Genomic DNA, 144179 nt, shown 5'->3' on the forward strand with positions numbered 1-144179 from the left:
TCGACGATGCGGTCATTATAAGACTAATGTTGAGTTCTTTCGACATTAGTTTAGTGCGAATATCGTTAAATCTATTTAAAATAGTATTATAAAGGGGTGTTTAGTTGTTTATATAACTATAAGGTCATTAAGTAATTATGGAGGGTAGTTTTTGTAAATTCAATTACTATAAATAAGAGGCTTGGGCTCTCATATTTCTTGCACCACTTTCTTGATTCAAGAGTCTTTCTCTCCTTATGCCCCGAGCATTTCGGTCCCTCGTGATTCGACTTCTCTTTCTGTAGCTTTAGTATAGTAAGGTGAGCGCTGAAGCGCTGCACGAATCTTTCTTAGAAAGATTCAGCGACGAAGTTCTGCCCCTGCAGAGCCCGACTCCTAGCTAAAATCCACTTGAAAGTAAGTTATGCTTACCCTATTTTAAATATAGTTTATATTTAAAATTAGTATTGTTATTTTAAATTTATAATAAATATTTGAGCTATTATTATGGCTTATATAAGTGTCGTTATAATATCTTTTTAACTACTCGCGGTACGGGGAATCTGGTTTAAAGGGCCGCATAGGGTTGTTGGATTTCAGAAGTGCTATACGCCAAAATGGTCCTGCCCTCCGGTGTTTTATGTCTGCCCCTGTCTGTACATAGTAGTTGGAAAGTATTGTTTAAACGCTTATATAATAATAATAATAATAATAATAATAATAATAATAATAATAATAATAATAATAATAATAATAAGACTAATAATTAGTCATGGTAATATTAGACTAAAATCTAGTGGTGATAATACTAGGTTTCGTCAAAGGAAATTATTTTAAAGTAAACGAAGCGCTGTCCGAGTTCCGAGTCACCACCTTCTCAGGTGAGTGCATAGTTACTTTCAGCTTACACATAGATATGAAGTATTTTATATAAATTACGTGCTATGTGTGCATATTATCTGAATACTTGCTATCTATGCTGGATGAACGTTTTATATATGTTTTCAATGATTTAAACTGTATATGTATTTTATATCTACAAAATGTGTTGGGTAAAACATGGGTAGATGTAATAGTTGCTGTGTGACAAAATAAAATAATGAGAGGCCTCGTTATAGCTGTTCTTGATGATCTAGTCATCTAGCGGAGTATAGATGATCCAAGCGATGTTGGATCGTCAAATGGAGGAAACCAGGCGTTTACTCCAGCAAAATCGAGAGGAAGCGACCATTCAGATCGAACAGCCCGAGTTGAACGAAGGGCAGACTGAGGGAGGAAACTATAGTGGGACTGTTGGTCAAGTCAACCCACCAATAGTTCGACAAAACAACCAAGATGACGAAGTCGAGAGGAATGGATGCAAGTACAAGAATTTTTTGACTTGCAAGCCATCGACTTTCACTGGAAAGGAGGATCCGATCGGGGTCATGGATTGGATCTCGGAGATGGAGTTAGCTTTGATGACATGCGGTTGCAGAGGGAAGCTACAGACCACGTTTGCAGTGCGTCAGTTTCGAGGAGGCGCTGTATGTTGGTGGAATACCTTGGGGAAGACTTTAAGCCCCAATAAGCCCCTGCAACTGACATGGGTAGAATTTTTGGTGCAATTCAAGCGAAAGTACTTCTCAGCTCCAAACCTGCTCGAGCTGGAGAACCAGTTTCTAACCCTGAAGAAGGGAAGCATGTCAATTGATGAATATACCAACAACTTCACAGAGAAGATGGAGTTCGCCTTGCGCCTTGTTCCGGATGAGCTGACAAAAATTGACAAGTATGCAAAAGGACTTCCATGGGAGTACGCGGCGTCAGTGCGTTAGGCACCTACCTTGGAGGCAGCTATTTGGGCTGCCAAGTCGGTTGAGGATATGATCAAGGGAAGAGCCGCCAACAAGACCGAGGTTGGTGAAAAGAGGAAGTTTGAGGGGTCTGCAAAGCCCAATGAGAGAAGCAAGACCAGTACCAGGAAGTTTAGAGGAGGGAGTAAAGAAAGATGGTGCGAGAAGTGCAAAAAGAAACACTCTGGAAAATGTGGTGAGGAGTTGACTTGTTTCAAGTGTGGGAAGCATGGGCATTATGCCAACGAGTGTAAATTCAACAAAAGGGTGTGTTACGAATGTAACTAGGAAGGGCACTTCAAGCAAGATTGCCCAAAAAGAGAAGGCGCTACAAAGCCAAATGTGCCGCCAAAACCAAATGCAAGAGCATTTCAAATGATCCTTGACGAAGCAGCTGACGATGCAAGGAATCAGGAGTAAGGATGGATATATAGAGATCAAGTTATGAAGAAGCCATATAGATAGTGTCATATGATGTAGCCTATTAGAGGCATAGTCTACGGAGAACTTGAACATCCATGTAATAGTTTCAAGAAATAATAAAATCTTCGTTTTGTTATCTGGTGTGTTAAATTGCTATGTGATTTGCTACATGGTGACTTGGGAAACCGCAGGACAATACTTGGGACGAGTATGAGTAGGTGTGAATGGTAGTAGAGGCCTATACTACCGGAAGCACAGGACTCACACTTGGATCAGGGAAAGTCACAAGGTTACCAAGAAGCTAGTAATTGATTTCGTTTTATTCAAGTATGTCATTACCATTGTTTCGGTAATGACTAAGAAGATTGTTGTTATCCCGAACCTAGTGGTCATATCCCATTGAGTCTGACTACGATGAGTAGGTTACGTGGTTCAGAGAACCAAGTTTAATGTAGCGTCCGACTTAAACCAAAGGATTGAAATCAAAGCTATCAATAGAAGTATCGCGCTCGTAGTTAAAAGAGTTGGTAGCCAGAATTGCTTAAATGTTAAAGTGTGATTATATCACATTAAAACATGAAGGAAGGCATAGTCTGTTTTAGAATTTAACTCTAAAAGACCTAAGTCTAAGAGTTGCAACATATGATGATAGGTCATTAGAATATGACACATCAGTCCATTATAGTAACAAAAGAACTCATCTCAAGTTCGTATCCAGTAAGGATCGGAATTGTGACTTAAAGGTCATAATTTGGAGTCTAACCTGAGATAGAGAGCAGGTGTATGATTAAGTACTGCTTACAGTCAATGAGTCTAAGATATAAACTTGAAGGAATACAGAAGTTATAATTACCTAGGATGAAGAGATGACGTATGGAGTCATTATAAGAACCCTGTTTCGTTGATGATTTCGGGACGTAATCATCCTAAGGGGGAGATAATTGTAACGCCCGTAAAATCCGGGCTAGTCAAATTAGAGGCAATAGGGGTCGAAAATGACTTTTAGACAAAATATTATTTAGAATAAATAATATTAACCAAGTTGTAGAGTATGTTACAAGGTTTCCGTACATATAAAGAACGCCGAAATCTGAGTTATAACGAAGAAGTTATGACCCGTCGAAGTTTCGCGTCAGAACCGGCACAGTACCGGGAAGCGTAAATAGTGAATTTATGATAGAGCTTCTTTTAGACTTAGTAATCTAAATGAAAGTCGTAGAATTTGTTAACCTGAGAGCGTCCATAAAAAGAACGCCCAAATCTGATTTCTTATGAGGAAGTTATGATTTTTCGAAGTTTCGGCTTAGCGGTGTACAGCCCGAAGTTCGAGTATTAGATCGAGCGGTGTTTAGCCGACACAACCTAAACGAGAATCGAAGATCTCGTTATTAGTAGGATAACGATAAAAAGACAGACGAAAATGGACATCGGATAAAGAAGTTATGAGATTTTAACGGACCAATCCTGTCCCGACTTGTTAAAAATATAACTTTAAAAATAAAGTCAAAATTAGCCGACGGAGTCTAAACGAAAGTTGTAGAGTACGTCTCCACCTACTCGTGGATATAAATAACGTCAAAAACGGAGTTCGTATGAACGAGTTACAAATTATAATAGCATATTTACGTATTAAAATAAAGTATAAATCATATATACATACACATATATATACATATGTATATATCATTAGAAAGGTATCGACGATGCGGTCATTATAAGACTAATGTTGAGTTCTTTCGACATTAGTTTAGTGCAAATATCGTTAAATCTATTTAAAATAGTATTATAAAGGGGTGTTTAGTTGTTTATATAACTATAAGGTCATTAAGTAATTATGGAGGGTAGTTTTTGTAAATTCAATTACTATAAATAAGAGGCTTGGGCTCTCATATTTCTTGCACCACTTTCTTGATTCAAGAGTCTTTCTCTCCTTATGCCCCGAGCATTTCGGTCCCTCGTGATTCGACTTCTCTTTCTGTAGCTTTAGTATAGTAAGGTGAGCGCTGAAGCGCTGCACGAATCTTTCTTAGAAAGATTCAGCGACGCAGTTCTGCCCCTGCAGAGCCCGACTCCTAGCTAAAATCCCCTTGAAAGTAATTTATGCTTACCCTATTTTAAATATAGTTTATATTTAAAATTAGTATTGTTATTTTAAATTTATAATAAATATTTGAGCTATTATTATGGCTTATATAAGTGTCGTTATAATATCTTTTTAACTACTCGCGGTACGGGGAATCTGGTTTAAAGGGCCGCATAGGGTTGTTGGATTTCAGAAGTGCTATACGCCAAAATGGTCATGCCCTCCGGTGTTTTATGTCTGCCCCTGTCTGTACATAGTAGTTGGAAAGTATTGTTTAAACGCTTATATAATAATAATAATAATAATAATAATAATAATAATAATAATAATAATAATAATAATAATAAGACTAATAATTAGTCATGGTAATATTAGACTAAAATCTAGTGGTGATAATACTAGGTTTCGTCAAAGGAAATTATTTTAAAGTAAACGAAGCGCCGTCCGAGTACCGAGTCACCACCTTCTCAGGTGAGTGCATAGTTACTTTCAGCTTACACATAGATATGAAGTATTTTATATAAATTACGTGCTATGTGTGCATATTATCTGAATACTTGCTATCTATGCTGGATGAACGTTTTATACATGTTTTCAATGATTTAAACTGTATATGTATTTTATATCTACAAAATGTGTTGGGTAAAACATGGGTAGATGTAATAGTTGCTGTGTGACAAAATAAAATAATGAGAGGCCTCGTTATAGCTGTTCTTGATGATCTAGTCATCTAGCGGAGTATAGATGACGACCATGGACTATTCTAGACAGTCCAGTGGAAGACTAGCAGGCTCGCCACCTGTAGGTGTTTATTCGAACTGTGTGAACTGTGTGCTCACCAGGTACACTCCATCCCAATGATAGTCCTTTGACTAAGTCCCTTGTGTTAGATGTTTTAGGGACGTAATGTGAGGATAAAGGGAATGGGTAATTGGGTTGATTGCTTGATGTTTAAAAATAATAACTATATTATTGTGGGTTGAAAGCCTTATGTGCTCACCAGGTTTCCCAACCTGACCCACTCAGTTTATATATATCACAGGTGTTGATATGAAGTGACATTACACTGAGAGATTTAAAGAGATGTAGATCACTAGTGTAAATAATTGTAAGTTCTGTTTATGCTTATGTTTCTGTATTAACGATGACATCCCAAACGTTTTAAAATGAAATAAATACGTTTCTTCGAAAATGTTTTAATAACGTATTTACCATGTTTTTCTGGGAACAAATTCCGCAATATTTTTATAAAATGAAGTAATCTGATTTTTATAAAGCATAAACAAAATCAGTCTTTTCTGGCCGTGAAAATGGGGATGTCACAGTTAGAATCCTTATCCATTAGAGTTTCGCGTCAGTTTCCCCCTTTCGCATTTAAGTGTATACCACCTTTCGCATTGAGATACGAAACTTTGCCTTAAAGTAAAGTTGAGTTGAACTGCGAAACTGAAAATGAGTGTAAGCACCACGAACCAGACTTTTGGAAAATCACAAGGATCTTCGTGCTAGAGTGTGCCAAAGATAAAGAAATAAAGCAAAGCATATGTGTGGAATTTTAGTGATGTCTATTAGAGAACACGAAACAGTGGATCCCGAGCAAAGATCTCTTCCTTCAAAGTCACGAGAGACTAAGAAGTGTCTGTCTGGTTTCCCGTTGAATTACGATCACCTGTTTTTTAAGAAACAGTGAAAGGCATCTTTTCTTTAGGCTTTACAGGGTGACTTTAGCTTCAACCAAACTCCGAAACTTGATATAAGTACGAACATTGGGATGAAGTACTCGTGTGACCAATGTTGTCAGTTGAACGAGTAGCTTTGAAATTATTTTAGTGACTTGGATAGATGCAGAAATCTCAAAAAAAAAAAACTGGATCTTTTGGGAAGAAATGTCTTAGGTCTAGAGCATTTCATTAAGATCTCGCAAAATAGAAAGAGATTTCTTGGTACAAACCACGAATGTGGTGTTTCGTCAATTCCTTGGTGAAAAGTCTAGAACATTTAATTGTGCACCGTCAATTCATAAAAGTGTGTTGAATTTTGGGTTTCACTCTGTTAGGTCCAGTTAAGTGTTGCGTCTTGGGCTCGATAGTTAGTCCAGTTTAGTCTCCGGTATGGGCCTTTCCATCCGTGAGTTATTTTGTAGGGTTTATTATTTATAGATGCTTGCATGCATTTTAGAACGTAAGATTTGATAGAGATTTTCATAACGTTCACATTCTTATCCTTTTGTAACCCTAATATCCTCTACAGCGGAAGTTCTTCATCGAGCTCTACTGAGGATTGAGTTAATTGAATCATTCGACTCATTCAGATCCATTCTTGTGTTTTTATCTTACTGTTATTACTTTCTTGATTCGCCTCTTATAAGATCTAATCGATCAAGAGTTTTATAAACTCATCAATTGGTATCAGAGCAGGAGGCTGTGTAATTCATACACATCTCTTTTGTGAAAGATGTGATTAGGGTTATTCCGCATTAACTGATATTTATTGAGCCGTCACTCCATAATTGACGTATCTCATTATTTATTCGTTTTGCCCTAATATTACATATTACAAGTCTGATCTTGCAACAGGTTAAACGATCAAGCATGGACGATTCTCAATCTAATCCTATCAACATCTCAAACAGTATTGGATCAACAACAAAGATTCCAATTCTTTACACTCAAGATTACGAGGTATGGGCGCATCATTTTGAAGACTATGTCATCGGATCTGAAGATAATGGGTATCTTTTATGGGAAGCTATTGTGTCTGGACCATTTGCTCATTCAGGAACATCCAGAATCATTAAAACTCAGAAAGAGTATAATGATCTGTTAAAAGATGTGAAAGACGTTGCTCAAGACGAAAATGAGAAGTTTCAGTGCAACATCAAAGCATTGAGACTGATCCGATTCGCTCTTCAGTCTGACACGTTTAGGTTGGTGAGTTCCTGCAGTATAGCTAAAGAAATCTGGGATCGGCTGCGAGAGCTGTATTCTACAGATGAAGATTTGGAACACTCAATTCAGACCTTGCTTTTGTCTGATTTTGGTGAGTTCAAGCAAAACTCTGATGAGTCTGTTACACAAACGTTTGATCGCTTCAATCATCTTCTCAGCAAGATGATCAAACATGATATCGAAAGGAAACTGATTGAACAGAAGGTCACCTTTCTGAATGGCTTAAGATCCGTATGGAGAGCTGTTGTGTCTACAGTTAAAGCTCACGAGCAATTCAAGTCATATTCACTGGCGAAACTGGTGGGAATTCTGAAATCCCAAGAAAAGATAGTGATGCAAGAGAAGAGTGTGGTCTCAAATTTGGGGTCCTTGGCCCTCCTATCTAAAAGCAAGAATGTAGTAGAAGATGAAGATCTGAACCTGGAGGACTACGATCTAACTTCAGAAGATTATGCTATGATGGTGTCCAATCCAAAAAGGTTCATCAAGAAGAGGTTTCCTACCAATAAGAACCGAAATTGGCAGGGAAGCTACAGTTCAGAAAAAGTAAGGGAGGAGCCGAAGAATGAGGAACCAAAGAAAGAGGTGAAGGTTGAAGGAGATTCTGGTGTCAGCTGCTATTACTGTGGAGGAAAGAATCATTATGCCAAAGATTGTGTTCTGAAGAAAATGGCATAGAAAGATGAAGAGGCAATCCTGATGAAAAAACTAGAAGAGATTAAGAGAAAGAAAGCTGCTACTAATCCTTCTATGAATGCTCTTATTGTACAGGGTTCGGCAGAGGATGACGAGTTCGGTGGCGTACAGGTGTGGTCGACCGACTCAGAAGATGATGAGGTGAGAAAGCCTTCTCATGGAAAAGCGTATGTAGCAAGAGGTGGTGAAAGCAGTGGAAAGTGTCTGATGGTGATTGACGTATCTCACATGAGGGGATACAATACAGATGGTGGAAATGAGGACACCAAGGAGCGATAGGACTTATTCTTCACAGCAAAACCTCTCAGTGTGCAGATCAATGAACTTGATGAATTGATCAAGAAGGTACAATCTCTTTTTATTTCGTTCAGAATTCCATAGAAATCATATGAAAAGGAATTAAATAACTTAAATTCAAGAATCTCAAATCTGGATAGTTGTTTAACTCAAACACGGGTCACCAATTCTAACCTAACTGACCAAATAAGCAGGGTGTCATCCAAGAGTTAGGAGCGAAGGATGTGGATTGAGTAGAAGGAGTCAGAGCTGATTAAGTCTAAGGATGAAAACATTTATTTGCAAAGAGACAATTTGAAACTTTTAAAACAAAGAAATGTTTTTTTGTTTGATTGCTAAAAGACTTTATGCTAACATTACTCAACTACATCTGAATTGTAAAATAGGGCAGAAAATACATCGCATGATTTTACCCTTCTTTGAGTTTAAGGAGGATGAAATCGATGTTGAAGCATATAACTGTGAAAGTGTTGTATCGTCTGATGATGTGAATCCTACTTATATGTATGGTCTGGACAAAATAGAATCTTTTATAAAGTCCAAAGACCATAAGGACATGCTGAAAAATCTTTTGGATGAAAACGATAAGCTGAAACTAAGGACCGAAACCATACAAAAATTCGACTCATTGAGTGCCAATTTAAGTTCAGAAAATAAAATTGATGTTGAAAACGCATCTGAACTTAATGAAGATGATGATATGAGTGAAATTTCTGTAGAGATTGAAGTTGACTGTTCTGAGTTTGTCAAGAGCGAACCCGAAAATTACAAAAATCTAATTTCTGAAAATTCTGTTGAATTCTCTCGTTTGTCCAAAAATAAGTCCCCGACCCTCAAAGAAAAAGCTCTTGTGTTTCAGAAGGTTAGAACTACTCCAAATCTGGTATATAAAGTCACAGGAGTACCCGAACATCAAACAGCCGAACTCACTGCCATAGTGAACGAAGATAACGCAGATGGATGTGATGAATTCTTTTGGTCAGCTCCTATAGATAATGCCGACGAAACAGTTGGTTTGTCAGAGCGAACGTCCTGGAAAACAAAAGGAAGATATGTACCAGAGCCAATGAATAAGCCTGACAACTTTGACGTGCCAAGCACAAGTGGCACAAAAGAAATACCTGTAGAAGAAGTCAACTCCACAAGCGAAACCTCATCTACGAAGAGCGAACTGGCTGTCAAGAAGCTAAAGCAAAAGGCTAATATCCATAGACAACCGAAACAGGTGAAAAATCAAAAGCAACAAAGAAACCTAAGATACAAAAAGAATCTCTCTGAGCGAAAGCAGTTTTGGCGCTCTCAAAACACTCATTTCTCTATCATGATAGAAATTCAAAGTCAGAGAAAAAGACTTTTGGGCCACATGAGGAACAAAACCAAAAGGTTAGGCTCGGTCCTGAAAGCAAAAGCAACCGAAAGGACAGGTTCGGTCCCGAGAGCATTAGCAACCGAAAGGATTGGTTGGGTCACGAAGACAAAAGCTACCGAAGCTCAAGGTTCGGTCCCTCAAATGACCAAAAACAAAAGGGTCATTTAGAACCTCAAGTCAGGAAAAACTCCCAGTCTAAATTCACTCGTTCTAATTCCTCTTATTCTCAATTCTCTTTTAAACCCAATTCTGTTCCTGCACAAAATTCAAAATCAACAACGAACTTGAAAGGAAAATCGAAGATTTCCTCAGTCCAGGAAGACCGAAAGCAGAGTAATGCCCAAACACCAAAATCTGAAACCAAAACGTCTGTAACTAACCCTAACAAAATCAAAGTTTTCACTATTAAGAGGAAAGATGAAACAACATTAATAAAAAGAACATATCTTGTTGATGTTTCTCTTACTATTCCTGTTCCTGTGAAAGGCTCACGTGGACTCAAGAAGCTTTGGGTTCCTAAATCTGCTTAATTTTTGCAGGTTATAAGTGACGAGTAGTTCGATGAAGAATGGTACATTGACAGTGGCTGCTCACGTCACATGACAGGAAGGAAGGAAGAGCTAAGGGAGTTTCGATCTCTTCAAAATGGTGGGAATGTCAAGTTCGACAACAACTCTTATGGAACGATAAAGGGTTATGGGATGATAACCAATGGAGACTTTACAATAAGAAAGGTGGCGTACGTTGAAGGGTTGCAGCACAATCTCATCAGTGTATCTCAACTGGTGGGCGGTACAGGTCTCAAGGTTTCATTCGACGACGAAGGTTTAGAGATTATAGAGAAGAAATCCAACAAGGTCATTCTTAAATCAGACCGAAAAGGCGAAATGTTTCCTCTCAATCTCGAACCAATCAAAGGAAATCCAGCTATATGTCTTTTGTCCAATGCTCATTCTAACGAAAACTGGTTGTGGCACCGAAGGCTCTCACATCTTAACTTCAAAGACATCAACAAGCTTGTCACCGGAGGTCATGTTCGGGGTCTTCCATTGCTCAAGTTTGATCGAGAACACTTGTGCGCTGCATGTGAAATGGGGAAACAAAGTCGTCAAAGTCACCCATCCATCATAAACACAAAAGTTGTTGAACCACTTGAGTTACTTCACATTGACTTGTGTGGTCCATCATCAATCGAAAGCATTGGCGGTAGCAAGTATATTATTGTTATTGTTGATGATTTCTCACGTTTTACATGGGTGTTCTTTCTGAAGCACAAATCTGAGGCTACTCCTAAGCTAAAGATGTTCATCAAGCAGGTTGAAGTGCAACTGAGAAAAGTCGTTCGCAACATTAGGAGCGACAATGGACTGGATTTCAAGAACAGAGAATTTGAAGACTTTTTGGCAGAAAAAGGAACCAGTCACAACTTCTCAGCCCCCTACACGCCTCAACAGAACGGAATTGTCGAAAGACGAAACCGATCCTTGTGTGAGGCGGCCCGAACTATGCTAAGTTTTGCTTCTCTTCCTTTATATTTCTGGGCTGATGCTATTGCTGCAGCATGTTTTACGCAGAACAGGTCTTATCTCAACAAGCGTTTCTCTCTTACTCCTTATGAGATCATCAATAACAGGAAGCTGAACGTAAAATTCTTCCATGTGTTCGGCTCACGATGTTTCATCTTCAACTCCAAAGAACATCGTAACAAGTTTGATGTTAAAGCTGATGAAGGAATTTTTCTGGGATATTCTCTTACTTCAAAAGCATACCGGGTCTTAAATAAGTGTTCTAGGAAGATCGAAGAAACATATTATGTGACTTTTGATGATAACTACGTCAAGAAGCTAAAGGCTACTGAAGAAGCAATTGGAGAGATTTTCTCTCAAACAGGTCAGGTCACGGCCACCATTGCTAATTTGTTTGATCAGTTTGTGGAATTATTCGATGAACCTGAGAAAGCTACTCTCTCGGAAGCCAAGGCAGCAGACAACAAAATCGACCATCTAAAGCAAATCGTCGAAGATGCAGCCAAACAAATGGGTGAAGGAGAACAAGTTCCAAACGATCCTCCTCAGCAAGGTACTTCAGTCGAGGGGGAGAATCCATTTCCTTCAAATCTACCGAACTCACACTTTCAGGAGGAGAATTCTATTCCTGCTACACCCGAAAGTCCTGTAGCACCCGAAAGTCCTATAGCACCAGAAAGTCCAGCAACACCTGAGAGTTCTGCTGCACCTGAGAGCTCATCAGTCGAGGGGGAGAATTCCGATATGTTCTACGATGACGATAGTCAATCTGAATTGGAAGAAATGATCAACGCCGAATTGGATCCATCTTATGATCCAAATTATCATCCTCTTATTAAATGGACCAGAGATCATCCTGTATCTCAGATAGTGGGTAATGTCTCTGAAAAGGTCCTGACCCGATCTCAAGTGAAGGCAAAGCAATCACCTCTATTCTCCAAAGTAGAGTTCTGCATATATAATTCTTTCGTATCCAAAGTTGAGCCTAAGACTGTCAACACAACTCTTGATCATTCCGATTGGGTACAAGCCATGCAAGATGAACTTAATGAGTTTGAAAGAAACAAGGTTTGACACCTTATTCCAACTCCTAAAGATGCCTCAGTCGTTGGTCTCAAATGGGTTTTCAGAAACAAAATGGACAAGGAAGGCAATGTAATACGAAATAAAGCTCGTCTCGTGGTAAAAGGATACTGCCAGGAAGAAGGAATTGATTACGAAGAAACTTTTTGCTTCGGTAGCTAGGCTGGAATCTGTTCGAATATTTCTGGCCTATGCTGCACACAAGAACTTCGAGGTCTACCAAATGGATGTAAAATGCGCCTTTCTGAATGGAGAACTTGAAGAAACGGTTTACGTGGAGCAACCTCCAGGTTTTGTCAATGAAAAGTACCCAAATCACTGTTATATTCTAGACAAAGCAGTTTATGGTCTGAAACAAGCACCTAGGGCATGGTATGAAACGTGTGACATCCCCAAAATCTCGGCCAGAAAAGACCGATTTTCATTTATGCTTTTAAAATAATTTCAGAGTAAATCCTTTTGATTTGAAAGAGTTGTGGAATTTGTTCCTAAAAACAAAACATGATAAAACAATGTTTACCAAAGCATTTCATAAAAGAAATGTATTTTTCATTATATAATCAAAACTCGGGGTGTCATGTTCCGATACAGATCAATAAGCATAAACGATAACATTACAAGTCATTCAACAAATATATACATATACAGACTTGTAAACAAAACAACTGATGGTTCATCCATCTCATGCCCTTGCGCCACTTCCTGTAATACAAATAAAACTGAGTGGGTCAGGCTTGGGAGCCTGGTGAGCATATAGGGTTTTCAACCCACAATAAATAATCATATTTAATTTTCACCAACCAAGAATAACCCAATTAGCCATTCCCGTTATTCTCACTTTATGTCCCTAAGACAACTAACATAAGGGACCTAGTATAAGAATATTTCATCGGGGCGACAACACATGCTTCGGGGGTACCTCAGCAATATAAGTCAAATAAGGAAACCATGAGGGGGATGGAGTACAACGAATGAACACCCAAGTTCATTAACACCTACAGGTGGCGAACCTGCTAATGTTTCCACAAGACTATCTAGAAAAGTATGTGGTCGCCATCTAAACTCCGCTAGATGACTAAATCAAACAACAACAAGGCCTCTCATCTGTTTATTACACACCAACTATCTACCCATGTTCTACCCAACATATTAGTAGATAAAAATATACATTTTTATACATAGATAAAAACCTGTATAGCATGCTTTAATCAACACATATTTCACATAACAGACGAGGCACACACACACATAACACATATCTCATAGAGAATAAATCATATCTATGAGTTAGAAGAAAGTGAATACACATTCACACATATAAACAACAATATACTTAATACACTCGAACCATACTTGTATTATTATCATGTTTATGAAAGGTAGTATACACTCACTTGATCAGAAGATGATCGGACATCACTACGACTTGCAGAAGTAGTAATCCTCAGCAGATCTGGAAGATCTCTTGAAAAATCGAACTTCTCGCGGGCAGAGCTTCGGCTCGGGAACCGCACTTCTCGGGATCTTCGGGATCTCGGGACTTGCCTCGGGGCTCGAGAATAATACCGGGGCTTCGGGATATTTCTGGCACGCAAATCGATGCAAAACGGGAGAGAGAAGAGAGAAAATAGCAAAAGAACTCGGCTGCCCTCGCATCCTATTTATAGGAGGCTGGAGCCTCGGAGTACGCAGGGCGTAGTGGTCCGAAAAACGTCACTGCTTACGCATCCGAAGCCACTTGATGCGAGTGTCGACATCTTCGGTGTACGCGGGGCGTACACGAGATCGGATTGCTGACTCCCCTTCAGATAATACCGGATTTTCAATTAAATTTAAATACAAAATATTTAATAAACTTCGGAAATTCATATCTTCTTCATACGAACTCCGTTTTCGACGTTCTTTATATCCACGCGAAGGTGAGACTACGCTCTACAACTTTCTTTTAGACTCCGTCGGCTAATTTTAAGTTTATTTTTATTATTTATATTTAATAGGTCGAGACAGAAAAACTTCGTTATAAATTCATAACTTCTTCGTTTGACGTCCGTTCTCGCCTAAATTTTTATCGCTTTGATACCAACAACGAGACCTTCGATCCTCGTTTAGATTGCTTCGGCTAAAAACCCCTCGATCTCAAATCGAGTATTTCAGGCTGCATACCGCTAAGCTGAAAATTCGATAAATCATAACTTCCTTATACGAAGTCAGATTTAGGCGTTCTATATATATTCGGAAACCTTGTTTCAACTACTACAACATTATTCAAAGATATCAAGTTTACTTTACACTTAAATTTTGACGCTTATTTTTATTCTTAATTAATCAAACCACATAATTAAGCAATTAAGCACAAAACACACAATACTTAAATAATACAATCTTATTATTTCCAAACGGGTTACAAAGGTTAACCTAGACTATTACATTGCTAAAAGTGGCAAGCCCGGAAACACAGGCGTTACAATTCTCTCCACCTTAGAATGATTCCGTCCCCGGAATCACACATCAACAAACAAATGCAGATAGCAACTCAACATGTCACTCTCCGTCTCCCAGGTGAGATTCGGCCCATTCGTGTGTTTCCATCGGACAAGCACTAACCCAACCATTTTGCGTCGCAACTTCTTAGTCTTTCGGTCAACAATTGCCTCTGGTTCTTCAATCAACCTTTTGTTCTCATCAATTCTCAATTCAGAAATTGGAATTATATCGGGAACTTCTCCCGTGAACTTCCTCAAATAACACACATGAAAAGTGTTGTGAATTCCATTCAGTTCTTCGGGTAATTCGAGCTTGTAAGCTTGGTTCCCAATCCTCTGAAGAACTTTAAATGGTCCAATAAACCTTGGACTCAACTTTCCCCTTTTACCAAATCTTATAAGTCCCTTCCACGGCGAGACTTTAAGCAAAACCGAATCTCTAACCTCAAAAGTCATCGGTCTTCGCTTTTTGTCAGCATAGCTCTTTTGACGATGCTGAGCCGCTAACATTCTTTCCCTAATTATTTTCAACTTTTCAGCAGTTTGATGAACCATCTCCGGTCCCATAAACTGCTTTTCCCCAGCCTCAAGCCAACAAGACGGCGTACGACACTTCTGTCCATACAAAGCTTGATAAGGTGCCATCTTAATGCTCGAGTGAAAAATATTATTATAGGAAAATTCTACCAATGGTAAATGTTCATCCCAATTACCTAGGAATTCCAAGGTACTTGCTCTCAGCATATCTTCAAGTGTTTGTATCGTTCTTTCACTCTGACCATCAGTCTGCGGATGGTAAGCTGTGCTTAAACATAACTTGGTACCCATTTCCTCTTGTAGACTTTTCCAAAACCTTGAGGTGAAACGGCTATCACGATTCGATACAATCGTTAACGGAACACCGTGAAGCCTCACAATTTCCCTCACGTAAGAATTCGCAAGCTTTTCCATAGACCATTTCTCCTTGGCTGCTATGAAATGCGCACTCTTAGTGAATCGATCAACGACCACCCAAATCATGTCGTGACCATTCTTTGTTCTGGGCAGTTTAGTGACAAAATCCATAGCAATGTCTTCCCACTTACCCATAGGCACAGGCAATGGTTCTAAACTCTCGTACGGTTTCTGATGTTGTGTCTTTACTCTCGCACAAGTCACACACTCGGCCACATACTTTGCAACATCAAGCTTCATCGTCGGCCACCAGTAGTAGGGTTTCAGGTCCCTATACATTTTAGTGCTACCAGGATGAATCGAGTACATGGTTTTGTGAGCTTCTTCCATCAGAAGATCCCTAATTCCTCCTGACTTAGGTATCCAAATACGATCTTGGAATACCTTCAGTCCATGACCGTTTGTACCAAACACCAACGTTTTACCCAAACGTTCCTCCTTTCGGTCATTTTTCTCAGAAGCTTCCTCTTGAGCTTTCTTTATACTTTCCACAATGGTCGAGACAACTTCAATTCTCAACGCTCTTGGCCTTCTCCTTTCAAGATTGACTTTCCGACTGAGAGCATCAGCAACAACATTAGCTTTACCGGGGTGGTAAAGTATCTCGCAGTCGTAGTCTTTAAGTAATTCTAGCCAACATCGTTGCCTCATATTCAATTCCTTCTGATTAAAGAGATATTGGAGACTCTTATGATCAGTAAAAAGTTTGCACTTCGTGCCATAGAGGTAATGCTTCCATATTTTCAGAGCGAAAACTACCGCTGCCAACTCCAAGTCATGAGTCGGGTAGTTCTTTTCATGCTCTTTCAGCTGTCGAGACGCATATGCTATCACCTTTTCTCTTTGGGTTAAAACACAACCCAATCCAACCCCAGACGCATCGCTATAAACGGCAAAGTCTTCAACTCCATCGGGTAGAGAAAGTATCGGTGCCTCGCATAGCTTCTTCTTTAACTTCTCGAATGCTTCTTTATGCTTATCACTCCAAGCATAAGTAGCTCCTTTGTGGGTCAAAGCTGTCAATGGAGTAGCAATCGAAGAAAAGCCTTGGATAAACCTGCGGTAATATCCGGCTAATCCTAAAAAGCTTCGAATCTCTGTGGGACTTTTTGGTTGTTCCCACTTCATCACAGCTTCAATCTTTGCTGGATCAACCATTATCCCTTCTTGGTTGACCACGTGACCCAAGAATTGGACTTCACGAATCAAAAAATCACATTTGGAGAACTTTGCATACAGCTTCTCCTTCTTCAGAACTTCCAACACTTCTCGCAAGTGTCTGCCATGCTCTTCCTGGCTTTTCGAGTAAATCAGAATGTCGTCTAGGAACACTATCACAGATTTATCAAGGAAAGGATTACAAACCCTATTCATCAAATCCATGAATGCTGCCGGAGCATTGGTTAGTCCAAAAGACATAACCAAGAACTCGTAGTGTCCATATCTAGTTCTGAATGCAGTCTTCTCGATATCTTGATCTCTTACTTTTAGCTGATGATATCCTGACCTTAGACCGATCTTCGAGAAATAGCTCGAACCTTGCAATTGATCAAACAGGTCATCAATCCTTGGCAACGGATATCTATTCTTTATTGTTGCCTTGTTCAGCTCTCTGTAATCGATGCACATTCTCATACTTCCATCTTTCTTCTTTACGAATAACATCGGAGCTCCCCAGGGCGATGAACTAGGTCTAATGAAACCTTTGTCCAATAACTCCTGAAGTTGCATCATCAGCTCCTTCATTCCCAACACGATGTCGAAACCATTAAGCTCGATGGGCAATAATTCCTCGTGAAACTTATTCCCATTAAGGTCGATGAAAATGTTTTTCATACGATGGCTAACAGGTACAAACTTGCCACTAGCTACTTCGACTAATAAAACATTATCTTGTCTATCAATAGGAAAAGCTAGCTTTCTACCAAAATCATGCGAAATAAAGGAGTAGTTGGCTCCAGAATCAAACGAAATTTGAGCAGGTAATTCGTTTACGAGAAAGGTACCTGAAGCGACATCAGCTTCATCTTTTGCAGCCTCAAGTGTCATCTGGAAGGCTCTCCGCCTTCAGCTTTGGTGGAATGTTGGGCCTAGGTGCCTCCTTCTTCTTCGAACAGTCTTTCAAAATATGCCCCTCTTCATTACAACCAAAACACATCCTTTTGTTGTTCGGAAATTCATTGGAAAAATGTCCAACCTTTCCACACTTGTAGCAGGTCACATCCTCGCTACATTTCCCAAAGTGCTTTTTCTTACACTTATCACACCACTTCGCTTCGCCTCCTTTTCCTCCAAACTTTTTCGAATCAGATTTCGAAAATTTGCCTTTCTTACCAGAACCAGATGTTCCCTCAAACTTTCTTTTCTCACCAACCTCAACCTTGTTGGTGGTTCTTCCCTTAATCATGTTCTCAACAGACTTGGCAGCCCAGATAGCTGCCTCTAGAGTAAGTGCCTGACGTACTGGCACCTCGTACTCCCATGGGAGTCCCTTCGCATACCGGTCCACCTTTGTCAGCTTGTCTGGGACGATACGCAAGGCAAACTCCATCTTATCGGTGAAGTTATTGGTGTATTCATCAACTGACATGCTGCCTTTCGTCAATGTCAGAAACTTGTTCTCCAACTCCAACAGATTTTGAGCCGAGCGGAACTTGCGCTTGAATTACACCAAGAACTCTGCCCATGACAATTGCAGTGGCTCATTAGGGCTCAACGTCTTCCCTAGAGTGTTCCACCAACGAACGGCTCCACCTCGGAACTGACGCATTGCATAGATAGTCTGCAACTTGCCTCTGCAGCCACAAGTCATAAAGGCCAATTCCATTTCGGAGATCCAATCCATATCCCCAATCGGATCCTCCTTTCCATTGAAGGTCGATGGTTTGCAAGTTAGAAAGTCCTTGTACTTGCATCCCATTCCATCATTCCTTCTATCATGGTTATCTTGCCTAACTATCGGTGGGTTGGCTTGACCAACAGACCCACTGAAGTTTCCACCTTCCGAGTGCCCTTCATTTAATTCAGGCTCTTCCACACGAATTGACAGTTCTTTACGATTCTGTTGAAGCAACCGTCTAGTTTCATCCATCTGACGATCCAACATTGCCTGAATCATCATTTGCACACCAGCCATGGTTATTGGCTCAGGTGCTGCTGCTACGACAGGTATTTGTTCAATCACTGGTGGTTGATTCCTGTTTTCGTCAGCATTTCCAACTCCACTTCTTGTTCTCACCATTTAGATCTACACACCGAATAAGATAAAATTAGATCCTCAATCACAATAGATATTCAAATCATCCTTATCACTCCGAAACGTTTACATGCTAGTTATAATATCGTAGACGTACGCTTAGAATCCTACACACATAAGGTTTCTAGATCCGGTCGGCAACAGACCATGGATCCGAACAAATAATATCGTATATGGCAACATATAACATTTAGCACATAAAGCATTTTAGGCAATTTTCCTAAAATAAACTAGTGCTCGTGTCTAAAACACAACAGACACATATCTCAAAATTTCACTTAGCATTCTAAGTTTAAGTCTAGAAATCCTACAAATCCCTAGTTCGCTTAAACTAATGCTCTGATAGCAACTGTGACATCCCCAAAATCTCGGCCAGAAAAGACCGATTTTCATTTATGCTTTTAAAATAATTTCAGAGTAAATTCTTTTGATTTGAAAGAGTTGCGGAATTTGTTCCCGAAAACAAAACATGATAAAACAATGTTTACCAAAGCATTTCATAAAAGAAATGTATTTTTCATTATATAATCAAATCTCGGGGTGTCATGTTCTGATACAGACCAATAAGCATAAACGATAACATTACAAGTCATTCAACAAATATATACATATACAGACTTGTAAACAAAACAACTGATGGTTCATCCATCTCATGCCCTTGCGCCACTTCCTGTAATACAAATAAAACTGAGTGGGTCAGGCTTGGGAGCCTGGTGAGCATATAGGGTTTTCAACCCACAATAAATAATCATATTTAATTTTCACCAACCAAGAATAACCCAATTAGCCATTCCCGTTATTCTCACTTTATGTCCCTAAGACAACTAACATAAGGGACCTAGTATAAGAATATTTCATCGGGGCGACAACACATGCTTCGGGGGTACCTCAGCAATATAAGTCAAATAAGGAAACCATGAGGGGGATGGAGTACAACGAATGAACACCCAAGTTCATTAACACCTACAGGTGGCGAACCTGCTAATGTTTCCACAAGACTATCTAGAAAAGTATGTGGTCGCCATCTAAACTCCGCTAGATGACTAAATCAAACAACAACAAGGCCTCTCATCTGTTTATTACACACCAACTATCTACCCATGTTCTACCCAACATATTAGTAGATAAAAATATACATTTTTATACATAGATAAAAACCTGTATAGCATGCTTTAATCAACACATATTTCACATAACAGACGAGGCACACACACACATAACACATATCTCATAGAGAATAAATCATATCTATGAGTTAGAAGAAAGTGAATACACATTCACACATATAAACAACAATATACTTAATACACTCGAACCATACTTGTATTATTATCATGTTTATGAAAGGTAGTATACACTCACTTGATCAGAAGATGATCGGACATCACTACGACTTGCAGAAGTAGTAATCCTCAGCAGATCTGGAAGATCTCTTGAAAAATCGAACTTCTCGCGGGCAGAGCTTCGGCTCGGGAACCGCACTTCTCGGGATCTTCGGGATCTCGGGACTTGCCTCGGGGCTCGAGAATAATACCGGGGCTTCGGGATATTTCTGGCACGCAAATCGATGCAAAACGGGAGAGAGAAGAGAGAAAATAGCAAAAGAACTCGGCTGCCCTCGCATCCTATTTATAGGAGGCTGGAGCCTCGGAGTACGCAGGGCGTAGTGGTCCGAAAAACGTCACTGCTTACGCATCCGAAGCCACTTGATGCGAGTGTCGACATCTTCGGTGTACGCGGGGCGTACACGAGATCGGATTGCTGACTCCCCTTCAGATAATACCGGATTTTCAATTAAATTTAAATACAAAATATTTAATAAACTTCGGAAATTCATATCTTCTTCATACGAACTCCGTTTTCGACGTTCTTTATATCCACGCGAAGGTGAGACTACGCTCTACAACTTTCTTTTAGACTCCGTCGGCTAATTTTAAGTTTATTTTTATTATTTATATTTAATAGGTCGAGACAGAAAAACTTCGTTATAAATTCATAACTTCTTCGTTTGACGTCCGTTCTCGCCTAAATTTTTATCGCTTTGATACCAACAACGAGACCTTCGATCCTCGTTTAGATTGCTTCGGCTAAAAACCCCTCGATCTCAAATCGAGTATTTCAGGCTGCATACCGCTAAGCTGAAAATTCGATAAATCATAACTTCCTTATACGAAGTCAGATTTAGGCGTTCTATATATATTCGGAAACCTTGTTTCAACTACTACAACATTATTCAAAGATATCAAGTTTACTTTACACTTAAATTTTGACGCTTATTTTTATTCTTAATTAATCAAACCACATAATTAAGCAATTAAGCACAAAACACACAATACTTAAATAATACAATCTTATTATTTCCAAACGGGTTACAAAGGTTAACCTAGACTATTACATTGCTAAAAGTGGCAAGCCCGGAAACACAGGCGTTACAATTCTCTCCACCTTAGAATGATTCCGTCCCCGGAATCACACATCAACAAACAAATGCAGATAGCAACTCAACATGTCACTCTCCGTCTCCCAGGTGAGATTCGGCCCATTCGTGTGTTTCCATCGGACAAGCACTAACCCAACCATTTTGCGTCGCAACTTCTTAGTCTTTCGGTCAACAATTGCCTCTGGTTCTTCAATCAACCTTTTGTTCTCATCAATTCTCAATTCAGAAATTGGAATTATATCGGGAACTTCTCCCGTGAACTTCCTCAAATAACACACATGAAAAGTGTTGTGAATTCCATTCAGTTCTTCGGGTAATTCGAGCTTGTAAGCTTGGTTCCCAATCCTCTGAAGAACTTTAAATGGTCCAATAAACCTTGGACTCAACTTTCCCCTTTTACCAAATCTTATAAGTCCCTTCCACGGCGAGACTTTAAGCAAAACCGAATCTCTAACCTCAAAAGTCATCGGTCTTCGCTTTTTGTCAGCATAGCTCTTTTGACGATGCTGAGCCGCTAACATTCTTTCCCTAATTATTTTCAACTTTTCAGCAGTTTGATGAACCATCTCCGGTCCCATAAACTGCTTTTCCCCAGCCTCAAGCCAACAAGACGGCGTACGACACTTCTGTCCATACAAAGCTTGATAAGGTGCCATCTTAATGCTCGAGTGAAAAATATTATTATAGGAAAATTCTACCAATGGTAAATGTTCATCCCAATTACCTAGGAATTCCAAGGTACTTGCTCTCAGCATATCTTCAAGTGTTTGTATCGTTCTTTCACTCTGACCATCAGTCTGCGGATGGTAAGCTGTGCTTAAACATAACTTGGTACCCATTTCCTCTTGTAGACTTTTCCAAAACCTTGAGGTGAAACGGCTATCACGATTCGATACAATCGTTAACGGAACACCGTGAAGCCTCACAATTTCCCTCACGTAAGAATTCGCAAGCTTTTCCATAGACCATTTCTCCTTGGCTGCTATGAAATGCGCACTCTTAGTGAATCGATCAACGACCACCCAAATCATGTCGTGACCATTCTTTGTTCTGGGCAGTTTAGTGACAAAATCCATAGCAATGTCTTCCCACTTACCCATAGGCACAGGCAATGGTTCTAAACTCTCGTACGGTTTCTGATGTTGTGTCTTTACTCTCGCACAAGTCACACACTCGGCCACATACTTTGCAACATCAAGCTTCATCGTCGGCCACCAGTAGTAGGGTTTCAGGTCCCTATACATTTTAGTGCTACCAGGATGAATCGAGTACATGGTTTTGTGAGCTTCTTCCATCAGAAGATCCCTAATTCCTCCTGACTTAGGTATCCAAATACGATCTTGGAATACCTTCAGTCCATGACCGTTTGTACCAAACACCAACGTTTTACCCAAACGTTCCTCCTTTCGGTCATTTTTCTCAGAAGCTTCCTCTTGAGCTTTCTTTATACTTTCCACAATGGTCGAGACAACTTCAATTCTCAACGCTCTTGGCCTTCTCCTTTCAAGATTGACTTTCCGACTGAGAGCATCAGCAACAACATTAGCTTTACCGGGGTGGTAAAGTATCTCGCAGTCGTAGTCTTTAAGTAATTCTAGCCAACATCGTTGCCTCATATTCAATTCCTTCTGATTAAAGAGATATTGGAGACTCTTATGATCAGTAAAAAGTTTGCACTTCGTGCCATAGAGGTAATGCTTCCATATTTTCAGAGCGAAAACTACCGCTGCCAACTCCAAGTCATGAGTCGGGTAGTTCTTTTCATGCTCTTTCAGCTGTCGAGACGCATATGCTATCACCTTTTCTCTTTGGGTTAAAACACAACCCAATCCAACCCCAGACGCATCGCTATAAACGGCAAAGTCTTCAACTCCATCGGGTAGAGAAAGTATCGGTGCCTCGCATAGCTTCTTCTTTAACTTCTCGAATGCTTCTTTATGCTTATCACTCCAAGCATAAGTAGCTCCTTTGTGGGTCAAAGCTGTCAATGGAGTAGCAATCGAAGAAAAGCCTTGGATAAACCTGCGGTAATATCCGGCTAATCCTAAAAAGCTTCGAATCTCTGTGGGACTTTTTGGTTGTTCCCACTTCATCACAGCTTCAATCTTTGCTGGATCAACCATTATCCCTTCTTGGTTGACCACGTGACCCAAGAATTGGACTTCACGAATCAAAAAATCACATTTGGAGAACTTTGCATACAGCTTCTCCTTCTTCAGAACTTCCAACACTTCTCGCAAGTGTCTGCCATGCTCTTCCTGGCTTTTCGAGTAAATCAGAATGTCGTCTAGGAACACTATCACAGATTTATCAAGGAAAGGATTACAAACCCTATTCATCAAATCCATGAATGCTGCCGGAGCATTGGTTAGTCCAAAAGACATAACCAAGAACTCGTAGTGTCCATATCTAGTTCTGAATGCAGTCTTCTCGATATCTTGATCTCTTACTTTTAGCTGATGATATCCTGACCTTAGACCGATCTTCGAGAAATAGCTCGAACCTTGCAATTGATCAAACAGGTCATCAATCCTTGGCAACGGATATCTATTCTTTATTGTTGCCTTGTTCAGCTCTCTGTAATCGATGCACATTCTCATACTTCCATCTTTCTTCTTTACGAATAACATCGGAGCTCCCCAGGGCGATGAACTAGGTCTAATGAAACCTTTGTCCAATAACTCCTGAAGTTGCATCATCAGCTCCTTCATTCCCAACACGATGTCGAAACCATTAAGCTCGATGGGCAATAATTCCTCGTGAAACTTATTCCCATTAAGGTCGATGAAAATGTTTTTCATACGATGGCTAACAGGTACAAACTTGCCACTAGCTACTTCGACTAATAAAACATTATCTTGTCTATCAATAGGAAAAGCTAGCTTTCTACCAAAATCATGCGAAATAAAGGAGTAGTTGGCTCCAGAATCAAACGAAATTTGAGCAGGTAATTCGTTTACGAGAAAGGTACCTGAAGCGACATCAGCTTCATCTTTTGCAGCCTCAAGTGTCATCTGGAAGGCTCTCCGCCTTCAGCTTTGGTGGAATGTTGGGCCTAGGTGCCTCCTTCTTCTTCGGACAGTCTTTCAAAATATGCCCCTCTTCATTACAACCAAAACACATCCTTTTGTTGTTCGGAAATTCATTGGAAAAATGTCCAACCTTTCCACACTTGTAGCAGGTCACATCCTCGCTACATTTCCCAAAGTGCTTTTTCTTACACTTATCACACCACTTCGCTTCGCCTCCTTTTCCTCCAAACTTTTTCGAATCAGATTTCGAAAATTTGCCTTTCTTACCAGAACCAGATGTTCCCTCAAACTTTCTTTTCTCACCAACCTCAACCTTGTTGGTGGTTCTTCCCTTAATCATGTTCTCAACAGACTTGGCAGCCCAGATAGCTGCCTCTAGAGTAAGTGCCTGACGTACTGGCACCTCGTACTCCCATGGGAGTCCCTTCGCATACCGGTCCACCTTTGTCAGCTTGTCTGGGACGATACGCAAGGCAAACTCCATCTTATCGGTGAAGTTATTGGTGTATTCATCAACTGACATGCTGCCTTTCGTCAATGTCAGAAACTTGTTCTCCAACTCCAACAGATTTTGAGCCGAGCGGAACTTGCGCTTGAATTACACCAAGAACTCTGCCCATGACAATTGCAGTGGCTCATTAGGGCTCAACGTCTTCCCTAGAGTGTTCCACCAACGAACGGCTCCACCTCGGAACTGACGCATTGCATAGATAGTCTGCAACTTGCCTCTGCAGCCACAAGTCATAAAGGCCAATTCCATTTCGGAGATCCAATCCATATCCCCAATCGGATCCTCCTTTCCATTGAAGGTCGATGGTTTGCAAGTTAGAAAGTCCTTGTACTTGCATCCCATTCCATCATTCCTTCTATCATGGTTATCTTGCCTAACTATCGGTGGGTTGGCTTGACCAACAGACCCACTGAAGTTTCCACCTTCCGAGTGCCCTTCATTTAATTCAGGCTCTTCCACACGAATTGACAGTTCTTTACGATTCTGTTGAAGCAACCGTCTAGTTTCATCCATCTGACGATCCAACATTGCCTGAATCATCATTTGCACACCAGCCATGGTTATTGGCTCAGGTGCTGCTGCTACGACAGGTATTTGTTCAATCACTGGTGGTTGATTCCTGTTTTCGTCAGCATTTCCAACTCCACTTCTTGTTCTCACCATTTAGATCTACACACCGAATAAGATAAAATTAGATCCTCAATCACAATAGATATTCAAATCATCCTTATCACTCCGAAACGTTTACATGCTAGTTATAATATCGTAGACGTACGCTTAGAATCCTACACACATAAGGTTTCTAGATCCGGTCGGCAACAGACCATGGATCCGAACAAATAATATCGTATATGGCAACATATAACATTTAGCACATAAAGCATTTTAGGCAATTTTCCTAAAATAAACTAGTGCTCGTGTCTAAAACACAACAGACACATATCTCAAAATTTCACTTAGCATTCTAAGTTTAAGTCTAGAAATCCTACAAATCCCTAGTTCGCTTAAACTAATGCTCTGATAGCAACTGTGACATCCCCAAAATCTCGGCCAGAAAAGACCGATTTTCATTTATGCTTTTAAAATAATTTCAGAGTAAATTCTTTTGATTTGAAAGAGTTGCGGAATTTGTTCCCGAAAACAAAACATGATAAAACAATGTTTACCAAAGCATTTCATAAAAGAAATGTATTTTTCATTATATAATCAAATCTCGGGGTGTCATGTTCTGATACAGACCAATAAGCATAAACGATAACATTACAAGTCATTCAACAAATATATACATATACAGACTTGTAAACAAAACAACTGATGGTTCATCCATCTCATGCCCTTGCGCCACTTCCTGTAATACAAATAAAACTGAGTGGGTCAGGCTTGGGAGCCTGGTGAGCATATAGGGTTTTCAACCCACAATAAATAATCATATTTAATTTTCACCAACCAAGAATAACCCAATTAGCCATTCCCGTTATTCTCACTTTATGTCCCTAAGACAACTAACATAAGGGACCTAGTATAAGAATATTTCATCGGGGCGACAACACATGCTTCGGGGGTACCTCAGCAATATCAGTCAAATAAGGAAACCATGAGGGGGATGGAGTACAACGAATGAACACCCAAGTTCATTAACACCTACAGGTGGCGAACCTGCTAATGTTTCCACAAGACTATCTAGAAAAGTATGTGGTCGCCATCTAAACTCCGCTAGATGACTAAATCAAACAACAACAAGGCCTCTCATCTGTTTATTACACACCAACTATCTACCCATGTTCTACCCAACATATTAGTAGATAAAAATATACATTTTTATACATAGATAAAAACCTGTATAGCATGCTTTAATCAACACATATTTCACATAACAGACGAGGCACACACACACATAACACATATCTCATAGAGAATAAATCATATCTATGAGTTAGAAGAAAGTGAATACACATTCACACATATAAACAACAATATACTTAATACACTCGAACCATACTTGTATTATTATCATGTTTATGAAAGGTAGTATACACTCACTTGATCAGAAGATGATCGGACATCACTACGACTTGCAGAAGTAGTAATCCTCAGCAGATCTGGAAGATCTCTTGAAAAATCGAACTTCTCGCGGGCAGAGCTTCGGCTCGGGAACCGCACTTCTCGGGATCTTCGGGATCTCGGGACTTGCCTCGGGGCTCGAGAATAATACCGGGGCTTCGGGATATTTCTGGCACGCAAATCGATGCAAAACGGGAGAGAGAAGAGAGAAAATAGCAAAAGAACTCGGCTGCCCTCGCATCCTATTTATAGGAGGCTGGAGCCTCGGAGTACGCAGGGCGTAGTGGTCCGAAAAACGTCACTGCTTACGCATCCGAAGCCACTTGATGCGAGTGTCGACATCTTCGGTGTACGCGGGGCGTACACGAGATCGGATTGCTGACTCCCCTTCAGATAATACCGGATTTTCAATTAAATTTAAATACAAAATATTTAATAAACTTCGGAAATTCATATCTTCTTCATACGAACTCCGTTTTCGACGTTCTTTATATCCACGCGAAGGTGAGACTACGCTCTACAACTTTCTTTTAGACTCCGTCGGCTAATTTTAAGTTTATTTTTATTATTTATATTTAATAGGTCGAGACAGAAAAACTTCGTTATAAATTCATAACTTCTTCGTTTGACGTCCGTTCTCGCCTAAATTTTTATCGCTTTGATACCAACAACGAGACCTTCGATCCTCGTTTAGATTGCTTCGGCTAAAAACCCCTCGATCTCAAATCGAGTATTTCAGGCTGCATACCGCTAAGCTGAAAATTCGATAAATCATAACTTCCTTATACGAAGTCAGATTTAGGCGTTCTATATATATTCGGAAACCTTGTTTCAACTACTACAACATTATTCAAAGATATCAAGTTTACTTTACACTTAAATTTTGACGCTTATTTTTATTCTTAATTAATCAAACCACATAATTAAGCAATTAAGCACAAAACACACAATACTTAAATAATACAATCTTATTATTTCCAAACGGGTTACAAAGGTTAACCTAGACTATTACATTGCTAAAAGTGGCAAGCCCGGAAACACAGGCGTTACAATTCTCTCCACCTTAGAATGATTCCGTCCCCGGAATCACACATCAACAAACAAATGCAGATAGCAACTCAACATGTCACTCTCCGTCTCCCAGGTGAGATTCGGCCCATTCGTGTGTTTCCATCGGACAAGCACTAACCCAACCATTTTGCGTCGCAACTTCTTAGTCTTTCGGTCAACAATTGCCTCTGGTTCTTCAATCAACCTTTTGTTCTCATCAATTCTCAATTCAGAAATTGGAATTATATCGGGAACTTCTCCCGTGAACTTCCTCAAATAACACACATGAAAAGTGTTGTGAATTCCATTCAGTTCTTCGGGTAATTCGAGCTTGTAAGCTTGGTTCCCAATCCTCTGAAGAACTTTAAATGGTCCAATAAACCTTGGACTCAACTTTCCCCTTTTACCAAATCTTATAAGTCCCTTCCACGGCGAGACTTTAAGCAAAACCGAATCTCTAACCTCAAAAGTCATCGGTCTTCGCTTTTTGTCAGCATAGCTCTTTTGACGATGCTGAGCCGCTAACATTCTTTCCCTAATTATTTTCAACTTTTCAGCAGTTTGATGAACCATCTCCGGTCCCATAAACTGCTTTTCCCCAGCCTCAAGCCAACAAGACGGCGTACGACACTTCTGTCCATACAAAGCTTGATAAGGTGCCATCTTAATGCTCGAGTGAAAAATATTATTATAGGAAAATTCTACCAATGGTAAATGTTCATCCCAATTACCTAGGAATTCCAAGGTACTTGCTCTCAGCATATCTTCAAGTGTTTGTATCGTTCTTTCACTCTGACCATCAGTCTGCGGATGGTAAGCTGTGCTTAAACATAACTTGGTACCCATTTCCTCTTGTAGACTTTTCCAAAACCTTGAGGTGAAACGGCTATCACGATTCGATACAATCGTTAACGGAACACCGTGAAGCCTCACAATTTCCCTCACGTAAGAATTCGCAAGCTTTTCCATAGACCATTTCTCCTTGGCTGCTATGAAATGCGCACTCTTAGTGAATCGATCAACGACCACCCAAATCATGTCGTGACCATTCTTTGTTCTGGGCAGTTTAGTGACAAAATCCATAGCAATGTCTTCCCACTTACCCATAGGCACAGGCAATGGTTCTAAACTCTCGTACGGTTTCTGATATTGTGTCTTTACTCTCGCACAAGTCACACACTCGGCCACATACTTTGCAACATCAAGCTTCATCGTCGGCCACCAGTAGTAGGGTTTCAGGTCCCTATACATTTTAGTGCTACCAGGATGAATCGAGTACATGGTTTTGTGAGCTTCTTCCATCAGAAGATCCCTAATTCCTCCTGACTTAGGTATCCAAATACGATCTTGGAATACCTTAAGTCCATGACCGTTTGTACCAAACACCAACGTTTTACCCAAACGTTCCTCCTTTCGGTCATTTTTCTCAGAAGCTTCCTCTTGAGCTTTCTTTATACTTTCCACAATGGTCGAGACAACTTCAATTCTCAACGCTCTTGGCCTTCTCCTTTCAAGATTGACTTTCCGACTGAGAGCATCAGCAACAACATTAGCTTTACCGGGGTGGTAAAGTATCTCGCAGTCGTAGTCTTTAAGTAATTCTAGCCAACATCGTTGCCTCATATTCAATTCCTTCTGATTAAAGAGATATTGGAGACTCTTATGATCAGTAAAAAGTTTGCACTTCGTGCCATAGAGGTAATGCCTCCATATTTTCAGAGCGAAAACTACCGCTGCCAACTCCAAGTCATGAGTCGGGTAGTTCTTTTCATGCTCTTTCAGCTGTCGAGACGCATATGCTATCACCTTTTCTCTTTGGGTTAAAACACAACCCAATCCAACCCCAGACGCATCGCTATAAACGGCAAAGTCTTCAACTCCATCGGGTAGAGAAAGTATCGGTGCCTCGCATAGCTTCTTCTTTAACTTCTCGAATGCTTCTTTATGCTTATCACTCCAAGCATAAGTAGCTCCTTTGTGGGTCAAAGCTGTCAATGGAGTAGCAATCGAAGAAAAGCCTTGGATAAACCTGCGGTAATATCCGGCTAATCCTAAAAAGCTTCGAATCTCTGTGGGACTTTTTGGTTGTTCCCACTTCATCACAGCTTCAATCTTTGCTGGATCAACCATTATCCCTTCTTGGTTGACCACGTGACCCAAGAATTGGACTTCACGAATCAAAAAATCACATTTGGAGAACTTTGCATACAGCTTCTCCTTCTTCAGAACTTCCAACACTTCTCGCAAGTGTCTGCCATGCTCTTCCTGGCTTTTCGAGTAAATCAGAATGTCGTCTATGAACACTATCACAGATTTATTAAGGAAAGGATTACAAACCCTATTCATCAAATCCATGAATGCTGCCGGAGCATTGGTTAGTCCAAAAGACATAACCAAGAACTCGTAGTGTCCATATCTAGTTCTGAATGCAGTCTTCTCGATATCTTGATCTCTTACTTTTAGCTGATGATATCCTGACCTTAGACCGATCTTCGAGAAATAGCTCGAACCTTGCAATTGATCAAACAGGTCATCAATCCTTGGCAACGAATATCTATTCTTTATTGTTGCCTTGTTCAGCTCTCTGTAATCGATGCACATTCTCATACTTCCATCTTTCTTCTTTACGAATAACATCGGAGCTCCCCAGGGCGATGAACTAGGTCTAATGAAACCTTTGTCCAATAACTCCTGAAGTTGCATCATCAGCTCCTTCATTCCCAACACGATGTCGAAACCATTAAGCTCGATGGGCAATAATTCCTCGTGAAACTTATTCCCATTAAGGTCGATGAAAATGTTTTTCATACGATGGCTAACAGGTACAAACTTGCCACTAGCTACTTCGACTAATAAAACATTATCTTGTCTATCAATAGGAAAAGCTAGCTTTCTACCAAAATCATGCGAAATAAAGGAGTAGTTGGCTCCAGAATCAAACGAAATTTGAGCAGGTAATTCGTTTACGAGAAAGGTACCTGAAGCGACATCAGCTTCATCTTTCGCAGCCTCAAGTGTCATCTGGAAGGCTCTCGCCTTCAGCTTTGGTGGAATGTTGGGCCTAGGTGCCTCCTTCTTCTTCGGACAGTCTTTCAAAATATGCCCCTCTTCATTACAACCAAAACACATCCTTTTGTTGTTCGGACATTCATTGGAAAAATGTCCAACCTTTCCACACTTGTAGCAGGTCACATCCTCGCTACATTTCCCAAAGTGCTTTTTCTTACACTTATCACACCACTTCGCTTCGCCTCCTTTTCCTCCAAACTTTTTCGAATCAGATTTCGAAAATTTGCCTTTCTTACCAGAACCAGATGTTCCCTCAAACTTTCTTTTCTCACCAACCTCAACCTTGTTGGTGGTTCTTCCCTTAATCATGTTCTCAACAGACTTGGCAGCCCAGATAGCTGCCTCTAGAGTAAGTGCCTGACGTACTGGCACCTCGTACTCCCATGGGAGTCCCTTCGCATACCGGTCCACCTTTGTCAGCTTGTCTGGGACGATACGCAAGGCAAACTCCATCTTATCGGTGAAGTTATTGGTGTATTCATCAACTGACATGCTGCCTTTCGTCAATGTCAGAAACTTGTTCTCCAACTCCAACAGATTTTGAGCCGAGCGGAACTTGCGCTTGAATTACACCAAGAACTCTGCCCATGACAATTGCAGTGGCTCATTAGGGCTCAACGTCTTCCCTAGAGTGTTCCACCAACGAACGGCTCCACCTCGGAACTGACGCATTGCATAGATAGTCTGCAACTTGCCTCTGCAGCCACAAGTCATAAAGGCCAATTCCATTTCGGAGATCCAATCCATATCCCCAATCGGATCCTCCTTTCCATTGAAGGTCGATGGTTTGCAAGTTAGAAAGTCCTTGTACTTGCATCCCATTCCATCATTCCTTCTATCATGGTTATCTTGCCTAACTATCGGTGGGTTGGCTTGACCAACAGACCCACTGAAGTTTCCACCTTCCGAGTGCCCTTCATTTAATTCAGGCTCTTCCACACGAATTGACAGTTCTTTACGATTCTGTTGAAGCAACCGTCTAGTTTCATCCATCTGACGATCCAACATTGCCTGAATCATCATTTGCACACCAGCCATGGTTATTGGCTCAGGTGCTGCTGCTACGACAGGTATTTGTTCAATCACTGGTGGTTGATTCCTGTTTTCGTCAGCATTTCCAACTCCACTTCTTGTTCTCACCATTTAGATCTACACACCGAATAAGATAAAATTAGATCCTCAATCACAATAGATATTCAAATCATCCTTATCACTCCGAAACGTTTACATGCTAGTTATAATATCGTAGACGTACGCTTAGAATCCTACACACATAAGGTTTCTAGATCCGGTCGGCAACAGACCATAGATCCGAACAAATAATATCGTATATGGCAACATATAACATTTAGCACATAAAGCATTTTAGGCAATTTTCCTAAAATAAACTAGTGCTCGTGTCTAAAACACAACAGACACATATCTCAAAATTTCACTTAGCATTCTAAGTTTAAGTCTAGAAATCCTACAAATCCCTAGTTCGCTTAAACTAATGCTCTGATAGCAACTGTGACATCCCCAAAATCTCGGCCAGAAAAGACCGATTTTCATTTATGCTTTTAAAATAATTTCAGAGTAAATTCTTTTGATTTGAAAGAGTTGCGGAATTTGTTCCCGAAAACAAAACATGATAAAACAATGTTTACCAAAGCATTTCATAAAAGAAATGTATTTTTCATTATATAATCAAATCTCGGGGTGTCATGTTCTGATACAGACCAATAAGCATAAACGATAACATTACAAGTCATTCAACAAATATATACATATACAGACTTGTAAACAAAACAACTGATGGTTCATCCATCTCATGCCCTTGCGCCACTTCCTATAATACAAATAAAACTGAGTGGGTCAGGCTTGGGAGCCTGGTGAGCATATAGGGTTTTCAACCCACAATAAATAATCATATTTAATTTTCACCAACCAAGAATAACCCAATTAGCCATTCCCGTTATTCTCACTTTATGTCCCTAAGACAACTAACATAAGGGACCTAGTATAAGAATATTTCATCGGGGCGACAACACATGCTTCGGGGGTACCTCAGCAATATAAGTCAAATAAGGCAATCATGAGGGGGATGGAGTACAGCAAATGAACACCCAAGTTCATTAACACCTATAGGTGGCGAACCTGCTAATGTTTCCACAAGACTATCTAGAAAAGTATGTGGTCGTCATCTAAACTCCGCTAGATGACTAAATCAAACAACAACGAGGCCTCTCATCTGTTTATTACACACCAACTATCTACCCATGTTCTACCCAACATATTAGTAGATGAAAATATACATTTTTATACATAGATAAAAACCTGTATAGCATGCTTTAATCAACACATATTTCACATAACAGACGAGGCACACACACATAACACATATCTCATAGAGAATAAATCATATCTATGAGTTAGAAGAAAGTGAATACACATTCACACATATAAACAACAATATACTTAATACACTCGAACCATACTTGTATTATTACCGTGTTTATGAAAGGTAGTATACACTCACTTGATCAGAAGATGATCGGACAGCACTACGACTTGCAGAAGTAGTAATCCTCAGCAGATCTGGAAGATCTCTTCAAAAATCGAACTTCTCGCGGGCAGAGCTTCGGCTCGGGAACCGCACTTCTCGGGATCTTCGGGATCTCGGGACTTGCCTCGGGGCTCGAAAATAATACCGGGGCTTCGGGATATTTCTGGCACGCAAATCGATGCAAAACGGGAGAGAGAAGAGAGAAAATAGCAAAAGAACTCGGCTGCCCTCGCATCCTATTTATAGGAGGCTGGAGCCTCGGAGTACGCGGGGCGTAGTGGTCCGAAAAACGTCACTGCTTACGCATCCGAAGCCACTTGCTGCGAGTGTCGACATCTTCGGTGTACGCGGGGCGTACTTCGGATCAGATTGCTGACTCCCCTTCGGATAATACCGGATTTTCAATTAAATTTAAATACAAAATATTTAATAAACTTCGGAAATTCATATCTTCTTCATACGAACTCCGTTTTCGACGTTCTTTATATCCACGCGAAGGTGAGACTACGCTCTACAACTTTCTTTTAGACTCCGTCGGCTAATTTTAAGTTTATTTTTATTATTTATATTTAATAGGTCGAGACAGAAAAACTTCGTTATAAATTCATAACTTCTTCGTTTGACGTCCGTTCTCGCCTAAATTTTTATCGCTTTGATACCAACAACGAGACCTTCGATCCTCGTTTAGATTGCTTCGGCTAAAAACCCCTCGATCTCAAATCGAGTATTTCAGGCTGCATACCGCTAAGCTGAAAATTCGATAAATCATAACTTCCTTATACGAAGTCAGATTTGGGCGTTCTATATATATTCGGAAACCTTGTTTCAACTACTACAACATTATTCAAAGATATCAAGTTTATTTTACACTTAAATTTTGACGCTTATTTTTATTCTTAATTAATCAAACCACATAATTAAGCAATTAAGCACAAAACACACAATACTTAAATAATACAATCTTATTATTTCCAAACGGGTTACAAAGGTTAACCTAGACTATTACATTGCTAAAAGTGGCAAGCCCGGAAACACAGGCGTTACAATTCTCTCCACCTTAGAATGATTCCGTCCCCGGAATAACACATCAACAAACAAATGCAGATAGCAACTCAACATGTCACTCTCCGTCTCCCAGGTGAGATTCGGCCCATTCGTGTGTTTCCATCGGACAAGCACTAACCCAACCATTTTGCGTCGCAACTTCTTAGTCTTTCGGTCAACAATTGCCTCTGGTTCTTCAATCAACCTTTTGTTCTCATCAATTCTCAATTCAGAAATTGGAATTATATCGGGAACTTCTCCCGTGAACTTCCTCAAATAACACACATGAAAAGTGTTGTGAATTCCATTCAGTTCTTCGGGTAATTCGAGCTTGTAAGCTTGGTTCCCAATCCTCTGAAGAACTTTAAATGGTCCAATAAACCTTGGACTCAACTTTCCCCTTTTACCAAATCTTATAAGTCCCTTCCACGGCGAGACTTTAAGCAAAACCGAATCTCTAACCTCAAAAGTCATCGGTCTTCGCTTTTTGTCAGCATAGCTCTTTTGACGATGCTGAGCCGCTAACATTCTTTCCCTAATTATTTTCAACTTTTCAGCAGTTTGATGAACCATCTCCGGTCCCATAAACTGCTTTTCCCCAGCCTCAAGCCAACAAGACGGCGTACGACACTTCTGTCCATACAAAGCTTGATAAGGTGCCATCTTAATGCTCGAGTGAAAAATATTATTATAGGAAAATTCTACCAATGGTAAATGTTCATCCCAATTACCTAGGAATTCCAAGGTACTTGCTCTCAGCATATCTTCAAGTGTTTGTATCGTTCTTTCACTCTGACCATCAGTCTGCGGATGGTAAGCTGTGCTTAAACATAACTTGGTACCCATTTCCTCTTGTAGACTTTTCCAAAACCTTGAGGTGAAACGGCTATCACGATTCGATACAATCGTTAACGGAACACCGTGAAGCCTCACAATTTCCCTCACGTAAGAATTTGCAAGCTTTTCCATAGACCATTTCTCCTTGGCTGCTATGAAATGCGCACTCTTAGTGAATCGATCAACGACCACCCAAATCATGTCGTGACCATTCTTTGTTCTGGGCAGTTTAGTGACAAAATCCATAGCAATGTCTTCCCACTTACCCATAGGCACAGGCAATGGTTCTAAACTCTCGTACGGTTTCTGATGTTGTGTCTTTACTCTCGCACAAGTCACACACTCGGCCACATACTTTGCAACATCAAGCTTCATCGTCGGCCACCAGTAGTAGGGTTTCAGGTCCCTATACATTTTAGTGCTACCAGGATGAATCGAGTACATGGTTTTGTGAGCTTCTTCCATCAGAAGATCCCTAATTCCTCCTGACTTAGGTATCCAAATACGATCTTGGAATACCTTCAGTCCATGACCGTTTGTACCAAACACCAACGTTTTACCCAAACGTTCCTCCTTTCGGTCATTTTTCTCAGAAGCTTCCTCTTGAGCTTTCTTTATACTTTCCACAATGGTCGAGACAACTTCAATTCTCAACGCTCTTGGCCTTCTCCTTTCAAGATTGACTTTCCGACTGAGAGCATCAGCAACAACATTAGCTTTACCGGGGTGGTAAAGTATCTCGCAGTCGTAGTCTTTAAGTAATTCTAGCCAACATCGTTGCCTCATATTCAATTCCTTCTGATTAAAGAGATATTGGAGACTCTTATGATCAGTAAAAAGTTTGCACTTCGTGCCATAGAGGTAATGCCTCCATATTTTCAGAGCGAAAACTACCGCTGCCAACTCCAAGTCATGAGTCGGGTAGTTCTTTTCATGCTCTTTCAGCTGTCGAGACGCATATGCTATCACCTTTTCTCTTTGGGTTAAAACACAACCCAATCCAACCCCAGACGCATCGCTATAAACGGCAAAGTCTTCAACTCCATCGGGTAGAGAAAGTATCGGTGCCTCGCATAGCTTCTTCTTTAACTTCTCGAATGCTTCTTTATGCTTATCACTCCAAGCATAAGTAGCTCCTTTGTGGGTCAAAGCTGTCAATGGAGTAGCAATCGAAGAAAAGCCTTGGATAAACCTGCGGTAATATCCGGCTAATCCTAAAAAGCTTCGAATCTCTGTGGGACTTTTTGGTTGTTCCCACTTCATCACAGCTTCAATCTTTGCTGGATCAACCATTATCCCTTCTTGGTTGACCACGTGACCCAAGAATTGGACTTCACGAATCAAAAAATCACATTTGGAGAACTTTGCATACAGCTTCTCCTTCTTCAGAACTTCCAACACTTCTCGCAAGTGTCTGCCATGCTCTTCCTGGCTTTTCGAGTAAATCAGAATGTCGTCTATGAACACTATCACAGATTTATTAAGGAAAGGATTACAAACCCTATTCATCAAATCCATGAATGCTGCCGGAGCATTGGTTAGTCCAAAAGACATAACCAAGAACTCGTAGTGTCCATATCTAGTTCTGAATGCAGTCTTCTCGATATCTTGATCTCTTACTTTTAGCTGATGATATCCTGACCTTAGACCGATCTTCGAGAAATAGCTCGAACCTTGCAATTGATCAAACAGGTCATCAATCCTTGGCAACGGATATCTATTCTTTATTGTTGCCTTGTTCAGCTCTCTGTAATCGATGCACATTCTCATACTTCCATCTTTCTTCTTTACGAATAACATCGGAGCTCCCCAGGGCGATGAACTAGGTCTAATGAAACCTTTGTCCAATAACTCCTGAAGTTGCATCATCAGCTCCTTCATTCCCAACACGATGTCGAAACCATTAAGCTCGATGGGCAATAATTCCTCGTGAAACTTATTCCCATTAAGGTCGATGAAAATGTTTTTCATACGATGGCTAACAGGTACAAACTTGCCACTAGCTACTTCGACTAATAAAACATTATCTTGTCTATCAATAGGAAAAGCTAGCTTTCTACCAAAATCATGCGAAATAAAGGAGTAGTTGGCTCCAGAATCAAACGAAATTTGAGCAGGTAATTCGTTTACGAGAAAGGTACCTGAAGCGACATCAGCTTCATCTTTCGCAGCCTCAAGTGTCATCTGGAAGGCTCTCGCCTTCAGCTTTGGTGGAATGTTGGGCCTAGGTGCCTCCTTCTTCTTCGGACAGTCTTTCAAAATATGCCCCTCTTCATTACAACCAAAACACATCCTTTTGTTGTTCGGACATTCATTGGAAAAATGTCCAACCTTTCCACACTTGTAGCAGGTCACATCCTCGCTACATTTCCCAAAGTGCTTTTTCTTACACTTATCACACCACTTCGCTTCGCCTCCTTTTCCTCCAAACTTTTTCGAATCAGATTTCGAAAATTTGCCTTTCTTACCAGAACCAGATGTTCCCTCAAACTTTCTTTTCTCACCAACCTCAACCTTGTTGGTGGTTCTTCCCTTAATCATGTTCTCAACAGACTTGGCAGCCCAGATAGCTGCCTCTAGAGTAAGTGCCTGACGTACTGGCACCTCGTACTCCCATGGGAGTCCCTTCGCATACCGGTCCACCTTTGTCAGCTTGTCTGGGACGATACGCAAGGCAAACTCCATCTTATCGGTGAAGTTATTGGTGTATTCATCAACTGACATGCTGCCTTTCGTCAATGTCAGAAACTTGTTCTCCAACTCCAACAGATTTTGAGCCGAGCGGAACTTGCGCTTGAATTACACCAAGAACTCTGCCCATGACAATTGCAGTGGCTCATTAGGGCTCAACGTCTTCCCTAGAGTGTTCCACCAACGAACGGCTCCACCTCGGAACTGACGCATTGCATAGATAGTCTGCAACTTGCCTCTGCAGCCACAAGTCATAAAGGCCAATTCCATTTCGGAGATCCAATCCATATCCCCAATCGGATCCTCCTTTCCATTGAAGGTCGATGGTTTGCAAGTTAGAAAGTCCTTGTACTTGCATCCCATTCCATCATTCCTTCTATCATGGTTATCTTGCCTAACTATCGGTGGGTTGGCTTGACCAACAGACCCACTGAAGTTTCCACCTTCCGAGTGCCCTTCATTTAATTCAGGCTCTTCCACACGAATTGACAGTTCTTTACGATTCTGTTGAAGCAACCGTCTAGTTTCATCCATCTGACGATCCAACATTGCCTGAATCATCATTTGCACACCAGCCATGGTTATTGGCTCAGGTGCTGCTGCTACGACAGGTATTTGTTCAATCACTGGTGGTTGATTCCTGTTTTCGTCAGCATTTCCAACTCCACTTCTTGTTCTCACCATTTAGATCTACACACCGAATAAGATAAAATTAGATCCTCAATCACAATAGATATTCAAATCATCCTTATCACTCCGAAACGTTTACATGCTAGTTATAATATCGTAGACGTACGCTTAGAATCCTACACACATAAGGTTTCTAGATCCGGTCGGCAACAGACCATAGATCCGAACAAATAATATCGTATATGGCAACATATAACATTTAGCACATAAAGCATTTTAGGCAATTTTCCTAAAATAAACTAGTGCTCGTGTCTAAAACACAACAGACACATATCTCAAAATTTCACTTAGCATTCTAAGTTTAAGTCTAGAAATCCTACAAATCCCTAGTTCGCTTAAACTAATGCTCTGATAGCAACTGTGACATCCCCAAAATCTCGGCCAGAAAAGACCGATTTTCATTTATGCTTTTAAAATAATTTCAGAGTAAATTCTTTTGATTTGAAAGAGTTGCGGAATTTGTTCCCGAAAACAAAACATGATAAAACAATGTTTACCAAAGCATTTCATAAAAGAAATGTATTTTTCATTATATAATCAAATCTCGGGGTGTCATGTTCTGATACAGACCAATAAGCATAAACGATAACATTACAAGTCATTCAACAAATATATACATATACAGACTTGTAAACAAAACAACTGATGGTTCATCCATCTCATGCCCTTGCGCCACTTCCTGTAATACAAATAAAACTGAGTGGGTCAGGCTTGGGAGCCTGGTGAGCATATAGGGTTTTCAACCCACAATAAATAATCATATTTAATTTTCACCAACCAAGAATAACCCAATTAGCCATTCCCGTTATTCTCACTTTATGTCCCTAAGACAACTAACATAAGGGACCTAGTATAAGAATATTTCATCGGGGCGACAACACATGCTTCGGGGGTACCTCAGCAATATAAGTCAAATAAGGCAATCATGAGGGGGATGGAGTACAGCAAATGAACACCCAAGTTCATTAACACCTATAGGTGGCGAACCTGCTAATGTTTCCACAAGACTATCTAGAAAAGTATGTGGTCGTCATCTAAACTCCGCTAGATGACTAAATCAAACAACAACGAGGCCTCTCATCTGTTTATTACACACCAACTATCTACCCATGTTCTACCCAACATATTAGTAGATGAAAATATACATTTTTATACATAGATAAAAACCTGTATAGCATGCTTTAATCAACACATATTTCACATAACAGACGAGGCACACACACATAACACATATCTCATAGAGAATAAATCATATCTATGAGTTAGAAGAAAGTGAATACACATTCACACATATAAACAACAATATACTTAATACACTCGAACCATACTTGTATTATTACCGTGTTTATGAAAGGTAGTATACACTCACTTGATCAGAAGATGATCGGACAGCACTACGACTTGCAGAAGTAGTAATCCTCAGCAGATCTGGAAGATCTCTTCAAAAATCGAACTTCTCGCGGGCAGAGCTTCGGCTCGGGAACCGCACTTCTCGGGATCTTCGGGATCTCGGGACTTGCCTCGGGGCTCGAAAATAATACCGGGGCTTCGGGATATTTCTGGCACGCAAATCGATGCAAAACGGGAGAGAGAAGAGAGAAAATAGCAAAAGAACTCGGCTGCCCTCGCATCCTATTTATAGGAGGCTGGAGCCTCGGAGTACGCGGGGCGTAGTGGTCCGAAAAACGTCACTGCTTACGCATCCGAAGCCACTTGCTGCGAGTGTCGACATCTTCGGTGTACGCGGGGCGTACTTCGGATCAGATTGCTGACTCCCCTTCGGATAATACCGGATTTTCAATTAAATTTAAATACAAAATATTTAATAAACTTCGGAAATTCATATCTTCTTCATACGAACTCCGTTTTCGACGTTCTTTATATCCACGCGAAGGTGAGACTACGCTCTACAACTTTCTTTTAGACTCCGTCGGCTAATTTTAAGTTTATTTTTATTATTTATATTTAATAGGTCGAGACAGAAAAACTTCGTTATAAATTCATAACTTCTTCGTTTGACGTCCGTTCTCGCCTAAATTTTTATCGCTTTGATACCAACAACGAGACCTTCGATCCTCGTTTAGATTGCTTCGGCTAAAAACCCCTCGATCTCAAATCGAGTATTTCAGGCTGCATACCGCTAAGCTGAAAATTCGATAAATCATAACTTCCTTATACGAAGTCAGATTTGGGCGTTCTATATATATTCGGAAACCTTGTTTCAACTACTACAACATTATTCAAAGATATCAAGTTTATTTTACACTTAAATTTTGACGCTTATTTTTATTCTTAATTAATCAAACCACATAATTAAGCAATTAAGCACAAAACACACAATACTTAAATAATACAATCTTATTATTTCCAAACGGGTTACAAAGGTTAACCTAGACTATTACATTGCTAAAAGTGGCAAGCCCGGAAACACAGGCGTTACAATTCTCTCCACCTTAGAATGATTCCGTCCCCGGAATAACACATCAACAAACAAATGCAGATAGCAACTCAACATGTCACTCTCCGTCTCCCAGGTGAGATTCGGCCCATTCGTGTGTTTCCATCGGACAAGCACTAACCCAACCATTTTGCGTCGCAACTTCTTAGTCTTTCGGTCAACAATTGCCTCTGGTTCTTCAATCAACCTTTTGTTCTCATCAATTCTCAATTCAGAAATTGGAATTATATCGGGAACTTCTCCCGTGAACTTCCTCAAATAACACACATGAAAAGTGTTGTGAATTCCATTCAGTTCTTCGGGTAATTCGAGCTTGTAAGCTTGGTTCCCAATCCTCTGAAGAACTTTAAATGGTCCAATAAACCTTGGACTCAACTTTCCCCTTTTACCAAATCTTATAAGTCCCTTCCACGGCGAGACTTTAAGCAAAACCGAATCTCTAACCTCAAAAGTCATCGGTCTTCGCTTTTTGTCAGCATAGCTCTTTTGACGATGCTGAGCCGCTAACATTCTTTCCCTAATTATTTTCAACTTTTCAGCAGTTTGATGAACCATCTCCGGTCCCATAAACTGCTTTTCCCCAGCCTCAAGCCAACAAGACGGCGTACGACACTTCTGTCCATACAAAGCTTGATAAGGTGCCATCTTAATGCTCGAGTGAAAAATATTATTATAGGAAAATTCTACCAATGGTAAATGTTCATCCCAATTACCTAGGAATTCCAAGGTACTTGCTCTCAGCATATCTTCAAGTGTTTGTATCGTTCTTTCACTCTGACCATCAGTCTGCGGATGGTAAGCTGTGCTTAAACATAACTTGGTACCCATTTCCTCTTGTAGACTTTTCCAAAACCTTGAGGTGAAACGGCTATCACGATTCGATACAATCGTTAACGGAACACCGTGAAGCCTCACAATTTCCCTCACGTAAGAATTTGCAAGCTTTTCCATAGACCATTTCTCCTTGGCTGCTATGAAATGCGCACTCTTAGTGAATCGATCAACGACCACCCAAATCATGTCGTGACCATTCTTTGTTCTGGGCAGTTTAGTGACAAAATCCATAGCAATGTCTTCCCACTTACCCATAGGCACAGGCAATGGTTCTAAACTCTCGTACGGTTTCTGATGTTGTGTCTTTACTCTCGCACAAGTCACACACTCGGCCACATACTTTGCAACATCAAGCTTCATCGTCGGCCACCAGTAGTAGGGTTTCAGGTCCCTATACATTTTAGTGCTACCAGGATGAATCGAGTACATGGTTTTGTGAGCTTCTTCCATCAGAAGATCCCTAATTCCTCCTGACTTAGGTATCCAAATACGATCTTGGAATACCTTCAGTCCATGACCGTTTGTACCAAACACCAACGTTTTACCCAAACGTTCCTCCTTTCGGTCATTTTTCTCAGAAGCTTCCTCTTGAGCTTTCTTTATACTTTCCACAATGGTCGAGACAACTTCAATTCTCAACGCTCTTGGCCTTCTCCTTTCAAGATTGACTTTCCGACTGAGAGCATCAGCAACAACATTAGCTTTACCGGGGTGGTAAAGTATCTCGCAGTCGTAGTCTTTAAGTAATTCTAGCCAACATCGTTGCCTCATATTCAATTCCTTCTGATTAAAGAGATATTGGAGACTCTTATGATCAGTAAAAAGTTTGCACTTCGTGCCATAGAGGTAATGCCTCCATATTTTCAGAGCGAAAACTACCGCTGCCAACTCCAAGTCATGAGTCGGGTAGTTCTTTTCATGCTCTTTCAGCTGTCGAGACGCATATGCTATCACCTTTTCTCTTTGGGTTAAAACACAACCCAATCCAACCCCAGACGCATCGCTATAAACGGCAAAGTCTTCAACTCCATCGGGTAGAGAAAGTATCGGTGCCTCGCATAGCTTCTTCTTTAACTTCTCGAATGCTTCTTTATGCTTATCACTCCAAGCATAAGTAGCTCCTTTGTGGGTCAAAGCTGTCAATGGAGTAGCAATCGAAGAAAAGCCTTGGATAAACCTGCGGTAATATCCGGCTAATCCTAAAAAGCTTCGAATCTCTGTGGGACTTTTTGGTTGTTCCCACTTCATCACAGCTTCAATCTTTGCTGGATCAACCATTATCCCTTCTTGGTTGACCACGTGACCCAAGAATTGGACTTCACGAATCAAAAAATCACATTTGGAGAACTTTGCATACAGCTTCTCCTTCTTCAGAACTTCCAACACTTCTCGCAAGTGTCTGCCATGCTCTTCCTGGCTTTTCGAGTAAATCAGAATGTCGTCTATGAACACTATCACAGATTTATCAAGGAAAGGATTACAAACCCTATTCATCAAATCCATGAATGCTGCCGGAGCATTGGTTAGTCCAAAAGACATAACCAAGAACTCGTAGTGTCCATATCTAGTTCTGAATGCAGTCTTCTCGATATCTTGATCTCTTACTTTTAGCTGATGATATCCTGACCTTAGACCGATCTTCGAGAAATAGCTCGAACCTTGCAATTGATCAAACAGGTCATCAATCCTTGGCAACGGATATCTATTCTTTATTGTTGCCTTGTTCAGCTCTCTGTAATCGATGCACATTCTCATACTTCCATCTTTCTTCTTTACGAATAACATCGGAGCTCCCCAGGGCGATGAACTAGGTCTAATGAAACCTTTGTCCAATAACTCCTGAAGTTGCATCATCAGCTCCTTCATTCCCAACACGATGTCGAAACCATTAAGCTCGATGGGCAATAATTCCTCGTGAAACTTATTCCCATTAAGGTCGATGAAAATGTTTTTCATACGATGGCTAACAGGTACAAACTTGCCACTAGCTACTTCGACTAATAAAACATTATCTTGTCTATCAATAGGAAAAGCTAGCTTTCTACCAAAATCATGCGAAATAAAGGAGTAGTTGGCTCCAGAATCAAACGAAATTTGAGCAGGTAATTCGTTTACGAGAAAGGTACCTGAAGCGACATCAGCTTCATCTTTCGCAGCCTCAAGTGTCATCTGGAAGGCTCTCGCCTTCAGCTTTGGTGGAATGTTGGGCCTAGGTGCCTCCTTCTTCTTCGGACAGTCTTTCAAAATATGCCCCTCTTCATTACAACCAAAACACATCCTTTTGTTGTTCGGACATTCATTGGAAAAATGTCCAACCTTTCCACACTTGTAGCAGGTCACATCCTCGCTACATTTCCCAAAGTGCTTTTTCTTACACTTATCACACCACTTCGCTTCGCCTCCTTTTCCTCCAAACTTTTTCGAATCAGATTTCGAAAATTTGCCTTTCTTACCAGAACCAGATGTTCCCTCAAACTTTCTTTTCTCACCAACCTCAACCTTGTTGGTGGTTCTTCCCTTAATCATGTTCTCAACAGACTTGGCAGCCCAGATAGCTGCCTCTAGAGTAAGTGCCTGACGTACTGGCACCTCGTACTCCCATGGGAGTCCCTTCGCATACCGGTCCACCTTTGTCAGCTTGTCTGGGACGATACGCAAGGCAAACTCCATCTTATCGGTGAAGTTATTGGTGTATTCATCAACTGACATGCTGCCTTTCGTCAATGTCAGAAACTTGTTCTCCAACTCCAACAGATTTTGAGCCGAGCGGAACTTGCGCTTGAATTACACCAAGAACTCTGCCCATGACAATTGCAGTGGCTCATTAGGGCTCAACGTCTTCCCTAGAGTGTTCCACCAACGAACGGCTCCACCTCGGAACTGACGCATTGCATAGATAGTCTGCAACTTGCCTCTGCAGCCACAAGTCATAAAGGCCAATTCCATTTCGGAGATCCAATCCATATCCCCAATCGGATCCTCCTTTCCATTGAAGGTCGATGGTTTGCAAGTTAGAAAGTCCTTGTACTTGCATCCCATTCCATCATTCCTTCTATCATGGTTATCTTGCCTAACTATCGGTGGGTTGGCTTGACCAACAGACCCACTGAAGTTTCCACCTTCCGAGTGCCCTTCATTTAATTCAGGCTCTTCCACACGAATTGACAGTTCTTTACGATTCTGTTGAAGCAACCGTCTAGTTTCATCCATCTGACGATCCAACATTGCCTGAATCATCATTTGCACACCAGCCATGGTTATTGGCTCAGGTGCTGCTGCTACGACAGGTATTTGTTCAATCACTGGTGGTTGATTCCTGTTTTCGTCAGCATTTCCAACTCCACTTCTTGTTCTCACCATTTAGATCTACACACCGAATAAGATAAAATTAGATCCTCAATCACAATAGATATTCAAATCATCCTTATCACTCCGAAACGTTTACATGCTAGTTATAATATCGTAGACGTACGCTTAGAATCCTACACACATAAGGTTTCTAGATCCGGTCGGCAACAGACCATAGATCCGAACAAATAATATCGTATATGGCAACATATAACATTTAGCACATAAAGCATTTTAGGCAATTTTCCTAAAATAAACTAGTGCTCGTGTCTAAAACACAACAGACACATATCTCAAAATTTCACTTAGCATTCTAAGTTTAAGTCTAGAAATCCTACAAATCCCTAGTTCGCTTAAACTAATGCTCTGATAGCAACTGTGACATCCCCAAAATCTCGGCCAGAAAAGACCGATTTTCATTTATGCTTTTAAAATAATTTCAGAGTAAATTCTTTTGATTTGAAAGAGTTGCGGAATTTGTTCCCGAAAACAAAACATGATAAAACAATGTTTACCAAAGCATTTCATAAAAGAAATGTATTTTTCATTATATAATCAAATCTCGGGGTGTCATGTTCCGATACAGACCAATAAGCATAAACGATAACATTACAAGTCATTCAACAAATATATACATATACAGACTTGTAAACAAAACAACTGATGGTTCATCCATCTCATGCCCTTGCGCCACTTCCTGTAATACAAATAAAACTGAGTGGGTCAGGCTTGGGAGCCTGGTGAGCATATAGGGTTTTCAACCCACAATAAATAATCATATTTAATTTTCACCAACCAAGAATAACCCAATTAGCCATTCCCGTTATTCTCACTTTATGTCCCTAAGACAACTAACATAAGGGACCTAGTATAAGAATATTTCATCGGGGCGACAACACATGCTTCGGGGGTACCTCAACAATATAAGTCAAATAAGGCAATCATGAGGGGGATGGAGTACAGCAAATGAACACCCAAGTTCATTAACACCTATAGGTGGCGAACCTGCTAATGTTTCCACAAGACTATCTAGAAAAGTATGTGGTCGTCATCTAAACTCCGCTAGATGACTAAATCAAACAACAACGAGGCCTCTCATCTGTTTATTACACACCAACTATCTACCCATGTTCTACCCAACATATTAGTAGATGAAAATATACATTTTTATACATAGATAAAAACCTGTATAGCATGCTTTAATCAACACATATTTCACATAACAGACGAGGCACACACACATAACACATATCTCATAGAGAATAAATCATATCTATGAGTTAGAAGAAAGTGAATACACATTCACACATATAAACAACAATATACTTAATACACTCGAACCATACTTGTATTATTACCGTGTTTATGAAAGGTAGTATACACTCACTTGATCAGAAGATGATCGGACAGCACTACGACTTGCAGAAGTAGTAATCCTCAGCAGATCTGGAAGATCTCTTCAAAAATCGAACTTCTCGCGGGCAGAGCTTCGGCTCGGGAACCGCACTTCTCGGGATCTTCGGGATCTCGGGACTTGCCTCGGGGCTCGAAAATAATACCGGGGCTTCGGGATATTTCTGGCACGCAAATCGATGCAAAACGGGAGAGAGAAGAGAGAAAATAGCAAAAGAACTCGGCTGCCCTCGCATCCTATTTATAGGAGGCTGGAGCCTCGGAGTACGCGGGGCGTAGTGGTCCGAAAAACGTCACTGCTTACGCATCCGAAGCCACTTGCTGCGAGTGTCGACATCTTCGGTGTACGCGGGGCGTACTTCGGATCAGATTGCTGACTCCCCTTCGGATAATACCGGATTTTCAATTAAATTTAAATACAAAATATTTAATAAACTTTGGAAATTCAAATCTTCTTCATACGAACTCCGTTTTCGACGTTCTTTATATCCACGCGAAGGTGAGACTACACTCTACAACTTTCGTTTAGACTCCGTCGACTAATTTTAACTTTATTTTTATTATTTATTTTTAATAGGCCGGGACAGAAAAACTTCGTTATAAATTCATAACTTCTTCGTTTGACGTCTGTTCTTGCCTAAATTTTTATCGCTTCGATACCAACAACGAGACCTTCGATCCTCGTTTAGATTGCTTCGGCTAAAAACCGCTCGATCTCAAATCGAGTATTTCAGGCTGCATACCGCTAAGCCGAAACTTCGATAAATCATAACTTCCTTATACGAAGTCAGATTTGGGCGTTCTATATATATTCGGAAACCTCGTTTCAACTACTACAACATTATTCAAAGATATCAAGTTTATTTTACACTTAAATTTTGACGCTTATTTTTATTCTTAATTAATCAAACCACATAATTAAGCAATTAAGCACAAAACACACAATACTTAAATAATACAATCTTATTATTTCAAAACGGGTTACAAAGGTTAACCTAGACTATTACATTGCTAAAAGTGGCAAGCCCGGAAACATAGGCGTTACAAAACGCTAACTAAGTTCTTAAAGATGTCAAAATTCAAACAAGGTTCGGTTGACCCAACCTTCTTTCGTAAGAAGGAAGGTAACCACCTTATGATAGTTCAAATCTATGTCGATGATATCATCTTTGGCTCAACGAATCCTAGCTTAACAGCTGAATTCAGAAAGCTGATGGAGACTAAATTTGAAATGAGCTCAATGGGTCCGATTAACTTTTTCCCTGGTTTAAAAATTCGACAGGGACCCGAAGGCATCTTTATCAACCAGGAAGCATACACCAAGACTCTTCTTGCTAAATTTGGCATGATGGGAGACTCAAAGATCAAAGTTCCAATGGCGTTCGGCACCAAGCTCACACCATCCTTGGAAAAACCGGCAGTCGACATTACGTTATACCGCCAGATGATTGGTTCTTTGATGTATCTCACTGCTAGCAGGCCTGATATAATGTTTTCTGTGTGTTATTGTGCTAGGTTTCAGGCGAATCCTCGTGAACCACATATGCTTGCAGTGGAAAACATACTTCGGTATCTGAAACGAACCACCTCCCTCGGTCTATGGTATCCATCAAACTCAGGTTTCTTCGTTCAAGTCTACTCAGATGCAGACCTTGGAGGATGTGGTTTAGACAGGAAAAGCACCACTGGAGGCTGCCAATTTATTGACGGGAAGTTGGTTAGCTAGCAATCAAAGAAACAGACATGTGTTTCTCTGTCTACAGTCGAAGCAGAGTACATCACAGCTGTTGGATAAGGTGTCTAAGTCCATAACTTATTTGGTATATACTTGACCCAACTCGGCATGGTCCATTTGGGTTGCATTTCATCCAAACTATTTATGGATAATCTTATGAGAGTTATACACATATGTTTATTAATATATTATAAGTTATAATATATTAATATGAAGTCATGTTATTTAATTAGTCTTAGTCTTAAATTAATTATGAATTAATTTAGAGATTAAAAGGAAGACTAATTAGAGTGTGGGCTAACACTCATTTGTTAATGGGCTAGGCTTGTATGGAAGTCCATGGATGATCCATGGAGCTTTTAACCCATGGATCCTTGGAAAAGGAAAGGTCATGGGTTATTAGGGTTTCACCCTAATCATGTACACTATATAAGCATGCTTATGTTGCATGAAATAGCCACTAGGGGCACTAGTTGTGTGAGATTTTATGTGTGGCCGATTTTCTATGTGTGTATACACTCTCTCAAAGTTTTCCAAGAGTTTGTGGTGATTTGTGATTCCATTTGAGGCATTCACACTATTGGTGCTTGGCCCTCAAACTCCTCAAGAATCAACCATCATCAAAAAGGTATGTAATCTCTTCTAACTCTTTTATGTTTAAAAGTACCCCATGCCATGTTAGATAGGTTATGAACCTTGGAAAATTATTATTTTGCATGTATTTAGACAAACATAGATCCAAGGTTTATTAGGGTTGCATGCACACTTAGGAAGTGTTAGATTGCTCAAAACCCAACAGTGGTATCAGAGCCTAGGCTTGCTTGTTTGATACTTGATGCAAAATAGAGTAAAAATTTGAAATTGTTGCTGTCTGACTGATGTACTCGCTGAGTCCATGGGGCGACTCGCCGAGTACAACGCAAAATTCATCCTACTCGCCGAGTAGGTTCATGCACTCGGCGAGTAGAATGATCAGAGTGCAAAATTTCGACTTTTGCTGCTGGAAATGGACTAGAAACTTTACCCTAAACTGTTTTGATGTTTTAAAACTTATTTTAGTTGGTGTAATGGTTGTTCTAATCCATTTACAATAACATATATCAAAATTTCATGCTTTGTATGTGTTCATATAATTCTTGAGACTTTGATAATCATGTTCATGTTCTTATGAATTTAGAAGATGATTGGAATTATTTGCTAATTGTTTAGGATTAATTCTTGATCATTTATGTGTTTTAATGGAGTCCATAATTTTTCCTCAAGTTATGGATATCCAAAGGTCACTTTTCTTTAACACACATTAAAAACACATAAGTTACATAAAATGAAGAGTCTTCATTTTATGAACCTTTAATTCATAAGTTATGAAATGAAAAGTTTTGAAGAGTTACAAAACTTTCCCTCAAATTTTGGAATTTGGAAGAGTTTCACACACTTTAATAAACTTTAATTCCATACCCTAGAAGTTTGAAAAGTTAAAATTCTACCCTTATACTATTATAAGATTAATGGTTAATTATTATATATATGTATAAGAACAAGTCGTTTTACCGTTAGTAGGCCTCATTCACGAAGCCGGTCTATAAGGTGGGTATAAGGTTGTTGCCTATAAAATGGCAACTTAATGGGTGTCCACTCTCACCCACCGCTTGCTTGATCGGTGGAGGGTCGTTAGCCGAACGGGTAGGACAATGAATTTAAATTCTCATTAAAAGTATAATGATTATTATAAAGTAACTAAATATTTTTTTATTTAATTCCCAATCTTAGTTACTTTAGGAAAAATGTGAATTTGGTGCTAGCCCATGGAATTCACACTTTGTACCTTACCAAGTCGTTGGTGGAGCGTGTGTGGTTAACCGGCACACTAACTTGGACTAGTAAGGATCGCGAAGGGTGACTTAATGTTTGTCATAGATCAATGGAGCGTGTGTGGTTAACCGACACATTGATTAGGTGATAATATTAAGGGTACCAAGTGAATTGGTATGGTTATTCACACCTTGTTTTGTGATCCTCGACATCCCAGTCACAAAATTTGAGAGGGCACACTCGAGATTGAAACATGCCATTGAAAAGTTCAATGAATCTCAAAAGATCTAGGAATTTCAAATCCAATTAAAACTTAATAAATTATTTTATTTTTCATGGTGGTTATTGGTGAATCGTCATTGCCTACCTTCAAATATTTTATAGCTTGGATTACGGCATCCCTCTTCCAAATTATAAAATATTGTGTTGGGTCCTAGCCTTAATATTACATATTGGGTGTTATATTAAGGACTTTTGAATCAACTAACTTGATTTTCTCCCATTATAGATGTCTGGTTCAGATAACTATGATCTTCCCAAATCTCTTGAAGATGGTGTCCCTCAACATCATGCTTCACTTCCTTCACCTCCTCCAATTATTCTCCCTCACCCACAAGTTCTTGAAAAGTTTAAAGTCACTCAATCCCTATTGGCAAGCATAGTCTATGTGTGCTCACATCTTGGAGATAAAGTCACATATTGACAAGCCGGGAGAGTTGGGTGTCAAAGTCTCGTGAAAGTTGGATGTTCAATCACTTTCTTAGTAACATAGTGAGTCTCTTTGGGACTACTATGAGGCAGACTATGACATGACCCTTAAGGATGTTATCTATTTGCTTGGTGTTGTGGAATCGGCAATGATTCGGAACACCAGTAAAGCAAATTTGATTAAAAGAACAACTTCCCAAGTCTTAAATGGACATTGACAATGGTAGCATTGGATACCTAGAAAAAGATTTCTCTTCCCAATGGAAAGGGATCGGCCATAGTCAACTCGGTTGACCAAATGGTAAAGAGAAAGGCTAAGTCTGAGATAGTCTCATGTGCCATTACCAAAGGGTCCATGTGTTTTGTTGCCAAAGGAAGGGGCATTGGTTGCGAAGCTGCCCTATTCACCTGAAAGGTCATAAGGTTGATCAAGTCAAGAAGTTTGACTCTACTTCAGTTAAAGTCCACTGACTAACTCTATTAAGTTTCTATTTGGAGATTCTTATTACATAATGTGAATGGGTCACATGTTGATGTTTTTAAGAATCAAAGAGAGGATAGGAAGCTTAAAAGAAGTATATGTTGATTCTGATTGCGAAAATGGGTTTCGATCGCATGGTTCGGTAATCAGAATTTTGAGCTGTTGCTTAAGAGTTATAATATATTGCTTATGAATAGATAACAACAAGGTTTTCATGTGGATTGTAAGTATAAGTTTTTCCGCAAAGTTTTAAAATAAAAGAAAAAAAGGGTTTTAATTTTATTTATTTTAAAAATATCCTTACAATGGCATCTGTGGAAAATTGTTGTTTATATGTTTCCAGTAATAGCAATATTGGAAAGTGGATTTGATTCCTTCATTTGTGGTAGTGTCTGAATTTACTGAATGAAGAAAGGTTTTCATCACCCAAGTTTCAATTGGACAGAAACTTGGAATCATACAAGTTGTATTGTATGATGAATGAGAATTTTCATCTTTGAAAATTAAGACTAGTTCTTTGATCACATGTATATGTGAGTCAATTGAAGGACTAAGGAATTAGGTACACTGGGTGTGCGCTGGTCAAGGTCCGCCACAAAGATTGATTTGTCATGATTTACTAAAGATTAGTAAATATGATTATACTTATGAAGTTAAGTATAATTCTGTAACATTGCAAAGGTTACAATGTATGACAAAACAAATGAGAAGAATCAAATTAGGCAGAAAGATAAAAGTTTCTCAAATCTGAAAGGATGGGAGAGTACTTTAGTATCGTATTTCATGATCATCTTAATGATTATGAAACCATATCACAAATTCATACTCTAAGGACGTCTTAGTGCATTGTTATGGCTAAGAAGAGAGGTCATGAATTGTTGCATTGGTTAAAATCAAGAAGATGAGTCATACTTCGAGTCATACTCCAAGATTGTAACCTTGAGTGACATAAAGGAAGATTTATTAACACTAGTCAAATGTAAGAGTAAAATGTTTTCTACTCTTGTACATTTGAGTTTGGTAAGTTGTGATGTCTTGGATGAGACAAAGACCAACTAAGACCAATTGTGTGAAGTGTTAGTCTTGATAAGAATCCGCACTATCCCTTGAATATTTGTTTTGTCAAGGAATGGTTCTTGACTGGGGAAACTTATATGTCAAGGGGACAGTGGGAGCCTTAAAGATCCTGAAAGAGTTTCAAGATTTAATCAAGAGTAAAACCTGTAATTTATCACTAGCACACGACTTAAGGTTTGCAACCTATCGTGTTGACATAATTCTTATTTCTGTAACTACTTCAAATAAGTTGAATTTGCATGTGAGTTATCAGAGTTCAACTTGGAAGCATTGGTGGGCCTTGTGCTACCAAGGTGACAAGAAACTAAGATTGAACAAGTTTAATCCATGTAAGGCTGAATTTGTCACTAACCTTATCTTGTGATTATGGTTTTGACAAATTCACATGGATATGAACTCATACACTATAACATCTAAGTGTCGTAAGGTTTCTCTCCGATTCATGAGAATGATGGTGAGGAAACGCTTTCACTAAGTAGATTTTAAGTAGATAGAAATTGTGTTATTTGCATTTTCAAAAGTCGTTAGTGGAGTGCGTGTGGTTAACCGGCACACTAACATGGACTTGTGAGAAATGGAAAATGCCTAAGCAATTGAGACTATGATTACGGCATCCCTTTTCATAGTTCTGAAAATTATTTAGACACACATGTGAGCTATCTAAGAAAGGGTGTATGAATCTAAATTTCAAAAGTCCAGCAGATTTCTGGAAACATGTCAGAGCTAGTAGGAGCATAAGTGTTATGCTAATAATCATCATGTTAGTGGGAGCATGATCATTACGTTTAGTGTTGCAAGTTAGCAATGTTAATTATAGAAAACAAAGTTTCAATTCGTGAAGTTGCAGGGGTTGAAAAGTTGTTTTGCTATAATTAGGGGAGAGGAAATTATACTTCGTTTCAATTCTAAAGCTTAGATTGAGATTTTAATCATCTTTAGTCAAGAATATATATATATATATATATATATATATATATATATATATATATATATATATATATATATATATATATATATATATGAATTTTATGTTGGAATGGTTCAACTTGAAGAAATTCTATATATATTGCGTTTTCAAAATTCGATTATGATTACGACATCCCTCTTCATAGTTAAATTTTGAAAACATGGCAAATAAAAATATTGTAGCAAAAGACTGGTCTAGTATCATGTCTTTATGTCAAACATCATGAATCGTGTCCCATATGCTTCAGATATAGGAACAATTGCATGTGCTATAATGTTCATCTTTTCTAAATTTTCCAAATGCTTTGGGCATTGAGAAGGGAAAAGTATAGAACTGGATATGACTAAAGTGATTAAGCAATTGTCGAGGACAATCTGAGGTTCGCCAAAGATTCGTTGCTCAAGGAAAGTTGGAAGTATGATGTAAGTTGTCGGAAAGGACCATATTGACATATCCAGAAAAGAAGTAACTCTTGTTCGGAAGTGATAGTCAAAATGGGACTATGGAAATGTCTCCATGGGTGGAAGTTATTCAATCTATGTAAGATTAGAAAAGCTTAATGCAAGAAGGATGTTCAAAGCAATGTACTTTGAATATGAGACTTCCGTTCCATAGAAATTGACCTTCTTTGGAATACTCTGTAATGACTGGTGACAAGGTTTTGGTGACTTTGTGCATAATCATTACAAGAGGAACATTGCATAAAAGTTTAAAATCTAACAGATTTTTGGTAAATGATAGGAATTGGGGATTCTCACATTTAAAATAAGGATTTGGGATTGTGAAATGAGTATCAATGGAATCATGTTCAATTGATCTACATCACAATGCAAGGATCATAGACAAACATAGTGTGCATACTTGGAGTATGGCATAACTATTGTTTAGAGAAACAAAGTGTACATGCCAAGAGCATGGGACGACTGTTGTTTTTTTTATTCAAGTCTTAAGTTGATTGTTTGAAACATTATACAATGAATAATGTGTAATCAATATGGTGATAAATAAAAGGTGGTTCTATTTATATTCAAAAGGGTTCTGAGACCATATTGGATTTGATTATTATTGTGTTTCACTTTGCATGTTTTGACTTCCAAAATAGCTAGGTTATTCTTTCCGAATGACTAAGTTATTTAAACACTCCATAGTCGTTCATATGTTGGAAGTAGGTATGAATCAAGACTATCATGAATCGAGTTTGTAGATGGCTAAATGGGTTTAGTCATAGCAATGGTTGCTACAACATTCATGAGTGCTCATAAGTTATGAGTATTGGAATAAACCCACACTCACTTGTATCACTTCATGGAATTTATCTTGAGTGATCGTGAGACGGTAATATCATATAAATCTTCAAACCTAGAGATATGAGTTGTTACCTATGAGTTGGTTGTGCATTGATTGCACGTAAACGCGTCAGTAACTTGATGTTATAAAACGTACCTTTGTGTACAATTCAACAAGTAGTAAGAACAAGCATAGAAGTCGAAGTTTATCTGTTCCTTCTAGAAATAGAAGCGATATCTGGGCCCCTCGATGATTTTGTTGTGACCTATGTACCGACCGGTCAGAACTAAATTGATGTGTTCGATTAAGTTCTTTGTCAAAGAAATTGGAAAATCGGGAAACAAACTGCTGGACAATAAGTACGACGTTGTTCCATGTATTTGTCCGGCTGATATCATGAGAATAGAGGATTATATGATCACTTATCTAAAATGGCGCTTCATAGTTCAATAGAGTTTTCGAGAGCTACGATTGCTGGTTGGTTCCTGAAGTAACATACGCAAATATAGTTATTAGACTTATCCAAGTGGGAGTCTGTTGGATAAGGTGTCTAAGTCCATAACTTATTTGGTATATACTTGACCCGACCCGACATGGTCCATTTGGGTTGCATTTCATCCAAACTATTTATGGATAATCTTATGAGAGTTATACACATATGTTTATTAATATATTGTAAGTTATAATATATTAATATGAAGTCATGTTATTTAATTAGTCTTAGTCTTAAATTAATTATGAATTAATTTAGAGATTAAAAGGAAGACTAATTAGATTGTGGGCTATTGGTTTTATATAGTGTGGGCTAACACTCATTTGTTAACGGGCTAGGCTTGTATGGAAGTCCATGGATGATCCATGGAGCTTTTAACCCATGGATCCTTGGAAAAGGAAAGGTCATGGGTTATTAGGGTTTCACCCTAATCATGTACACTATATAAGCATGCTTATGTTGCATGAAATAGCCACTAGGGGCACTAGTTGTGTGAGATTTTATGTGTGGCCGATTTTCTATGTGTGTATACACTCTCTCAAAGTTTTCCAAGAGTTTGTGGTGATTTGTGATTCCATTTGAGGCATTCACACTATTGGTGCTTGGCCCTCAAACTCCTCAAGAATCAACCATCATCAAAAAGGTATGTAATCTCTTCTAACTCTTTTATGTTTAAAAGTACCCCATGCCATGTTAGATAGGTTATGAACCTTGGAAAATTATTATTTTGCATGTATTTAGACAAACATAGATCCAAGGTTTATTAGGGTTGCATGCACACTTAGGAAGTGTTAGAGTGCTCAAAACCCAACAGCAGCTGCCTCCTGTACATCTCAAGTGATTCGGATCCAAAGTCTAACATTATATATATGTATGAGTAAAAGTCAGTCTTACCGTTAGTAGGCCTCATTCACGAAGCTGGTCTATAAGGGGTGTTTAAGGAAATTGCCTATAAAATGGCGATTGAATGGGTATCCACTCTTACCCACCGCACTCATGACTAGTGGAGGGTCGTTAGCTGAACGGGTAGGATAGGACGAAACCTTCCATTATAAGTATAATGAAATACTAAAGTAACTAAATGTTTTCATAAAAATTCCCAATCTTAGTTACTTAGGCAAAAGTGAATTGATGCAATCCCATGAAATTACACTTTGTGCCCTTGCGAAGACGTTAGTGGAGCGTGTATGGTTTACCGGCACACTAAATGGTTCTAAGCAAAGGTAGCAAAGGGTGATTCAATGTTTGTCATAGTTCGGTGGAGCGTGTGTGGTTTACCGGCACATCGAATAGGTGACTGTAACATGTGAGGGCACCATGTAAGTTTGCATGGTTATTCACACCCGCTTTGTGATCCTCGGCATCCCAGTCACAAACAAGAGGGGCATATCGAGATTTAAACATGCCATTGAAGTGTTCAATGAATCTCAAAGGATCTAGGAGTTTTCATAGATTTAAAACTTAAATTTCTTTTTCGTTTTTTGTGGTGGAAATTAGTGAATCGTCATTCACTTACCTTCAAATATTCTTCAATTAGGGTTACGACATCCCTCTCCCAAGTTGTAGAATATTGTGTTGGGTCCTAGCCTTAGTATCTCATTTGGGTGATTTACTAAGGACTCAATCGATCAACTAACTTGAATTTGTTTTTCTCCTGTTTTGTAGATGTCAAAGCTCGACAACTATGGTCTTCCCAAATTCCGTGGAACAAGCATTCCACATGAAGATTATGTTCCACGATTCAATCGAGGAACGAGAAATCATGCTTCACTTCCTCCTCCTCCTCCTATTGTTCCCCCGAACCCACAAGATCAAAGAATTGAAAGGTTCAATATCACTAAAGCCCTATTGGAAATGAAACATGAAGATGGTAAACCCGTGTGTGCCCACGTTCTAGGAATGAAATCACACATTGATAGGTTAATAATGTTGGGTGCGTCATTCCCAAATGAGTTGGCTGTGAATTGGGTTTCGCAGTCACTTCCTATATCATATAATGAGTTCAAAAGAAAGTATTATACGATGAATCATGATGACAACCTCATTGACCTAACTTATATGCTCATTGCTGCTGAATCAGAAATGGTTTGGCGAAGCAATGGAGCGTATTTGTTGGGAAAGTCAACCAACCATGATTCCGAGGACGTTCTAGGAGAACTGACCTACGTTTACTGCCAAAATAAAGGGCGTTGGATACAAGTCTACCCAAAGAGCCTGAAGAGTCCAGAAGATGGGAGAGTCAAAGAGTATGGCTGCGCTTCAGGTAAAATCCACTATCTAACTCCATTAAGTTCCTATTCATTAATTCTTAACAATAATGTGATAAGATTACATTTGAATGTTTTACAGGATCGGCGAAAAGGAAGGAAGCTTGGTGAAAGAGCAAGATGAATCTAATCACAAGGAATGGGTCTTGATCGCATGGACTTGAAGATTAGATTTTGAGCTTAGATAGTTATGATAGAGTTGTTAGAAATATTTTTTCTTTTGAAATACATAGTTTTCAATGGATTTTGCATTGTAAGGACAAATGTTTTCCGCTGCTTTTATAAATAAAATAAAATTTCGTTTGACTTATTTATTTGTTTATTTCCTTGCAATGAAATCATTATGAAAATTGGTGTTTGCATATTTCTACAACAAATGGATATGATTCTTATTTATGGTGTTTATGGAAAAATCGAGAATTCACCAAATAGGGAGAGTTTCTCATCGCCCAAGTTTCAATTGGACAAAAATTTGGAATCATGCAACTTGGTTGCACGATGAATGAGAAATTTCATATTTGGAAATTAGACTAATTCATTGACAAAGTGTCAAGTGAACGACTTGGAGATCGAATACACAAAGTTGCGTGTTGATCAAGTCCACCATAAGAGTAACAAAGATATTCGTCATGATTTACTAAAGGTTTAGTAAATATGATTATACTTACAAGATTAAGTGTAATTTTGAATTGATTAAAGGGTTTAGATCAATAGCAGAACGGATAAAAAGAATCAAGTAGGCAGAAAGATAAAAGTTTCTCCACTCTAAGAAGATGGGAGAGTACCTTTTATGCTTTATGATAGGTCTTAATGATTAAGAACCATATCTCAATTGATCCTCTAGATGAGTCTTAGTACAATTGTATGTCTAGGAAGAGGAATCAAGAATTGAAGAAATGGTTAAATTAATAAGTCAATCATACTTCGTTCCAATAACAAGTCTTAAAGTTAAGACTGTGACATCGAGTGAAAAGGTAAGGTTTATAACATTCATTAAATGTGGTAAGTTGTGATGTCTTGGATAAGAAAAAGACCAACTAGGACCAATTTATGAAGTGTTTTGATAAAAGCTACACTACCTCTTGAATATTTGTTTGTCAAGAAATGGTTATTGACAAGAGAATCTTATATGTCAAGGAGTCAGTGGGAGTCTTAATGGTCTTGAAAGGTTTCAAGAACAAATCAAATAAACCTTATCGATCATCACTAGCACACGAGTTAAGGTTTACAACCTATCGTGATGACATTATTTTGGTTCTGTGCCAATCCAATCGAGTTAATTATGTATGAGAGTTCTATGAGTTCTCATTTTGAACGCATAAAAGGCAAAGCACCTTAATAAATGAAATGTACATTGATAGGAAAGGGTGAGCTGCTTAACTACTTGGAAGACATGGTGGGCAGCTGTGCTACCATAAGGCAAGAAATCAAGATTAAGAAAGTTCGGTCCATATGAGTTTGAATTTGTCGTAAACTTTGGTTTTAACAAATTCACATGGATAGGAACACATACATTGTTTAAATCTAAGTGTCATAAGATTTCCTCCTTCATGAAAATGATTGTGAGGAAATGCTTTCACTAAGAAAGATTTTAAGAAGTTAGTGATTGTAAAATTGCATTCTCAAATTCGATTATGGTTGCGGTATCCCTTTCCATAATTTGAATTGTGAGGTTTGGCAATTGTTTACACACACATATGAACTATCTAAGGCAAAGGTGTATAAGGTCAAGAAGCCTTGATAAAAGATTATCAAAGCACTAAGTATTAGAAACATGAACTTAAGAAATCCAATAAGCATTGTTTTTCTGAAAGTTTAGCTGTTTCTGAATACATGTCGAAGCTAGTGGGAGCATAAGTGTTATGTTTATAAGAATCATCATGATAGTGGGAGCATAAAAGTTATGATTGTATGATTATTAAGGCACGTATTGCAAGTTGGCAATATTAATTATAGAAAACAAGAGTCATTCTTTGCAAAGTTGTAAGGAAGGAATAGTTCTTTTGCTATAATTAAGGGAGAGAATATTACGCTTCATTTCAAATCTAAAGGATTAGGTAGAGAAATGTTGATAATATTTAGTCAAGGGTACATAGTGTGTTCTCAAAATTTCGATTATGATTACGACATTCCTCTTCATAATTCGAATTTTGAGAACATAGCCAATAAAACATTATGCATCGTGTCCCATACGCTTCGGGTATAGGATCGATTGCAAATGCTTTAATGTTAGACCATTCTAAAATTTTCCAAATGTCGAGCGCATTTAGAGGGAAAAAGGACTAGAATCGGTTTTGACTAAAATGATTAAACAACTATCAAAGGACAATCCAAAGTTCGACGAGGATTGGTCGCTTGTGAGTAGTTGGAAGTTTAGTATTGGAAAATATGGAATTGTTTCCATATTGGATGGACCATATCGACATCATTACGAATAGATAAGATTCTATTAAGAATGGGTTGTCATATGGAAAATATGGAAGCGTGTCCATATTGGGAATTGAATATTGAAAATCTATGAGTAGATTAGAAACTTTTATGCAAAAGGATGTTTGAAGGAATGTACTTTGAGTGAGAGACATCATATCTGAGGAATTGTCTTGTAACAATCTCCGATAGAAGATTTTGTAATATCATTGGCAATAGTCTTTGTGACTTTGGTGTAGTGACATTACAAAAGGATCATTGCATAAAATGTTAGAATCTAACATATTCTATAAGTGGCAAGAATTTGATATTCTTACACTTATGGAAAAGGATTTGAAGTTGTGAAATGAGAATGATTGGAAATGTGTTCAATGTGATCTATTCCATAAAGTAAGAACCATAGGTAAACATTGTGTGCATGCTAGGAGCATGGGACAAGTGTAATAATTCAAGTACGAAGTTGATTACCTGAAATGACAAATAATGAGTAATCGATATGGTGATAAATAAAAGGTGTTTTATTTATACTCAAAGGTTTGAGGCCATATGGGATTAGTATTATTCTTGTGTTTCACTTTGCATGTTTTGACTTCCAGAATAATTGAGTTTATTAAGAATAATCGAATTATTCAAATGGGCCACAGTCATTCATATGTTGGAAGTAGATATGAATGAAGACTGTCGTGAATTGGTGTGTGGATTGCCTAAAGAGCATTAGACATAAGCAAATGTTTGCTGCAACGTTCATGAGTGCTTATGAATATGAATTTGAGCATTGGATCAAACCCACGCTCACTTGGATCACTCCATGAAATTGTATCACAAGTGATTAGTGAGACGATAACATCTTATATTCTTGAAACCGAGATGTGTGAGTTGTATCTTGCAAATCGGTTGCACATTGATAATATGTAAACGCACTAGTAACTTGGTGTTATAAAACATATGGTTGTGTGTGATTCGGTGAGTGAGTGCAAGCAAGCATTGTATCAAAGTTTATCCGTTCCTTTTATCCAAGGTAGGATAAAAGCGATATCTTTTGGGCCCCTCGATGATTTAGTGATGACAAACGTAAATGCTCGGCCGGGCTAGGGCTAATTTGATTTGTTCAATTAGTCAGTCGTCATAAATCGGAATCGAGATATAGTACAAAGAGAATGATTTGAAATCATATCTCATATGATATCTAGAATGGAGGAATATATGATCCCTTATCTAAGGACACGCGTATCTGATAGGATCAGAGTTGACAGCGGCTTTGGAAAGCTACAATTGCAGATCAGGATCTAAAGTCATACGCATAATAGTTATTAGACTTATCCAAGTGGGAGACTGTTGGATTAGTGTCTAAGTCCATAACTATTTTGGTATGCACTTGACCCAATGGTGCATGGTCTTTTTGGGTTGCCTTCACCAAAGCAACTTGATTGGAGAAATAAATAGAGAGAGAGGTTATTATGATTTATTAATATGTGATAAGAATAATATATTAAAGGAGAAATCATATTTGTTTAATTAATATTGGTCAATAATTAATTAAGAATTAATTTTGTGATCAAATGTAATTAATTAAACTAGAGGGGCTGAATTGTAATTATGTGATAGTTGCAAAATAAGGCAATGGTTATCCTTGTTAAAGGATGGACGAATTCAAGGATAAGGATATCCTTAAAATCGTCCAAGGTCCAAAAGATAGGGATTTTCAAGGTTTATCCTATGGTTGCTTGATGGGCAACTAACTAGATAAGGATAAGGACTGAAACCCTAATCCCAATCCTATATAAAGACCCCTAAGGCCTTAGGATTTCTTACACTTGATCCCTAGAGCATCTAAGGACGAATTCCTACCTCTCTCCTCTCTCTTTATACCTTCTCCACTTGCTTATGGTGTTTGTAAGCCATTAAAGGAGTGACACTTGTGACTCTAAGCCTTCCAAAGTCAATTCAAGGAGGAATTGGGATTGTTATTGCTACATAACAATCAAGGTAATATCATAAACCTAATTATATGTTAATATCGATTTCCATATTCTAGAATTAGGGTTTATAGTCTTGGATTCAAAGCATGTACAATAGAGAAACCTAGATCCAAGCATTAGGGTTTGTATGAGCACATAGGATGTCTTATGACCAAAACCCATCAGTGGTATCAGAGCCTTGACTGGTTTCTATTGTATTGCTGCTTGATATGTTTGAAAAATTCGATTTTTGGTGTTCTGATTGATGGAATTGGCAAGTCCCACTTTGGACTCGACGAGTTGCCCCTACTCGGCGAGTTCCAGAGGGTGACTCGGCGAGTCGGTGCGTCAGATAGAGGGATATTCGGGATTTCTTGCTGTTTTTGTTTATGGATGGTTACCTTATCATGTTAGATCAATATTAATCCGATTATATGATATATTTGACAATATTTTTTATCCAATTGAAGATATTTATCAATTAATAAGATAATTGTTTCCTTATAAGATAATTGATTAATTATTTTGAGTAAATTGATAAATTGTTTTGCAAGAAATCACTAAATAAATCAAATATGGATAATTATGTGATTAAAGGTTAATTTGAATTATTTTTTATTTGATCCTTGTTGTTATGAAAAGTTTCATATTTTGCCCTTTAGGTTTTATAGTTTAAATTTGAACCCAAAAGTTTTGTAGTTTTGAAATTTAAATAGTTGAAACCCTAATGTTTTGAAAAAGGTTTCAAAACTTGCCCTCAAGTTTTGGAATTTAAAATTTGATTAAAAGTTTAATTAGGAATGTTAAATTCTAAAACTTTAGTATAGTTTTGAAAAAGTTCAAATCACATCCTTATGGTTTTATTAATTAATTAAGGTGTATAATTAAAAGAGGTTTAATAAATCCATAAAAGTTTAGGTTTACAATTTAATTGAATTAAATGTATAATTGTTAAATTAGACCACCTAACTATTTTAAAAGTGTAAAATACACCCTATACTATATATAACATTAAAAGTCTAACATTATATATATGTATGAGTAAAAGTCAGTCTTACCGTTAGTAGGCCTCATTCATGAAGCTGGTCTATAAGGGGTGTTTAAGGAAATTGCCTATAAAATGGCGATTAAATGGGAATCCACTCTTACCCACCGCACTCTTGACTAGTGGAGGGTCGTTAGCCGAACGGGTAGGATAGGACGAAACCTTCCATTATAAGTATAATGAAATACTAAAGTAACTAAATGTTTTCATAAAAATTCCCAATCTTAGTTACTTAGGCAAAAGTGAATTGATGCAATCCCATGAAATTACACTTTAAGAAGATGGGAGAGTACCTTTTAGTTATATTGGTTAATTTGGTTATGTTTTGGTTTTTCGGTTAATATGCTCACCCCTAATTATATGGTTGAGATTAAATCTTAAGATCTCTATGCTATTTTGAATCTCAGCGGAACCTTCCATTCTCTCACTCTTTCTCTCTCGCTCTCTCTCTACCACTCTATCTCTTTCTCTCTCTCTCTCTCTCTCTCTCTCTCTCTCTCTCTCTCTCTCTCTTTCTCTCTCTCTCTCTCACTATCTATCTATCTATATCTTGCTTTATATATATATATGACTGTTGATTTATAATATATGTATGTATGCATATAAGCGTCCACAGTCCATATGACTGTTGGCACGTAGTTTTCAACTGCTGATGCACTAGTTCGCCTGGCTTGGCGCTCTTCTGCTAGCCCTGTCTGGCGCTTCTTTGCTAATCTTGCATGGCGCTTCATTGCCAACCTCGCCTGACACTCTCCTGCCAGCCCTGCCTGGTGCTTCCTAACCAAAATTGCCTGATAATCTAATGAGTTTGAGCCATAAGAACTTTCCTATGTGCACATGCAAACCCTAATGCTTGGATCTAGGTTTCTCTAATTGAACATGCAATGTATCCAAGACTTTGATTGACAGATCTAATGAAAACATTCATATCATAACACATGAAATCAGATCTGAAAGATTACCTTGAATTACTTGCTTGAATCTTCTTGTCCTTGGAGCTTAGAGTCACAATTGTCACTCCTCTAATGGCTTACAAACACCAACTTAGCAAGAGGATGATTAGAGAGAGAGGGGAGGGTGAGAAAAGCCGGCCAGGGTTTCTCCAATACCAAGAGGGTGCCGATTTTCTTAACCCTAAGGGTCTATTTATACTAGTGAGCCTCCTAAGGTTTCACCCTTAAACCCTAATTGGATAAGTTAGGCCCTAAGCAATCCAATCTCCTTATTGATAAGCCTTGGACGATTTCTAGGCCTTTCCTAACCCTAAAATCGTCCACTCCCTTATTCATAAGGAAACATAGCCCAAAGTAAAACTATCATACAATTGACAGTTTATGCCCTTTTATTTAATTAATCTCTTTAAGTCACCAAATTAATTCCTAATTAATTTATGACTTATATTAATCAAATAACAATATTATTGTTCCTTATATTATTCTCTTAATATATTAATAATATTTCTTCTCTCATTATAAATCATCCTGTCAAGTTGCTATGGTGAAGACAACCCAAAAGGACCATGCACAATCGGGTCAAATACTTGCCAAATATAGTTGCAGCCTTAGACACTATTCTAACAGTCTCCCACTTAGATAAGTCTAGTAACTATATATACAAGCATAATCCGATTATCAATCGTAGCTCTCAAAGACGCTGTCAAACTCTGATTTATCAATCTTGTCCTTTAGATAAGGGATCGTACAGTCCTCTATTTAGATATCATGCGGACATTTCTATGGAACCAATTGTCCAGCAGTTGGTTTCTCGATCTTAGATTTATTTGACATAGAACTTAATCGAACACATCAATTTAGTTCTGACCGAGACCGACACATAAGTCAAATCAAATCATCAAACGGCCGAGATATCGCTTTTACCCTCCTAGGATAAAAGTAACAAATAAACTTCGACTTATATGCATTTACTTATTCATTAATCAATTATACACAACAATGCGTTTTATAACATCAATTTACTGATGCGGTTTCGCGTTATCAATGTACAACCAATTAACAAATAACAAACCATATATCTAGGTTTTAAGACCATATGATATTATCGTCTTGCGATCAACCTTTTCGTCAAATTCCATAAGGCGATTCCAGCAAGCGCGGGTTTGTTCCAATGCTCAAAACTAGTTCATAATCACTCATGAACGTTGCAACAAAATTTTGCTATGTCTAATACCATTTAGAAAATCTACACACCAATTCATGACAATCTTCATTCATACCTACTTCCAACATATGAACGATTGTGGATTGTTTGAATAATTCGATTATTCTAAATAAACTCAATTATTCTGGAAGTCAAAACATGCAAAGTGAAACAATAGTTAAACATTTAACATAAGACAATAACTTTACTTATAAATAATACTCTTTTATTTATTCATCAAATGTTAAATTACATTTATCTATTACAAGTTTCTAAAATTATCTAATCTAATCTAATATCATCTCTCAGTCCAATACTCCTAGAATGCTGCAAATGCTTAACCCTACTCAGTCCCTTCGTAAGCGGATCTGCTGGGTTATCTTCTGATGATATCCTCCTAACCACGAGGTGTCCTTCTTCTACTCGATGTCTAATGAAATGATATTTTCTGTCGATATGATGAGATCTACCATGATCCCTCGGTTCCTTGGTCAAGGCAACCTCTCCTTCATTATCACATAAAATTTTCATAGGCTCCTTTATGGCAGGCACAACTCCAAGATCACCAATGAAGTTCTTCAACCATATTGCCCCCTTCGATGCTTCGCTCGCTGCAATGTACTCTGATTCGCACGTTGAATCAGCTATGGTTTCCTGCTTGGAACTCTTCCAAGTTACTGCTCCTCCATTAAGAGTAAAGACCCAGCCCGACTGCGAACGGTAGTTGTCCCTGTCGGTTTTGAAAGCTGGCGTCACTATACCCTCGCACCTTCAAGTCATCACTCCCCCCGAGGACTAAAACCATTCCTTGGTCCTCCGAAGGTACTTAAGCATATTCTTGACCGCAATCCAATGGGCTCTGCCAGGGTTCCCTTGATATCTACTAACCATGCTCATAGCAAAGGCTACATCAGGGCGAGTACAAGTCATAGCATACATGATTGAGCCAACTGTGGAAGCGTATGGTACTCGGCTCATTTTTGCTATTTTGGCTTCGTTACTCGGACTTTGAGTCTTACTCAACTTGGCATTACTTTGTATCGGTAATTCTCCCTTCTTCGAATTTTCCATACTAAAACGTTTTAGTACTTTATCTAAGTAAGTGTTCTGACTAAGTCCTATTAGTCTCTTACTTCGTTCTCTCACTATCCTTATTCCCAAAATAGAGGAAGCCTCTCCGAGGTCCTTCATAGCGAAGCACTTCTCGAGCCAGGACTTAACCTCTTGCAGTGTCGACACGTCGTTTCCTATGAGTAGTATGTCATCGACATACAGAACGAGGAAGCTGACTATACTCCCATTGGCCATTGGCTTTGACATATACACATGATTCATCTTCGCTTCGTACAAATCCAAACTCTTTGACTTTCTCATCGAAGCAAAGATTCCATCTGCGAGACACTTGCTTAAGTCCATAAACGGATTTCTCAAGCTTACACACTCTATTTGGATGCTTCGGATCAACAAAACCCTCTGGCTAAGCCATGTAAACATCCTCAGCCAACTTCCCATTAAGGAAAGCAATCTTGACATCCATTTGCCAAATCTCATAATCATGAAATGCGGTAATAACTAGCATCACTCTAATAGACTTTATCTTTGCAACTGGCGAGAAGGTCTCATCATAGTCAACTCCGGGAGTTTGAGTGAAGCCCTTCGCAACCAATCGCGCCTTATATGTGTGTACATGTCCATCCACGTCGGTCTTCTTCTTGAAGATCCATTTGCACCCAACAGTCTTACGTCCGGGCACATTATCAACCAAATTCCAAACTTGGTTGTCATACATGGATTAGATCTCGCTGTCCATTGCCTCTTTCCATTTTGCAGACTCTGGGCCTGCCATGGCTTCCTTATAGCTATTAGGTTCATTTAGATTTATTAGTGTACCATCACTAATATACGTGTCCCCTTCGGTAGTAATATGAAAACCATAAAACTGGGGTTGAACTCTAACTCTTTCGGAACGTCTAAGAGGTAAGGACTCGTCAATTGGTTCAACCAGAGTTTCCTCCTCGGGTTGAGCACCAGCGGTAGAGGTTCCTTCATCAATCGATTCTTGAATCTCTTCAAGCTCGATTTGCCTCCCACTGTCTCCTTGGCTTATGAGTTCTCGCTCTTGGAAAACCCCTCTACTCGCAACGAAGAAAACATTGTCATTCAGTCTATCGAAGAGATATCCAAAGGATTTCTGCGGGTAGCCGATGAAAATACATCGTTCACTACGAGGTTCGAGCTTGTCGTGAGTATCTCGTCTTATGAAAGCCTCGCAACCCCAAACCTTGATATGTGCTAACGAGGGAGCTTTCACTGCCCACATCTCGTGAGGTGTTTTGGCAACCTTCTTAGTAGGGACTCTGTTAAGGATATGGGCGGCAGTCTCTAAGGCATACCCCCAGAATGAGATAGGTAGTGAAGCACGACTCTTCATAGAACGAACCATGTCTAACAAGGTTCGATTACGCCTTTCTGCCACACCATTCAACTGTGGTGTCCTAGGTGGCGTCAATTGCGAAACTATTCCACATTCTTTGAGATAGTCGTGGAATTCAAGACTCAGGTACTCTCCTCCTCGATTGGTTCAAAGCATCTTGATTTTCCTGACCAATTGATTCTCCACTTCATTTTTGAATTCTTTGAACTTTTCAAACATTTCTAAGTTTTGCTTGATTAAGTAAATATAGCCATATCTACTATAGTCATCGATAAAAGTCACATAGAAGCGGTACCCATCCTTTGTGGTTGATCTAAACGGTCCACATACATCGGTATGTATGAGGTCCAATAAACCCTTACCCCTTTCACATGAGCTACTGAAGGGTGACTTGGTCATCTTTCCAAGTAAACAAGATTCGCATATGTCATCTTCCCTAAGGTCGAATGACTCCAACACTCCATCCTTTTGGAGTTGGGCTATGCGCTTCTTGTTGACATGTCCAAGACGACAATGCCACAAGGATGCTCTATCCATACTATTGGAAGAATCCATGCATAAAACATCATTTCCTAGGTTATCTACAATCATAACAATTTCATAAATTCCATTACATGGCAATGCTTCAAAATATAAGACACCATTTAGATAAGCATAAATTGAACCATTATCATTATTAAAAGAAAATCTAAATCCTTGTCTAAACAAACCATGAAACGAAATGATGTTTCTTGCCATTTCTTGCGAGTAGCAACAATTATTTAAATCTAAACATAATCCATTACTAAGCACTAAAGAATACACTCCAATCTTGGTCACAGGCGACGATCTTCTGTTCCCCATGATTAGATTTATTCCTCCACGCTCCACATCCCTATTTCTTCTTAGTCCCTACAATTCAGAACAAATGTGGTAACCACACCCGGTATCGAGGACCCAAGAAATAGCATGAGATGAATCATTAGACTTAATTGTGTAAATACCTGCGAAAGACGGCTTGATCTTTCCTTCCCTGATGGTTTGCAGGTATTCTGGGCAGCTTCTCTTCCAATGCCCTATTTTGTGGCAATGGTGGCACTCTGCCTCCTTTGGGTTAGGGTTCGGCTTAGTAGGATCAACTTTGGTCCCACTAGAAGAGGAACCATCTCGGGACTTTCCCTTGCGGTGGCTCTTAGACGGAGCCTTCCTCTTCTTGCCCCTTCCCTGCCCAATAGCCAAAACAGGAGTAGCGGGCGGATTGGGAGTTGGTGCAACAGACTTGTCCTTGAGGTTGCTCTCAGCAACCCTTAGGAGACCTTGGAGTTTGCTTAGGGTGACCTCCTCCGTGTTCATGTGGTAGGTCATCCTAAATTGGTTGTAACGCGGAGGCAAGGAATGAAGTACCATGTCGATAGCCAAGTCTTCCCCAAAGTCGACATTCAACTTGCGAAGACGATCGACATACCTTTGCATCTTTTGCAAGTGTACGGTTAGAGATTCTCCATGTCCCATTTTAGCAGAGATCATGTTAGTGAAGATCTCGTAACGTTCCTGCCTTGCGTTTTGATGGTATCTCTCCAATAAGTCTTGATGCATTTCGTACGAATACATGTCCTCATAGGACTTTTGGAATTCGGCGTTCATTGTGGCTATCATGATGCAATGAACCTTCGTTGCATCACGTTCATGAGTCTCAAAAGTAGTCATTTCAGCCGGAGTAGTGATTTCTGGATTGATCTTTTCGAGCTTCTCGTCGAGGACATACTCCTTGTCCTCGTAGGGAGCAATTGTGCGAATGTATCTTATCCATTCACTAAAGTTTGTTCCATCGAACGTCACCTTTTGGCAAAGGCTCATCAATGTGAACGAGCTAGCAGCAGCGTTGTTCGCGTTCGACATCTACAAATAGAAAGTACAAAGATTGATTAGAATTTGAATCCCTAATTATCACCCAATAAGAAAAATTAGGGTTAGGATCCAACAACATTATTTACATATTAGAAAAGGGATGTCGTAATCCAAAATGCAAACAATTTGAAGGTAAGTGAATGACGATTCACTAATTCTCCACCATGAAAACATAACCTTAAGTTCTAAATGTATTGAGAATTCCTAGTTCTCGATGAGATTCATTGAACTTTTCAATGGCATGTTTAAATCTCGATATGCCCCTCTCGTTTGTGACTGGGATGCCGAGGATCACAAAGTGGGTGTGAATAACCATGCAAATCTACACAGTGCCTTCATTGTAACAATCACCTATTTGATGTGCCGGTAAACCACACACGCTCCACCGAACTATGATAAACAATGAATCACCCTTTTCCACCTATGCTTAGAACCAATTAGTGTGCCGGTAAACCACACACGCTCCACTAACTTCTTAGGAAGGGTGCAAAATGTAATTTCATGGGATTGCATCAATTCACTTTTCTTAAAGTAACTAGGATTGGGAATTTGAAAAACATGTAGTTACTTTGTATTTAATATTATACTTTTAATGAGGAGATAGAGTTGCCCTATCCTACCCGTTCGGCTAACGACCCTCCACCGATCAAGCAAGCGGTGGGTGTGAGTGTACACCCATTAAGCGCCATTTTATAGGCAGCAACCTTATACCCACCTTATAGACCGGCTTCGTGAATGAGGCCTACTAACGGTAAGAATAGCATTTTAATTATATATATATATATATATATATATATATATATATATATATATATATATATATATATATATATATATTAAGCTTGTAATCATATAGAGTATAGGGTTGAATTTTAAACTTGTAAAATTCTAGGGTTTGAAATTTAAATTGTCTAAATTAAACTTTTAATCGCAAAACTTAAATTTCAAAACTTGAGGACAAGTTTTAAACTTTTCAAAACACAAGGGATCAAATAACAAATAATTTAAATTAACATTTAATCTCATAATTATCCATATTTGATTTATTTAAATGTTTCTTGCAAAACAATTTACCAATTTAATTAAAACAATCAATCAATTATCACATAAGGAAATTATTATTCAATTAATTGGTAAATATCTTGAATTTGGTCAAGGATATATTCAAATATATGTTAAAATCGGATTTATATTGACCCATTAAGATAAAGGCAAGTTTCCATAAGATAAACAACAAGAAATCCCGAAACTATATCCTTCTGACGCTCGAACTCGCCGAGCTCCACAATGGACTCGCCGAGTTGTGGCCTACTCGCCGAGTCCACTATGGAACTCGCCGAGTTCATCAGGCAGAAGGAGAAAAATCGAATTTTGCAATTAACAATCAAGCAACCAATGCATCAATTCAATAGAAACCAATCAAGGCTCTGATACCACTAATGGGTTTGAGCCATAAGAACTTTCCTATGTGCACATGCAAACCCTAATGCTTGGATCTAGGTTTCTCTAATTGAAAATGCAATGTATCCAAGACTTTGATTGATAGATCTAATTAAAACATTCATATCATGACACATGAAATTAGATCTGAAAGATTACCTTGAATTACTTGCTTGAATCTTCTTGTCCTTGGACCTTAGAGTCTCAATTGTCACTCCTCTAATGGCTTACAAACACCAACTTAGCAAGACGATGATTAGAGTGAGAGGGGAGGGTGAGAAAAGTCGGCCAGGGTTTCTCCAATACCAAGAGGGTGCCGATTTTCGTAACCCTAAGGGTCTATTTATACTAGTGAGCCTCATAGGGTTTCACCTTTAAACCCTAATTGGATAACTTAGGCCCTAAGCAATCCAATCTCCTTATTGATAAGCCTTGGATGATTTCTAGGCCTTTCCTAACCCTAAAATCATCCACTCCCTTATTCATAAGGAAACATAGCCCAAAGTAAAACTATCATACAATTGACAGTTTATGCCCTTTTATTTAATTAATCTCTTTAAGTCACCAAATTAATTCCTAATTAATTTATGACTTATATTAATCAAATAACAATATTATTATTCCTTATATTATTCTCATAATATATTAATAATATTTCTTCTCTCATTATAAATCATCTTGTCAAGTTGCTATGGTGAAGGCAACCCAAAAGGACCATGCACAATCGGGTCAAATACTTGCCAAATATAGTTGCAGCCTTAGACACTATTCCAACACAATCTCCTGCCAGCCCTCCCCTGCCTGCCTTTCTTGATGCGCGACCACTAGCCTTGCTTAGTGTCTCCGAGCGACATTGTCGAGCTCCTTGCTATTGAATTGGGTTAGCCCAAGGCCTGACCTAATTGTACCCTATAAAGTGAACAGTGCCTCATCCATATATATATATATATATATATATATACACACACACACACACACACACACATATATATATATATATACATATGCTGTGTATGCATATTTTTTCGAGATTTTTTTGCAAATATGTCTCTACATGACCGATTTGATTTTTTATTCACATTGTGAATCTGAACTGGGTATAATTTAGCTATAAAAATTCACAATGAGAATTTCACTTGCTATTATTCACAGTATGAAACTTAACCGAAAATAATTCAGTTTTTAGCATATTCACAATTCACATTGTAAATCTTAGCTAAAATTTCGAGAAAAAAAACACTTTTTATACATCAATATGAATGCATATTTCAATAGTATAATAAATTATGAATTTTGATATATGTATTTTATTTTTTTATAAAAAGTAAACCTACATATCAAAAAACAACAACAAAACAAAATGAGTATTTTTTTAAATTAATTAGTAAAATTCTCATGTGAATTTATTCACATTGTCAATCTCAACTGTATATAATTTAGTTTCGAAGATTCACAATGTGAATCTGACTTACTATTATTCACACTGAATCTAAACTAAAAATAATCCAGTTTTCAACAGATTCACAATATGAATCTGAGCTAAAATTTTGAAAAAAATTGTTTTTACAATAATATGAATCTATATTTGAAGATTACAAAAAATATCAATGATGACACATTAATTAATTGTTTCAATAAAAAATAAACCTTAACTTTTCAAAAAAACAAAAAATACGAAATGGATTTTTCTGAAAGAATATATATATATATATATATATATATATATATATATATATATATATATATATATATATATATATATATATTGTTGAATCATGAAAGTGACCTTCTTAAACATGACCTACCACAGCCTTCGAAGATCCACATTCAAGTCAGATCAGCAACCGCATCCAAAGTCGTCATCATCCGTAGTTCACTATCTACCTTTCTTAGTTTAGCTCTTTATCTACTTTTTTTAGGATAGTCTCTTTTGTCTGGTATGCCTTGCATGGCTACGTATTAGATAGTTGAACAAGTGTAATCTTTGAGCCTCTATATATAGGACTCAATGTTTCTTATTTCAAATACATTATCACATAAAACTTCGCATCTTAAATATCATATCTAGTGTTATTTCTCTCTTCTCTCTCTTACTAGTAAAGTTCACTATATCTGATACCATCTCTCTTCCGAGCAAGTCATTATTGACTTAATCACTAAGTTTAATCTTACTTACTAACTTGGTTTGAATGTATACTTGATATAACACCTGTTGTCATTTATATTTCCTTACACTTCCACACCTAACTCTGTAACTATCTAACTTATTATTATTTTTGAGCTTTTAGATCCTTTGAGATAAACTATTCCGCAACTATACTTGTTCTAACGTTTGTTCAAGTGTGTCTGAAGGTTTTCTCTCAACAATTGGTATCAGAGCCAAAGTGGTTGCCTTTTGAAGCAAAACTCTGATTTTCAAAAAGCCTTCTATACCACTAAAGCTCATCTCTTCAAAATAAAAATAAAAAACTTTTCAAAACAAGGAAATATGGCACATGCATGAACTCTTAATGTATCAAACAATGTTGGTGGTTCGAATAGAGCACCGATACTTATGGCAAATGAATATCATCACTGGCCCCAGAGAATGGAAAGATATTTAAGGAGACTTGGAAGAGACGTATGGAGATCTGTTGAAGAAGGGCCTCATATCCATGTTCTTACTCAAGTATAAATCGATGAAGCCATAGCCAGACTAGGAGGAGGTCAACCAGCATTGAATCGTCTCGCCAAAGATGATCTAGAAAAAATGGAAAATGAATCTATTGCCTTTCATGAGATTTCATGTGAAGTTGCGTCTGACAAGTTCGACATAATCATAAATTGCAAGTCTGCAAAGGACATCTGGGATGTTCTTAAAAACCTGTATGAAGGAACTAAACAAGCTCAATACAAAAAGCTTACTAATGCACTCAATGAGTTTAATAACTTTAAAGCTCATGCGGGTGAATGTTTGGAAGATTCCTTTAAGAGGTTTAATCTGATAGTCACAAAACTATCCAATGTTGGCATGGTCCGAAGCAACCATGAAACAAATCTTCAGTTTCTTAACAGTTTAGGAAGACACTGGACGATTGCCAAAATGATTGTTCAAGGGGATAGAAAAATTCATTCTCTATCTCTCTATAAGCTCTATGTTGAACTGCAAGCCCAAGAATCTACCGTATTCAAAGACTGTGCAGACTTCGGTGGTCCACTAGCCCTCGTAGCACAATCTCCTCATTCTCAATAATACTCTGCAACATATGACAACTCTCCGCAGTCATATGAAGCAGACTCAGAGTATGACGACGAAGAAGAATTTCAAAACGCAATTGCTCTTGTTAGCCAAGAATTCAACCGACTACCACCTTCATCGTTCCGAAAGAATCAGCAGTATAACAAACCACCCTTCAACCAAAATCTTAACTCTTAAAACAATCTCTCTCGTTTCACTAAAAACACTCACCCACCACCGCAGTCACAAAATACTCAATCCAAGGAGGCACCGAAGCCTATCCAAACCATTGACTCCGGTACTCCCTCAAAAGACATAAGTGATGTTGTGATATGTCACAAGTGCAACAAAGAGAATCATTTTTCCAAGGACTGCAAGGCAAATATAGTGAAAGATAGAGCATTCTATCTCAGAATGACTCAGGAAATGGAGGAAAAAGAAAAAGGAAGGGCATATGTTGCTCAAGTAAAAAGAGATCATCAAGTTTGGTCCTCTGGGGATGAAGATGAGGATATCAGCAGCGTCAAAGGAGGGGGAAGATTGGTATGATTGCAACTACTGATGAGGATGATTCTACAAAGATAGAGAAGAATTACTGCTATATGGCAAAAGATGGGACACTTAACATTGTCGCACAGGTAAAACTTATGATTCAAACTTTAAATTATAACATGCATGATTGTCATCCCTTCATAGATAACCTTAATGACACATGTGCTGCTGTCCTTACAGACTATAACAAAGTATTATATGAGAAGAACATTGCATCCCAGGAGATGTTTCACGTAAAAGGACAACTGGACAACAAAAGACTCAAAATGGCTATGTTATCAAAGGACTTAATGTTAGAGAAAGATGCTAGAATGTTGAGTGAAACATAGTTAGACATAGCTTTGAATCAAAGAGATTTAGCTCAGAGTGAAATTGTACGCTTAAATATTTTAATTGAAAAACTGTTTAATGAAAGTGAAGCCATCGAGAATCTTGTTAACAATGGGACCACTGATAATACTTACAATTGGGTTTGGTCGAATGGGTACTCTACCGCAACGACCTCATCACCCCGATTCGATAAGGACCGTCCCTACGTCCCTCCAGATCATAACTTTATGTTTCCCGTCAATGACAAAACATTTCCTGAAGATATCAAAGTTCACTTTGGTAGACTTCATGATCTGAGTAACAATTGTGTTATCGAAGAAATTCTTCCCGAATTCTTTAATACTATTGATAGCACCACTCTTCCCAGTTCTCAGACTTCATCAATTTCTGATGAGGAAATTGTCATGGAAGATTCCGAAGTCTCAATAGACTTCCCATCTCTGCCGTCAGACGGCAGTATCCCTTACTGCAGTCATGAACCGCGGTCTGTCCATCTACCTTCCATCAATTGTCCCACCAATGTATCCAATCAAACTTATTCTGCGGTTGTTTAAGGCTCCGAACCGTAGACCTTAGTCAAAAGTACAATGACCACCCAACTAATTCATCATGACTTACCAATCGAGAACTTTGAAGTTTTTCAATATTCCCCGAGTACTGAACTCTCCAGTTCAGATGAATCAAGTCCTTGTTTTTCAAAAATTACCAAATGTTTCAAGGAAACAGCAGCTCAATATCACTGACTACAGTTCTCCTAAAACCGAGGCAAAAAAGGCTTTCAAGGAAGAAGTTCGATACCGTGGCAAAAAGCGTGAAAATCTTTCAAAACAAAAGCAACTTTTCAAAATTCCCAAGTCTAGAAGTCCAGTAAAACTTGTTTTCTCAAATTATCTGTCCAAAAACCCTGCAGTCAGGAAAACAAAGAAAATGGAATGTACAGTTCCTAAATCCATTCCAAACTCATCTGACACAAACCAAAAGAAAGTAGAGTTATTTCAAAGCAATGGTTTTCAAATCTATTCCTCAGATGATCCAAAATGGAAGGGTATTTTGCCAACTCCAGCACTTTTAAAGTCACATCAAAGTTTTAAGAAATCACTTCATAAAAGGTCTACACATGCTTTTACACATGCAAAATCTGCTTTTTCAAATCCTATTTTCAGAACTCACAACCCTCAAATTGGTCACAAGCATACCCCCTCACCAAGACCACTGATTAAACAAAATGTCAAGACAAATGACAAAAGTTCAGTTTGCAAATGTCAGTGTCAAAAGATTTATTCTCATGTCAAATCACGTTCTTTTCAAAAACCTCGTAACTTTTCTCAATCTCACAAAACTCCAAAAAATCTCAAACACCCAGGACTAGATCTAAAAGTTGATACAAAATTTGTCCTTGCAACCTTGTATCATGCATCAATTAAGAATTCATATGTTTCCTCGGGCTCCAAACTCATTTGGGTGCCTAAACTGACCGTTTAATTCTCAGGGTTTGTGCAAGGAGGACCAAGAAGAAGAATGGTTAATCGATAGTTCCTGCTCCTTGTACATGACCGGAAGGTTAGAGTACCTTCGGGATTTCAGGCAAATTTGTAACGGGGGTAACATCACATTCGGCAACAACGCGAATGGGATCATCCGAGGTTATGGTGTTCTTACTACTGGAAATTTTTCTATAGAAAAGGCTGCTTATGTGGAAGGTCTTAAACACAATCTCATCAGTGTTGGGCAATTATGTAAGGAAGGCCATTGGGTTGAATTTGATAACCAATTCTGCTACATAATGACAAGCGATAGGAGCACTTTCCTGATCAAATCCAGATCTGAAGGTACTATGTATCCTCTGGATGTCTCTTTGATCATCGGGAAACCGCAACTATGTTTCCTATCAAAAACCATATCCGAAGTTAGCTGGCTCTGGAACCGCAAGCTCGCTCATCTCAACTTCCGGTATATCAACAACCTGATCACAAGGGAACTTGTCCATGGTCTCCATATTCTTAAGTATCACAATGACACTCTCTACCCTGCATGTGAGTGTGGAAAATAGTCCAACGCAAGTGATCTTATAGTGATCGACTCCTCAATCTAATAACCACTACAACTTCTCCATATTGATCTCTACGGTCCATCCACCGTAGCCAGTCTTCACCACAAGAAATACATATTGGTTATAGTAGATGACTTCACACGTTTCACATGGGTCTTCTTTCTTAGACTCAAGCCAGAAACACCACAGGCACTTATCAATTTTATCAAGTAAATAGAACTTCAAATCAAACTACCAGTGCGTCGCATCCGCTGTGACAATGGAATCGAGTTCACTAATCATCATCTAAATAGTTTCTTGGTGTCCAAGGGAATAAGTCACAATTTCTCAGCTCCATACACCCCATAGTAGAATGGAGTAGTAGAGCGAAGGAACCGCACACTGGTAGAAGTAGCCAGATCTATGCTCAATTTTGCCAACCTTCCTCTCTACTTCTAGTCCGAAGTAGTGGCCACAACATGCTTTGTGCAGAACCAAAGCATCGTGTGCAAACGTCTCAGCAAAACACCATATGAGGGCCTCAACAGCAGAAAGCCTAATGTACGATTCTTTCACATTTTTGGATGCATATGTTTTGTGATCAACAACAAGGATCATCTCAACAAGTTTGCACCAAAATCTGATGAAAGCATCTTCCTTAACTACTCAACAACTAAGGTAGCCTATAGGGTTCTCATAAGACGTACGAGACTAATAGTCGAAAGCTTTGATGTAAAGTTTGATGATTATTATGTCCGCAACACTGCTCCCTCCACCGAGACTAAAGCAATCCTTGAATATGATATTCCTGACTCTTCGGGTCCGTTAAACATAGTTGAAGTTAACTATGATGATCTCTTCGACCCAATAGAGACTGCTAAACTATCTGAGGTTCTTGTGTCTCCTGAACCCCAAATGCAACATGCTGAAGTATCCGGGCCTACAGTATCCGATGATGTGTCGCTTAATACTTCCACCTCTCGGGTTGAGGGAGAAAACTCAACTCCAGATCATACGACAACCATCGAGGTTCCAGTACTAGAAGAAGAAGCTCCAGTCCCTCTCCGTAGAGGATTTCAACCATCAAACGTTTCTTCGAACTTGGATGATGAAGACATAGAGAATATAGACACCAGAACTGACCCAAGAATTCTCACAATTCCAACAATCCATGAGGAACTTTCTCAGGCTTAAGAGGATCTTCCATCAGCAATCCTGGGGGAACCTCTTCCAATCGCTCAAGAAAATGCTAATCTCGCTCCAACTGTCCAAGATGATTATGCAGGATGTTCTCAAATCCAGGGGAACTGTCGTCTTTAATTGCATAGTCTTCCGATATTGATGATATTCCCTCTACCGCAGCTGCTGATCATCTGCAACCCCGTCTACACGTATGGACGAAGGACCACCCATCGGGTCAAATCATCGGCAACCCATCCATAGGTATCCAGACTCGATCTTCCAAGGATTTATCTGATCACTGTCACTACGCAACATTTATGTCCTCGGTCGAGCCAAGAACGATCAATAAAGCATTACTAGAATTGGACTGGATATCTACAATGCAAGAAGAACGAGATGAATTCAAAAAGAAACAAATTATGGCAACTCGTTCTGAAGCAGCAAGGTCACACTATCGTTGGCACTAGATGGGTGTACAAGAACAAGCTGGATGAATCCGGTGCGGTCGTCAGAAACAAGGCAAGGGTAGTTGCCAAGAGATATAGTCAACTTTAAGGTATTGACTATGATGAAATGTACGCTCCGGTGGCACGAATGGAAGCCATCCGAATCTTCTTAGCATACACAACTCACATGAACATTAAAGTAAATCAAATGGATGTGAAAAGTGCTTTTTATCAACGGTGAATTAAAAGACGAGGTTTATCTTCAGCAACCTCCTGGCTTCGAAAGTCTTGAATTTCCTTATCACTGTTACAAACTTAAAAAAGCAGTCTGTGGTCTGAAGCAAGCTCCAAGAGCATGGTACGAGACTCTCTCATCATTTCTTGTCTCATCAGGGTACGAAAGAAGAGTGATTGATCCCACTTTATTTAGAAAAGAAAACGGTAGTCACCTTATGCTGGTACAAATATATGTGGATGATATCATCTTCAGATCCACAGATCAAGGAATGGTGGATGAATTTGCAAAGCTCATGACTAGTAAATTTCAAATGAGCATGAATAGAGAGATTAATTTCTTTCTGGGTCTTCAAATCAAACAAATTACGCAAGGAGTATTCATTCATCAAGAAAAATACACCTCTGAACTGCTAAAGAAATACTCAATGAACAACTGTTCCTCAGCAAAGGTCTCGATGGCCTTCGGACATAAAATCTTCGCTGATCCTACCGGTGAAACCGTAGATCACAAAACTTATCGAGGAATAATTGGTTCATTGATGTACCTCACCGCAAGCCGACCATATATTGTCTTTGCAACAGGTGTATGGGCAAGATACCAGGCTGATCCAAAAATGTCACACATGACCGTAGCCAAGCAGGTTCTAAGATACTTAAAGGGCAACAAGACTCTTGGTTTATGGTACCCTGCAAGAAATGACTTCACCCTACAAGCATTCACTGATGCGGATCATGCTGGATGCAGACTAGATCGAAAAATCACATCTGGTGGATGTCAATTTCTGGGTGGAAGATTCGTCAGCTGGTCATCAAGGAAAAAAAGTTGTGTATCATTGTCTACCATAGAAGCTGAATATGTGGCCGCAGTCAGCTGTTGTTCACAAGTCTTGTGGATGAAAACACAACTTATGGACTACGGATACAGAAGGCTGAGGATACCAATTTATTGTGACTCTGAGAGTGCTATAGAAATTTCTCACAATCCTACTCATCACTCTAAGACGAAGCATATTGAGCTACGGTATCACTTCATCAAAGACCCCATTCAGAAAGGTAATATCGAACTAATTTTTGTCAATACTCATGAAGAGACTGTTGATGTATTCACAAAGGCACTTGACTCTACAAAATTCAACAGTTTCTTACAAATGTTAGGAATGATGAATCCAGACCCACAATTCTTTTTGAATTGATAGGTACCGCAGACCACCCTTGGTCTCTGTTGCGGTCCTAATTGAACTAATTTATGATAGATAGTTTTGGTGTATCCTATGTACCGCAGTATCTCTCTTACACCGCAAATATATATCATATCTATCTTTCAATGGTCCTTATTGATTGTTGTTACTAATTTTTTTTGTTCAAGTGTTCTCCTCAGCTCTTCTACTGCAGTCATCTAACCATCCATCCGCAATGATAAAAGATTCATCCGCAATGAAGTCTCAATTTCTCAACTACTTCATAAATTCTTGAAATGTTGTGTGGTATTTAATGATCCTTCATTAAATAAGAAAAATATTCTAAAAAAACATTCTTGGTATAGCATATCATCGTTTCAATTCTACTTTTTAAATAAACCTTGTGAGAGACCTATTTTAGGTATGATGACAAAAAGAACAGTTTTCTATAAAAATCTCTTTTTAAGAGATATTTTTTCATTAAACTGTCTCTTCCTATTACCCCAAAATGTCAAATCCGTTACATCTTCCTCCTTTACACAACGGATTAACCTCCTCACCACACGTTCTTCAGACGTGATGTTTTAGGGACTGACGTTTCATTAATTGCAACCGCTTTTGGAAACTTCAAAAATAAAAAATAAATCTTTTAATAAAATCATTTGTGGCTGGGATTCCATCCAAATAAAAAAAAACCCAAATGTTTTATTTTACCCGACTCTAATTAGGGTAAAATCAATTAAGTTTTAATTCCGCCACTATAAAACCCTCTTTTTCTTCCCAAGAAAGGTTTACGCTCTCTGAAAACTCTCAAGATGAACTTCATCTCCTTCATCTTCTTACACTCTGTTTTCTTGCAAGTTCTTGAAACTTTTTTAAAAATGGTGAAATCGAGTATCTCCAAGAAACACTCCAAAACATCTGTCTCTGCTCACCCAACTGGTTCAGACTCTGCCTCAAGAGCCCAAATGCCTGTGATTGCCTCAAGCAATTTTAGGGTAGTGTTTGATGTGCATTCTTCTTACAATGATCCAATCAGGTTGATGATCAAGTTCTTTCCAAATCATCCATTGTTCGGTCCTTTTGATGCCTTCACTGGCGTAGTTCCACTTTCAACACTCTACAAATGTGCATTCTCTGCATATCTCCCTCTCAACAACCTTTAAGAGGTGCATCTGAATCTTAGGAATGATTCTTTGGTTATTCTGACCAAAGAGAAGTTTCTTAATGCCATTAATCTGTTAGTTCATCCTTCAACAAAGTTCTTCCCTCCAAACACAACTGATATTTTGTCTTCACTTTACCAGATGGGTTAGCAAAAGAAGCTCAAAGGCGTAGGCGAATTTAAGAAGAATCAGTTGCCTACAGTATGACAGTTCGTTTGCCAATTCGTAATCAGCGGTCTGTCTGGCAGGACCGGAGGCACTGATAACATGGGCCTCAAGTTATTAGAGTTAGTGTGGAGCATCTTCACTGGCCATGATGTCAACTATGGTCCGATTCTATAGGATGATTTCCTGCAGGACATTCCGAAGGAACGTCCAAGAGAAAGACCTACCGAACTCACCTTTGCAAGATTTTGGTCTCTGTGCATCTCCGATCTTCATGCTGATGCGGGACTGAGCATGGGCAACGATGTCAACCTCTTTATCACCAGAGATCTTAAAAGGTACAACCCTTCTAAAGATCAATCTCTTTTTGGACCTATTAGACGACTACCAGCCCACATACTGTCTACACTTGGACTTGAAAGCAATGATGTCACAGATCACTTAGAGGCTAAGAAAGGTATTGAACCATACCCTCCTACCCCGCCTCTACATAGTCAGAACATACAAACCTCAACCACACCCATCAATCCTGATAGTACCGCACCCCCATCCTCTACTATCCTATCCAAATTGCCTTTATCAGAAAGGGCCAAGAAGGTTGCCTCAGCCAACCAAGGCGCCCGCAACATCTCCAAGAAAAGAAAAACCAAATCCACAGACCAAATACGTGACCGGACAGATGCCACAGCCTCTGAAAAGGCTCCGGTAGTCCTTGGGGTGGCCGCAGACCCATTTAATACAACCATCGAATTCCACTTAGACACAGAAAGTGTGTCTGTTTCACCTACTTGTGGAGACTCACCCCCAAATCACTCCCAAGAGGATGGAACTGGTTCTCACCCTAAGGTGTCTAGGGCTTCCCATCTGCATTTCTTTTCACCTGAGGATTTGAACTACATCCTTTTGTTTGTAACCCGTACACTTCAAACACCTTCCCAACCGCAGGGCAATTCTTCTGCCCTTGCCAGAACTGAGCCGATGCCAGACTTGACCACGGGTCAAGGAGACCGAGGAAGCTCAGGAAATCCTACTCCGCTTCCATCTTTTCCAGGTGGTTTAGGCACGGTGAGAACAATTGTGCAAGGATCCGTGGACCCGAGGGACACCTCGGTGCTTTATCAAGGAATTGACGATATTAATCTTAATGATTCATGGAGTAAATACAAGCCAAACAATGAAGCTGAAACAAAGAAATATGCTGCTTTCAAGCAAGAAAAGATAGACAGACCAAGCAGCTTCAACAAAAACAGCAAGAGATTCACTCAGTGGCGAAGTATTGGGCAGACGCCATTAATAACGCTCACATCGTAGACAAAATTCTGAAAATATAGGAGTTGATGTCCCCAATGGCTGAGACAGTCCACAACGCTCAGACCTCTCCTGGTGGTGAAGTTCAATCAAAACCCCCTCCAAATCCAAGTGTTAGAGATTCTAAAGAAGATGGGACCGCAATTGAAGTTAGCTCCGTACCAACATTTGGGCTCGATGACTTCGATATCAATGAAGTAAATCAACTTGCTCCTTCTGATGATGATTTAATGATTTTGGATGAAGAAGAAGCATCGAGTGGTTCTCAACACTCAACCTCTAACCCTAAAGAGAAAAAGAAGAAAAAGAAGAACGTTGTATCAAGAAAAGAATTTCTAAATCTACAACCAAAAGTAGATCAGATTCTTGTTGCGATCAAGCCCACACAACCACAACCTGAAGACATTCTAGGACCGTAGTCTTTCATTAAAAGAATATAACGACTAGAAACTCGTGAACGTCTGTGTAACGTCCCAAAAATCCGTACCAAAATTTTTTCTTTAAATCATTACAAAAACCATGTTTATAAAAACATAACATAAAGCATAACATAATTCAGAGTATTAATTCCAAAACATGATTTTAGTACCAGAGTAAAACATCCCAGACTGACTAATCAATGGTGTGCTCCATGCGATCACTCCGAGCTCTTCCCACCAGTACCGGAAGTACCTGAAACCAAAACTGAAAACCGTAAGCATGAAGCTTAGTGAGTTCCCTAACCTACCACATACCCTGCATTAGCACACACAACACATATTGGGCCACACCCGCTATTTCGGGCCTCGCCCCCTACCTCAGGCCCCACGCACTACAACGGCCCCGCCGCTTTAGGCCCCGCCTGGCTTCGAGCCCCGCTTGGGATATAGATATGTCTCGCTTAGGTCTCGCTTGTCACTGGGCCTCACCCGCTAACATATACTATCACATAAACATATCACAACACATAAGCTAAACATATATTAATGAATCTTGTCCTAAGGCCTCGCCCTTGTCCTGTTACTGATGAGTCATGGAACCCCGTCCACGCTCCTACTGATAGTGAGTTACGGGCCCAACCCACACTCACTCCTTCCATAGGTTGGGCCTCGCCCCTGTTCTACTGCTAATGAGATGTGGAACACCGTCCACACTTTGCTATTGGTGAGATACGGGACCTAGCCCACACTTACCTCTCTACCAGGCACATACAAGTATCACACAGACAACAAGTATACTCTATCATGCAAACCATTTCTTAGGCACCCGCCTGCTATCAATGGACCTTGGTCCTAAATATCATATTGGCATACAATGCCTAGGGCTAACCCCTGGGTCTTCCTACTCATATCTATATGAGCCGGCATTGTGGCCTTAGACCCATTCACACAAAGGGAAACTCACCTGTACTGCTGAACTTGCTGATAACCCTCTGGCTGCTGCCCGATAATTCTCTGAACCGCTGCCCACTAGCTTCCCGAGCTATCAATATCAATATCATATAACACTTAGTCCCAAACTGAAATCTTAGAAGCCGCCTAACTCCACTCTTGCCAAAGTCAAAGTCCTGGTCCAAGTCAACCTTCTGGACTGACTCTACTCGTCGAGTCCATGAATTCAGAAACTCCCATAATACGACTCAACTCGCCAAGTCACCCCAAGACTCGTCAAGTTCAACGATATCTGAGTACCATCCTGCCTAACTCACTGAGTCTCCACTCAACTGACCGATCTAAGTCTTAACCAGAAGGGTTAGTGCTTCGCGACCTGACTCGCCGAGTCCAAGAAAGGATTCGCCGAGTCCATGACAATCTTCAACAGACTCGCCGAGTTGTTCTTCCAACTTGTAGAGTCCATGCCCATCTTCATCCAACTCCCCGAGTTCACCCATGTGACTCTCTGAGTCGCTTCAGTTCTTAATCCATACAGTGGCTTTTCGAGCCATGCAGGGGCTCCAACTCATAGATCTGCTCTTCCCAAGTCCATTCCTCACATAAAGTTGCAAACTGTACGTGAAACCAAAGAGATATGGGCTTAAAACACTCTAGGGCTAGGTTTTGTGACCAAGGGGCTTCACCAACAGCTTATTGGCATAAACTTTATGGCTTTCTGGATCCTTAATAGCCTATATCTGAGTTAGCAACCTCAGATCTACTCCAAAATTGGAATAAACCTCCTCTATACTCAAAATGCCCAAATCTCAACCATAAGATAGATCTAAATGCAATAAGGTCAGCTTATTACCTCAGAGGATCTAAAAAGCGAGACCAACTCTGGATCTAAAGCCAATTCTTGAATCACCAAAGGTTCCCTTCCTCCTTCTTCCTTCAAATCACCCAAAATGGCAAGAAAGCTTGAATGTGCTAAAATGGAGGCTTAGGATTTCGTGTTCTGGATAAGAGAGGCTATAGAGAACCCTAAAGGAGAGATTGAGATGTTTATATAGTGCACAAAGCCTCGGACTTAGGTTTTCCCAATCCAGACCAGACTCGCCGAGTCCACTTTCCGACTTGTCGATTCAGTCACTTACTCTTTGACCCGGATCCCGCTCGGGCCCATCGAGTTCCACCCTAGACTCGACGAGTTGACCCCTTTGACCCAGGGTTTTCCTTTCTTTTCTTGTTCTTTTTGATTATCGGTGTTACAGTCTGGCTGCTGAGCAACTCTCTCTGAAAGTTAAAATGGGAATTCGTTCTTTGGATACAAGTTGTAAGGCTGACCATCAATAGTTTATGGCTACTACGGAGCGCCTCATCTCTGAGGTATCCGCAATCAAGGTAGAACTTCAAACAACCATTGCGGATCAGTCAACTCACTCGAAGAAGATTATAGATGAAATTATACTGCCTATGAGTCCACCATCTCGGTCCTACAATCTACAATCAAGGCGTTTGGCACAAAGTTAACACCTTCTCTGGACAAACCGGCTGCTGACATGACCCTCTATTGTCAAAAGATAGGTTCGCTAATGTATCTAACAGCAAGTCGACTAGACACAATGTTTTCTGTTTGATAATGTGCTAGGTTTCAAGCTAATCCATGCGAACCTCACCTGCTGTGTGCAACATAGGCAAGAAAAATATGAACTGACTCCAGCCTCGATACGGGAGCGAAGGTCTCTTCATAATCAATGCCTTCTTCTTGACAATAACCTTTCACAACCAGTATTGCCTTGTTGCGAATTACGTTTCCTTCCTTGTCCATTTTGTTCCTGAAAACCCACTTAAGACCAACCACAGAAGCATCCTTTGGAGTTGCAATCAGTCTCCATGCTTTGTTTTGCTCGAACTCATTGAGTTCGTCCTGCATGGCCTGTACCCAATCAGAATGATTGGGTGCAGTGTTTATCGTCTTTGGTTCAACCTTGGAAACGAACGATTTAAACATACAAAATTCCACTTTAGAGAATAGTGCATTTTGTTTCGCTTTCAGTTGAGAGCGCGTGAGAACTTTTTCTGATGGTTTACCAATAATTTGTGTTTGAGGATGATCTTTGGTCCATTTGCTGAGTGGTGGGTAATTAGGATCATAAGAGGGATCTAGTTCAGCATCCACTTCTTCTTTGAGTTCTGATTGAATCTCATCATCATTTGAATTTTCATTCTCCCCCTCGAACAAAGATACTTCCTCCGGTTCAGGCTTAGAAGACTTTCCCTGGACTTGGCTTTTGGTTGGTGTTGATGATGATGGACTCTCCCTTAGAATGATGAATCTTGGTTATTTGGAGGACACGAACCCTCCCCCTAAACATAAGAACTATCTCTGGGAGGTTCGCTTGATTTAGACTGTTCGGTTGCTTGTTGTTGTTCATCTGCCATTTTCTCTGCAATGTCATCGATTATCTTCTTCAGGTGATCTACCTTGTTATCTACAGCTTCAGATTCGGAGTAAATGGCCATTTCTAGTTCATCAAATAACAACTTGTACTACTCAAAGAGATTTGAAATGGGTACAGTAACTTGACCAGAAATGAGAAATATTTCCTCCACAGAGCCTTCGGTCGTCTTTAGTTTCTTGATGTAGTTGTCATCGAAGGTAACATAATAGGTCTCCTCTATTTTCTTTGAATGCTTGTTGAGAACTCTATATGCTTTGAAGGTCAATGAATAACCTAGAAAGATTCCTTCGTTTGCTTTGACATCAAACTTGTTTCGGTGCTTCTTTGAATTGAAGATAAAGCATCTTGAACCGAACACGTGGAAAAAATTACATTGGGATTTCGGATGTTCAAGATCTCATAGTGAGTGATTGAGAAATGTTTGTTGAGATAAGATCTGTTTTGTGTAAAACACACAGCAGCAATGGCGTCAGCCCAAAAGTATAGAGGTAGAGAAGCGAAGCTCAACATGGTTCAGGCTGCTTCACATAGAGATCGGTTTCGCCTTTCAACAATCCCGTTCTGTTGTGGAGTAAATGGAGCCGAGAAGTTGTGAGTTGTTCCCTTCTCTACAAGAAAATCTTCAAAGTCTTTATTCTTGAACTCTAATCCGTTGTTGCTTATAATGTTGCGAACTACCTTTCGTAGTCGAACTTCTATCTGTTTGATAAAGAGTTTAAGTTTGGGAGTGGCCTCCGATTTCTGATTTAAAGAGAACACCCAAGCAAACTGAGAGAATTCATCTACAATAACAAGTATGTACTTGTTACTGCCAATGCTTTCGATTGAAGAAGGACCACATAAATCAATGTGCAGTAATTCGAGTGGTTTAATAACTTTTGTGTTGATTCGAGAGGGATGACTCTGCCGACTTTGCTTTCCCATTTCACATGCAGCACACATGTGTTCTTTATCGAACTTCAGAACAGGAAGACCTCGAACGTGATCCCCAAGCACTAGTTTGTTGATGTCTTTAAAATTGAGATGACAGAGTCTTCGGTGCCATAGCCATCTTTCGTCTGAATGAGCCTTTGATAGCAAGCAAACTGCTGGTTTTCCTCGTATGGGATTGAGATTCAAAGGCTACATCTCTCCTTTTCGCTTCGATTTTAGCAAAATGTTGTTCATCTTCTTTTCAATAATCTCTGAGCCATCGTAATCGAACGAAACCTTTAATCCAGTGCCAACCACCAGTTGAGAAACACTGATGAGGTTGTGTTGTAGACCTTCAACATACGCCACTTTTCGTATTGAAAAATCACCATTGGTAATCATGCCATAGCATTTGATTGTGCCGAAAGAATTATTACCATACTTCACACATCAACCATCTTGAAGTGACCGAAATTCCCTCAGTTCCTCCTTTTTTCCTGTCATGTGACGCGAACAGCCACTGTCTATATACCATTCATCATCGAACTGCTCGTCACACATAACCTGCAAAAATTATGCATATTTAGGAACCCAAAGTTTCTTGGGTCCTTATGAGCCTTTTACATAACAGGGAATAGCAAGGGAAACATCGACCATAAAGGTTCTTTTTATTAGAGTTGTTTCATCTTTTCTTTTATGGTAAAAACTTTGATTTTATTAGATTTGACCATTTCAGATTCAATTTATGATTTGTCATCGACAATCATTCGGTTCTTCACTTTGGAATCAAACGTCGTCTTCTTTTCAACTTCTGGAAAGAGCTTTCCTTTACCTTTTCTATCATTCTGTGAATGAGAATGAGAAGGATGAGATTTGGCAGAAGTATAAGACTTTTGATGATTGCCCTTACTTGGTTGGGAGCCGAAACTACATTCCCTTCGGTTCCTCTCAATGGTTGATTTAGGCTGAAACCATCCTTTCAGTTTCTCACACATTGAGGACTGAAACTTCCTTTTTGGTTGTTATCCATCTGATGACTGAAACTTCTCTTTTGGTTGCCTTCACTATGAGGACCGAAACTCTTCTTTCGGTTGTCTTGACTCTGGGGACCGAGACTATTCTTTTGGTTGTCTTGAATATGAGGAGCTGAGTTTGTTTTTGTTTCTTCTTTTGACTTAGAAGTTTTTCCATAGCGAACATAATTAGGATTTTGAGATCGCCAAAACTGCTTCCTTTCTGTGAGATTCTTCTTGTATCTCAAATTTCGTTGATGCTTTCTCTCTAACACTTGTTTTGGAGTTTTATGGATGTTGGCCTTTCGCTTTGGTACTTGAGCATAACTTCCGCTCTTTAGAGAAGAGGTTTTGCTTGACATCTTGACTGGTTCGTCTGAGTCAATTTTAGTACCACTTGTACTCGACACATCAAATCGAGTAGGATCATTAAGTGGTTCTTCCACATACCTACCTTTCACTCTCCATGATGTTTTCTGAGACAGACCTTCTATTTCATCAACATTATCTATCGGTGCTGACCAAAAAAACTCATCACAACCATCAACATTATCTTCTTATACTAATGTCGTTAGTTCGGCTATTTGTTGCTGTGTAACTCCTTGAACTGTGTAAACCTGATTTGGAGTTGTTTTTACCTTTTGAGATACAACACCTTTTGCCTTGAGAATTTTGGTCTTGTTTTTGATGAGCGAGCGAACTTAACAGAGTTTTCAGAAATAAGATTTTTATTGGTTTCGGGTTCGCTCTTGACAAATTCAGAACAATCCACCTCATCTTCTACAAATATCACACTCATATCTTCATCTTCATTGAATTCATAAGTGTTTTCAATATCAATTTTGTTTTCTGAATTCAACTTGGCATTCAAAGAGTCCAATTTCTGTACAGTTTCGATTTTGATTTTTAATTTGTCATTCTCATCCAACAAAATTTTGAGCATGTCTTTATGGTCTTTTGACTTAATGAAGGATTCTATTTTGTCAAGGCCAATTTTGTAAGAGGGAGATATATCATCAGAAGAAATAATGCTTTCACAATTGTATGCATCGGCATCGATTTCATCCTCCTTGAACTCAAGGAAGGGTAAAATCATACGATGTATCTTCTTTCCTATATCACAATTAGGATGCAGTTGAGTAATGTTGGCATATAATCTTTTAGCAATTAAACAAAAAACATTATGTTGTTTCAAAAGCTTTAAATTATCTCTTTGCAAATAAATTGTTTCATCCCTAGAACTAATCAACTCCTTCTCCTTTTGCTCTATCCAAATACACCTTTCCTCATTCTTCGATGATACCCTGCTGATTTGATCAGTTAGGTTAGAGTTTGTGACACGAGTTTGAGATAAACTACCACTTATACTAGAAAATTTTGATTTTAATCCATTTAGTTCCTTTTCATAGTTTGTGATGGGGATATTTAAAGAAACAAGAATAGATTGTACCTTCTTGATCAACTCATCGCATTCATTGATCTGCACATTGACAGTTTTCACTGCAAAACACCTGTCTTCTCGCTCTCTCACTGCGTCTCGGACCCCATGGGTGGTATAACCTCTCATTTGTGACACCTCAGAAGTCACCATCAGACCCTTTCAAACAACTTTTTCTTCTTTCACCAACAAAGCCCTGCCATGAGTGGGCTTCCTCACTTCCTCATCTTCAGAATCAATCGACCAAACTTCAACATCGCCAAATTCATCATCAACAGTATTTCCCTGCACAATTAAAGCATTCATTGTGTTATGAGATCCGACTTTCTTTTTCTTGATTTCATCCGATCGATGTAAGAGGCTCGCTTCCTCGTCATCATCGTCACTCTTTTCAGACTTCTTTCATAACATGCAATCTTTGGCAATGTGATTTTTGCCTCGACAATAGTGACAGTTAAAGCCTAAGTCACCACCAACGTTTGTTTCCTTCTCTGGTTCGTCAGGCTGAGAAACATTCTTCGGTTCCTCCATCACCTTCTCAGCACTGTAGCTTCCCTGCCACTTTAGGTTCTTGTTGGCTGGGAACCTTCTTTTGATGAACTTCTTGGGATTGGACACCGTTAATACAAAATCTTCACTTGTTAGATCATACTCAGAAAGATCTAAATCTTCTTCTTCTTCAACAACATTCTTTCCTTTCGAGATTAGAGCTAATGACCCCATGCTAGAAACCACATTCGTTTCTTTAGATACTACACTCTCATGTGACTTTAATATTCCCACTAGCTTTGCAAGAGAGTAAGCCTTGAATTGTTCTTGTGCCTTCACAGTGGACACCACAGCCATCCATTCGGTTCTAAGGCCATTCATAAATGTGACCTTTTGTTCAATGACTTTCCTTTCTATCCCATGCTTTATCATTTTACTAAGGAGATGATTAAAGCGATCGAAATCTTGAATAAGCTTCTCTTCAGGATTTTGCTTCAAGTCACCAAATTCCGAGAGCAATAAAGTTTGGATGGAATGCTAAAGATCTTCAGCTGTGGAATATAGTTCCTTCAACCTATCCCATATCTCCTTCGCTGTTGTGCATGAACTCACCAATCGAAACGTGTCCGATGGTAAAGCAAACCTAATCATCCTTAAGTCTTTGATGTTGCACTGAAACTTCTCTTTCTCATATTGGGGAATATCTTCACATCGTTAACGAGTTGATTATACTCCTTTTGAGTCTTGTCAATTCTTGAAGTGCTAGAATGAGCGAATGGACCAACTGTTATCGCCTCCCAGATCAAGTATCCATTGTCTTCTGAACCAATCACATAGTCTTCAAAGTGATGCATCCATACCTCATAATCCTGAGTGTACAGTATGGGAATTCTCGTCGTCGATCCAATGTTGTTGGAGATATTGATTGGGGTTGACTGGGAATCATCCATGGACATGACGATGTTTGTTTAAAAACCTTCTAAAAGACCAGACTTGTAAATAACGTTAGGGTATGATCGATTTAAAGAACTACGTCAATAGATAATGACGGCTCTAATAATATCAATCAAAGCGGAAAAACCATAAGATCTTTTTCGACAGAAGAGATGTGTATGGATTACACAGTCACCTACTCTGATACCAATTGTTGAGTTGAAAAACTCTGATCGATTAGATCTTCAACAGGTTAAACAGCAAAAGCAAACAAGCAAACACAGAAAAACACAAGCCGGAATCAAATAATGCTTAATGATTCAAATTAGTCACGCCTCAACAGAGCTCGATGAAAAGCTTCCACTATAGAGGCGATCTAGGGTTTGTAGTACAATTATGAGAATAATAAAAGCGATGTTTTCTAAGGATGCATGCATGCATCTTCAATACTAAACCCTAATAAAACAATCACGGTTGGATAGGCCCAAACCGGATAACAAAACTGGGCCAAGGACCAAGCCCAATGACGCAACACATTCTAACCCAACCGGTGGTCTTGTAAAAGCAAACACCTCAAACATCATTGGCGTTGACACTAGAGGTTTTGAATAATTCGCTTCTTTTTCCAATTGCTCTTTTGGTAAAGGCTCCTTCCATTCCTCCCACTCTTCTTTCTTCATGCGTTCAAATTCATCATGCTGAAGGGACTTCATGTTTTCTTGTTTCACCAAATTTCCATTGGCACAAGATGGGAAAGGAAGAGGTGGTCGATACGGCTCAACAACTGAGAAATCATAATTTTTTTTTATCGCCCACGACGTGGGACTATTGTCTCCACATCATGACGACTTGGCATGTTCACGATACTCTTCTTCTTCTTTCTTTTTTACTTCGAGTCACTGATTAGACTCCTATTCAAGGTCCTTTATATGCTCCAATTCATCTTCTTCTTCTTCTGTATCAATGGCCATGACTTGATCCATAGGGATTGACTCGACTTTTCTTGAAAGTAAATCTGATAGATTTTCTTGTACAAGTTTTGTAAATTTCCCAATTTGTGTGTGGATGCTCAAAATAGATGCTTGTTGAACTCTAAGTGTTTCATCAGTTGCATCATGTCTTTTTTCGCTAACTTCCATGGATCTGAATAACATCGACTCGAGATCATCTATCTTGTAACGACCAAAAATTGCAACCAATTTAAAATTTTCGAAAACAACTCGATTCCATTAAAGTTATTACAAAAAGGTTTTCAATACGATTTATTTTAAGTATTCCCAGAATCTCATCACGACATAAATACGAGGAGCGGTACGATCATGCCTTCGCCTTGCCACGGTCTCCTGAAGAACCTGAAAAACATAAAACCACAACTGTAAGCCAGAAAGCTTAGTGAGATATCCCCAAAATACCAACCCCATATACCATACACGCATAACATGCCATAACATATCCGATCACAGAACAGCCATGCACTTCGGGTCTATTGTGGGACTGGTCCGCCGCACCGGCCAACAGTCCACCTGGTCCACCCTCTGAGTCTAGCCATCACCTCGATTCTGCAGTGTGATTGGTCTGCCCGCACCGGGCCTACAGTCTACCTGGTCCACTCTCCGAATCTATCCACATACATCGAGTCTGCAGTGTGATTGGTCCACCCGCTCCGGGCCTTCAATCCACCTGGTCCACTCTCTGAGTCTACAGTATGACTGGTTCGCCCGCACCGGGCCTTCAGTCGGCCTGGTCCACTCTCCGAGCCTCGGCACGTCTGGTCCGCCCTCTTGGGGCCTACAGCTTATCCGGACTGCTCGCTGGGCCTTCGGGTCAACCGGTCCGCCCTGGGTATCTTGGCCTACAGCACAAAGCAGGACCCGCCTCAACACAACTCCAGTCCAAAAAACCATGTGCACATAAACATACAATCATATAGCAATTCACAGTCAACAAGCCGATCAAACAGATCACATAACATATCATCATCCTAACCAGGATACCGACCTAACCGGTCACTAGCATAGCATCACTCTACATCTCAGAATACCGATCTCAATCAGGTCTCTAACATATACCATCCTAGCTACCAGGATGCAAACATATCAAGGCAATAACTTAACAACAATACCCGGATCTCAATCCGATAAGGGCCGGCCTTGCTGCCTTAGACCCTGTTGATATAGTGAGGATAACTTACCTCGAAACTGTCGGCTGAAAGAATAAGATCCCGCTGCTCTAAACTCCGACACGAACTCCTCCACTGAACAACACCCAAGCACTGAACTCAATAAATACCCATAATTACCAAAATACCCCTGGAGGGCAACTGGTCAACTCTTGGTCAAAGTCAAAGTCAACCCCTGACTGACTCTACTCGCCGAGTCAAAACGATGAGTCGCTGAGTCCCAAAGCTCAGAACTTCCCTCAATCCGCGACCTAACTCGTCGAGTCACCCCGAGACTCGCCGAGTTCAACAATTCTGAGTCCACTCGCACACAACTCACCGAGTCATCCCTTGACTCACCAATTCTTGACTCAACCAGAAAATATTGGGACTCTTCGACAAGACTCGCCGAGTCCAAGAACAGACTCGCCGAGTTAAGTCTATCTTCAACCTACTCGCCGAGTTGTTCTTACAACTCGCCAAGTTCCAGGCCATCTTCATCCAACTCGCCGAGTTATTCTTCCAACTCGTCGAGTTCTAACTCATCTTCAAGCCACTCGTCGAGTCTACCCATGTGACTCGCCGAGTACCACCGGTCTGAATCCATACAGAAGAATTCCAGGCCATGCAATTGATCCAAAACATAGATCTATCCTCCTACCACCCATCCATCACGTAAAGTGGCAAACTTTATGTGAATCCAAAGAGATCTAGGCCTTTTACACTTTAGGGCTAGGGTTTGGGACATGATGGCTTCACTAAACACTCAAACACAGGTCCTTTAATGCACTCTAGACCTTCTCCATTCCAGATCTGAGGTAGCAACCTCAGATCTAACCTCCAATCTCCAAAACATACCAAGATCAGCTCCCATAAACCCCAAAATGATGAATCTATATGATTAACAGCCCAAGAACGAGATAATACCTCAATAGAACACCCCAACAACAATGAAACTCGAATCCAAGCAAAGCCCCTTGCTCCTAGCCTCCTACCCTTCAAGATTTCCTCAACAATTGCTTCTCCAAGCTTCCAAATGCAACTTGATCTACTCATACACGAAGGTTAGGGTTTCTGGACTTGAGGATGAGTAAGGAGGTTGGGGGAATGGATGTTATGTTCTTTATATAGGGCTCAACCCCGAGAATTAGGGTTTTCTCCACTTAGCGCCTACTCACCGAGTCCAATACACTGACTCGCCGAGTCGGCCACTTAACACGCGACAAAGTCGTGGCTCTACTCGCCGAGTCCACCCATGGACTCGTCGAGTCTCTCTTTCCCATATTACTCTTTTAGCCCTTCAACTTTAGTCTTGCTATTCCGGGATGTTACAATTCTCCCCTACTTACATTAGGCTTCGTCCTCGAAGCCTGCAACAACTCAACTCCTAGAACTACTCCTGCCATGCACCACCTGGCATTGACCCAACCAGGTTCCTTAAAATACAACCCTAGAACCAGAAACTCATTTTCTCCTTCCTTACGGTGTCCTGACCACTGTCTCGAGCCGGCCACTGACTTTACCCTCTGATAACTCCACTTAGCAACTGAGTACTACTCATGATGCAACACTGCTCCAATTCACAACCATTACTCGACCCATATGAGCTAGAAAATAACTATGCATCACCGGATTCCAGATCCGAGTCCAACTCTAACCATTCTGCTGACAGAAAGGCACATTCTTCAGAGCAACTCCTATGAGCTCTCCTCTTGCAATCACATACACATGCTGAACTAGCTCTAGCACCCTCAGGTTGGGAAAACCCGATACACTGATGACATCTCCAAACATCCCCCAGGATGAACCACTACTACAAACACAATTCCCTAATCAGAATCACACTGAGAGCCCAAGACTCCCTCCCTGCATCCCTTCCGAGCCTCTTGGCTCTACACCCGCGGAATTCCTTCCGCGACCACAGCAGACATCCCAAACCGGATGTGCTTCCATTCCACTGCCGCAAACACGCTGCTCAGTAACCATACTCGGATCATTCTAACCATAACTCTGCTCTGCCGCTTTCACTTCCGCGAATTCGCACTCCCTCTCGGAGTTACACTCCTCTCTCTTTCCTTACCAAGGAGAACCACTTGGCTACCTTGACACTACCACAAGTGCCACGGCGCTCGCCAATGCTACACCACTCCTTCATAGCGTATCCGCTATCCACCCATCACACATGCTCTAACTTTGATCGCAGGGACTCTCAAGCCCATGCACAATCTCCACCAATCAAGATTAATACATGGGGCCACACCTTTTAATGCTATTACACTGCAACATACACAATCCATCTCCTCGAACCGCTCTATCAATACCTGCAGAGTCTTTAGCATGACTGGACCGCCTTCACAGGACTTCAGCCAATCTGGACCACTCTCAGAACCTTCAGCCAATCTGGACCGCCCTCCAGTGCCTTCAGTCTGGATGGACCGTCCTCCGAGCCTTCGGCTTGACTGGTACGCCTACCGGCCTTCAGTCTATCCGGACCGCTCAGCTAACATCCATCATTCCGAGCTATCTCTCTGGGAGACCCTCTCATGCATACTGTTCTAGCCCTCTAGGGGTTCCGAACTCTATCTCCATCATACATACTCGATCCCGGCCCGAATCCCAGGCCCTCCATAATCAAGTGCCCTAGGTCTGTATCCCGCCCCGCATGCCCGACACTTGCTCCTACCAGCCTACACTCTGGGCTGGCAGAACACCGCTGAATCCCAACAGCTAAGCAACCTCACATGCTCATCGATCTTCCGGAGAATTTTCCAATTCTCCCCCACTTAGGGTGCTGACTATCAACCACCGGTCACCATCACCGACCTCCCAGAACAACTCTGTACAAAACCAACACTTACACGCAGACTGATTCCCACTAGCACTAGCAACCTTCACAAAACACATTTCCACACTGATCATCCCGCTCGAAAGAAACTCAATCTGCAGCTAACCACTCTCAGAAAGCAGGCGCTACCCGGCCTTCAAACCAATGCCAGATTTCCACTAATAATCCTCAGGAATGATAACCAACAAAAATTTCCAATACAATAACCCATAACCAAACCACAACCCTCAAAAACGATGAATACCACATCGTAAACCACACAAAGATACCAGTACATAAACAATACTCCATAATAAACACAGATAACAAGACATCAAGAAAGAAACATACCCGCAGCTGCATCCGGCACTGCTCTGACCTCCTCTGCTGAAAGCTGAAAAGCACGACCCTGAGCCCTTGGGGGCTCCGTTCCACCCTGACCTCCACCTGTGATCCTCAAAGTGGCCAGTGCTGGAGCCTGCACCGGTCCTGCAACAATCTGTGGACAGTTGACCCTCAAGTGTCCAACCTGATGACAATGATAGCAAATCCTCAAATCCTGAGCCTGCGTTGACTGTCGACAATCCCTCGCATAGTGCCCCTCCTTTCCGCACTTGCGGCATGCGCCACCGGACCTACAAAATCCGGTGTGATCCCTCCCACACTTCCCACAAGTGTGGCTGCTCAGATCTCCCACTCTAGCATTAACGGTCTTGGACCATTTCGGCGCCGGCTACGACTGCACCGGAGCCTGCCTCAGCTCACGCAACTGCAAATCAATCTCTAACTCACGCCGTTTGGCGGCCTCCTGCAACTCCAACAAGGTCTCGCACCTCTGCGCAGACACAAACTGTCTGATGTCCCTCTTGAGCATGTTCAGATATCGAGACATCTGAGCCTGCTCCGAAGCGAACTCTGGGCAAAACATCGCCCTCTCAGTGAACATCCTGGTGATCTCGGTCACCGACTCCGAACCCTGCTTCAACTCAAGAAACTCCTGAGCCAATCTTTCCTTCTCAACTTACGGGACATAACGAGTGCTGAACATCTCTCTTAATTGATCCCATCAAACCGCAGCCCTTTGCGCATCTGAAAATGACCCCGTGGTCAATCTCCACCTATCCTTCGCCTCGAACCTCAACAGGTTCAGAGCACACCTCACCCTCTGATCAGCAGGGCATGAACACGTGAAGAAACACCTCTCCACGTCCGATAACCACCTCATAGCAACAATCGGGTCCTGAACTCCATCGAAGGTGGGAGGCTTCGTATTATCGAAGTCCCGATACTGAAAACCCCGACCAGCTCCTCCCCCTGCCGCTGCTACAGCCGTTGTAGCTGCGGCGGCAGCCGTCTCTGTGAGAGCTGCATAGCGCTCATCAAAATACTCAACCATGGCGGTCTTCATCGACCCAAACAGTTCCGGCAACTCGGCCCTGAACAACGCAGCAACCTCATCATGCAGGATCTCACGAATCCTCGCATCCAACTCACACGTGCTCAACTGACCAATAACCTCGGGCGGCACAGACCCGCCCGGAACTCCCTCTCCTGCTCCCGATCCTTACCCGGATCCACTCCCAGTATGCCTCGGAATCTCCATACTGAAAAACACCACAAAAGCTCAGACACTTACCACTATCCCGGGAACCAACTCTCTCAACCCAACCCTAGAGGTCATGGTTTCCCTGATACGCATATGGGTCCTGTGCTTTTAGTAGTACGGGCCCATACTACCTTCCACACCTACCCATATTTGTATGAAGTACTACCACAACACCCTAGCGAAAACATACAAACAAGCGCTCAACCCTCACCACTAGAGGAACATTGGAAATCTCCCACAAGGAAACCCTAGGCTACAGGCATCACAAATCAGGCAACATTATCATGAAATCCTGAAGATCCCTAGCCTAACACTAGCATGCTGTTCTATCAAAGCTCAAAAACAAATATCATGTATGGCATTTTGGGGTTACTTACTGGCTCCGGCTGATCGTACCTCCGCATCCTCCTTTACTCATTTTGAAAACCATTTTAAATTCTCTTTTGAAAACACTCCTTGATTTGAGACTGGAGTCACACTAGTGTTCCTCCAATTCACTCAAACCAAGGCTCTGATACCAACTTGTAACGACCAAAAATTTCAACCAATTTAAAATTTTCGAAAACAACTCGATTCCATTAAAGTTATTACAAAAAGGTTTTCAATACGATTTATTTTAAGTATTCCCAGAATCTCATCACGACATAAATACGAGGAACAGTACGATAACGCCTTCGCCTTGCCACGGTCTCCTGAAGAACCTGAAAAACATAAAACCACAACTGTAAGCCCGAAAGCTTAGTGAGATATCCCCAAAATACCAACCACATATACCATACACGCATAACATGCCATAACATATCCGATCACAGAACAGCCATGCACTTCGGGTCTACTGTGGGACTGGTCCGCCGCACCGGCCAACATTCCACCTGGTCCACCCTCTGAGTCTAGCCATAACCTCGATTCTGCAGTGTGATTGGTCTGCCCGCACCGGGCCTACAGTCCACCTGGTCCACTCTCCGAATCTATCCACATACATCGAGTCTGCAGTGTGATTGGTCCGCCCGCTCCGGGCCTTCAATCCACTTGGTCCACTCTCTGAGTCTACAGTATGACTGGTTCGCCCGCACCGGGCCTTCATTCGGCCTGGTCCACTCTCCGAGCCTCGGCACGTCTGGTCCGCCCTCTTAGGGCCTACAGCTTATCCGGACTGCTCGCTGGGCCTTCGGGTCAACCGGTCCGTCCTGGGTATCTTGGCCTACAATACAAAGCAGGACTCGCCTCAACCCAACTCCAGTCCAAACAACCATGTGCACATAAACATAAAATCATATAGCAATTCACAGTCAACAAGCCGATCAAACAGATCACATAACATATCATCATCATAACCAAGATACCGACCTAACCGGTCACTAGCATAGCATCACTCTACATCTCAGAATACCGATCTCAATCAGGTCTCTAACATATACCATCCTAGCTATCAGGATGCAAACATATCAAGGCAATAACATAACAACAATACCCGGATCTCAATCTGATAAGGGCCGGCCTTGGTGCCTTAGACCCTGTTGATATAGTGAGGATAACTCACCTCGAAACTGTCGGCTGAAAGAATAAGATCCCACTGCTCCAAACTCCGACACGAACTCCTCCACTGAACAACACCCAAGCACTGAACTCAATAAATACCCATAATTACCAAAATACCCCTGGAGGGCAACTGGTCAACCCTTGGTCAAAGTCAAAGTCAACCCCTGACTGACTCTACTCGCCGAGTCAACCCGATGACTCGCCGAGTCCCAAAGCTCAGAACTTCCCTCAATCCGCGACCTAACTCGCCGAGTCACCCCGAGACTCGCCGAGTTCAACAATTCTGAGTCCACTCGCACACAACTCACCGAGTCATCCTTTGACTCACCGATTCTCGACTCAACCAGAAAATATTGGGACTCTTCGACAAGACTTGCCGAGTCCAAGAACAGACTCGCCGAGTTTAAAGCTATCTTCAACCTACTCGCTGAGTTGTTCTTACAACTCGCCGAGTTCCAGGCCATCTTCATCCAACTCGCCGAGTTGTTCTTCCAACTCATCGAGTTGTTCTTCCAACTCGTCGAGTTCCAGCTCATCTTCAAGCCACTCGTCGAGTCTACCCATGTGACTCGCCAAGTACCACCGGTCTGAATCCATACAGAAGCATTCCAGGCCATGTAATTGATCCAAAACATAGATCTATCCTCCTACCACCCATCCATCACGTAAAGTGGCAAACTTTACGTGAATCCAAAGAGATCTAGGCCTTTTACACTTTAGGGCTAGGGTTTGGGACATGATGGCTTCACTAAACACTGAAACACAGGGTCTTTAATGCACTCTAGACCTTCTCCATTCCAGATCTGAGGTAGCAACCTCAGATCTAACCTCCAAACTCCAAAACATACCAAGATCAGCTCCCATAAACCCCAAAATGATGAATCTATATGATTAACAGCCCAAGAACGAGATAATACCTCAAAAGAACGCCCCAACAACAATGAAACTCGAATCCAAGCAAAGCCCCTTGCTCCAAGCCTCCTACCCTTCAAGATTTCCTCAACAATTGCTTCTCCAAGCTTCCAAATGCAACTTGATCCACTCACACACGAAGGTTAGGGTTTCTGGACTTGAGGATGAGTAAGGAGGTTGGGGGAATGGATGTTATGTTCTTTATATAGGGCTCAACCCCGAGAATTAGGGTTTTCTCCACTTAGCGCCTACTCACCGAGTCCAATACATTGACTCGCCGAGTCGGCCACTTAACACGCGACCAAGTCGCGACTCTACTCGCCGAGTCCACCCATGGACTCGCCGAGTCTCTCTTTCCCATATTACTCTTTTAGCCCTTCAACTTTACTCTTGCTATTCCGGGATGTTACATATCTTCTCGGATTGGACTCGTTCTAGTTGGTAGAGATTATGCTCTAGTTGTTGATATTTTTCCGTGTCTTGAGCTCTCATGTATTCCAATTCATAATACCTTGCAGAGTGAGGTCTTCCACGAGATTCACATCTCTCGTGTACCACATTAATTGACCCATCCATTTTTGTGAGCCTATTTTCCATGGCATCGAGTTTCTTCATTACCATCATTAAGACTTCAGAAACTCCATCTTTACTTGACTTTCCTCTAGTGAAATCCTCCCCTTTTGGGTTGTGATACTCCCTTGAATGCTTGGCGAATTCTTCAATAAAGATTTATTTGTTGTCGGATTCTTCTTTGTCATGGGCCCTTGCAAGTCTAGAAGTTGACAAGTGCAGACATTGACTCCATCATAAAATATCGAGATTTATTGTTGCACATTGAAGTCATGTTTAGGTCAATGTCATAACAATCTCTTGTAACGTTCCCAAGCTTCATATAATGACTCCCCTTCTAATTGTTAATTGAAAATTTTGTATGTTTCATTTAAGCTTTGCCACTTTCAAAGGAGATGTAAAATGGTTTATGAACTTAGTCTTAAAATCAGCCCATGTCATGATAGCTCCAAAGGGAAGAGATTTTAACCATTCTTTTGCTTCACCCTTCAACGTGACTGGTAAAAGTCGAAGCATCACTGCATCTTCACTCACGTTTAGTGCATTAAAATAATGTGAAATCTCCACCACCTCTTCTATATACTCATAAGCGTCCTCGTGCTCCTTCCCATAAAAAGGTAGTTCCCTTAACATCTTGAGAATGTGCACCGGAAGTTCAAACTTTGTCGTGGCTAGGATTTTTGGTGGATCAAGACCCCATCTATTGTTGTTCCTCACATGTCGCTTGTATTCTTCCATTGACATGTTCGTGATGTCCCCCATTTTTTCCTGCTAAGATAAAACTAAAAAAACATGCGGAAAAGGAACTAAAAACAAATAAACAAAAAACTAACTGAAGAGAGACCGCGACGTGGTGAATATCACAACGACGTGGTTGCGTCTTAGAGAAAAGAAACTAAGCTAAACAAATGAAACAAGAGTAACTTTTTGTGGTTTTTACCCCACAAAAATGATTGAATAACTAAAAGCAATTAAACTAATAATCAAACAAGCCATTCGCCAGCAACAACGCAAAAAACTTGATGTGCAAAAAATATACCTATCAACTTTTAAATTTATAACCTAACAAACTTATACTAACTATGCACCTATAGGCAGTGTACCTACTCAGATTATAGTATAGCTTGGGTAAGTTGGGTGTCGATCACAGGGAACGGTATTTAATTAATTAAATAATTACTAAAAGCTAAACTAAGAAAAACAACTAAAAGTAGGGGTTTTATCTGATTTTACAAGTTCAGAAAAACTTAAGCACTCAACTAATAATGATTATAAATAGTATACTAGAGCACTTTTGTTTAGTTTCGAATCCACCTTTTTCTTATGGTTAGTACTCATTTATGGATTACTTAAGTTGGTTACCAATTTATATGTAATTAGTGATATTGGTCAAATCTACTAATCTTTTCACCAATTCATGAACTACCTTGTATGGTCATACACAAGAAAAACACAAAATTAGTTATTCATTATAGATGGGCTATGTAAGATTTATCTAAGCAAACACAATTATGGTCACAATTATGTTCTCCAACACAACTAAATTTGTTACTATTATTACTTATCTAAGATTTGGTCGATCCTAGCACTAGCAATTTAATGGTCACTAAATAACTAGGTAAACAAGTTCGTGTAATTTAATTGTCACTAAACTACACTAAACTTGAATTTAACCAACAGAGTCACAAAATTTAACATGATACGTAATGATAATCAAACACATGCATAAACCAAATTCATATAATCCATAAAGTAAGAAACTAACTCATAATTTTAGGTTTCATCTAACTAAATCAAATCAAGGGTTTTTAGCCCATAATCACAATTGATGAACACATAAACATAAGTTAAACTAAGCTAAACATCATTAAACTAGGCAAACCGAATGTGTAGATGTGAATCCTTGCTCCAATCGACTTCCTAGCTTCCAAAATCGGCCCCAAAGGGTTCTTAGAAGGGTTTTTGTCGCATTACTTCTCCTGAAAGTCACCTCCAATTCCCGAATTCGTCATAATGTTCATATATATATATATATATATATATATATATATATATATATATATATATATATATATATATATATATATATATATATATATATATATATATATATACTTACCTAAAATCTGGCCACCATGACGTGTTAAAGGCACCACATTTCGGTCCTCGTGTTTATGCCGTATTCTCCAAGCCAGCGTCAAGAATCGCGAATATTCCATTCACCACGTCATGGTTATCGAGAATCAACTTTTTCTCAAAACATGAAAGTTGTCCGAAATTGTATCTAGTTTTCAGATCATTTTGAATCACATCAATCGGAGTTATGAGTCATGAGATATGGCCAAAATACTGAAAAGGTGTCAAGTCTAGCAACATTCTTTTTTGTGTCTTCTTCTTTCCTGAGGTCTTCATTCTTGCTTCCAGCTTCCATGTTGCTTCCAAGAATGTCTTTTAAGCTACATAACATATATTAAACATAATAAGTATCGTTTTTCTATAATAAACATAAATATAGCTAATAATCTTTGAGATATGATGTAAAATATATATGTAGATATGCACATATCAATTACCATAGTCAACGTCCAATGAATTCTTGGGATTAGATCCTTCAGGCATTTTTGCTTTAGTTGTACTCTTAAGCATTTCTGCTTTTATAGTTATCAACATCTTGGTCAGATCAGTTAGGGTCACATCAAGATTCCTCATATGAAAGTTTTCAACAAACTGATCTTATAACTTAGGAAGCGATCTAAGAACCAAATTATTGGCTTTATCCTTTGGAAAATCAATACCCATTCTTCCCATTCTATCAATGCACAATTTCATTTTTAGAACATACACACACAAAATTTCCTTCTTTGTGTTTACATGTCAATAAGGCTTAAGTCATTTCATATCTTTCAAATTGACGAAAACGTGACGTTGTGAGAGTCATAGGAGGAGGAGGTGGAAGAGTTGAATAGATATGAAGTCCCGTTGCACCGTCACCTAAGGACGGGAAGATAACTTCACCTATACTTGAATGTGGAAGTCCATCTCCAGAAGATTGATAAAAACCATTCCCATAAGAATGAGGAAGACCATTTCTATCTTCATAATACATATAAAAGTGGGTAAATAAAGAACTTAAGTTAGTTGATTTTAATCCTTAATTATTAACACGAAATTTAAATTAAGGCTAGAATCCATATTTTCAATTCGAACTTTGAGGTGGGATTCTGTAATCAAATTGATAATATGTTTTAGGTAGGTAAGACTTTTACCAATTTCAATCTTACAAAACTACTAGGTCTTTTGAGATTCATTGAATCTTATCAATGACATATTAATCTCGTATTATTCCCTCACTTTTGTGACTGGGATGCCGATGATCATAAACGAGATGTGAATAACCATGAAAACCCACTTGACAACCTCAAGGTCATTTATCATCTCATATTGATGTGTTGGTTAACCAGACAAGCTCCACCAAAACCAATAATTTTCAATTTGTGTCATCGTTTCAACTTTATAGTCCCACATTAGTGTGCCGATTAACTGCACACACTCCACTAACGACTCAAAAAGAAATGATGTGCATTTTCATGGATTAGCATACAATTTCACATTTTTCCTAAAGTAACTAGAGTGGGATTGTAAAGAAGGTTTTAGTAATTTATATATTATACTTTTACTATGTTTATGTCCTATCGAACCCGTTCAACTAACGACCATCCACCATAGATGAGAGCAGTGGGTGAAAAGGATACCCATTCAAAGGTCATTTTACAGGGCGTTTCCTTATACCCTCTTTAAAGTATGGCTTTATGAATGAGACTTACTAGCGATTCGACTGATGTTATCTTATACATATAGTAATTAACGTTTAATCATATATATATATATATATATATATATATATATATATATATATATATATATATATATAAAAGGTGTATTTTAAAACTTTTCAAAATACAAAGTTTAAATATTAATTACCTGAATTAGAATTTTAATTAATTAATTTTTAAGCCAATTATGATTTATCTTTATCTTTTAATTAAAAAATTAATTAAATTAATTAGATCATTTAGGATAATTCACTAATTTAAGATTTCAAATTTCAAATTACCTAGTTAAATATTCAGCTTTTACACAATTAAAATAATATCAACTAAGGTTATTATCCAAATCAATTTGAATTAAGCAAGCCAAAATTCATTGAACAGAAATTCTCCACATGGTGGAAGAGGACTGCCTATGCCATGGCAGAAGGGAAAAAAATCACAGATAAGAAGATCCCCACGACGTGGCAAAGAGCTGCCCACATCCAAAAAGTTGTGACAAAATGAAGATTATGTCAAACTCCAATCGGTTTTCTTCAAGTTCAACCAATACACTATCATTTATTAGAAAATTGAAAGCTTTGATACCTCTGATTGGCTTTACATGTAATAATGCGAAATAATCCTCAAACTCTTAAGGGTACATGCAACCTATTAGATATATGTCTTATTGTAGCAACATAGTATTGAACAAAAAAGAACCTGAAACCTATATAAAACCAAAATATAAATACTAGGGTTAAATACCTTTAATTTCTTGTAGTAAACAAATCACTTGAATCCCCTATAGTTGATGGTTTTGAAAAGCTTAGCACCAAAAGGATGATACCTCTAATGGATCACACCTAAAACCCTAGAATGAAGATGAGAAAGGGGAGAATGATAGAAATTTAGTTCCTAGGCTTTTAGGTAAAGGTATCCATGAAATTTGATGCCTAATGGGTCTTATTAATAGTTTACGTAACTTGCAGGCAAATCCATATTTGAATTAATTAAATAATGGATTTAATCCCAATTCAAATTATTTTCTTATTTGGATCCAAGAGGCTTCTAGAAACCCAATAAGAGCTCCCAAAACATTCCACCATTCGATGGCTCTAGAATTGCCTCTTTTGTTCAACTGTTGAAAAATTACAATTCATCCCTTACACCTTTAATTAGTTCCAATTAATCTCGAATTAATTCCAGATTAATTCTGATAATTAATTAATTAAATCTAATTGATTTTTTATTAATTTATTAATAATATAAATTAATAAATGTAACACCGTAATTTTTCAAACAAAATTTTCATTTTAAAATCACATAATCTCATTGAAACAATTCACAAAAACCCCGATTATCAACTTATCAAAAACATATATCCATAATTGTTTGAATCAAAATCCAGGTCCCTCTAGAACATAACTCTGTCACGCGTGTACAATCAAGTCGGCGCCTTCCCGTGATCCTAAGAAGTACCTGAAACACATAACACATAACACAGTAAGCACGAAGCTTAGTGAGCTCCCCAAAATACCACACATAACTCATTAGCCTCTCATGGATATATCTCAAATAAGAACCTCTTGTCGATGTGTCTCAGTGGAACCCTCCGGTCCCATAACTCAGGTGGACCCTCCGGTCCTAACTCAGTAAAGCTCAACATAATACACAACATAAATCACAAAGACATAATGCAGCATATCACAATACTCAATATAAGCACATAAGACCCTCCAGTCAGACAAAATTACCATTTAAGGTAAGTATAGTGAGAAGACTTACCTCGTAAGCAAGAAAATAAACCTCTTACACGAATCACTGATCTTGCCTCCGCTTAACACATACGATAATTATCTCTAATTAACAATTAAATCACAACTCCAAGTTATTTTCTCTCTCTAATCTCTTGGAATGGGTAAAAGACCATTTTACCCCTCCATGCTCTCCATAATCCCTGTCTTGACCAAACCCTAAATCCAACCAAAGTCAACAGTCGATGTTGACCCGAGTCATCGAGTCTATCTATGTGACTTGTTGAGTCCCTTCGTTCCTTCAGAAATGTCGCGGAAGTTCAACTTAACTCGTCGAGTAGTCTCATCAACTCGTCGAGTTACTCATGTCCAGACTCGTCGGGGAAAACCCTAGCCGACACGTTGAGTTGGCTCATCAACTCGGCGAGTCCATTAAGTCTCTTTTCTCATTCAGAAGTTTTAGGGTAGAGTTACAACCCGAAACTTTAGATCTAGCCTCCTAAGGCTGAGATACCATGTAAAGCTGCAGGCTTTACGGCCATGCATAAAACCTAGGGCTTGAAATGCCAAAACAAGTTGCATTTAGAGTCTTAAGCATAAAAGCTCTCCTCTATCTTGATAAATCTTGAACCTTTGGGCTTAAGGGACCTTACAAGGTCCAGATCTGAAGTCTCAATCTCATGGCAAGCTCATAATACTCAAAGTCTCAAGAAAAGATGGAAAAAGCCCTAAAACTTCCTAAACACGAGATCTAATCAAAATAATGAGAAAGGTGGCAACCTTTACCTTCAAACAGAAGCTAAGGACGGATAAACATTGGATCCAACAGTCTCTCCTCGTTCCAAGCCTTGCTACTCTTCTCTTCTCTTATCTTCCAAAAGTGCACTAGAATGCTCAAAGTTAGCTCTTCTCTCGCTCTCTCTCTTAGATCAATAAAAACGATTAGGGTTTCACACAGGGGAGTAAGGTGACATAAGAGGCGGAAATGAGGGCTTAAGTTCCTTTAAATAGGACACAACCCTGGGAAATTAGGGTTTCCTCTCGCAGCGCCAACTCGTCGAGTTGGTCCGTCCAACTCGTCGAGTCGGTCGTAAAACCTACACGGCCAAAACCCTTCTCTACTCGATGAGTTTTTTTCCAACTCGCCGAGTTGGTCAATAAAACTCATAAAAATTAAAAAAAAAATATTGTACCTGGGGGTCGGGATGTTACAATTCTCCCTCGTTATAATCAGACTTCGCCCTCAAAGTCATGCTCCGAAAACAACTCTGGGTACTGCTTCCACATCTCGGACTCCGACTCCCAGGTCCACTCCGATCCTCTATGGTGCTCCCATTGCATTTTAACTAGTCACTCCTCCTTGTTCCTCAGGGTCTTAACTTTTCTATCCAAAATCATTGTCGGTCTCTCAATATAGTTCAGGATTGCATCAACCTGAATGTCCTCTAAAGGTACCATTGCCGTCACATCGGCTACACACTTCCTCAGTTGAGACATGTGGAAGGTGTTATGAATATGGCTCAACTCCACAAGTAGCTCCAACTGGTACGCTACCTTACCAAATCAGGTGATCACCCTGAAAGGACCATTATATCTAGGGCCCATCTTGCCCTGCCTCCTGAATCGGATCACCCCTTTCCATTAGGATACATTCAGGAAGGAAAAATCTCTGACCTGGAACTCTAGCTTGGATCTTTGCTGGTCTGAATAAATCTTCTGGTGACCCTGTGTTGTCAATAACCTCTGCCTGACCTGCTGAATCTGCTCGGTCGTCTTGAGCACTATCTCAGTTCCACTTATCACTCTTTGCCCCACCTCTCCCCAACAGACGGGAGTCCGACACCTCCTCCCATATAAGAGCTCAAAGGGAGGCATACCAATACTGGAATGATGGCTATTGTTGTATGAAAACTCAACCGGGGGCAAATAAGTGTACCAACTTCTACCGAAGCCCATAACTCATGCACGCAGCATGTCCTTAAGCATCTGAGTCGTCTGTTTACTCTGCCCGTCTGTCTGTGGGTGGTATGTGGTACTGAAGTGCAACCAGGTACCCAACTCCTCAGGAAACTTCTTCCAGAACCTGGAAGTAAAGTGCACATCACAATGTGACACTATCGATGTCGACACTCCATGCCGTGCTACCACCTCTCTCACATAAATCTCGACCAATTTCTCTGCAGAAGAGTTCTCACTGATAGCCACAATCACCCATATCGCGTCGACACCTTGCGCGGTTCTCGGTAATTTGTTAATAAAATCCATGGAGATCTGTTCCCACTTCCACTGGGAATCTCTAGAGACTGCAACGGTCCATATGGATGTAGGTGCTTCGCCTTAACCTGACGACAGGTCAAGCACCTCTCAACTACCCATGCCACATCTCTCTTCATACAGGGCCACCAATAATCCCTCTTTAGATCCGAATATATCTTAGTGTCCCCTGGACGGATCGAGAATCTTGATCTATGTGCCTCCTCCATCAGTATACATCGAGCTCCACCTATATATGGCACCCAAATCCACCCACGGAAAGTAATAAGCCCCCAACTATCCGTTTCAAACTCGAAAACATGTCCGATCACTCGCTCCCTCTTGCGGTTCTCTAGTCTCACGACCTCCACCTGGGCCTCTCGGATGGTATCTAAGACTAGAGTCATCACCGTCCTCCTCATACACACGTCTCTAATCGGAACACTCTTTGCTCCACGACTTAAGGCATCGGCTACCACATTTGCCTTGCCTGAGTGCATAGGATTTCGCAGTCGTAGTCTTTCACTACATCCAACCACCTCCTCTGTCTCGTATTCAGGTTGGGCTGATCCGTGAGGTACTTCAAGCTCTTGTGGTCCATGTATAAGGTACATCGAACTCCATACAGATAGTGCCGCCAGATATTGAGGGTGAACACCACCGACCCCAGCTCCAAATCTTGGGTGGGATACCTCGTCTTATGAGGCTTCAACTTTCTCGATGCATATGCTAGCACATGCCCCCTCTGCATCAACACTGCACCTATCCCTGAAATAGATGCATCACAATAAAATACAAAGTCCTCCACTCCCTCTGGAAGGGCTAACACTAGAGCTTCGCAAAATCTCTGGTGAAGAGTCTCGAATGAGGCCTGCTGTGTAACGACCCAAAAATCAAGGGTAGAAATTTCATTTTTAATATAACTAAAACATTGATACCATTTAATTCAAACATTCTAATTCATAGCCAAGTAAATCCTTTATCAGATTTTATCCCAAAATCATTCATTGCGGAAATCATAGGTGTGTGGATTGCGATCAATCTGAGCCCTTCCTTTCCAAAAACGATGAAACCAGAAACAAAACCTATAAGCACGAAGCTTAGTGAGTATCCCAGAGCATACCATACATACAATCCACATATCACATATCCTGTTAGCTATAAAAGCTACATGTATCAAATATCCTGCTAGCTATAAAAGCTACATGTATCACATATCCTGCTAGCTATAAAAGCTACCTATAACACATAAGCCATGGATACAAAAACCTGTAAGGATGTCGTGGGCTCCCCCAAGGTTTTACACCATTGTGCCATGGGATACCCCACATGGTCTTAACCTGGGAATGCCATGGGCTACCCCACATGCTCTTATATCCGATTGACATGGGCTCCGCCTGGGGTCCTCCATGCAAGTATCACAAAGACAATTAGCGTAACACACATCGCATAAACATATTTTATATCACATAAATATCTACATATAACACAAATAAACCTGTGAGGATTCCATGAGCTCCCCCAGGTCTTACACCATTCTGCCATGGGCTACCCCACATGGTCTTTACCTAGGAATTCCATGGGGTACCCCACATGGTCTACATCTAATCTCATGGGCTACCCCATATGGTCTTACATCCAATGCCATTGGCTACCCCACATAGTCTTTACCTAGGAATGTCATAGGCTACCACACATGGTCTTACATCCAATGTCATGGGCTACCCCACATGGTGTTTACCTAGGAATGCCATGGGCTACCCCACATGGTCTTACATATAATGTCACGGGCTCCCTCTGGGGGTCTTCCATGCAATAACACACACTCACATAGCATATCAAATCACAAAATGACCAACACATATACCATAATCACATAATGGGTTGGCCTTGGTGCCTTAGAATCATGGGTATGGTGAGAAGACTCACCTCGCACTGCTAAAGTCCCGCGGATGAACTTCTAGCTGCTGTTTGATAGATTCCCGAACTGCCAACATCAAACAATACCCAATTAATAATTGGGTTCTAATGCGTAACCACAACTCCATACTTGGGGTAAAAGACTCAGCTTTATTCAGTCCAAGGGAAAATCTAAAGTTCCAAAAGTCAAACCATGGACCAAAGCCCAACATATGGCCCAATTTTCCAAATTGGGCCCAACCTTTAAATGGTGTCAGTCAAAGGCCCAACCATTTAGTCCATTCGAAACATTTGGCATTTCTAACGGCCCAGTATCTCGTAATCATAAAGGCCCAATTATGGCCCATTGATGGCCTAATTTTCCAAATTAGGCCCAAACCTTCACATGGGCCTTACCCTAAAGCCCATTAAATTATTATAGTCCATATGATTGTTCTTGGACGAACCATCAATATCCTAATCACCAAAACCCAAAAGAAAGGCCAAACTCAAAGCCCAAATGAAATAAGGGTTTCACATAAAATGACAATTAGGGTTAAGTGTTTCTCACTTAACCCATTAAGGACTTAATCCATCACGTCCACCACTCTACTAGAGAAATCATATGGTGTGATTGGGTTAAATACATAGTCCAATTCCAATGGCCTAAATGTGGGTCCCGATAAGTCCAAAGCCCATAAATCAAATATTAGGGTTTTCTAAACCCTAATTAGGGTTTCTAATCCATCTTAGCCCAATAGACCCAATAGATAGGTCTTTTGATAAATTAGGGTTCACTAGGCCCATTAGGGTTTATTAGGCCCATTGTCTAAACATCCCAAACGAATCACAATCCAAACGAGGCACACCGTCACCCGACACGACGGCCGGTGGTGGTTAGGGTTTCTCGTTCATTATTTCACTTTCTAATACATTTGACAAGGATTTAATCCTAAAATAACACAAACAACTAAGCTAAACACACACACATAACCACCTTGTGGTGGCCAACGATGGTGAGTGGTGGCAGTAGGGTTTTCCTTCGGATCTCCGGCCAAAAATCGCTTCAGCAGCCTCATAACGTCACCACAGTTGAACAGAAACACCATAAATCCCACAGCCACCTTTCATGGTGGTTGGCGACAGCAACGACGTGACAGGAACGACGACCATGGGGTTCTTCACGGCTGTCGGCTATCAAACACACCCACAATACATTATATATGCAACAATATAACCATACTTGATATGACTGAGAGACCTTTATAATGTTCTTCAGGCGTTAAGCTAAATGACATTTGTTCACCATAGGCATGCCTGCCTAACTGTAGCTAGCAGTTCTGGTGTGGGATTGTCAGTCCCGAATATATCTATTCACAAATCTTACGCTCTCTCTCCAGGAGACTCTGGTTATACTAAAAGGATTTATCCCTATACACCTAAGGGTACAGTATTGAAGTAGCACCTCACAATTCGGTATAATATAGTTCACTAGCGGGAAATAGCATAAAACAATGAAATAATTATATTCTATATTCCTGAGAACATATAGAACATCAACTAAATCTGTCAAAGTTTATAGATATTCATTCATGAAATCTGATTTGGTAAAAATTGCCTAGAGGGTTATCCCAAACTATACCCATTATAGATTATTAGAGTTGATTATAGAAATTACTTTGTAAAAACTTTTCTGAAATCTATGAAGTCAGATTTCCAAATTAAGAGTTTCCCTTATGCTCACCATATTACAAAAAGGGATAAGATATCCGAATATGTTATTAAATATAGAAATCATTAACTGCATTAATAAGTTTAAAACTTAATAAAATACTTTGAGTTTGGCTTGTATTCTCCCCCTGAAAACATTAAAAACAGTGAAAATGTAAGGGTATGAACTCACTGTTTGACGTGTGATTCGAATGTAGGATCGTTAGGGATGTTGAGTGTCAAGTGCAACCTCGAGCACAAACGGACCCTATTTAACATATAACGATGTATGGACATAATTAGTGTATAATACAACTAATCATGATAAGCGACACCCTATGGGACTAGGAAACACTTGGGATAAGTGGTACAATCACATATGATTGTATGAAGGGAGTGTAAGGCCACACAAAAGAGTGTGTGGTCGACTTTAAGGTGAATCAAGGCTCAAATCATGAAGTCTTTCAAGTATATCAAGCTAAAAGGATGGAATACTTATGTTTTTGAAGCCTTAGAAGTGTTTGTAGTTTATTCAAGTAGAGATAGAAAGAGGTGTGTACGGTTGAGGAGATGGGAAATGAAGTGAAAATGAGCCTCATCTATATATAGATAATGGGTGTGCGGCCACACACTCGGGTGTGCGGCCACACACCCCTCTAGAGGGAGTGTTTGGCCTTTTTGCAACCCTATATCTTAAACCAACCCATCCCTATGTCAAACTTTAGTTGTACGAGGCTTTAGATCATCCAAACAGACTCGAACAATGCTAAAAGATAGCTGAAACGAGTTTAACATTGATAGTATTGAATAGGTCAACAAGGTAGAAGTTCCGAGGTGTCACATCATCTCCCCATTAAAGGGAATTTCGTCCCGAAATTCAAGGATAGAGTACAAATCATGAACTTGGAAAAAGGTGAGGGTACTTCTGTTTCATTGAGTCCTCGCGCTCCCAAGTGAATTCAGGTCTCTGCTTGGCATTCCAGCGAACCTTCACTATCGGGATGCGAATCTGCTTCATACGTTTGACTTCCCGGTCCATGATTTCAACAGGTTCTTCCATGAAATGTAGAGTTTCATCTAGCTTAATCTTGTTGATAGGAATCACAAGAGTTTCGTCGGACAAACACTTCTTTAGGTTTGGCACGTGGAAGACAGGATGGACGTTGTTGAGTTCTCGTGGTAATTGGAGTTTGTATGCTACGGAACCAATCCTAGCAAGGATCTCGAATGGTCCAATGTACCTTGGATTTAGCTTTCCAAGCTTTCCAAAACATATCATACCTTTCCAGGGTGATTTCAGGACTAGTGAGAGTATTGTCGTGGACTTGACTCTTGACTAGTTGCATGTTGCCCACCTCAGCCCATCACAAAGGGGATCTATACTTATAGCCATAGAGACTTCGTGCGGCGCAACCTTGATGCTGGAATGGTCTTCGTTGTTTCAAGAAAGTTTCACTAAGGGTAGATGAGTGTCCCACGACCTATCTACAATTGTCTGGATTGTTCTCTTACTTTGTCCATTTCTTTGTGGATGATAGTCTTCGCATGAATAGTTTTGGGTTTCGAAGAGAGGTGAATTTTCGAAGTTCGCATCTAGTTTGACGTTACGAGTGACAAGAGTTTCGCGATCGAACGATTTAAGACAAAAGGGTTTGGTATACATAGATTTAGTCAGACTAAGCGGGACGACGTTGTAGAGTCACGCGTTAAGTTAGTTTGGAAGGATCGTTTAGGACATTGATGCCCCAGGGTGAATGTCTCTGGTGTTTTCTATTCTTGACTCGAAGTTAACGGGTACCACTAACACGAGGGTTTTGATGTTTTAAAACTAAGAACTTTCATGAAATGGTTCTTACTAGATCTCTCTATGATCGTTTGGTGTACACATGTCGCGTGTAATTACAACTGACCCTAGCGCATTCACTAGGCTATCATAATTTGCTCATTAGGGCTTTAAAACTTATAAGGATTCCGTGATTTAATCCGAACAAGAAAGTAATCAAAATTATGAATAATTATTGGGGTTTTCGAAAACATACCAAAACAAGGCAGGGTCCTTCGATGCTTCCTCCTTCTCTGAGGTCAGACTCCTCCTATTTCCTCATTGTTCTTTTCTGTTGGGTAGTCTATTTTGAAGTGTCCCATTTCGCCATGTGTACCGCACACTTGAACTATGCTAGATTCGGTAGTGGAAGTGTTTTGCTGAGTCGGGGTCTTTGCAAAGCGAGCTTCCTGACCATTCTTAGCCCCTGGACAATTTCTTTTGAAATGTCCGGGTTTGCCACAATTGTAGCAAACTTGACCCATCTTTCCACCAGAAATCGAGGTGTTTTACGGTGCTAGTGCTCTACAGTAACGAGCGGTGTGTCCTTGCCTGTTGCAGTTCTTACATTTCGATTCACCGCATTTTCCTACGTGGTGGAAGTTGCATTCCTCGCAATTTGGAAGTTTTCTAGCATATCGTTGCACTGGCGTTGGCACGGGTCTGGCAGATGTTGTGGTGGTAGGAGTTGTCATGGGTTGTTGTCTCTTGGCAAGTTTCTGAGACAACTTACGCTCCCTGTTGTTCCAAAATTTTTGTTTTGCACTCTTAGTTTTGAGAGTTAGAGTGTCCTCTAAGATAAGCCCTTGTTTGTTTTCTGGTGTGTTGTTACAGTTTGAGAGGTGGAAACTAATCCCATTTGGGTTGTTAGCATTAAGAACAGCTAGGGCGGCTGCTACAACTGCTGTGACAGTAGCTTGGAATGTAGTCGAGTCCATCTGGAGGATTGGCGTCTTGCATGTGGGTTGGTTACGTTTCTTCAGAGGCATGATTTTGCTATATGTCAAGAAAAGAAGCTTGTAAACAACAAAGATTGCCCCTGTATGTATCCTAAATGTTTGTCTATGTATTAAGATTTCTGTGTTTGCTATCTGACTCTCATTGATTCAACCCACATCCCTATGATGTGATCCTAGCAAGAATAGAAAACGATTTGAATGCAATAAATCTCACATCCAATAAACTTACGAACTCCTTGTTATTCAGCTCATTGTGCTGGCTGGATAACTCTCACACTTTCGTCGACTCTAGGTGGTATGGAGATTTAGCTATAAGGGTAGTTCCGGGGGTCAAGTCGATACGGGATTCAGCTTGACACTCGGAAGAAGTCCATGGAATGTCTTTGGCGAAGGCATCAGGAAAGTTGCAGACTTCGGGGATGCTCTCGAGGTCTTTAACTTTTTGCGTCTCATCAACCACATGAGCCAGGAATGCATGGCATCCCTTTCGCAGATACTTCTGGGCTTTGGTGCAGGAAATGATATGAATTTTCAACCAAATTTTATCATTATAGCCAGTGAGAACTTTGTTAGAGGGAAATATTGAGACGAGTCACCCTTTCGAATGCAAAGGACATCAGCAAGATTTGGGGCTCAACCATCTCATGCCAATTATGACATCGAAACTTTTCATGGAGACTGATATGAAATCGATGGGGAATAGGGATGATGGTCTAAGTACATCCTAGGATACATGTTTTAAAGACAAAACAGTGATAGGACTTTCATAAAGTTGCTTAATTTGTATGTTATCGGTCTAAGATAGACTTTTGACAATGATGATCTTTGACTGATATGTGCTTGTTTCCACTATAACTGAAATTGAGGTTACATAATTTTCAGGACTCTTGACCTAGAAGTAGGTCTAAGTCATAATAATAAAGAGAAAAATCATGGCAACATGAAAGACATCGATGTTTACGGAAATAAACTACTCAACACATAGATATGAAAATTATCCTTTAGCCAAAAAGGAAGGATGAGTAGAGTTTTCTCCTATTGGCGACGGGCACTCCTTGGACTGATCCTTAAGTTGGCCAGCTGGCGCTCCATGTCAAATAGGCGGCTCTCGTATACTGTCAGGCGTACTCGGAGCTCCATGACCTCAGCTCGAGTGGTAGCTAGCTCTTGTTGGAGAGCTTCATTGTCCCTCATAGTTCTCCCATGACCAACTTTGAGATTACGAATGCGGTTTGTGTTGGCATCCGAGTCTGCCTCAAGCTCTATAGTTCGCTGAAGGGTTGCCACACTTAGCTCCACATTGCGAACCACTCGACGGACGATGATCATAAGGGCTCTGTCTGCGGAGCCTCCCTCGTTCACGTTAAGCGACAATCCCCTTCGTACGGGCCGGGTTGGCCTTGTTTGTGACTCCATCTATCCAAGCTTCCGACCCACATAGGCATTGGGCCTTCGAACTCAAGTCGGGGGTTAGGATTTGGTATCGGGGCTACTGGAGGTAGGTTCTTGACTACAGGTTCTGGGTCAGCCTCTTCGAGGAATTGTTCTGCGATGTCAGCATCCAAGGGAATTACGTGATTTTCTTCTGGCTCTTCCTTGAGCCATCCAACATTTCCTTGGTTGGGAAAATACGGGTCGCCAGGGAGACGGAATCCGGCCATGCTATCTTCGCGAGATAAGGGGTAAAGGGATAGCTATTAGGCATCGAATCTAATAATACTTCCAATGTATTATAGTTTCATGATTGATTCTCAAGGGATGGATTCCTGGGTAAGTTTCCGGTTTGGTCGTTATAGCATCCTAAAATACTCCTATAGTATTTTAACCCTTGTGTTTGACCCTAGAACTTTTCTGGTACCTAGGTAAGTTTTGGACTTGCTATGATACCACATTCACTCCCAAGCACATGTTTGTCATGTCCTGAATGAATATAGTTGATCAGGCTATATTGACCCTAGACATGATTACATGACTATCCAGGTTTAACCGCGATGTCCAACATCCAAATACTTTTGTTTTGTTCTACTTATGACACTGGTTCGGGTACATGGTATACTTAGTTCACTATAAACAAGAGCTCTGATACCAATCTGTCACACCCCCAAACCGGAACAGCAGAAATATTCGGGGCCGGAGGACGTCATGCATAGTATCACAACAATTGTATCATAGCAAGCATAGTAAACACAACCAAACATTGAATACATATATGAATAAGGTTTACATTGTCTTATTGCATAGTTTTGTTCATATCCAAAGTAAAATAGAAAGACATGACTCTAACCCTTTGACTTCTCCAATCTCCTGAAAGTACATGTCTACTAATCCCCTGAGAATACAAGTACTTTTGAAATAATATCAGCATAAAGCTGGTGAGTTCATAAGCACTTAGTTTTGGAGGAAAATGTTTCTTTGATCCTTTTGAAAAGCGTTCATCAAGAAAATCCTATATTTTCTTATGAAGAGCGTGTCACACCCCAAAACCAAGAACGGCGGAAACGTTCTGGGGCGGAGGACGTCATGTACAGTATCACAACAATGAAAAGTAGTAAACAAGCTACAACATCATCCATTGCATTAATAATATAATTTTCATACAAGTGTGTTCTGTCAAATTATAATAAACACTAAAACATAAATCAAAATGAAAGATGTGTCTTGAACGAGCACCATCTTCCCTGAACCTTGTGTCGGTACCTGTCTATGGTTGACTTGAGGATACAAGTTATTTTGAAAGCGAGTATCAGCTTTAAAGCTGGTGAGATCATAAGTATTTTAGTGTCTTAATTTGTATGTAAGTATTTGTATGTGTATGAACTGTAAGTATTGAAAATGTATATGAACTGTAAGTATGAAAATGTTTTGTATGATCAATTAGGGTTCATTAGGCCCATTTGGGCTTATTAGGCCCATTGTCCAAACATCCCAAACGAGCCACAATCCAAACGAGGCACACCGCCACCCGACACGGCGGCCAGTGGCGATAGGAGGCGGCAGCCCCCACCTCACGGTGGTGGTTAGGGTTTCTTTTTCATTATTTCACTTTCTAATACATTTTACAAGGCTTTAATCCCAAAATAACACACACACACACACATACATAACCACCTTGTGGTGGACAGCGGTGGCGAGTGACGGCAGTGGGGTTTTCCTTCGGATCTTCGGCCAAAAATCGCTCCAACACCGTCATACCGTCACCACAGTCGAACACAAACACTACAAAGCCCACAACTACCTTTCACGGTGGTTGGTGGCGGAAACGACGTGATAGGAACGACGACCATGGGGTTCTTCGCGACTGTCGACCATCAAACACACCCACAATTCACGATATACGCATCAGTAGGTGAAGCACACACGCACACATAAACATGTCCTTTGCTCGTGCAGTTAACCCGACTCACCCGTGGCGAACAACGGCTCAGCAGCAACAGTGGCGACAGCTCCGGTTGCCTAATCCCATCTTCCTAGAGGACACAATTCCCACAGAGCGCACACACCGGCTGTTGAGAAAGATGCGATAGTGTTGGCGCTCTGATTTGTGAAGTGGTAGGTGGTGGACGAAGCCTCTCATGGCGGTGGTGGAGGAAGGATGGTGGCGCCAGTAGGAGACAAACGGTTTGCGGTTGGAGGATGAAAGTGAGTGGGTTGACGCCCGACATCATTTTAGTGTTAGGGTTTGGCACCCAGTGATGTTGGGGTTATATACCCGACTCACGAAACTCTGCCCCATAATGACAAGTTTAGCCCCTCCCTTCCCTCATTTCTTTCAAAATAAATCCATATATTACCCTTTTAACCCTGCCTCTTGAAACTATTCACAAATCAAGTCCAAAATGTTACCAATCAGCCCCTGCCTCCATAAATCCTTTCATATTAAGTCCCAATAATACCAAACACCCCCTGACTTCTAAAATCCTTTTTGAAACAAGTCTCGAAATTATGCTCTAACCCCCCGTGACTTCAAAACACCCTTTCAGGTCAATCAGGTTAGAAGAACAACAATCTTGGAGAAATCTCTGATAAATCTCTAGTAGTACCCGGCCTAACCCAGAAAACTCCTGATCTCGGCACCTCCCATCACATAAATGGATCAATCTTGGCCAGGTCGACCAAAATCTCATTCTAATTAACGAGGTGCCCCAAGAATTGGACCTCTTGTAACAAGAAATCACACTTGGAGAATTTGGCATAAAGCCTCTCCGCCCTCAATACTCCAAGAATCTCCCGAAGATGCTCCTCGTGCTGCTCTCTGGACCTCAAGTATACCAAAATACCATCGATGAAAACGATTACCGACCGATCCAACATGGTCTAGCACACCCGGTTCATGAGATCCATGAATGTTGCATGTGCGTTGGTTATTCCGAAAGGCCTCACCACAAAATCATAATGCCCATAACGAGTCCAAAAGGTCGTCTTCTGGATATCCTCCTAACAAACTCGCGTCTGATGATATCCAGATCTCAAATTAATCTTGTAAACCCAAGACACCCCCTGCAACTGATCGAATAAATCGTCGATCCTCGGTAGTGGATAACGGTTCTTGACCGTCAGCTTGTTGAACTCCCGGTAGTCGATGCACATCCGATGTGAACCGTACTTCTTCTTGACAAAAAGGATCGGTGCTCCCCACAATGAGCTACTCGGTCTGATAAAACCCTTCCCTAACATCTCCTGTAGATGTGAGGATAACTCCTGCATCTCAGGCGGCACAAGGCGATAAGGTGCCTTGGCAATAGGCGAATCCGGAACTCCACCTGCGTCTAGGGAGGCACACCCATCAAATCCTTGGGGAAAACATCTAGGAACTCACACACTATCGAAACCACGGAGATAAAACTCAGCCTCTCTGTAGCAACCCCCGTATCCATCACGTACACCAAAAAGCCCATACAACCCTGTTGTAGACTCTGTCTCGCACTGGCAGCAGAGTAGAAAGTTGATCTGGATCTGGTAGCCTCGCCATACACCATAAGCACTCCCTCACTAGGGTCTTATATGGTCACCATCTGTTGCTCACAGTCGATCACAGCTCCAAACTGACTCAACCAGTCCATGCCCACTATGACACACACATCACCCATCGCTATCGGCACCACATCTATCTAGAACTCAACACCAAAAATCTCTAGTACACATCCCTAGAATACATCAGTGGGAAAAAACGAATGATCTGCGACTATAGAAACCCTCAGAGGTCGACTCAACACCTCACATCTGATACTGAGGTGACGACTAAAAGCTAAAGACACGAAGGATCGACTTGCACCCGAGTCAAATAACACCAAAGCAGGTACATAACTCACAAGAAAAGTACATATATACAACACAGTATAATCACAAAAAATCTCAAAATAATATAATCAAGGAAATACATACCAGGCATGACATCAAGTGTTGCACGGACCTCCTCCGCTGTCAGCTGAAAAGCTCTCCCACGAGCTCTCGGTGTCTCGACCTTCACTGGCCGACTATCAGTAGCACGTAAAGCAACAAGAACGCAACCCTGGGCTGATCTCTGAATGAGCTAAGGGCACTCGGCCTTCCGATGGCTGATCTGGTTGTAGTGAAAGCAAACTGCAAACCCCTTGGGGCGATCCTTGTCCATGTACCCCTCTTTGCCACATTTGTAGAAAATCCCTGCCCAACACGATCCCTCGTGACTCTTGTCGCACTTTCCACAAGTGTAACCCTTTTAGACCCCAGCTCTCGTATCCGCGGGCTTTGCCCACTTCGTCTCCAGATGCGACTGTACCGGTCTCCTATCTCTACCCCGTCACTCCTCCTCCTCTCTGGTCTGCAACTCTAGCTCAATCTACCTCCTCCTAGCATTGGTCTGAAGTTCAACCAATGTCTGGTATGATGATTTTGCCATGAGCTCCCACATATCCCTCCTCATTATGCTCTGATATTAGCTCACACGTGCCTGCTCAGTAGACACGTGCTCTAGGCAAAACAGCGCCCTCTCATGGAACGTCCTCGAGATCTCGGTCACGGTTTTGGTCTTCTACTTGAGAGACAGAAACTCCTGGGGTAACCATTCCTCTACACCGGGGGAACATACTCGTGTCGAACCAAGTGTATAAATCTCTCTCATGTCACTGCAGCATGATCTGTAGGATTAAAGTTGGCTGTTACGAACTTCCACCAGTCCTTCGCTCCCAAGCGAAGCTGGTTCAGTGCAAACCGAACTCTTAGGTGCTCGGGGCATGAAAACGTGTAAAAACACCGCATTAATGTCGGAGATCCACCACATAGTAGCAATCGGATCATGTGTCCCATCAAACTCTGGTGGCTTCATGTTGCTGAACTCCCAGAATAACAACAAGTCACCTCCCTGTGGCCAAGCAGCAACTATAACTACTGTGGCTGCAGCAGCAACAGCCTCAGTAACAACAGCATATTACTCATCGAGTGTCTCAATCAATGTGGTCTTGATAGACCCAAATATCTCCGGTATCGCCTCCCGGATAGTTGCGGCCACCTCCTCATGAATGATCATGCGGATCTCCTCATCACTAGAACTACCGCTCTCGGGGCTGTGGCGTGTACCCACCATGATGTCTCTAAAACACAACACAAAATCATCAGAGACTCGTTCAAGCATACTCACACTCCATTTATTTCCCCTATATGTTCCTTAGTACCCTAAGGATTCTTACTTGGATTGCATACAGATCCGGTGTTATCAGTAGTATGGGCCCAGTACTACCCTCCACACCAACCTATAGTCACACCAAGTCCTCCTAGGGTCCCAATTCACAAGTACTCGATCTCTAACGAATATCAAACTACTCTATTAGTAGACCCTCATATGCTCATTTACGTATCTCTCCTATATTATCTCTCGACTCGGAACTCTTTCTAAGTGATTCTTACTAGACACTCTTACTCAGCACATACTCAAAGCAAATAACAGATAACATCGATCAATAGCATCTCCTAAGCTAAGGCATTAAAAAACAGGCAACTCTAGCCCTAAGATATGAAATAACTAGCCTATCCTCTAACATGCATCCCTAATATTTCATGAATATCTCATAACACAAATAAGTATATTTTGGGAAATCACCATTCGGGCTCTGGCAGATTGTACACACAGCTCTAACTCGTTTTTTTCTTAAAACTCTTTCTCATTTAGGAAAAATCATTTCTTTTGAAAAAAATTCACAAATCCTCAATTTGAGTTCAGACGCACCCGAAGGTACATCCGAATCCCTCAAACCAAGGCTTTGATACCAACTTGTGAGTTCCCCAAAATACCACACATAACTCATTAGCCTCTCATGGCTATATCTCAAATAAGACCCTCTGGTCGATGTTTCTCAGTGGATCCCTTCGGTCCCACAACTCGGGTGGACCCTTCGGTCCTAACTCAGTAAAGCTTAGCATAATACACATCATAAATCACAAAGACATAATGCAGGATATCACAATACTCAATATAAACATATAAGACCCTCCGATCACAAAAAATTACCACTTAAGGTAAGTATAGTGAAAAGACTCACCTCGTAAGCAAGCATATAAACCTCGTACACGAATCATCGATCTAGCCTCCGCCTAACACATATGATAATTATCTCTAATTAACACATAAATCACAAATCCAAGTTATTTTCTCTCTCTAATATCTTGGTATGGGTAAAAGACCATTTTACCCCTCCATGCTCTCCATAATCCCTGTCTTAACCAAACCCTAAATTCAACCGAAGTCAACACTCGAGTCAACAATCCATGTTGACCCGACTCGTTGAGTGCATCTATGTGACTTGTCGAGTCCCTTCATTCCTTCATAAATGTCGTGAAAATCCAACTTAACTCGTCGAGTAGTCTCATCAACTCACCGAGTTACTCATGTCCATACTCGTCGGGGAAAACCCTAGCCGACTCGTCGAGTTGGCTCATCAACTCGGCGAGTCCCTTAAGTCTCTTTTCTCATTCAGACGTTTTAAGGCATATTTACAACCCGAAACTCTTGATCTAACCTCCCAAAGTTGAGATACCACGTAAAGTTGAAAGCTTTACGTCCATGCATGGCACTTAGGGTTGGAAATGCCAAAACAAGTTCCATTTATAGTCCTAAGCATAAAAGTTCTCCTCTAGCTTGTAAAGCTTGGAACTTTGGGCTTAAGGGACCTCACAAGGTCCAGATCTGAAGTCTCAATCTCTTGGCAAGCTCATAATACTCAAAGTCTCAGGAAAAGATGGAAAAAGCCTTAAAACTTCCTAAACACGAGATATAATCAAAATAACGAGCAAGGCGGTGACTTTTACCTTCAAACAGAAGCTAAGGATGGATAAACAATGGATCCAACAGTCCCTCCTCGTTCCAAGCCTTGCTACTCTTGTCTGCTCTTATCTTCCAAAAGTGCACTAGAATGCTCAAAGTTAGCTCTTCTCTTCTCTCTCTCTCTCTCTCTCTCTCTCTCTCTCTTAGATCAATAAAAACGATTAGGGTTTCACATAGGGGAGTAGGGTGACATGGGAGGCAGAAATGAGGGCTTAAGGTCCTTTAAATAGGATACAACCCCGGGAAATAAAGGTTTCCTCTCACAGAACCAACTCGTCGAGTTGGTCCCTCCAACTCGTCGAGTCGATCGTAAAACCCATGCGGCCAAAACCCTTCTCTACTCGACGAGTTGGGGCCTCCAACTCGTTGAGTTGCTCAGTCAAACTCATAAAAATTATAAAAATAATGTACCTGGGAGTCACGATGTTACAACAAATCAATTACTTAACTGTTGATCTCATATTAACTTATTAATCACATAATAAATTAACAAATCAGCTATATATTTCCAGTTAATATATTAATCATATTATCTATCAATAAATCGTCTCTCTCTCTCTCTCTCTCTCTCTCTATATATATATATATATATATATATATATATATATATATATATCCTAATATCATTTCTAGCTATTTTTGGTTATCAGGACAACCCAAAAAGAGTTTTCCTTCTATTTGCAAGTTTATACTAATTTAGTTATGAGCTTAGACACCTTAATCCAACAATTATGCATTCTAAAGTTCATTGCCTTTGGAATAAAAGAGGAATGTGACGCAAGGTTCAAGACACGACACAAATTGTTTAGTTCAAGATCAACAAAAGTTAATGAGAGAATGTGACTCTTATATTTTTTAAACATGACGTTTCCGATTTTGGGTATTGTATGCATGTAGCGAGAAAGAGATATGTGGCAAGAGAATGAGACATTTAGAAAGGTCTTGAGAATACACATGGATACGACACGACCTTGGGTTAGAAGTGACGCGTTTTTTCGGATTTCAACCAATTATATGAAGTAAAATAGATTCCTTCAATTGTTTCTTTTCAAAATTTAATCAGAGCAGGTTGACATGATTTATATTCGAAGGAAGTGGATTTTTAACGTTAATATACGTGGGTTCGACAGCTTGAATTCCGAATGAACAAAGGTTTTGGCAAGAGCGATGATGCAAAAAAATATAAAGTGAAGACTAGAGGCCAAAATAGAATTTAGTTTTCACTAACTAGCGGGTTAAGTAACCATATTCATTTTCTAGATAATTGTTATCTACTTGTGTGCTTATTATTGAATTACGTATTCAATATATAATATTTTATGGTTTTTATAGAGCAATATGTTATGTGTTAAACTTTGGTAGAATCGTGTGTGGTTGAGAATTGTATAAAACCATTATAGTTGAATTTTATAGTAGGTTTTTCTATATGGAGTAACGGGTTGATTTAGTTGAATTATAGTTAAGTAGCTAGTGTAGTTTTATTTTTTTGGGAGTTATAAAGTGTTGGTGTAGTTGGTTATGGATACAAGTTATAGCAAAATGATGAGGTGAGTCATTTTTATGGAATGTACATAGACGGTTTTGGTTGATAACCATCATATTACGTGACCGGGAGTTGTATTAAGCTGGTATAACTAAAATAATATAAGGTTGTTGCTATCTTGGGTGATGAGTTGATTTAGCTTAATGACAGTTAAGTTACACTATTTGAAATTAATATCTAGTTAGATATATTTGTTATGGGCTATGAAATATTGGTGTAACTGTTGTGGAATGTACACTGACTTTATAACCATCATATTGTATAGATTGGGTATCTGAGTTGATTTAGGCAGTTGTAACTCAATGCAATTGTTAAGGTCGTTGTACAATTTTAGTTCATTATAATTCAAATTGTCTAGAATAGAGTATCGGGGCTAAATATAGTTGAATTATCATATGATGATGGTAGCCTTGGTGGTAGAAATACTATACATGCATATAGTTATTTTGTAGATATCCTATGCAACTATAATACCAAAGGGTAAGGTAATCAAAGTATAATAATAGTATGAGTGGTTGTAAGTCTTCTATGAAGAGTTATTGGTAGGAATAACATCTTAAATAGATATAAACCTAATTATTTGGGAGTTTATGTAATAAAACTCCATTAGTGTGTATAATGGGGTTATTGGATGGTACTTTGGATATTGTATGAGTTATGGATGTATTGATAGATTTAGTTATGTAACAATTTTTATATCTTGTTGTACATGTTACTCATTAAGCTCTTATAGTGATTATTTATTGTTTTGTGCCTTTTAGGTTTAGGTAGACCCAATAAAGATGTATGAAGTTAGATAGCACTCGACTTGATTCTTTACTTAGTTATTGTTAAACCGCTGTCACACACGATTTAAGCAAATAATATTTCGCTGCTCGAATGCAACTAAGGATAGCACAGGAAAGCAGTGTCGAATCCTCAGGGACACAGTCTAATATTCAATGCCTCTTTGCATAAGGCACATACTAGACATAAAACATAAAATATAAAAAGGGGGGATTTTTTTTATTATATCTAAACTAAAAATAACAGTAAAGATAACTAAAGAAAATTTAATATAAAAACGAATTCAGTTCTACTGCGACTTTCCTAGTCATCCAATCAATCTAACCCGATTATTCAAAATGTGTTCTATTTAAGCTGCTACTGAGAAAAACTAACAGTCTCTAGTAATTTCTCTTTTACCCAATTAATTAATCAAAACAAGCTCTCCAGTTAACTCTAACTTTTTATTGATCTAATTAAATAACCAGTTAATTAAATTTGGAAAAAGTTGTATTAAGATCTATATAAAATTCACAACAATGTCTAATACTTCTCATAAGCTTGGAAGCATAAAAATATGAAATTTTAGTTTATGATAAATTCAAATCCAGACATAGGACCGATTTATTACTTGTTACCTTACCATATTGTCAAAACAATTATAGATTTTAACAACTGATAAACTAAAATGATTAAAGCCTAACTAGATGATGAGACTAATTAGATCAAAATTAAACATTCACTAAGCGCAAAACTGAAATTACTAAATAGAATCACATAATGAAAACTAAATATGATGTTTAGTCACATGAAAAATACTAGTCTTTTACAGAACAGAAAACTATGGTTTTAGCCAGACATGGCTAAAATCGAATTAAAACTAATGAAAAGAGAAATTAAATGACTAATATTACTAATCTAACTGATTGAGACGATCCAAAGGCTTCATTTCTTCAGAAAGTATAGAAAAGTTCAAAAATCACCTTTAGAAGTCGTTTTCATCGTATGGGAACGTCTCTCTTCAAATTTATCAAAGTGGTCGAATTTATATGCAAGCCAATGACTTCCAGAGCAAGAAAACAGAAAATTCGGTCAAATTTATAGAAAACACATTAAAAAATTTTAGACTTTAAATCGTGTTTGCTCTAAACTGATTTTTGACGATTTTTGAAGTCCGAACTATTTACATGATCGAATGTATTTGGGAAATTCAATCGATTTTTTTCTTTTCATTCTTTAAACTTCAAAAGTATGGTAAACGATCCTCGAAGACTTCACATGATCAAATTTTTGAGGAAGCACAATCGAATTTGTGGTTTTTCACGCGAAATGTTCGTTTTTGCATCCAAAGTCGCACCCAAAGTACTGAAGCACTCGAATTATCTAAAAATTACATAAAAACATGAGCAGTACGAGAATTTTGACGAATAACATGAGTTGAACATTACATAAACTAGTGCACATGAAATAACATAAAATATGATGCAAAGTTTTAATAAAAACTACCCGAAAAGATACATAAAATGACATTTATCAAATATCCTCAAGCTTGAATTTTACTTGCCCTCAAGTAATAAAAAGATTAAACATTATAACTGAAATGGAAAGACATAGATGACATAAAAAAGAACTTAGACTAAAAACTAAATAACCTTAAACTAAAAACACTTCACTCTTTTTTTTCACATAATCATACTTTACAATGATGGAAGCTCGAATGAAGTCACTTCATTGATGATTAATGTGCGCATATATACATACCCGTTTTAAATTTATAACCAAACAAAACCTAACTAACTAATGAACATAGACAATGTACCTTGTCAGTTTATAGCATAGAAAAGTAAGTTGGGTGTCAACACATGGAATGATATTTAGCTAATTAGATAACTACTAAAAGTTAAACTAAGGAAAAAACTAAATTTGCAGGGTTTTTTATCTGATTTTGCAAGTTCGGATTAACTTAAATTACTAAACAGCTGAAAACTAAGCAAGCAAATAACGAAGACAATTGTAAATCATGATAATTAAGACGCTTCCGTTTAGCTTTAAATCACCCTTTTTCTTGTGGTTAGTTTCAATACCTGGCTTATCTTCAGTTGGTTACCAATATAAACGTTATTAGAAGTCTTGATTCAATTTCCTAACATTTTCAATAATTTATGAACTAATATGCAATGGTCTTACACAAGTGGATACGAAATTGATTATTAATATTATTGGGTTATGTATGATAAATCTAAGATTAATTATCTATATGGTCTAGAAAAATAAGCAAAACACAATTATGATCCAATTATGCTATCTAACACAGTTAAAGTAACTGTATTTATTACTTATTCTAGGATTTGGTCAATTACTAGCTCTAGCAATTTAAGATTCATAAACAACTAGGTAAACAAGTTCATGCAATTAAAGTGATCATTTAACTACACAAAACTTAAATATGTAAGCAACAAAGATTGAAACTATTAACATGATAGGCTTTGATATTTCAAACAGAAGCTAAACCAATTTCATAAATCCATGAAAAATAGAAACTAACACATAGTATAAGCGTTCATCATTACTAAACAAAAGTATAATGATTTAGCTCATAATTGCATTAAAGAAACACATAATAACACGGATAACTAATCTAGACATGATTAGATCTATGCAAACCGAATGAATGATGTGATTTCCTTGCGCCAATATATTGATATCCAATCATCTCCTTCCTTCCAAAGGTTCTAAGAAGGTTTTTTTACTCTTTATAATTATGGGTTTCTGTCCAGAAGTCGTCTAGATCTCTCTAAAGTCGATATAATGCTTGGTATTTATAGTTTCCATCAAATCAGTCTTCATCTTGTGACCATTAGGGTGTCACAAAGTGAAAACAGTGTATATATTGTATGCGCTAAGGAAACTATACTTCACCGTATAGGAATCATCTAAGGACACATGGTCACGTCGTGACACTGTTTTTCATGCAAGGAATCGAGAATCTTCTAAATTCCATGTCGTGATATTTGTAGCTTCACATCGTAGGAAATGTAAAATACTCGATGTCTTCTTCCTTAAGCTCCTAGTTTCAACTCCAATCCTCCAAGTATCCAACTTTTTTCGATTTGAATCCTTTTTCTTCAAGAGTGTCCTTTTTGGTTTCACGTTATAATTTAACATTATAAGTATCAAATATCTTTGCATTTTACCAAAATATAGCTTAAATGCATTAAAATAATGCCTAAATATGTATATAAATAGGGCAATATCAACGATCATCACAATACCTTCCATCTTTCATACATTCCTAAAGTCAGGAAAAAGTTTGACAATGCAAACCAATAAACCAATTATAACTTTTATCATGTTTTAGAATTTTATATCATCAAGACTAAATAATTAAGAACCAGACTCGACTTATCCTTTAGAACCCATTACATCAAATCAGCTTTTGCTGAAGCAGTGGGACCACCCGTAGGGGCCCGGTTCCTATGGTCTCACTTTTCATAGAGCAAAAAATATCATATCACATAGTTCTTGATTCACACCATATTTGACTTTGAGGCCGCCTTTGAATTAATGAACTTGATTATTTGTATCTTTACCTTCGGCTTTGAGTTCTTCCATCGTCTTCTTGAACTTCTTGAGATTTCTTCGATTAAGTGCTTAAACTTTGACTTGGGTATCAGATATGACAACTCGTACCCTTCATTTCTTTTTAACTGTGTGAATCTGATATAAGGCTCCCTGTTACCGCAAAGGTAACGCGTGTCAACAAATAGGTTTGTGTTCGGTGGCTCTAGACTTGTCAAGCAAGTTTCTTGTTAAACATTCAAAAGCAATTAGTTATGAACATGCTTTATCCCAACTCACGCAGTAATTCGATATATAATTCTTTTTATTATCTACAATTAGCGTCTCGGCTCAGGATGTTTTACAACCCCTAGTTATGAGAACTATTAATAAACTTACCATTATCGATATGGTCGCTTTGGACTTTCATTTTCTATCTTTACAGAGTTATCGAATATAAAAAAATAGCCTTTTATCATGTTTTTTTTTTGATTTTTTTATTATATGTTGAAAATAAACTAAAAACTAAAACTAAAATATTTTTGGATTTTTTATAATACATAAAAACAGAAAATACAATTATTTTTGGAGTTTTCGAATTATTTTATATGCAAATACAATGCAAAAAAGAAAACAAGAAGCATAAAATAAAATTGAAAATTTTAACTGAAAAAACTGAAAAAAAAAATAATTTTTTTTTAAATACAAAGCTTTCACATGAACCCCCATCCCCAAGCTTAAAATGATGCATTGTCCTTAATGCTCAGAGAGGAATGAGCAGCTCAATAAAACATATAATAACAAAAGGTTGCATCTACGAAATAATGTACCTGATAAGATTACATAAATTGTTGATTTTGACGAAGATATTGGCGAAAAATCTGAATTTCAACTTGAATCTTCAATATATGTAGCTTTTGAACTTTTCTTCATGATTCTTTAGTACTTTCTAAGCTCTTATTCACTCAATAAACTTTGACAACTTTTTTTTTTCTTTTCTATTTTTTTTTTCTTTTTCTTTTTTTCATCATTCACAACTCACTTTTTTCACTCAAAACTAAAAACCTCAAAGAAAAACATATGCTTAAGTAAGAGAACTTAACTACAACCTTTATTTGTTAAAGGTATTAGTCTAAAGTATAGTGACTACATAAGTTTTCCGAAATACATTTCAGGCACACGATGCTAAACTTTTTATTCCCCTCAAACTACACAAGATTGTGTTTTTGTTTCACGATTTCACTAAGACCAGGATGCCGCAAATACACTATAACATATTGGCTCAACTAAATTATTTGAGTTAGCATTGAATCATCCCGCATAACACTAGAAAACTAGCCCAAATGCAATAATATCCAAAAATTCAAAATGACTATTTTTATTAGACTATTTTTGCAAGCCTATATAATAAAATTATTTTTAAATTTCTAGCATTTTTCTAATTACTTTTATGCATGAAAATATTTTTTCGACCCCATACTCGACACTTAATTCATAAAATTCCCTCATTGTAAGCATACAACAATTAAAAGCACATAAAAAAATCAAATAAAAGGGAGAAAAATGAACAGACTCTCATGGGGTAGTAGTGGCGAGATCAAATCTGATTGTGTTAGGAAAGTTTGAACATCTCGATAATTGTTGGAACCAGACTCCTGTTGCTAATCGTAAATGTGTCGGATTATCTGGTGCATCACGATGTGACAGTGTAAAAGCATGAGAATCGTGATTATCTGGTGCATCACGATGTGACAGTGTAATCACCACGTTGTGTCAATGAAATCAACAAATTGGGGATCGTGATATAAGGGATCTTCATGACGTGACATCAGAATGGTTACGTCAGAACTTCACAAAATCAGGTGGTGCCAAGATCCATTTTATGGTAAATCTTCATTTCACTTCTTAATGGTTGAAATCCCATTTCAAAAACCTATTTTTCTTCTGTAATTCTCTCTAACTCTCTTCCTCGCTCGAATGGCACCCCACACTTATCAAAAGTTGTGTTATTCAATTGTAAACTTTTAGACTCTCACAACTTTTTCTAACAATAAATTTTGTGATCAACAAAAATAAACAGAAAGCTTGGGTTTAAAACAAGGAAAAAAACATAAACATCATTTGGTTACATGTTTAAAAGAAAAGAAACCAACAATAAATAAAACACACCAAAAGAAAAATAAACAAAAAAATAAAAACAAATTAAACCAAAACTAAAACTAAAAAGGATAGTCATTCGTCATCCTCATCTCCACGAGCTTTGCTAGTCCTTGCTCCAAATCTTTAATCCGCCCATACTTCTTCCTAAGTAAGTATATAAGGCAATTGAGGAGGCATGTTGGGTTGGCACTCGATGTGGAAATGAGAGTATATCATGTCCACTGATTTCCCAATGTAGTTAAGACCCCCACGAAGATTATATAAATAAATAGCAACCCGGTTTTGAAACAGGTCGGTTGGGAATCTATCCAAAGGTACACATCGTGGTTGTTGTTTTGCATGCTCACCTCTTGCTCTAGACTCCTGGAAAATGAGTTGAAAAAGTGCGAAGTCGAGCCCTTGGGGGATCTATCCTTCCATGACTCCAATCTTTGATCTTCAAAGTAGCCGATGCTGGAGCCTGCACCGGCCTAGCAGCAAGTGAGGGGCAGTTGGCCTTGGCATGGTTAACTTGGTTGCAATGGTAACAAATCTTGGAGATATATGATGGGCCCTACTGGCGGCCTTGAACCACTTCAGCGCGGGCGACGACTGCGCCAAAGCTAGTATCTGCTCTATCGTCTAAAGCTCCATCTCAATCTCACGCCGCCTGGCGGTCTCCTGCAACTCCAACAAAGAACCATAGCGTTGGGTGGATACAAACTGTATGATCTCCGTGTTGAGCATGCTCAAGTAACCGGTCATCTGAGCCTACTCAGAAGCATCAAACTCAGTAGAAAACATGGCTCTCTATGTGAACATCTTAATGATCTCTATCACCAACTTTGTCCCCCTGTTTCAAATCCAAATACTCCTAGGCTAACCTCTCACGACTTTAAAATGCGTTGTGATAAGGAAGGTATCCACACCCCTTATAAGGAACTGTCTCGTTCTCCTTGTTGGATTTTATGTGATCTAACATCCCTTTGGTGCATATACATCCCTAATGCTTTGGATCTAAGTTTTCTCTAGTTATACATGCAACAAAGTTATCCAAATCATGAAGCCTACAACTAGCATACATTTTGACATTTGAATCATAAAAAACTAGTTAGAACTTAGCACCTCAAGTGTGATGCCTCAAATGGTCCACAACACACCACCAACAATTGGAGAACTTGAGAATGAGGTTACGAGGCACTCAACATCGGCTATAGTATCTCTAAGATCACTAGTATATCCAACTTTAGGCCAAGGGGTTACATATATATAGTGTAGAATCCACAAGTCATATGTAACCCTAATTCTTACACTTAGGCTTATGATCCATAATTCATATAGACTAACTCTTCATGGATTCTTACATAAACTTAACCCATCATAGATCAATAGCCCAAACCATATGCATCACTGATTTACTTCATTCCCAGTTAATTTAATTAGTCTCTTTTTATCACTAAATTAATTCTTAATCAATACTAATTAAATAATATGATTTCACAATTAATATATTATACTTATAATATATTAGTAAATCACAAATAACCTCTTTCTCAAATATCCATCCTATCAGATTGTTCTGGTGAATCCAACCCAAAATGGACCATGCTACTCTCGGGTCAAGTACATACCAATTATAGTTATGGGCTTAGACACCTAATCCAACAGTCTCCCACTTAGATAAGTCTAATAACTATAACTGCAATTACGACTTAAAACCGACTAGCAATCATAGCTCTTAAAAGTCGTTGTCAAACTATGACGTAGTCAATGAAACGTCCATTAGATAAGGGATCATATATTCCTCTATTCTAGATATCGTATGGACCTGAGACATGGATTGTAATCAATCTCTCTGTCCATGTGTTATTTCCCTATTTCCGATTTATGATGACTAACTAATTGAACAATCAAATCAGTCTAGGCTTGGACAAGCGCTTAGGGTTGTCATCACTAAATCATCGAGGGGCCCACTGATATCGCTTTTACCCCTCTAAGGGTAAAAGGAACGGAGAAACTTCAACTCATATGTTTGCTCTATTTACTCATCAAATCACACACAATAATATGTTTTATAACACCAAGTTACTGGCGCGTTTACATATTATCAATGTGCAACCGACTTGTAAACTGCAACTATATGTCTCTGTTTCAAGAATATAAGATATTATCGTCTCACTAATCACTCGTGATAAAATCCATGAAGTAATTCAGATGAGCGTGGGTTTAATCCAATACTCAAGTTTTATTATAGGAGTAATCATGAACACTGCAGCAAACTTGACTATGTCTAAACACATTAGACAATCTACAGTCAGATTCATGACAGTCTTGTCTCAATACTTCCAAAGTATGATCGATTGTAGATGGTTTGGATAATCTTATTATTCAAGAAGTCAAAACATGCTAAGTAGAAAACAAGAATAAGCGAATCCAATATGGTCTCAAAACTTTTAAATATAAATAAAACACCTTTTATTTAATCACCATATCGATTACACATTATTCATTGTATAATGTTTCGACTAATCAACTTAGTACTTGAATTAAAACAATAGTCATCCCATGCTCCAAGCATGCACACTATGTTTACCTATTGTCCTTAATTTGTGAAATAGATCAATTGTAAACATTTCTAATGACACTCATTTCACAATTTCAAATCCTTATCGCAAGTGTAAGAATACCAAGTCCTTGCCACTTACTGTAATCTGTTAGATTCTAAGCTTATATGTAGTGATCCTTTTGTAACGACTATGTATAAAAGTCACAGAGATTTTGCTAATTACAAAACATTCCATTGCAACTTGTTACAAGACAATTCCATAGATACAAAGTCTCATATTCAAAGCACATTCCTTTGAATATCCTTCTTGCATAAAAGTTTCTAACTTACTCATAGATTCTTGATATATATAACTCCCATTATGGAAACCTTTCCATAATTGCCATATGACTAGCTATTCTTAATAGAATCCTATCTATTCAGAATTATATCTATATGATCCATTGATTACTATCCACAAGCAACCAATCCGTGGTAAACCTCAGATTGTCCTTGACAGTTGTTTAACGGCTTACAGTCATAACCAGTTCTGGTCTCTTTTCCCTCTCAATGATCTAGGCATTTGGAAAATTAGAACAGGTGAATATTATAGCATATGCAATTGATCCTATACCTGAAACATATGGAACACGATTCATAATGTCTTACATAAAGGCATGATACCTGACCGGTCTTTTGCTATAATATTTTAACATATAGAATTTCCAATGTTGAAATATTTCAACATGGTATTCATATATCCATGACTAAATTTGATTAATACTTCAATCTAAGCTTTTAGCTTCGAAATAAAGTATAAGAATCCTCTCCCTTACTATAGCGAAACAACTTTTCAAATTTTTTGCAACTTTGCAAATTCTTAACCTTTGTTTCCTATAACCAGTATTGCTAACTTGCAACACTTCACTTAATAATCATGCTCCCACTATCATGATAATTATATTCTTACTATCATAACACTTATGCTCCCACTAGCTTTGACATGTATCCTGAAATCAGATGGACTTCTAGAAATCAATACTTATTGATTTTCTTACGAAAGTTCAGATTTCTAATACGAGATGCTTCAATAAGCCTTTATCTAAGCTCATACACCTTTTATTAGAAAGCTCATATGTGTGTCTAAACTATTCCAAACTTACAACAATAAGTTCTGAATGTTCAAACTATTTGCCATTTCTCATAATTCGAACTATAAAGAGGGATGTCATAATCATAATCGAATTTGAGAATGCAATTAACACAACTGTTATCTCCTTAAAATATACTAAGTGAAAGCGTTTCCTCACACAATCATTTTCATGAATTTGAGAGAAACCTTATGTCACTTAGATTTTATGGTGTATGTATTCCTATCCATGTGAAACTGTCATTTCCAACCATTATCATTAGATAAGGTCTATGGCAGATTCAAACTCATATGGAAAAAACTTATTCAATCTTAATTTCTTTCCACTTTGTAGCACAAGGGCCTACCATGACTTCAAAGTTGTTAAGAATCTCACCCTTGTTTAATGAACTTTCATTAATCAAGGTGCTTTGCCTTTATGCAAACAATTGAGAACTCATAGAACTCACATGCATAGTCAATTTTAATTAGATCTTAAGGGTTTTGAGCATCCTAACAACCTTAAGGTGCACATACAACCCTCAATGCTTTGGATCTATGTTTTCTCTAATTATACATGCAAAATGATTTTCCAAAGTATTACCCTAACTAACATACAATCATGGGTACTTGTATAACAAAAATCTAGTTAGAACACATACCTTTTCTTGTAGCTTGATTTCTTGGACCTTTAAGAGCCTAGCACCCCAAATGTGACGCCTCAAATGCTTCAAACAACACCACCGAAAATGGAGAACTTGAGAGAGGATTACCCGATTCACAAATTCGACTAGCACTCTTCTAAGATCACTTAGGTGCCAATCTTAGGATCCAAGGGAGTTCTTATATTGTGTGGCAAAACTAGGGTTACACCATGTAAACCCTAATGTGCATGACCTTCCATATTCCTTATACTCCATGGGTTTAAACCTCCATGTATGATCAATGGGTTGTCACATGGGTTTAGCCCAACATAAGGAATCATGGATCATTGTCCCACTCGATAAGAATTAATGATTTACGAAATCAACCCCTTATACTTAATTAGTCTCTTTTGATCACAAAATTAATTCGAAATTAATTCTTGATCAGTACTAATTAAATAATATGATTTCATATTAATATACTAGAACTTATAATATATTAATAAATCATGAATATCCTCTTCTCAAAAGTCCATCCTGACAAATTATTCTGGTGCCATGCAACCCAAATGGACCATGCTACTCTCGGGTCAAGTACATACCAATTATAGTTATGGCCTTAGATACTAAATCCAATAGTCTCCCACTTGGATAAGTCTAATAACCATAACTACAAGTGCGACTTAAAACATTGACTAGAAATCGTAGCACTTAAAAGCCTCTGTCGAACTGAGATGCTCCATTTTAGATAAGTGATCATATAATCCTCTATTCTCAAGATATCAGCCAGACAAATACATGGAACAATGTCATAATTATTGTCCACCAGTTTGTTTCTCGATCTTTGATTTGTTTGATATAGAACTTAATCGAACACATCAATTTAGTTCTGACCGGGCTCGGCACATAAGTCAAAACAAAATCATCAAGTGGCCCAATATATTGCTTTTAATCCTCTAAGGACTAAAAGGAATAGATAAACTTCGACTCATATGCTTGTACTATCTACTCATCAAATTGTACACACCAACACGTTTTATAGCATCAAGTTACTGAAGCGTTTTCATAATGTCAACGCACAACCAACTCATAGTCAACAACTCATATCTCTTGGTTTGAAGACTTAAATGATATTATCATCTCACAATCACTCGAGATAAATTCCATGAAGTGATACAAGTGAGTGTGGGTTTAATCTAATACTCAAACCTTATGAGCACTCATGAATATTGCAGCAAACTTTGCTATGTCTAAAACAATTCAGACAAATCTACAAGCCAAATTCATGATAGTCTTGCCTCAATACCTACTTCCAACGTATGATCGACTGTGGATAGTTTGAATAATATAATTATTCTGGAAGTCAAAACATGAAAAGTGAAACAAAAGTAAATGATCGACACAAGATATTTACTTTACTTATAAATAAAAAGCACCTTTTATTTATCATCAAATGTCAATTACATTTCAACAATTATAAGTTTCGAAAGCTATCTAATCCTTAAAACTAATATCGTCCTTCAGCCCGATGTGCCTCGCATGCTGTAGATGCTTAACCCTACTCAGTGCCTTCATGAAGGGATCTGATGGGTTCTCATCAGACGATACCCTATTTTCTACGAGGAGTCTTCTTCAATTCGATGTCTTATGAAGTGGTATTTTCTGTCGATGTGCCTGGATCTTCCATGATCCCTTGGTTCCTTGGCTAATGCGACTGCACTCTCGTTGTCATAGAAAATCTCCATAGGCTCCTTTATAGCTGGTACAACTCCAAGGTCTCCAATGAAGTTATTTATCCATATTGCCTTCTTCGCTGCCTCGCTTGTTGCTATGTACTATGATTCGCAAGTTGAATTAGCCACTGTCTCCTACTTGGATATTTTCCAAGTTATTGCTCCTCCATTCAGGGTAAACTCCCAGCCGGACCCAGTCCTTAGTCCTCCGCATGTATTTGAGAATGTTCTTTACTACAGTCCAGTGAGCCTTGCTCGGATTCCCTTAATATCTGATGACCATGCTCAAAGCAAAGGCCACATCAGGGCGAGTACAATTCATATCATACATGATCGAGCCAACAGCGGAAGCATATGACATTCGACTCATCTCAACTATCTCAGCCTCTGTACTCGGACTTTGAGCTTTACTCAGTTTGGCATTCTTTGGATCAGTAAGTCACCTTTCTTGGAATCTTGCATGTTGAATCTTTTCAACACCTTATCCAAGTAGGTACTTTGACTAAGTCCAATTAGTGTCTTAATCTTGTCTCTCAATATCCTTATCCCAAGAATATAGGTAGCTTCTCCGAGGTCCTTCATAGCAAAACACTTCCCAAGCCAAGACTTAACCTCCTGCAAGGTTGGGATGTCATTTCCTATGAGTAGTATGTCATCCACAAACAATACCAGAAAGCTAACTATGCTCCTACTAGCTTTTACAAATACACATGACTCATCCTCACTTCTCGAAAACCCAAACTCTTTGACTTTCTCATCGAAAAAAAGATTCCATCTACGAGATGCTTGTTTCAATCCTTAAATGGATTTCTCAAGCTTACACACTCTATTAGGGTACTTTGCATCGACAAAACCCTCTGGTTGACTCATGTAAACATCCTCAGCCAACTTTCCATTAAGGAAAGTGGTTTTGACATCCATTTGCCATATTTCATAATCATGAAATGCAACAATGGCTAGCATAACCCTAATAGACTTAATCTTTGCTACTGTTGAGAAGGTCTCAACATAGTCAACTCCAAGAGTTTGAGTAAAGCACTTCGCAACCAGTCGTGCCTTATAAGTGTGTACCTTTCCATCCATGTCGGTCTTCTTCTTGAAGATCCATTTGCAACCGACTGTCTTACGACCCGGTACATTGTCAACCAAGTTCCAAACTTGATTATCATACATGGACTGAATCTCGCTGTCCATAGCGTCTTTACATTTAGCAGACCCGGGGCCTACGATGGCTTCATTGTAGTTGTTAGGTTCATCCAAATTTACGAGTGTGCTATCACTGATAAGTGTATCACCTTCTGTAGTAATATGGAAGCCATAAAACTCAGGTGGAACTCTAACTCTACTGGAACGCCTCAGAGGTACAAACTCGTCAATTGGCTCAACATGAGTTTCCTCCTCAGGTTGATCGCTGGTGTTTGAGGTTCCTTAACGACTCGAATCTTGAAGTTCTTCAAGGTCAATTTGCCTCCCACTGTCTCCTTGGACTATGAGCTCTCTCTCTCTCTCTCTCTCTCTCTCTCTCTTTCTCAAGACTCCTCTCCTTGCAACGAAGACAACATTGTCACTCGGTCTATAGAAGAGATAACCAAAGGATTTCCGTGGGTAGCCAATGAAAATACACCGCTCACTTTGAGGTTCAAGCTTGTCATGAGTCTCGCGTCTCACGAAAGCCTCGTAACCCCAAACCTTGATGTGGTCTAATGTGGGAACCTTCCCAGTCCACATCTCGTGAGGTGTTTTGGCAACCTTTTTGGTAGGGACTAGATTAAGGATATGGGCGGCAGTCTCTAAGGAATACCCCCAGAATGAGATATGTAATGAAGCTCGACTCATCATGGAACGAACCATGTCCAACAAGGTTCGGTTGCGCCTCTCAGCCACACCATTAAGCTGTGGTGTCCTTGGTGGCGTCAACTATGAAAAAAATTCCACATTCCTTAATATAGTAAAGGAAGTCGATACTAAGATACTCACCACCCTGATCGGATTGGAGCATCTTTATCTTCCTACCCAGCTGATTCTCCATTTCTTGTTTAAACTCTTTGAATTTCTCAAATGTTTCTGACTTATGCTTGATTAAGTAGACATAGCCATATCTACTGCAATCATCAGTAAAAGTCACATAAAAGTGGTTAGCATCCATTGTGGTGGTTCTGAAGGGCCCACACCCATTGGTGTGTATTAGATCCAACAAACCTTCACCCCTTTCACAAGTACCAGTGAAGGGTGACTTAGTCATATTTCCAAGTAAGCAAGATTCGCAAGTTTCATCCGACCTTAAGTCGAATGATTCCAAAACACCAGCCTTGTGGAGTTGGCCTATGTGCTTCTTGCTGACATGTCTAAGACGACAATGCCACAAGCATGCTTTATCCAATTCATTGGAAGAATCAATATGCAATACATTATTTCCTAAGTTGTCTACAACCATCACAGTTTCATATACACCATTACAAGGCAATGCTTTAAAATAAAAAACACCATTATAATAAACAATAATAGCACCAATTTCATTACCAAATGAAGAACCAAACCCTTGCTTGTACAAACCATGAAAGGAAATAATATTTCTTGACATTTCAAACGAGTAGCAACAATTATTCAAATCTATTTCTAACCCACTACTAAGCAATAAAGAGTAAAATCCAATCTTGGTGACAGGTGAAACCTTCCGATTCCCCATGATCAAGTTTATCTTCCCGTGCTCCACATCCTTACTTCTTTTTAGGCCTTGCACATCAGAACAAATGTGAAATCCACAACCTGTGTCAAGAAGAAAAGAGTTAGAATGTCATGAGTTTTTAGATAGAATAGTATAAATACCTGCATGGGTAGGTTTAACCTTCCCATCCTTGACATCCTGCAAGTATTTGGGGCAGCTTCGCATCCAGTCCCCTTTCTCGTGACAGTAGAAACACTCTGCTTCCTTAGGAACAGAAGAGGGAGCAGCAAAACCAGCCTTGGTCCCACCTAAAGAGGATCGATCAGGAGACTTTCCCTTGCGGCTCTTTGAGGGAGCCTTCCTCTTCTCCCCTTTCCCTTGCCCAATTTCCAGAATAGGGGCAGTTGCGGTAGGAGTAGAAACAACATTTTTACCTTTGAGACCACTTTCGGCAGTCCTCAAAAGCCCTTGAAGTTTGCTAAGTGTGACCTCCTCCTTGTTCATATGATAGGTCATGCGGAACTGATTATAACATGGAGGTAAGGAGTGTAGAATGATATATATAGCCAGCTCCTCAAGGAAGTTCACATTCAACTTTAGCAATCCGTCAACAAACCTTTGAATTTTCTACAAGTGGCCCGTGATGGGTTCACCATCCTTTATCCTTGTTGTGATCATGGAAGAGATGGTTTCATACCTCTCTTGACGAGCACTCTGATGGTATCTTTCCATCAGGTCCTGGTGCATCTCAAAAGGGTAGAAGTCCTCATAGGACTTTTGGAGTTCAGCTGTCATGGTGGCCAACATGATACAAGACACCTTGGTGGCATCCTTCTCATGAGTCCTAAAGTCAGCGATCTCCTCATGAGTAGCAGAAGACTCATAGATTTCCTTAAGCTCCTTGTCAAGGACATATTCCTTCTCCTCATAGCGCGTGACCGTCCTGATGTTCCTAATCCAATCATTGAAGTTGGAACCATCAAAGATGACTCTCCCACACAAGTCTATGAGAGAGAAGGATCCAGTAAGGTTTGAGCCAGAAGCAGTGTTGGAAGACATCTGAAAAGAAAGAAAGACAAAGTTTAAATTAGATAAAGAGTCCTTAATATAGCACACAAAAATTAATATTAAGGCTAGGACCCAACACAATATTTTACAAATTGGAAGAGGGATTCCGTAATCCAACTTGCAAAATATTTGAAGACAGGTAAACGACGATTACCAATTTCCACCATGAAAAACGAAATTGTTATTAATTTTTTAATTGGATTGAAATTCCTAGATCGTTTGAGATTCATTAGACAATTCAATGGCATGTTTAAATCTCGATTATGTTGTCCAGGTTTGTGACTGGGATACCGAGGATCACAAACAAGGTGTGAATAAACATCCAAACTGTGCTTGCTACTCTCGATTTTATCACCCAATCAATGTGTCGGTTTAGCACACATGCTCCATTGATCTTATGATAAACATCGAGCCACCCTTACTAGTCCAAGTTAATGTGTTGGTTAACCACCCACGCTCCATCAACGACTTGGTAAGGTGCAAAGTGAAATTTTCATGGATTAGCATCAATTTCACATTTTCCTAAAGTAACTAAGATTGGGAATTTTAATAAAGCGTTTAGTTACTTTATTATTATCAGTATATTTTTAATGAGAATTATAGTTCTATCCTACCCGTTCGGCTAACGACCCTCCACCAGTCAAGGAAGTGGTGGGTGAGAGTGGATACCCATTAAATTGTCATTTTATAGGCAGTAACCTTATACCCTCTTATAGACCGGCTTCTTGAATGAGGCCTTCTAACAGTAAGACTGACTTGATCTTATACATACATACATACATACATACATACATACATACACACACACACACCCATATATATACATATATATATATATATATATATATATATATATATATTGTTGGGTCAAAAATATGGTTTATACTTTGCTTTTCTAGGAAAATATATTTTTATGTAATGTTGTATGTGTTTGCGGTTTGTGTGTACGGCCGTACACAGGGTGTGCGGTTGTACACATGTGTATGGCCGGAGGTCCATATAAATAGAGGAGTACATGTGAGTGTACAGTTGAAAAAAAGGAAAAGAAAAGAGAGAAGGCTAGAGAAGAGAGAGAAAGTTAGAGAGAAGAAGTGTGTGTGAAAAAGAATCTATTGTAAGGAGCATCAATCATATCATCAATACATTAGATTCAAGTTATTCTTCTTCTCCTTCTCTTCTATATTGATCTGACATCATCCAATTGATTGGGAATCTGAAGAAATAAATAAATAAATAAATAAATAAGAAAAAAAGAAAAAGAAAAGAGAGAAGGCTAGAGAAGAGAGAGAAAGTTAGAGAGAAGAAGTGTGTGTGAAAGAGAATCTATTGTAAGGAGCATCAATCATATCATCAATACATTAGATTCAAGTTTTTCTTCTTCTCCTTCTCTTCTATATTTGATCTGACATCATCCAATTGATTGGGATTCCGCACCATCAATTGGATCTGATTGATACACAAGCAATTTTGGGGACTTACAATTGGTATCAGAGCTGGGCTGTATCAATCAATTTTTCCAGATCTGGAGCTTATTTGATCTTATTTTGAAAAGAGAATAGCGTTTTTGGATAGATCTCGCAAAAATAAGGGGGGTTACTTCTTTGTATTTTTCATAAAAACGACTTTTTGATCGAGTTTTAGAGCAAAAAAGGGTGAAAAACGTCGTTTTTTTCGTGAATCTGTTGAAGGTGTGCGGCCAGGTTGAAGGAGTGCTGCTGGTTGAAGGTGTGCGGCTCAGGAGTATACGGCTCGGGGTGTGCGGCTCGGAGTATACGGCTCGGTGTGCGCGGCTCGGAGTATACGGCTCGGTGTGCGCGGCTAGGAGTGTGCGGTCCCGGTGTGCGGCCTCGGAGTGTGCGACTCGGTCTCGCTGTGCGGTCCTCGCCGTCGTCATCGCATCGCAAACTCGCATCGTAGCAGCCTCGCCTCGCCTCGGATCCTCGGCCTTAATTCATCCTCGCATCAGCGCTTCGCAATAAAATAAAATATCAACGCGTTTTGAGGTTGCCGGGGATCGAACCCGGGAACTCAAAGTGTTCAACCAGCACCTTAACCAACTCGTCTAGTAACTTCTTTGCTTCATTTATCCGAACTTTATAATATAACTAATCCTTTTCTCATATAATTTCGAAAATTGACAATATCAGCCCAAAAATTCAAAATTTTATTTTTAAAATCCATTTTCAACCCAAAAATTTTTGATTTTAATTTTGAATTTTATATTTGACTTTTGACTTTAAAATTTTGACTTTGATTTTTAAAATTTGACCTTTGACTTTAAACTTTGACTTTCTCGTTTGGCTTTTAATTTTTCAAATTTGGCTTTTCGGTTTGACTTTTAAGTTTGACGTTTTATTTTTGACTTTTAAGGTTGACTTTCTTGGTTTTTAAGTCAAAGGGCAATTAAAAAAAATAATAAATAATAATAAAAAAATTAAAAATATATATAAAAAATATATAAAAAAATTAAAAAATAATAATAATAAATAAAAATGAGTTCCACATCAATTCCGGTAAATGAAGTTTCATGTACTCCATCTTGTAAAGCCACAATTAAATTTCTTAGTGAACAAATTGATTTGCTAAAAAGGGAAAATAAGGACCTTAAATATGAAGGCTATACTCTAAGGAAATGTCAGAAACCGTTAAAAGCACAACTAGAAGCAAAAACCAAAGACTTTAGGAAGCTTCAGGAAGAGTACAGCAACAAGTGTGAAAATTAGGATCACATTAAACA

Source organism: Lactuca sativa, chromosome 1 (genome assembly GCF_002870075.4).
Source record: "Lactuca sativa cultivar Salinas chromosome 1, Lsat_Salinas_v11, whole genome shotgun sequence".
In the NCBI taxonomy this organism is placed as follows: domain Eukaryota; kingdom Viridiplantae; phylum Streptophyta; class Magnoliopsida; order Asterales; family Asteraceae; genus Lactuca; species Lactuca sativa.